At 43.7% G+C, this 115,722-nt stretch overlaps 9 protein-coding genes and 1 long non-coding RNA gene across 12 annotated transcripts in view; 1 reads left to right on the top strand and 9 right to left on the bottom strand.

Annotated features, from left to right (window-relative positions):
* The first annotated feature begins 26,332 nt into the window (after positions 1-26,332).
* On the top strand, positions 26,333-39,493 carry obsl1a (obscurin like cytoskeletal adaptor 1a). The gene is made up of 23 exons (XM_061067387.1): positions 26,333-26,777; positions 26,811-27,509; positions 28,421-28,690; positions 28,773-29,033; positions 29,327-29,632; positions 29,993-30,259; positions 30,344-30,619; positions 30,709-30,823; positions 31,161-31,321; positions 31,406-31,678; positions 31,773-32,048; positions 32,131-32,406; positions 32,484-32,759; positions 32,841-33,116; positions 33,916-34,185; positions 34,295-34,561; positions 34,978-35,244; positions 35,326-35,438; positions 35,537-35,690; positions 35,836-35,997; positions 38,120-38,224; positions 38,329-38,595; positions 39,216-39,493. The coding sequence occupies exons 1-23, from the start codon at positions 26,333-26,335 to the stop codon at positions 39,491-39,493; spliced, it is 6,060 nt and encodes a 2,019-aa protein (XP_060923370.1).
* A 520-nt stretch (positions 39,494-40,013) lies between these two features.
* LOC132996688 (uncharacterized) lies at positions 40,014-42,394 on the bottom strand. Of its 2 annotated transcripts, none has more exons than XR_009677127.1 (4): positions 42,208-42,394; positions 42,071-42,119; positions 41,755-41,873; positions 40,014-41,270 (listed from the first exon to the last, which is right to left on the bottom strand). It is a non-coding gene; the product is annotated as an uncharacterized LOC132996688 (long non-coding RNA). The 2 variants fall into 2 exon arrangements; XR_009677126.1 differs by having other exon boundaries at positions 41,755-41,870.
* A 1,655-nt stretch (positions 42,395-44,049) lies between these two features.
* On the bottom strand, positions 44,050-51,237 carry LOC132996685 (X-linked retinitis pigmentosa GTPase regulator-like). The gene is made up of 14 exons (XM_061067020.1): positions 51,162-51,237; positions 50,221-50,346; positions 49,996-50,088; positions 49,264-49,326; positions 49,004-49,162; positions 48,657-48,806; positions 48,181-48,339; positions 47,866-48,021; positions 47,631-47,755; positions 47,304-47,495; positions 46,938-47,124; positions 46,692-46,777; positions 46,523-46,582; positions 44,050-46,166 (listed from the first exon to the last, which is right to left on the bottom strand). The coding sequence occupies exons 1-14, from the start codon at positions 51,190-51,192 to the stop codon at positions 44,088-44,090; spliced, it is 3,666 nt and encodes a 1,221-aa protein (XP_060923003.1). The 5' UTR covers positions 51,193-51,237; the 3' UTR covers positions 44,050-44,087.
* Positions 51,238-51,990: 753 nt separating this feature from the next.
* Positions 51,991-55,226, bottom strand: LOC132996686 (tubulin alpha chain). Its single transcript, XM_061067021.1, has 4 exons — positions 55,163-55,226; positions 53,455-53,677; positions 53,135-53,283; positions 51,991-53,054 (listed from the first exon to the last, which is right to left on the bottom strand). The coding sequence occupies exons 1-4, from the start codon at positions 55,163-55,165 to the stop codon at positions 52,080-52,082; spliced, it is 1,350 nt and encodes a 449-aa protein (XP_060923004.1). The 5' UTR covers positions 55,166-55,226; the 3' UTR covers positions 51,991-52,079.
* Positions 55,227-57,188: 1,962 nt separating this feature from the next.
* On the bottom strand, positions 57,189-58,630 carry LOC132996687 (tubulin alpha-1A chain-like). Its single transcript, XM_061067022.1, has 3 exons — positions 58,495-58,630; positions 58,254-58,402; positions 57,189-58,169 (listed from the first exon to the last, which is right to left on the bottom strand). The coding sequence occupies exons 1-3, from the start codon at positions 58,613-58,615 to the stop codon at positions 57,189-57,191; spliced, it is 1,251 nt and encodes a 416-aa protein (XP_060923005.1). The 5' UTR covers positions 58,616-58,630.
* A 2,670-nt stretch (positions 58,631-61,300) lies between these two features.
* Positions 61,301-62,794, bottom strand: LOC132996505 (tubulin alpha-1C chain-like). The gene is made up of 3 exons (XM_061066796.1): positions 62,599-62,794; positions 62,360-62,508; positions 61,301-62,275 (listed from the first exon to the last, which is right to left on the bottom strand). The coding sequence occupies exons 1-3, from the start codon at positions 62,777-62,779 to the stop codon at positions 61,301-61,303; spliced, it is 1,305 nt and encodes a 434-aa protein (XP_060922779.1). The 5' UTR covers positions 62,780-62,794.
* A 3,178-nt stretch (positions 62,795-65,972) lies between these two features.
* Positions 65,973-82,651, bottom strand: bin1b (bridging integrator 1b). Of its 2 annotated transcripts, none has more exons than XM_061066795.1 (15): positions 82,571-82,651; positions 74,783-74,863; positions 74,541-74,595; positions 74,329-74,423; positions 73,181-73,276; positions 72,795-72,902; positions 71,645-71,730; positions 71,472-71,547; positions 71,328-71,383; positions 70,443-70,487; positions 69,782-69,824; positions 69,239-69,382; positions 66,535-66,588; positions 66,325-66,426; positions 65,973-66,092 (listed from the first exon to the last, which is right to left on the bottom strand). In XM_061066795.1, exons 1-15 carry the CDS (start codon positions 82,649-82,651, stop codon positions 65,991-65,993), a joined length of 1,224 nt encoding a protein of 407 aa, XP_060922778.1. In that variant the 3' UTR covers positions 65,973-65,990. The 2 variants fall into 2 exon arrangements, with proteins under 2 accessions (XP_060922778.1, XP_060922776.1); XM_061066793.1 differs by having other exon boundaries at positions 69,239-69,392; positions 69,783-69,824.
* Positions 82,652-84,090: 1,439 nt separating this feature from the next.
* LOC132996661 (indian hedgehog B protein-like) lies at positions 84,091-92,550 on the bottom strand. Its single transcript, XM_061066991.1, has 3 exons — positions 92,251-92,550; positions 88,556-88,817; positions 84,091-85,234 (listed from the first exon to the last, which is right to left on the bottom strand). The coding sequence occupies exons 1-3, from the start codon at positions 92,548-92,550 to the stop codon at positions 84,537-84,539; spliced, it is 1,260 nt and encodes a 419-aa protein (XP_060922974.1). The 3' UTR covers positions 84,091-84,536.
* A 2,931-nt stretch (positions 92,551-95,481) lies between these two features.
* Positions 95,482-110,207, bottom strand: nhej1 (nonhomologous end-joining factor 1). The gene is made up of 9 exons (XM_061066992.1): positions 110,157-110,207; positions 109,161-109,328; positions 108,122-108,343; positions 107,659-107,880; positions 107,170-107,308; positions 106,377-106,435; positions 96,650-96,836; positions 96,103-96,206; positions 95,482-96,010 (listed from the first exon to the last, which is right to left on the bottom strand). The coding sequence occupies exons 3-9, from the start codon at positions 108,305-108,307 to the stop codon at positions 95,942-95,944; spliced, it is 966 nt and encodes a 321-aa protein (XP_060922975.1). The 5' UTR covers positions 108,308-108,343; positions 109,161-109,328; positions 110,157-110,207; the 3' UTR covers positions 95,482-95,941.
* A 1,385-nt stretch (positions 110,208-111,592) lies between these two features.
* Positions 111,593-115,722, bottom strand: part of LOC132996727 (oocyte zinc finger protein XlCOF22-like) — an 11,602-nt gene continuing 7,472 nt past the window's right edge. Inside the window, exon 4 of the mRNA XM_061067071.1 lies at positions 111,593-113,639. Within this exon, the coding sequence (XP_060923054.1) occupies positions 112,687-113,639 (953 nt within the window). The 3' untranslated portion in view covers positions 111,593-112,686. The remainder of the gene's footprint in view (positions 113,640-115,722) is intronic.

Genomic DNA, 115,722 nt, shown 5'->3' with positions numbered 1-115,722 from the left:
GACGGAGTCAGAAAATGTCCTTGAAGACTAAACTTGCTCAGGTTGGGGAAGAAAAACGGTAAATGGGCCCAATTTGGACGTCGTGTGTGTTTGTGCAGGAGGTCAAACGGCTCCTGTGAGCCAGTCTAGCGCTCACAATGTCATCCCACATCTATGGCGGCCACCTGTAGCACGGCTCGACACACCGAAGGACATCCATGACCCTGAAGTCCCTCATGCAACCAAGGAGTGCCTTTCCTGTTCATTGAAACCCACAGGGAGCAGGAGGAGGGATTGTCCTTGCAGGCTGGCTGGCTGGCTGGCTGGATGTGTTTGTAGTAAACTCGCAACTGTTTATAGTCACTAGACCATGCAGGGAGGCAGAGGGGGGGGGGGGGGGCACTGATGTGAGGATGAAGAGTGAAGGAAGGTTGGGGGAAGGTAGAAACGTGAGGGTGAAAACACCAGGCCACCGGGACCTGCCGCACCGCCTCAGGGCAGCAGCGTCGTGAATTCTATTTGCTCCGATTCTATTCAGGAACAATGTAACGGCTCCGGGAGAAGGAGGCCCGTGATGTAAGAGACAGAGAGAGCGGCTGGGAAAAGCCTCCGGGGGGACAGTTCAACCCAAAATAAGATAAAACCTAGTTTCTCTTTTCACCCAGACTGCTGTGTTTACACTTTACACGCACGTAATCGTCACAGCTCACGACAGAACCCCTGACGTAAATTGGTTTCGCGGTGAAGTAACTGGTGATAATCGGCTGGAACCCACGTGCTTCTCCACACATCTGGGCAGCAGCTATAGATGTGTATCTGCGCGGCTGCTGTCAACACATACGTCCGGTACCTTTCTCGGAAGCCCCACAACAGCACAGGGCCACACCCTCTATTCAAACGCATTCGCAGACACACAAACACACACACACACCGAGAATATCTGTTTACACTTTCTCCTTCGCAGAGGATTCGGTCTTGAACCGTCTTTGGGAAGTCGACCTCCCACGCAGGAGCGGTGTTCGGTAAAAAAAAAAAACGCAAAACCACTATTGAGCCTAAGTGGCACCTTCAGAGTTCTGCCTGCGACGGATGGGGGTTTCAGTGGCGTAATTAACGTAGTGAAGGCTCTTGTTTAACCCCAAACAATGCTCTGCCACGTATAAACAGTGTGCTGACTGAAGACATATAACATGGCCTTTGGAATGTCGCTGTAGTAGAGAGTGCAGGCGGTAATAGTGATATTATTAGAGAAAACAGCTTAGTAGCGACCGACGCAGGGGAAGGATTGTTCAATGGCCACTTAGGTGTTTATGCAAATCGGAAAAAGACATGTTCTGACTCAGCTCTTGTGGTGAGTGTGGGAATCGAGGTTTCGACATATCTTGTCCTTTCACTTTTATTGGAATCAGGGCGGAGGGAGAGATCTCAAAAGCAGAGATCTCAAAGTCCTCAGAATGAGACAAAAGGATATTAACCCTTTTGTTTATCTTAATGTTTGTATTCATTGTATATTGTTCCGCTGCAGAGAGAATTTCCCTCTGCATAACAATAATCCTTTTAAATTTCTTCCTTACAGGAGACACTGGTGAATGGAAGTCTGATTGTCGTTTGGAGAGTTTAAAAGTCTATAAAAAGGCGCTTGGGTAAATGGTTGACTCCTCTGCAGCTTGCCCTTGTAGTTTTCAACCTGCCATGAACTTTGGACCGGATGGGACATGGAGGCCTTTCAAAATGTTTTTTTGTTCTTTTGTGGTTTAATTGTTTTTTTTTTACGACTTGACGCAAGCGCAGCAATGATTGACGGACGAACAAAGCGGCAGCCGGAATAAAACAAACAGTTTTTGCATTGGTCATGGGAACATTTCAATCACAGAGGTGCTGGATAAGGACTGAAAGGCAAGAACTTTTAATAATTATTCCACGAGCTCCCTTCAGATCAGCACTGATCTCCAAATTTTTCTGTGAACGTTTGCCCCGGACACTTTCCAGAACTTTTCCTGCCAACCTCACTAAAAAAAAAAGGCAGAGTGAGCTTATGTGAGAAAAAAAACAGGAAAATTCCCAGGGATGTGAAACTAGAAGAACATAAATATCTCGTGATCGAAAAAAGGAGTCATACAAAGCACCAAAGAAGGTGTCAACTTGGAAAGACATCAAGACTCGAGGGCAGAAGCCAATGTTCAGGACATTTTCTGCAGCTGGAAAATGTCCGAGCTCAATTTTCTGGACCGGTTCCTGTCTGAGAACGTCTGTGGTGAAACTGCAACAAACGTGACTTCGGACATTAAGTGTGTTGAGCTGCTTTAGCGTTGCAATGAATGCCTGAGTTCATGTGAGGAGAAAATCTGCCTCCTTCAGAGGAGCCTCCGCAGACAAAGAGCTACTGTCTCCACCAGCGGCCATCACAAGATTTCAACTACGAAACCTGTGACTGTCAGTTGCTGGAGTAACAACCCATTCTTATATTTAATCTCTTGACTATGATCTTTTTTTTAAAATATTATTATTTATCGTATTTATGGATTTTCCCCTGGAGGTTCTTACAACACAGGATAACTTGGGAAGAAAGATGACGTGCGAAATGGGCCACATAGTGTTTTGATTTAAATCCACTTTTAGGTAGTGCTAGTGCGACCGTGATGGGGAAGCTTTCGTGCCAGTCGATCTACGTTCCAAAGATAGAATTCAAAGACAGGAGGCTTTTCTCTGCACTTACACGACCGGTCACACTGGAAAATGCCTCTTTATTCACGGGACACTATCCCACACATTCGCCCCTCCACACTGATTTGCTTCTTCTAAAAATCGTATATACATTCCTCCACATATCACTCTTTTCCCGGTGCTGAGAGGCAGGAGGAGGAGAGAATATACAGAGCTAATAGACGTCACAATCCCGTGCTACTGACTTCCATAGTGTAAATCCGAACCTGAATTATCTGGGTGTGTCAAACCCAACAGGATGGAAAAGCAATAGACCTGAGCCAGGATTGTTTCCCTGAGAAAAGAGCTTGGAAGCAAGCAGTGTTCTGGAGCGAGTCCCGGTTAATACTGCTGCCCCAAATTTCAAAGCAATGGCTGGTGACACCTACGATTCCCATGACAGCATCGGTTCTGACGCACACACTGGTGTTGTTGCTAGACACGAGCTTAATTCTAGCCTTGCAACTGCCAGCAGAGTTTTCTACTGAGCCGTAGGGTCCAGAAAATGAAAAAGACGTTTTCTTCTCACCCAAAAAAGAAAAATTTCACACACGGGCTGGAAATTCCCAACTTAGGTGCGCGTCTCAAGTCTGAGAAAAAAGGAGCAGGAGTGGAATTTTACCACTGACTCTTTGCCTTCAGCATCGAGCTCAGTTCTAATTTAGTTTCAAATGCAAACTCGTTCTAGATCTGGGTTTGTTTTGGGTGCAGATGGCGATAAGGGGAGTGTGAAAACATAATAGGAGGCCTCAAACAACCCATTTTGTTCAAAGAAGAAACACAGATGGAGGAGAAAAGAGGCAGCGTTGCTACCTGACTTGTGACTCATTCATTCCCAGTCTTCTCACTCGTCTGCTAACCAGGGTTGTTTGTGTCAGTGTCCGACGTCCTTCTCCTGGAGAGAAAAACACAGATAAAAGTGAAGACACAAGGAGAAAACAGGACACGCTTTCCCAAGCTGGTGCGGGACAGAGCACTACTTCAGCTGTCGAGAAATAAAGCCAAATGTTCTTTCACTTCCAAATGACTAATAACAAGGCTTTGAGACCAGATGATCTTTGTTTGGGAAATACAGAGACAAGCATCCTCTGCAAAGTGTGAGATAAAAATGAGGAACCATCATGAGTCAGAAGCGAAGCGACTTTCCTTCTCACCCTTAATGGTGCCGTTAGTTAATGTCATTAGGTGGCCTAATGGACATTTCCACAGCTAAACCGATGACAATTTTATGCATATTAAGTTGAGCCAAATTACACAAAATTCCTGAGGTTCACTGGACGATCAAAGTTCAACTCTCTCTGACTCGGATTTAAAGTCTCACAGGTTTGCACAATGTTATTTTTGTACTAAAGGACGCTATAAAAAAAGAACTATTTAACTTATTAACCCAAGGCCTCTTTGAGCTCTCCTGTAAGACAAACAAGTGTCGCTTTTTGCTTTTACTCAAAGGAAAGAGAGGGCTGTGAAGACAGATAAGGCCCAAAAAGACACAAAATGACCCCAAAGAGACTCAGACATTACTACAAAGAGGCAAACAGCCACAAAAAGACACAAAATGAACCCAAAGAGACTCAAAATGTCCAAAAGGTAAAGGAATAATCACAAAGTTAATAAATAACACACAGTGCGTTATGTCTCAATGGTACACAATGAAAATGGATTCCCCAATAAGCTAAAATGCTGCCAAGAGAAATAACTCCAATCAATAAAGTTAATAAAGTTTAAGATAGCTTCCTTAATCTCTAACTATTATGAACAAAGTCACGGAGAAACTGCTTTGGTTCAGTTGCTTGTTTCAATAAACATCAGATATGTTTAAATAAACTGGATTAAGACATTGAATCCGTCCGTTTCAACCTGTTGGATGACGACGAGGTTTGAGTAATCGCTAAGAGATCTATGCATCGTTCTTTCAGACCACACACACACAGACACACACACACACAAACACACACACACAGATCCTGCACATCCCTTAATCTGGCCAAGGATTACATCTGCAATTAGAGGAGTGAGAAAGAGCTGAAGGGAGGAGGGAGAAAGGGAGAAAGACAAGATGAAAGATGCACTTTTGTTATTCTAATTGTTGTGATTGACGTGTTTTCCAAATGAAGTTGCAGAATAAAGGAGGTAAAAGGTCTTATATATGGTCGGATGCAAATAAGGATTCCCGCAGCGCTCAGGACATAAGCCGCACAAAAACACCAAAGTGAATCATCTCATCCTGGAAGGCTCTTATCAAGATCCCTAACAATTTCATCTTTAGGAAACTCGCGCGAGAGAAACTGTGCATTGGGCAGGCAACGTCCTGTTTTTACTATTTCCTAGTTTATCTTGATCTTGATCTCGATATTGAGGCTCGTCTTGTGGTGGAAAGAAACAGGTTCGGCTGCCAGCGTTTAATTATAACTCTGGAATGGAACAGTGCGTCTCTTTGCCGAAGGAGAGTGTGAAACCCCTGCTCTGGACGACTGTCCTTTAAGAGACACCGGGGCAGGAAGGGGGACAATCCCGGATAAAGCATTGTTACTGTAAATGATCCATGATACAAATAAATAAACAGCAGGAGCCCGGAAGCACCTTCTCAGACCTGGACAGGTGAGTTCATGGTTTTATGTTCTTCATCACTAAGCAGTAAAGGAGAATGGTGACACAGGAAACTAGTGAGAGAGGGAACGAGAGGATAACTGTAGCCACTTCCAGCCCGACTCACCCAAAACCTTGGCGATGGCAACAAAGAGTCACTGTCTCTGCTCACTCCTTCTCTTATGCACTCATGCATGTATACTGCACTGTGTTAACCTCACTATGGATGCAGATATGCGATGCACAGAAGAAGTGAATAATGTGAGTATGGTTTTCTGAACGTCTGGATGATTCTGGCTAGAGAGAGAGAAATCGGGTTGAACTGAGGATTAACATCGGAATCCAGGCCGAGAGCCAAAGGTCAATAACCCCCCGCACCTCCTGCAACCATAGCTCCAGTTCAGACTCTGCCACTTAGTTTGTAGCCAGCGTTGAAGCTTTGCTCCGGGATGAGGAACTTGCTTCCATCTTGTCTGTGTGGGGGTGTAGAATCAACATTTCTTTAATATTCAAGTTAAATAATAGTAATAAATGAAGGAACTAGTCTATCAAGGAATAGAAGAAAGGTCATCGCAAGTGACAAGGACACAGATTAAAGAATAACAAAAACAAGTTCCATTCAAAGTTGTATTCATACAACTACAGCTGAAGAAATAAGGTCCGACAGTCTGCTCTGATGGTAAAAACATTAGGAATCAAAAAGAGCATGCTGTAAATAGTGCTGCACAATCAGTGATACACTCTGTTATGCACTCCTCCATCTGTTTGCATGGGAGTGTGAGATTGATTCATGCAAGTAAGAAATGAGCATCAAATATTGCAAAGCGCAGCAGTCGTGACCTTGTGACCTCCCGATAAGACGAAGGCGTTGCATGATTGTCTGTGCTCGGAACTCTTTCCTCCTCTATCAAAAAGTCAACATCCATAGCCCTGGGTTTACTTTGCGCTGCAGGTTGTCATTAGGACTCGCCGTAAATTGTAAACACGCTGCCGCTCTTTCATTTTTGGCTGCACCAACCATAACAAACCGACATACAATGACGACTTTAAAAACCCAAGATTAGATTTTGCCTGACGCTCAAAGTGGCCGCAAATGTGTGCATGCAAAAGTAATGTATATTATAATCCAAGCACTCAATTAGGACCCCTAAACAAGAGCAGAAGTCAACACAACACTGACGTACCACCGTGTTTTGACACACAACATATCTCGTCAGTGCGTCACTTCATGCCTGTCAGCGTTCCTCCACCGCGCGGCATTCATTTCGGCCGAGTCTGAGCCGCGGTACATTACACATGCACTGAGGGAGGCTTTGCAGAATAAACGCCCTGCTGGTGACTGCTATCCCAACCAAAGCTGTTTTTCACTTCCCCGGCAGATAGTGTGCGCGCTAACTGGGTCAAAGGTCGCTGGGTTAGCGGTAACTTCTCAGACCGGCTGAACATTTGAAGGGAAAGATGCATCAGAAAAGAGAAGAAGCTGCATCTGTGGTTTCTTCTTTCTTAATCTTGTGACATATGAGTGAGATATTCAAACCCAAGGCCCAAGACATATGCTTAATGTCCTTTGCTTAATTTTCTACACATTACCTGGATATTTATTCCGATATTTGGCATTTTTAAAAGGTTTCTGTGGACAGTTACAGCTTGAAACAACTCAACCACCTGCACTACCCTGACTGCTGCAGGTTAGATAACCTCGAAATCCCAGTGTACAGTATTAAAATAAAGATTATTCAGTATAGGGTGGCAGAAATGGACTTAATTAAACTGAAAGACAAATAATATAAGTGAAAATATTGTTCTAACGTTTTCTTTTGCTGCTTTTCTTGCTATAGGCCTTCCTCACCTTTTTCCATTCACCTCTGGGTACAAAGTTTAGAGCAGAGGAGAAAGTCAGAGGACAGACAAGAGGAAGTCGGAGAGGGAGGAGCTGAAGAGACAGAGGAAGGGGCCGCAGGAGGAGGAGGAGGAGTCTCCTCACATGACGGTAGTGGCATGTCTGCTTGTCCTTGAACAGGACACCGGCATTTCAAAACAAACGACTCCATTGTCTCTGTATCTGTCCGCATCTCCCTCACTCTCTCCTTCCTGCGTCCTTATCTCTCTCGCCCGCCTTCTGCTCCTCTTTTCACTCCTGGAAACTTTTCTGCTCGTTGCTGGAGTGAAAAGTTATGAACAGACGTGCTGGAGGTTTTACAGCGAAGAGAAGAATTCACTTCATTTCCTCATACACACTCAAAGCCCACCCCCCCCCTCCCCTTTTGGAGTTTTCCGCTTTAACGCTGCTATTGCCCAATACGAGTTCACGCAGACGCACACACACACAGCACACACACTTTTACCCTCTTCCCCTTCATTATCATTACCATTCTGACACACACACACACACACACACACACTTACACACCAAGCACACCCACACAGAATTCCTTTGCTGGCTCCTCCCCCTGGGGCCCTTGCAACCGTCCCTCGTGGAAAACTACCAGTGTGCACACACACACACACACACACACAATCACAGACACACACAACGAGATCTGTGTGAACTGTGGACAACACAATCATGGGAAAACAGAGAGAGGGTGTTTGTGTGTTTGCGTGTATGAGAGAGAGAAAGAGGGGAAGGGAGATGTCATGAAGAAGGGATAGAGAGAGAAAGTGTTTGATGATTTCCATAAACTGTGATGAAGACGAAGCACACACACACACTCTTCTGCCCGCACACGTGACAACACTAATATTTACACTCCCAACAGGCTTGACTGATGGTCAAATGGCCACAGACCCTCGTCTGTCTTTGCACGAGCCGCAAAGAGACGGAGGACATAGTCTCACCCGTCTGAGAGCAACACCACCTCCCGCTGGACCAAACGTCCACTGAAAGAAAAGACAAAGCAATCACCCAACATTATTGCCCTATAGAATAAAATAGGTGAGTTAGGTTGGACTTAACAGAACCTTTAAGCTTTGTTCCGCATGCCAGTAATAACAGTTTATGCTTTCAACCCATAATTAGATGATTAACTAGGTGTGGGCTGTAAAACATCAATATTTGCTGTTCTTCTCCTCCTTCCTTCTCGCCCTACATCCCTCTGCATATTCTCACACTAGCTCCCCCTGCTGTAAAGAGAAATCGCCCGTGAGGTTGAGGAGAGCCGAGCCTGAACGTGCAACAGCTCAGCCGACCTGTTGCGCAACGTGCGAGTGTGTGTTATCTGAGCACGTTGCACCCGCGCCGTTAACTGAAACGTTTCCCGAGTGTGTGTGAAGCTGGCTGGCTATCTGTGATTAGGCTGGTATGATGATGGGATATACCACGCATGCACACACACACACGCACACACACACACACACACACACACAGACACACACACACACACACACACACACACACACACAAACACACACACAGGGTTGAGGGAGAAGGGGGTATTCATAATGATCAGGGTAAACAGCAAGTAGATAGCACTAGAGTGGCAATCCATCACACCACTGTGACAGGCTGGCTCTTGACATAATGGACACCCACACCCACACCCACACACACACACACACACACACACACACACACACACACACACACACACACACACACACACACGAATCGAACATGTCTAAACATTATTACCTATGAGATATCATTTCGAAGAAAGATCTGAGGGGGGGTTGAGACGCAGCACTTTTTAAAGCTGCTTTCACAAGTGCACTTCATGGACAATTTCCTGAATTTTTCCAAAGTGCTATATGTTTCAACGCAGATTTCCAACTCAGTTGCTCCAGATTATATCCTGAACTTTTCCTGCCTGCCCCCAAGTACAATGTCTGGATAATCCCAGAGTAATCTGGAACATGTAGAAGGAGACATTTCAATTTAAAAAGACAATCAAATTCAAGAGCTTTTGTTGGTAGAAGGCTGTGAATAAAAACATGTGATACCCAGCTGCCACCCCTGACCTAAATGTGCTGGACATTTTCCAGGGTTTTGTTCCAAAGGAAGTCTCCTGTTCGGCAGAAACTAAAAACCTGAGGAGACTGGATTGGGGACAGTTTTCTGGATGTTTTGGCCTCACATTTGGAGTCTAAATTCTCCTGGTTGTGTTTCACAGACAAGTCAAAAGAAGAAGTATAACAGGACGACCTACTTGGTGGATCTAAAAAGGTTGTGCCCTTAAAGTCAGGCTGCAGGATGATATCATCATGTTGCCTCCAGAAATCAGACCAGATTAAAGAGTGTGAGGAAGATACTTTGAGAATTTAGTAAAAGAACCCTGACGGAGTTGGAGGTTGTGGCATTTTGTCTCAAAGGTGCTCACGAGATAATAATATCACACTCAAAGACTTAAATAATCTCCCTGAGAAAAGGGCAAGTGTCTATGTATAATCCGATCAAACTGTATTTGAAGTTTCTGTGGTTCAAGTGTGTGAACGCTTGAATTAAGTAATTTGTACATCTTTCCCTCAGCCCTAAAGCTACATTTTATTTTTAGGCTTTCAACACTGTGGAATCTTTGAGTTTCACAAATAAAAAAAGTTAAAAAAAAACTTGGCTTGAGTCCTGGTTTCCATTTTTGAGTCAAATTGGGGAAATTGAATGAGCGCATGTTTAAAAATAATCTAGTTTTGTGCAGTGCAAACAGAAAATATGTCATTTACTCAAATTTTTGGTGTTTATATATATATATATATATATAAATCCTAAGACTGCTATTAGAGTTTGAATAATATCCATTAATTTCATAAAATGCAGAAGCTGTGAGAAACAGTCAGATTCATTTTTGTATCTGACTGTAACACATAAATCATTGCAGATGAGCAATGGGATGTTTCATGAGCTGTGCTGTGGGGATGTAACACACACACACACACACACACACACACACACACACACACACACACACACACACACACACACACAAACACACACACACAGTGGATAGTCGACTGCCAAGATTTCAATATTTCTTGTTTTTGTGCGTGTTGGGTCTTTCTGCCTGAGCTGATTCTGAGGAAGTATTTTCTTCATCATAAATGAGGATGAGGAGGGAGTAAGATACTGCTATGTGCTTCCTAACCTAAAAGATTAATAGTAGTATAGAAATACTATATAAAAATCACCATTGAACTAATTCTAATGAGATTTTGCGCTCGCAATCAAAATCAAATCAGGTCTTTCTTGAGTCAAACAGAACCCTCAAGGCATTGAGATTTTGTTTTAGCAGGATTGGGACGAATGGACGGCTGGACAATATGAAAAGATACTGCCTCCTGCCTTTGGCCGTTGCCAGTGTGGAGGCATAATAAAACCGTGGATAACACAGGCGTTGGCCTCACTGGACAGGAAATCAAAGCGGCAATAGGCCCACATCCTGTTTACGAGAGGGAAGCGGAGGGTGGGGTATAATCAGGGCCATACAAAAGAAAACCACGGGGATAAACCCCTTGAGCCTTGTGACCAGAGAGTTAGCCTGATCACAGTGGGCAGGTCAGTGAAAACGACAGATGACTCACTCACTCTGGTCAGACGCGAGTCAAAACTTTTGACCCGTGAGTTGGTGTGATGGGGATGGCCGGTCAGAACAAGTGACCGGTGAGTCACGGTTGGAGGCAGGTCCAATCTTCTGACCCATTCACAGCAGTTAAAGCCTGGACAACAGGGTCAGACAATGCGGGATGGAGGAAGAGAGACTCGAGAGAAAGAGGCAGAGCTGCTATTTATAGATCCAGACATTTGCCAGAAACCCTGTTCATACCAGGCCGACGTCTGTGAGAGCGAGAGCAGGGAGGATTTCAGGCTTTTGTATCAGAGGAGAACTGCAGCGGAATTAGGGAATATGTTTTCAGAGACGAAGGAGCACCAATGTCAGCAAGAGACGTGACCGATAAATCAAACAATCAAGTTGGGCGACACCAGCGATCGGCACGCCCGATTAAATTGGATTTGGATCCTTCGGTATTCAGCCCGTGTGATGATGACAGCGATCGAGTAATCTCTGAGAGATCTATGCATCGTTCGTTCAGACCACACACACACACACACGCACACACACACACACACACACACACACACGCACACGCACACACACACACACAGAGACCCTGCACATTCCTCTAATCTGGCAAAGGATTACCGCTGCAATTAGAGGAATGAGAAAGAGAGATGAAGGGGACGGAAGAAAGAAAAGCTCAATGCAAAGACACGCTGGCAAAAAGCCAAAGTTATGTTTTGACAGTCCTGAGCTGTCTGACCTCCCCGCGTCTCACTTTCTCCGGGCCTTGTTTCCATGGTTCCATCTCATTTGATTTTCAATAAATGCAAATGAGCAACAAGCAGAGAAACTAAACAATGAAACCAAACTTTCTCCGATCGCGGTGGTCGAACGGGCAAACGAAGGTGCAGGGATTTATGAACAAGCAGAGAAAGAGTTCCAATGCCCCGCCCCCCTCCCCCCTATCTGGCTGACCTGGGGTCATATCTGTATCTACCATTTCATCTGCTCTGTTATCCATTATCCTGCCGGACTTCACGTCGGTACCATCTGGCAGGAGTTCAACAAAAGGCTTAAGAATCAGAAACTGAGAGGGTTTCATCTCCCTGGACCTGAAACTCATATCATCTGATCTGTGTGTGCGAGGACAAAGAAAGTGTCCTGCTCTGCTTGGTGTGTGTAGCTGTGGTGTGTTATCCATGAGACATTGTAGGGACAGTAATTTAAACGGAGACCATAAATAAAGATGGATGTTGCGTCTCCACTTCCTCCTGTTGTACAAAAATGGAACTAACATAACCCGAATAAGGATGCCCACACCTTTTATATCTTTTTTATAGTATCAAATAACTGGTAAATAAAATCAGAAATGATTTGACGTTTCCTTTTTTGTTTTATCTCTGTCCCATCTGCTAACATGGAGGAGCTTATAATCTAAACTGCAGCCAGGGGGCGATTTAGATGATATGGCTGCACATGTTGTCCATCTTTAAAAATGAGGAAGACGTACACGACCTATAATATTGTCACTTGAATACTGTGTGAATACAAAGCTTGAAGCAGTGAACGTGGTGTCTGACTGAATCAGGGTTTTTCCCTGGGGGGGGGGGGTTACTGTAGCTCCCTGTGTTCCCTGCTGAGACTGCTCTGCTTTACACACCAGGTCCACACCCAGATGCTTGACTCTGCTCGGCTGCTGCAGACAGCACGTCTTACAGAGAATCGCTGCCCTGCTCACTTCACCGTATATGGGCTGGAGGGACAAATGCACGAAAGGCTGTAAAGACTCAGTGCTTGTTGATCTGTGCACTTCACTCCTGTCGTACATGACCTTTAGTGGACTGTTGGTGTCAAATGCTGTTTTGCAATTTTATATCTATCAACCTATTATTTGAGTAGCTCAAATGTGACATGTTACATTGCAAAACTGGTTCTTTCAAACCAGCTCGAAGGGTGTAATTATTCTATAAAATCTTAATTTGCCAAGATGGAGGCTACCATCTGTATGAACAGGGTGACAGACTCAGCTTACGTTAACTGCATCGGGTCCAATAAACGCCAATTAAGTGTAACTGAAGAATACAATTTACTGCAATATAAATAATTGTATTGTCTAATAATATTTATTTTCAGGGAATACTGTGTGTTTTTATTGTGTTGCGTCTCGTCTTGTACATTAAATCTCCTTATACCTCAGTGAACACAACCAAAGAGCAACCACACACACACACACAGATGTCCTCATGTTCCCTGCATGATACTCTTCACACACACACACACACACACTGCATTCCCAGAGCCTGATGCAGGGACTCTTTGACATAGGCCAGTGTTGCTTAGCAACAGGGTCTCATGCACCATGTACTGTATAAGTTTGGCAGCTTGGTGGTATTTGTGTGTTTGTGTTTGTGATGAAGAGAGAACAAGCATAATCTTGGCTCATGTGTTTTCAGCTGCATCCACGAACTCTAAATAACCCATAAATCCCGAGATGGATTTGAAATGTTTGCGTCTCTGTTGCGTTCGTTAAGTATCCGAGCAGAATGACGGTGTATCTCGGGTTTGAGCTGCCGCTATTTTCTGCTCTGACCTTTGCTTTCAGCCAATCGTCTCGAAAGAAAGTTTCTTGTTCACACAATCAGCTCGAGAGACGGCGAAATGGAAGCTGTGGAATGTCCCGACCGACCCTCACTGTGATTTCAGCGATTCAGACTGCAATTATCTCGGGGTCGGTTTGTTCCCGGAGTCGCGGAACATTCGCTACTTACTGTCAATTTGGGATCGCAGAGACAAAAGGCCAAAAAGAGGACGTGCGGAGCACTTTTAAAAAAGTCTAAATGTCTTTTTATTCAAATATAAGAAAGGGGGATTTTAAAAGCTGAGATGTCAAAGGTTGCAGGCAGATTTTATCAGCTATATCTAACTCGTTTATTATGTGAGAGTTGGTGGAAAACATGATTTCTGGCAAAATTTTGAGAGATATCTTGGGAAATGGTTGACAATATGGACTTGATACTGACATTAATATTTATGTGCAGACTGAGGCGAATGCTGCACAACCCAGGAAGTGAGGTATGGGTTATTTAAAAAACCATGAGATGTCATGATTGACAGCTGAATTCAACTGGTTACTGGTTGGGGGCGGGATCTTGACACCGTGGCTGCACTGCTGCACAGACTATGTCGGCAAATTACATCTTTTGCACAGGGTGAGGAGGTTTATGTGCATTGTGCATCTTTGTATACAGTCATCGGTACAAGGCAAAAAGGACCAACCTCACAAAAATGTAAAATCAGACTGCTAAGAGTGGAGAGAAGGTAAAAAAAAAAGGCTGTAAACGATGGGGCAGAGCAACAGACAGCAGGAGACGTTTCTCCTCTCACTGATATCTAGTAAAAGTGAACCAGGAGAGGATTTGTGCTGAAGAGGCCCTCAGGGGCCGATCTTAACAAGGGAAGAGCAGATGGATTCTAGGAACACACACACAGACAGACACACGCACACAGAAAAGGAAAATCTGAATGTAGACTTCTCTTCTGCCCTACTGCAACAGCCTTGTCTCATCTAACTGGCCACACACAAATGATACGGAGTGTGCGTGGATTTGAATGAGGGAGATAAGGAACGCACAAAATGCACGGACACAGACACACAAACAGACACACAAACACACAAGCGGCACAGCCTTCTCTCCGGTGCCTGAGGGACCAATCTCAGCCTCTTAATGACGGCGGAGCCAGAGAGATGGATGTACTGTGGTGGGGAGGGATGAGAGAGGACAGTCCTGGTGGACGTTTTCACTGCACACACAAAGACACAGACAGACACACACACACACAGACACACACAGAGGGAAAGATGGGCACACGCATGATCAGCAGGATTGTCGGATTGTTTCAAAAAAATCAATAACAGTCTTACTGGGGCACATAATGTCACACTAATCCCCCCCCACACACACACACACACACACACACACACACACACACACACACACACACACACACACACACACACACACACACACACACACACACACACACACACACACACACACACACACACACACACACACTCTTGAGCATCATTGTATGTGTCAAGTGACAGAATAGAGACACGGGTGATACTGTAACACATACAAAAAGAAAGAAAAAAACCACATATACTCACTTGCTATCTTAACCCCATCACTTAGTTGCCATGACAACCATCCACACCCCATCTACCAAGATAGTCATCCCAGCAGTACATCAAGTCGCACATTTACAGACACACACTCACACACAAAGAACAAGACAAGAACAAGATGCCGAGCGTCTGCCTTCATCCTCGACTTATTTTAGTAATTGTTCTGTTGTGCACTGGATTAAAGTGGTGATTATCATTAACTTGCAGCGAGGTAACACTTCTAAAGAGAATAAGATGTTTACCGTTAAATCAGGTCAATTATATTCTATCAAACTCTCCTAAACATCCATCAAACATATTAAACATTTAGGAGAGGCCTATATTATTGGCTGCTGCTCTACAGGCTCTTATTTACTTCATATCAGTGAATGTACAGGTATAAGGTTCTTTGAGAAAGACAAACTCTGGAATCATTTATGTCTGAAAAAGTGTGTCTGTATATGTGCAGAATTAAGGGCTGGATTTAGATGCTCATATATTTTGTTTGCTGCAGATTACATTACATTTTTTAACACAACATATCATTTAGCTGATTTACAATAAGTGCATTGTTTGGATTAAAAAAACAAACGCTTTACACACACTAAAACAAATTCTCCGTCGCTAAGCTATCCACTATATGGCATATGTGCTCATTTTAGTTCATGCATTTACTCTAATCGCCTCCACTGAGCTTGAATATCAACAAACTGGAATATATTCGTGGATTACAGGCTGCGGCAGGTCAGCCGTTTTTTTCGGAAAAGCCTCGTATTTGGAAAACTCATTCAATCTGATCATGGCAGGATTTAGAGGACGCTTGGACATTTTGATATTTGTTTTTTATCGGAATTAATTCTTTGGTATGTTTGAGGAGCAATAAACCTGTATCAAACATTGTTTATACCATCGAAGTAGCAGGTAAATATGATGAAAAATCAACACCTTGTGACATTATGTATTGATTTTTTCCCCTCCATGCTCTCCTCCCATTCGTCCGTCTGCCTGTCAGCCTGCTGCACACACACACACACACGCACACACACACACACACAGCAGCAGCACAGCGTGTCGTATGGTGTGGGCTGCTGACATTTCATCGCGAGCAATCTGCCAGTCAGAGTTGGACGCACTCTCTCAGACACACACACGCACACTAATACACGATTATCATATATGCAAATCTTGTCGCTGGATGAGGGATTCCCCCCACCCCCCCCACCCCTCCTGTAGCCCGGTTTACTCGATCCGGCCCACGTGTGCGCTGGATTCACATTACATAACGCTTCATTCCCTGCCCTGACTTTCTGCCATTAAGTTATCCATTTGTGCGATGAATCTACAAACTGCCTCGCTTTACATGGCAATTACAATCATCTTGTAATTAACGTGGGAGATGTAATAGCTTTTCTATTCCTGCAGAATGCTCCGTGAACCCGGGAGGAGAAGACGCGATAACAGCTCATAAACTGGGAGAGAAAATATGTGCCGACGGCTGAAATATCACCTCACTCCTGCAGAAGTGATAAACCCACTGTTATAAAGTTAAATCCAGCAGCTTTCACACAGTATGTGTTGAACATTTTAAAAAAGGAGGCATGATTACCTCTGACAAGGAGGTTACACTTCCATTGCTGTTTTATCAGTAGGATAACACAAAAACTACAGAACTGATTTTATTGGAACTTGATGGAAGACAATATTTTGTTGATCTTAATAAGTGAAATCTGATATATTTAGGGAACTGAATGAATGTGTGCAACTTGGTGAACCGGATTGAATTTAATAGAACCTGCTGGGCCTTGGGTGGTGGTGTGCACTCTACTGGCTGGCAATCCCAGTGCATGTGTCTGTCTGACCTGCCCTATGAATCTAACCTAAAATGAATGTAATAATCCCTAACTCTACATTTCCCCGAAAGCTTTTCAGCAAAAGAACCGCCTGAACCTGCTGCACTGAGCTGCAGCTTTTTCACGTGATGTCGAAAACATATAATGATAAAAAACTAACATGAAATTAAAACGTTTTCCCTTAATGAAATAAGATATGGCCCCGGTGTTGTAATTAAAGTGATCACATCCCAGCTATTGTAAAACTCTGCTGAACTCTTCACCCTTAAGTGAGTGAGTGATCAGAAACTACAACGTGAAGGTAATCCCATACACTTCATCTTTATGTCCATGCAAAAGAGGGATTTTGTGCTTGTCATTATTAAATCTACGCTTTCTTGTAATGTGGGATTAAGATATTTAGTAGGGCTTAGAGAATGTTCAATCACTAAAAGTACTTAATTCAGTCTCCACGGTGCCTTCATTCACCGCTCCCCCGCAGCCACACCTCTTTACGGCTCTCTATTCGTACTTTCAAATCCAAGAACAATAAAAGGAGAACAAAAGTCGCTGGTTCATTTCATAATATTGGAATAAAGGTAAATCTACCCCACGGCTACTTAAAAAAACGGTTACTGCTACTTTTATTTTGATCATCAAATGCACCATAATGTTCAGGTGCAATTCAGGTTGTTGTTTTAAAAAGCAGGAGAATCAGTTGCTGCTGCAGCAGGGAGCGACTCAAAGTTCCTAAATTTAGAACGATTGTGTGCGAAAGTCTGCACGTGGCAGGTGTTGAGGTAACCATGGCAATCGGATGGCAGGAGTGGCGAAGGATGTTTTTAGACGCACTCAGACGAGGGGGAAGAAAATGATTATCACTTCCTGTCTGTCTCGTTTCTTTTTTAAATTCCACAAACTGGAAACACTATCGGGCGAATGAAACGTCCTCGCTCTCTTTTTCGCTATTGTTTTCTGCTGAATGGAAACGTTCAGCTCGACAGCATCTGTACCACACCTCATCAGTGTGTGTTTTTGTGTGCGTTTTCCCTCGAGTGTCGCTAACACCAGTAATGATGACACTGCTGGGTGTGTGTGTGTGCCGCGTGTACTTCGACGCACAATTTGTGCGAGTGCACCATCGTCTAGGGGAACCCAGAGTTTCACGCCATCATTATCTCTCCTCACCGGAGCTGCAAGTTCCCGAAGAAGTGGGCCGACTTCATCTCTAATGAAACAGCGCGGAGAGAAGAGGAGGTGAATGTGAATAGGGATTGAAAATCAAAAGATTGGAAGGAGAAATCTAATGAATGTGTGAGATAATGTATTAAAAAAAACGTCCTCTAGCTTAATGAGATTCCACAAATGATGAAAGGACTTAATCGGCGTCATCAGCAATGTTCGGCTGCGGCTGAATCCACATCGCTGAGCTTCCGTCCCCAAGACGAGATTGAGCCCGAAACATCCCAGCCGAATGTTTGGCGTGTTAAATCCACTATCAGGGTACATTGTCCACTTTGCTGATATATCCACACACTTTCCTTCTACTTACAGTTAATTTCTCCAGACCGTCTTCCTGCCTCCGCACAGGATATTTATTAGATCTATTAAAGCTCCAACCTGATTCTCGTGGCAGAATACAAAGATGTGGATAAACTACCAGCAGCAGCTAATCAATTGTTCTCTGGCTCGGGTCTCCATCCGTCCAGCAAATTTTCAACAAAAATATTTTAGACAAGCCGGCAGAGACGATAGTGGATGAAGCTCAATAAGTATAAGGAATTAACATCTCCACATAGTGCTGCTTCTGCTTTTATTTATTTATTTGCCACCACAGTCGAAGCTTGACTTTGCTTTGAATACAAACTCGAGCAGGATAATCTCCATTATTCAGGATCTCTGTCACAACAACACACATTTGTATTGATATGATTGTGGCCTGAATAAATCCCATTCATAATTGACGATTCAATAATGCAAAAAACCCGCCGCTGAGCACGAGAGATCACAACCGACAGGGACGGTTCCGACTGTCAGCAAGAACCCCCGATGAATAATGCAGCGGAATTTGATGTCAAACAACATCTTGATGAAGTTGCAGAGATTCTCAGTGATTACTGTTTAGCTGGAAGAGTTAGAACTCTTTATAAATGGCTTGAACGCCTTAAATAACCCTCATCTATATCAGATACGTCTGACTTGCCATCAATCCAGTTCTGAGCTGAGCATTAAAATTGCCTTAACAATAACTAAAACTTGAACCTAACAATTAACCTCAAAGTCCCCATTAGAAAAAATAAGTCCTCATAATGTGACTGTGTATTATTGGTCCCGACAACATGAGTAACACCTTGATTCCCAGAAGCCCCCCCACACACAGACACACACAGCAGCAGCATTGACGTCTCTCTCAACCCTTCCCTCAAGTATCTTCTCTCTCTCTTTCACTCACACTTGTTAGAAAACCTGCCACTAATTAGAGACATCAGTTAATTAAGGTCAACTGAACACATCGGGCTTCACAATGAGCAGCTGTGGCAGAGCGTGTGTATGTGTGTGTTTGTGTGTTTGAGAGAACGTGATTGACAGTTGGCGAGGATAGAGTTGAACACAAGCCGCCCAGGGGGCACGCCGGCACTAATTCTCCTTTCCAAAACTGCCATATTTACACAAGTATCATCAACTTAAAAGCTCTCATTAGACTAAATGTTCATCTGGTGACATCCACAATAAAAATGGCATCGTCCTGAACCGGAGTGAGAACGAGAGAGGAAGCGAGCGCGTGAAACCTTCAGGAGACGGATCGGCCCGAGTAACGGGTCGGCATGTACGGCAGATGGTTGCCAGCGGCGACCCAGTGATGTGACGGCATCTCCTGCTCCCCTCTCATCTGTCATGACATCCATCAGAGTGTGTGTGTGTGTGTATGTGTGAGTGTGTGTGTGTGTGTGTGCAGTTTACATCTGCATATTTGTACATTACGTGACGTCCAGTGACAACACTTCACATTATTCACAGAACTGCCATTAAATGTCAGTGAACTGTCGTGTCTATTTACATCTTATGCTACTTCACACTCCTACTTCATAATTTACACAGAAATATTGTACATCTACAATTACCTGTTATTTGTCTAATTAAGATACAAATAAAATCCTGAAATGATCTATTCCACAGTGAAAATGTTGGACTTAACTTTGAAAAATCTCTCTCTGAACTTATTGAGCAAGTGTTTTTACAGAACTTTGAAGTATCCTGAAATGATCTATTTTCTACAGTGAAAATCCTGAAATGATCTATTCCACAGTGGAAATGTTGGACTTACTTTGAAAAATCTCCAATTCTATCCAGTAAAAATGTTTGCTTTTCAGTATGTAGGTAGCAGGAGAGGTCCTGAACACAGGCATATCAGTCTCTTTCTGAACTGATCAGTCAATGTGAACACGTTCCGGGGGTCTAGGGGGGCACTGTTGAGCCATTTTGCGACACCCATTGAAAATTCCTCCAGAATACGTACATTTTCACCACTTTCAAATTTTCTGCACATTTTGGTAAGAATTTGAGCATGTTAAAACCCTCAAAAAGCCAATTAATTTGCCTGAATAATAATAATGATCCTTACAATTTCAATAGGGCCTCACCTGTCAGTGCCTGTCAGTGCTCGGGCCCTAATAAACTTGCCCCAAGATTTGATTGATAAACTACATTTAACATCTTTTTTGAGAAGCTTCTCTTGCACTATAGGTTGTCAATCTCTGGACCCAACACACAAGATGAAGCTCTGAATATAAATCCACCTGAGGGTATATTGCAAACTGGATCCACACATTTCAACAAAGTGCCAAAGAGAAGATGTGGTGATCCTCGGCCTCAACGGAGCCGTTTCTCCACATCTGCTCCTCATCATGAAAACTAATGAAATATTTATCCAACGCAACATCTGACTCTAATAATTAAGACAGAGACAATATGGAGCGGACTTAAAGGCCAGATTCAGGATCAGAGTGCTGCAGAAACACTAAATACAGGTTGGAGTTTACACACGATACACACAGGGTTCAGAGTGAGCGCTGGTGCGGCTCTGAGATCTTAACCCCCCCCCCCCCCCCCGCCGCCGCTCCGAGCTCTGTCCTCGAGAGCAACATTTGATTAAAGGTAAACAGGAGAATAAAGTCCGCTTATCAATGTGCAATTTTTTTTAAACAAACGTCATGGCATAATGGAACATTTTGGACTGGAGCACAGGATGGCAGTTTGAGACTGGAATATGAGAAGTGCTGGTTGTAGATGGACAAAGATCACGTTTGATCCCCATGACGGCCATATGTCCTGTCTCAGCATCTTAGGGCGAAAAATGTAAATACATGCATTATTCTGTATCTCTGTTGTCAAAATTTCCTTAGTTACCCTCTGTTAAGGCAGGGAAGTCTCCAAAAAGCGACTGTCTGTTCATTCGCACAGGACATCGTATATGTCTTGGATTAACCTCTTGGGGTCTGCAGTGCACCAACGAGGCCAGAAATGTGGGAGTTATCTTTGATTCAGCAATATGAGGAATATTTTGTCAAGCCACCTCAGTTTCCTCATTAAAAAGACTTTTTTATCAGATTTTCTATCCATCGTCTCCTGAATTAACTTAAAAGTTCTATATTGCCTACATTAAAAATATTATTATTATTTTCTGATGAGTCTGGGTACTGAAATGTATTCGTTGGGGACTATTTTCTGCTGCAGAATACACATACACATTATAGTGTTGCATGTTTCTTATAATGAAGACAAATGCTAGTTGCTTTTAAAGACACAGTTTAACTTTCTAAACTTCGAGTGACATGACGTTGGTTGGGACACTCATTTTTCCAATGAATCACTCAAAAAGCTACTTTTGCATCTGAAGTTGAATCAGAGCTCTCTGGGGTAAAACTACAATATTATTGATCATAGTAACAAGCAGTGACTGAATACTTGCCATCCTCTATCTGCCTCACACACACACAGATGTTGTTTGTATTAAACTTTAAAGCCCTCCCCCTGTCCTTCCCAGAATCCCTTGTTGTTGCTCCCAGCATGCTCGCAGGTTGCAGGGAGAGAGAGGAGGAGGGGTCAGAGGTCACCTGACCAAAAGGTTTGGACCTTCTTTTTCCTCTCCCAGTGTATCTCTCTCTGCCATATCACTCCCTTTTTTCATCCTAGGTTTCATTCACTCTTCTCTCTCTTTAAAGAGTTTCCCTCTTAATTAGATCTCAGTGACAAATGCTATTGAAGCTTTCAGTTCAATCAAGTTGGAATTCAGTGATGCATCTTCTTCAAGGACAAAAGGTCACAGAAGTGAAATGCTTGTGAAATAACAAAGTTTTTTACCAGATCATTGGAATCTTTATAGAAATTTGACTCAGCAAATGACTTTTTACACAAAACAGACTCAAATAAATGATTGAAATCTAAATCTGGACGCAAACTCTCAGATGTTTTCAAAATTAAAAAAACACAATATGAAAATACAATGCTTTACTGACGTCCTCAGGGCGGACAGAGCTTAAAGAATTAACCCTGTTGATCTAGTCACTGTTTTTATTCCACAGAGTTTACCTTTTCATTTTGTGTCAAGTCCAATGAGTCCTCAGACTAAAAATAAACCTCTAGTACCATCTATTGGACAATATCATGAAAGACAGTTACACACACACACCTGCACTGGGCACCTGCCTGTGCTTTAAATCCAGTGCATACACTTACATTTTTTGATTCTAATTAAATGTTCTATTCTTTTTAGAAAATATTTATTCTTAAAGACATTTTCATGTAATTTGGGGACTGTTAGGTTTCTCTGTACATGTTAAGGTCTTGACCTTATCATGTTATGATTTGGCACTTTAAATTGAACTGAATACCTTTTATTTTAGTTAATTCATCTTTTTGCCATGTATTTTTGTGATTATTATAATTATAATTATTTTAGCCTTCATTCATAGGAAAGCAGAAGCTGAGAAGAGAGTGAGAAAGACATGCAGCAAAGGGCCTGGTTCGAACCGGACCTGCTGCCACTGCAGGACCACTGGTGCCTCTTTGTTTGAGGCGTCATATTAATTTATCTTTATCATAAATAAACAGAGCATGTAGAGTCAGATCTTGGTTGTTGTACATGACTGCAACAGTTTGGACCCCAAACCTCCAAAATCCAGTTCTTCAATACTTCATATATGTAGTAGATTTAGTTTAGTAGTAGATATAGATATATTTAACTGCAATATTAAAGGGACATTTCCCGAATGTTTTGCCTGAATCTCACCAAGATGGTCACCACATGTATATAAGATACAGCAACTAACTTTTTAGCTCAAAGATATTGGCTGCTCGATGTGGGAAACTCGGCTTGATCACTTGCTCTTCATTTCAGTTTTCACAGACACACTCCACCGTCACCTTTTCTGCTCCTCACACTCTCATTATAACCTGTGGATGAGTGGCAGCGCTCACAGACATCTCCCTTGTTCCCAAGCAGACGTCTCTTCAGCGGTTCCATCAATCCGGCTGGTTTCAAAAGCACAACCTTGACCTGAGAGACTCACCGGACCAGCTGCTCAAAGTAAACCACTCCGCAAACACATGGGCGCCTTTTACCATCAAAAATACAAACCCACAAGTCAGTGAGGGGATAGTGTACAGCAGAATAATCATGTTTAGATCAAGGGATATTTTTTCTATACTGAGATTAACTAACCTGGGATCCGTTTACGGTGTTTAGCCTAGTGCATGTGTAAAGAGAGTAGGATCAAACAAGAAAAATAACCTTCCTTAATATCCAGGTTGTCCTCTGAAGCTTTTGATACTGAAACCCAGTCCCCGGACAAAGAGCGGCACTGTGCTTTTGATTATTCGTGGTGCACTCGATGTACCTAACAGCTGCGGGGATGCCTGCGAGGATGAGGATGCCAGAGGTACCAGCGGCCTTAAATGGCGCCACTACCACGGTGCGAGTCCTCCAAACGCCTTTGTTACGCATTTGGCAAATTGCTAACTGACACTACATCATTTTTCGCAGACATGATTTGTTTGTCTCAAAAGATGACTCAAATGTCCCTTTCTGCTTGAGATGCTGTGCCAAGTGCATTAAGCCGGCACAGTAGGGAATCGAGGATATGTGACCGGCACTGAAGGTCAAATACCTCCAGCATGACGACAGTTTGCGAGAGTGTATCAGCGACGCTTGCTGTCCTGAAACACTCCACTTGAGGTGATAGCTGAGAGGAGCAATTGTCTGAGAATGCAGGAAACGAGTGTCAACGCCGGATTCAAATCGGAGAGGGAACAGTTAAAAGCCTAAACACAGACGCATTCCAAGGAGTCCTGCTTCTTCTAGAGAGTAATATAGGCTTAATCTATTATCAGTGAAATCACGCAGGTCCATGTTTAGACCTGCACTCTCAGAAAATGTCCCATTAATCACTCAGTCTCAGCTTAGACTGAGACAGAAACGTTATAACTGAATAAAAACAGTCGTGATTGTGAAATGATCTCGTAGATCGGTTTGAAAAGTTATTTTGAAAATATCAATATAAATACATGACCTGCAGTTCCTAGTTTACAGTATTTAAAGTCTTATGAATACTTCAAGAAGAAGATTATTTTTGATTCAGATTACTTTTTATAGGACTACTATGGTAGATCTTAAGTGATGGAAGTAGCATTAAATTAACTTAAACATAATCAAGAACTACCTAAATGTATTAAAGACCTGGTTTGAAATATTTTTGCCTATTAATGACTTTTTAAGGCCTTAAATTCAAATTATTAAATCCTTGAGGGCCCGTGGAAGCCCTGTGTATACTCAATTCCCACTGTGCATTTCAAACAGCAGTTGACTTTATTCTTTCTCAGTTCAACCCTGAAGATAAATCATTTTCTACTTCAGATGTGACACCGGTTTGACCCTATTCTTGGGTCAACGTGACTCATGACTGAAGGGGCTCCGGCAGGTGGGGCGTCCTTTCTCTCCTGAGGATTAACTCGGGATATCTTTTGAGCTGTGGGATCCATCGCGGCCTCCCCCCCTCTATCTTTAGTGGACCTCCGCCTGTGAATGGAGAGCCTAACTTTATCTGGCTGACCGTCATCGAAGCTGCCGGGTATTTTTAGGTGATGGCTTGCAGTGGCAGCAGCTGTGAAAGCATTTAACGCCGCCCAGCCCCCCCATTCCAACTCCCTCTCTCTCTTTAGCTGTTGGGACAATGACAGTGTCAGAGCTGACGCATAAGCCGAGCACTTGACTGAAGGACTGTGGTCGTTTCCCTCCCTGCCACCTGCACCCGAACGCCACACGGACCGGACCCCACAAATACGTGATGGCTGTGACTATGGACCTCGGATTGTGAATGGAAGATCGGATTCTTTCTCTCTCGCTTTGACTCGGACTGACCAGGAGTTGTGTCCAAATATAACAAACCAACCCTGAGGACAAGAGCTTCAGCCAATATCCACTATTTCAACGGGTCAAAGACTATTTCCAAGAAGAGCCAAAGGTCACATGACTTAACTGAAGCCTGCCTGAACGTTCTCAGGACTTTATTTGGAAGTGATCATCACATTAGAGACACGATGATTTGAGGTGGCTAACCCACAGCAGCGGTAAGTTTCTTAAATCAGTGACATCAGATCTTAAAAGCTGAATTATGTGTATTTCCTGTCTCGCTGAACATGTCACACTGCCTCAGACATTCAGGCAAACTGCTTAAAGAGTGTGTATCACGTCTATAGTGATGATGAGATGTAAGAAATACCTGACATGCTACACAGAGAGCTATTTTCCGGACGAGACATGAGCACACGACTGTGCAAGAGGCTGGACTTTAGATGCGTGAGCCTGGTGCGTCATAGAGAAGGGACAACAGCAATGCATAATGATACTGAAAGCTGCTAGATTCATGGACTGTAATAAGTGTTTCTTACTCCACCTAACAAAGGACTTGGGTTGTTGCTAAACTTGAAGACATCGTGGCAACAACAACAACACAGTCCAGAAACAAGGAGAATCAGACAGGAAGGATTCACAGTTTGAGAGTTCAGGTGTTTCACTGCCCAGTTTGTGTGCTGTGGGACACATGGACTCCGGTGTCTTTTTTTGGACAGACTACTTTATAAATACACTCTTCAATGACTTACAGCACCAGCTGTGAGACAACCGAGAGTGGTGTGCATTTGCTCAAAACACACCGAACTAAACCGCCACTACATGTTTACATCGGTTCAGCTTTGCTCACCATACACTGAGTATTTTGAAAAACATTTCAGGCAAAGTTCCCAGATATTTTTGTTATTTCTCACTTTCTATTTCTCACAATCTGTCGGGCTTGAGTCAGTTGTAAACAGAAATGTGTGTAAACAGTCAAAGCAGGGCAACTTAATTTCAACCAAAGGGATTTAAGAAAAATGTTGAAATTGTTTTGCCATCCAAAATATCTACAAAAGTTTCATATTTCTCTCTCTCTCTCGCAGCTCCTTCACCACGGACAAGACCATCTTTCCCAGGAAATCCCATCACAAAATACTCTTCTTTTCTCGAACCAGAAACAAACCTTATCATGGATATTTTTGGAGGTGCTCCTCGTGTTGTGGGCTACCCGCGCCCTGTGCTGGCACAGTGCGGCACCGACGCCACGCTGAGGTGCCAAATCGCTGGCGACCCCCGTCCTGACGTGATCTGGGAGCGTAAAAATGTCCAGATCTTGTCTGAGGGACGCTACAAGCTCGCCGAGGAGGGAAAGGCTTACCTGCTGACTATTACTGGAGTCACCCTGCAGGATGCTGGCCAGTACATATGCAAGGCTAGAAATAGCATAGGTGACACGGTCGCGGCAGCTTCCCTCAAAGTGGAAGAAGAAGCACAGCAGCAGGAAGAGGGGCAGAGGCAGCTAGGGGTCAACGGCGTGAAGCAACAAAATGGAGGACACCTGAATGGCTACTGTGAAGTGCAAAATGGTGACCACAGGGGAGAAAACGGAGCGGAGATAAATGGAGAACACAAGTGTAATGGCAAGTTTAGTGAAAAGCGAGAAGAAGCTGATTTAATATCTGATGAGAAGCCTCGATTCCTTATCAAGCCGCTCTCTCTGCGCGTGGACAGAGGAGAAGACGCCGCCTTCTCCTGCAAAATCTGGGGCACTCCTGTACCGGAGGTGACGTGGGAGAAAGACGGGAAGAAGCTGCCCGACATCTTCGAGAGTTCACACTTCAGCGTGTGCAGCCAAGATGGCGGCTGGTTCCAGCTCAAGGTCTACAGGACGCGCATGCCAGACAAAGGCGTCTACACCTGCCGGGCCGTCAACTGCCAGGGCGAGGCCTTGGCCGGCGCCATCCTCCTGGTGGAGCCCGTACCAGAGCGGGAGGAAAGCAAAAGGTCCTCAAGTGGTCAAACTAACAGCCAGTGGTCGCCAAAGCAGAGAGGCGGGCGACTCAGTTTGTCGAGGCTCAAAGAGGAGGCGCCCGTCAACCCGGCTGCAGTCAAGAAGTTCGCGGTGGCCGAGGGGAAACACGCCAAGTTCCGCTGCTTCGTGACGGGGAAGCCGAAACCCGAGATCATCTGGAAGAAAAACGGCGTTCCCCTTGAGCCCGGGAGGCGCCACCTGATATTTGAGGACAGGGAGGGGTACTACACGCTGAAGGTTCTGTACTGCAAAGAGCCGGACACAGGGCTGTATGTTTGCGCAGCATCGAACGCTCTGGGAAACACCCTCAGTGCCGTTCACCTGTCTGTCAAAGGTAAGAGATACTTCGACATCCATTCACCTGCTTTTAAAATGGATAATATCAGTGTCCACAATACAAACAGATTGATGAATGGAGAGAAAACCGATGTAAATTCCATAAATAATTAAAAATGTCATGAATCTGCTGCGGTGAATCATCTAAAACGTATTCAATCATAGTCTTCGTTATTCCAAACAAGCACAAGACCAAAGATCACATCACATTTCAAGAGATTCTGCACCAGCGTCACTTGCAAACCTCTTGAAATAACCAATGAAGTGTCCTGATGTGTCACTGATGCTCGTCTCCAACCACACACATAAAACTTGGTCACATTAGCCTTTGTCGTGGCTAATTGCTTCCCCGGCATCGTTGAAATGTACGCCATCGCCTCTTAAAGCAGTTAATCATTTTGTCCTGATCCCTTGGTAATGGGCAGATAATTCTCAGGGTCACACGAGTCCCGGCCCCGTGCCAGCTGCCTCTGTCACCAGCGTCCGTTTAGACCCGGGGTCAACGTGTCAGTCGTTAATATGCGGGTAATACAGAGTGGCGTCGCCGCAAATGAGAATTGCTTCGTAGTTATTTAGTGGTGACGAGAGAAACGGAAGAAGTTTGGAATATAAATAACCTCACAAGCAGTTAGTATATTTTTGAGTGTGGACATCTTGCATAATTACTTAATTAAAGGTCCAGTGTGTAAGATTTAGGAGAACCTTTAACTTTTTGTCTGTTTATTAATTAAATTAACTTTAAGGATCACTTATATTATCAATGTACTACAACTGTTATATTATATGGAAATATTTAGTAAATTTAAAGCATGGCTGTATTGTAGTTATACTGTTTGTGTTTATAACGATACAGTAAACTGAGACATGTAAATAAATATTCCATTCTTACCCATTTCCCTTGTTCTGCAGGCCACGCTGTCCGCTTCAGGCATCCATTAAAAGACGTGGAGGTGAGGGAGCGGGACGTTGCCGTGCTGGAGTGTGAGATGCCCGACGAGTCGCTGCCCGCCGCCTGGTACCTGGAGGACCAGCGGCTGATGCCCAGCAGTAAATACGGGATGGAGCAGAAGGGAAGCAGAAGGAGACTCACCATCCATGACGTCGGGGCAGACGATGACGGCGTGTATCTGTGTGAGAGGCCTGACGGAGCGAAGAGCATCGCCGAGCTGTCAGTTAAAGGTACTACGTGCCAAATGCAGAATCACAGTATTTCATCTACTGCATCTACAGTCAATAAATCAAATACTTTGTCTACTCACAGGTACTATTGTTCGTAAACTTCCTCGGAAGCTGGAGGTCCTGGAGGGCGAGAATGCAGCGTTCTGCGTGGAGGTGGAGGAGGACGAGTTGGAGGTCCACTGGTTCAAGGACGGCCTGAAGCTGCACGAGACCCACCAGACGATCCTCAAGACTTTTGGCAGAACTCACATCCTGGTCTTTGTCAACGTGGCCCACCACGACTCAGGGGTGGTGACGTTTGTCACCGGGGGATCCAAGACGTCTTCACGCCTCAAGGTCAAAGGTACTTTTAGGAGACAACACGAAAACAACATGACACTATGAGCTTTAGTTCTTAAAATCTGAAGCTAGACTTGAACAGATTCCCTAAATAATATGACAGGTTAAATGGATTTGGTAAATGGATTTGTATTTATATAGCGCTTTTCTAGTCTGATGAAGACCACTCAAAGCGCTTTACAGTACAGTTTCACATTCACCCATTCACACACACATTCATACAGTGCATCTACTTGCAGCACTTTGTTATTCTATGGGGGGCTATTGCCTCTCATCCTCCTCCTCTCTGTCCTTTAGCCTCCAGACACTGTCCCCCTATCGGCCCCGGGGGCGTTCAGATGGACGTGGATCGACCCAACAGCGCCCTCCTCACCTGGGTTCCTGCCCCCAACAGCCAGACGTCCACCCGCTCCATCTTCGTGCTGGAGAGACAAGAGGTGGGCTCCCAGGAGTGGCAGAAGTGCTTCAGCTCGGAGAGCGCCACCTCGGCCGATGTCGGTGGCGACAGCGTGCCGTGTGAGGGCGACTACCGCTTCCGCGTCTGCTGCATCAACAAGTACGGGCGGAGTGGTCACGTGGAGTTTCCCAAAGCCGTCCACCTGGGTGAGGAAAAGTACATATGCGTTATTGTGTGTGTGTCAATGTTAACCTGAAGATAAAGACATTACATACTGTATATATATATATTTTAAAACATTTACATTTTTAAATTGGTTTCCTGCAAATAGTTCATGTTAGTTTTGGTTAAGAATAACATTGCAAACACATACAATTTAATTTAGTTGTTAGGACACAATTTAGATGTAATTCTGCAGTTTCAAGCAAAGGCTGTCTTGAAAACAATTATCTTCGTTCTAGATGAGATCACTGTGAACCCACATGTAGGAAACAAAGTACAGGAAAGGAAAAAAACATGCAATTCTTATCAACTTCTCCTGTATTCTCTTTTTCCATTTTTCTTAGCTCCTGGGCCCAAAATTCTCAGTCGCCTCCAGGGCTGTGAGGTTGTGGAGGGCGAAGACGCTCGCTTCTCCATCGAGCTGTCCGCCTCCATGGTTGGAACCTGGTTCCTGAACAGCGCCCAACTGCAGCACGGCGGGCGGTACTCCATACAACAGTCCCAAACACAGCACTCGTTGGTAATCCATGATCCCCACACGACGGAGGACACAGCCGAGGTCACGTTTATAGCCAACGGAGTCCGCGATTCGGCCGTGCTCAAGGTCAAACGTACGTATTCAAATCGGTTCATCTTGCCAATAGTGGAATAATGTTTTTGGAGTCTGTTTAATGTTTATTTTCACTTGTTTGCAGCTGCTGTGATCAAATTCAGCCCTCTGTCAGAATCCGACAGCAGTAAGACGGTGGAGAGTGGCGATGCTATTGTTCTCTACTGTGAGGTCTCCCACCCCTCGGCGAAGGTTTCCTGGTTCAAAGATGGCGAGGAGCTCCAGCCGGCCGACGGCCTCACCGTCCAATCGGATGGGAACATGAGGAGGATTGTGATCCAATCGGCTGACGCGGGTCACTCTGGAGTTTACACATGTGAGACTTCAGGGGACGTCATCAAATTCAACGTGGACGTTGCAGGTAACAGACATTCGAGAAACAAGTTCACCCTCCTAGTACCTTGGGTTTCGGCTGTTGACCTCCTTCCCTTGCTGCTCCCGTCTGTTCAGGTCCTCCTGTACAGTTTGGGCCGGTCCCACAGGAGGAGCTCCATAAGAGCAGCATGGAACTGGACCCTGTGGTGCTGCTCTGCCACGTCTCCAGGGAGGATGCAGACGTCAAGTGGTAAAGACCTGCCGGAGACATGCCAGAGAAATATTTCAGATTCTGTTTTGTTTCATTAGCTTTGCACAAATTACTAGCAGGGATGAAAAAGATTTGTTCATTTTAATTCCTTATTGATTAAACACTGATTTGGTAAGATTCTTATTAAAAGGGATATCTTATAAAGTGAGATAAATCTGAGTTTTTTTACTTTTGTTCATTTTGGTTTGTTTCTAGCTTAATTTGTAAAGCAATTACTACAATATTTGACAAAATTACAGTATTAACTCACTTTACTTTTGTTTCCCCTAAGCCTGTTATTTGACACAATAGTGTTTATGTCAAATCTGTGTCGCAGGTATAAGGACGGCCATGAGATCGTGCCCGGCGACAACATCACTCTGCAAATAGAAGGAACGGTGAGGAGGTTAATAATCCGCTCTGCAGACACCTCAGACGCTGGCAGATACACCTGCCAGGCAGGAGACAACAGCATGGAGTTCACCGTCAATGTCAGAGGTACTGGGACAAGTCTGTCTCCTGTAGAAGAGACTTAAAGTCAACTGTAATACAAACAGGAACTGATCTGACGATGCTTCACAGAGCCTCCGGTGATGATCGTGGAACCTAAGGACGATGTGGTGATGGAGAGCTACATCTCAGAGGAGATCCACCTGCAGTGTGAACTGTCCCGTTCTGGCGGTAAGGTGCAGTGGTTCAAGGACGGCCAGGAGGTGGAGGAGAGCGGCGGCATCCAGCTGCTCTCCGAGGGTCCGTACAGGAGGCTGACCGTCCTCTGTGGATCGGTAGAAGATGGAGGAGAGTACGTGTGCAAAACAGACGGAGACTCTGTTTTCTTTCAGCTTACTGTCACAGGTTCGTTTGCACTTGCTTCTGCGATATTCCTATTAATCACCTTTAAAAGATTAACTGGCCAAATTAAGTTACTTTTATTTTTCTTCCTGTTCAGAGCCGCTCATCAGAATCGTGTTTCCAACTCAACCAGAGGTGGAACTGAGCCACTTGGCCTCCGAGAGGCTGGAGCTCAGCTGTGAGATCTCACAGTCCGATGCCCCTGTCCGGTGGTACAGAGACGGCCTAGAGGTCGACGAGGGCCCTGACTTGATCCTTGAGGCGGACGGGGCTAAACGCCGGCTTGTCATACCCATGACCACAGTGGAGGACACAGGGGAGTACATATGTGACACTGAAGATGACTCTGTGGCCTTCCTGGTTACTATTACAGGTAAGAATGAGGACATTAATGTGATTATTTAGCACCTTAAACAGCATTTCTGTCATTTATGTCTCTTTCCTCTTTTATTTAGAGCAACTCGTGACACTCACTCGTCCCGAGAACACACCTGACAAATTGGAGAGTTTCGCCGGTAAACCGATTGTGATGGAGATCAACGTATCCCGGCCAAACGCAGAAGTCAGGTGGTGGCTGGATGGCGAAGAAGTAGAGGAGAGCTGTAACGTCACCATGACCGAGGACGGGCTCATCCGTCGACTGACCATCCACGCCCCCTCCTCGAAGGATTCTGGAAAATACACCTGCGACGCTGTTGATGATCAGATTGATTTCCACGTCAAAGTTTCAGGTAAGAGGCAAACAATCACTTCTGCCATTTTTTTATACATCATTTTCAGTGTCATTATTCTATTTCTGCATCCTCAGAGCCTCCGGTGACGATCTTAAGAAAATCAGAGATAAAGACAGACCTAAAATCCCTGATTTCGGACGACATCGTGCTGGAGTGTGAACTCTCCAGAGCCAACGCCGTCGCCAAATGGTTCAAGGACGGCTGTCGGATTGAGGACGATGAAAGGTTCTGTGAAGAAGAGGAAGGTGCTTTCCGCTCGCTGGTCATCCTCAACGCTGAGCTCAGGGACTGCGGAGAGTACTTCCTGGATGTTGGAGATGACAACATCAGCTTCCACGTCATAGTAGAAGGTAAAATCCCTTTAGAAGATTTAATGTTGACAGGAAACAAAGATTCTAACTTGTGAAAATCACCTGTTTTCCTTTTTGTAGAGCCTCCAGTGACCATTGTAGGTAATTCAATTGACCCGGACTACCAGGAGATGGTGGCAGGCGACGACCTGATCCTGGCCTGTGAGGTGTCCCGGGCTAATGCCCCCGTCCAGTGGTACTGCAACGACCGGCTGCTCGCCTGTGACCCGCGTACCAACATCGAGAGCTACGGGACCCTGAGGAAAATCATCATCTCAAATGTGCAGCCCTCAGATTCTGGAAAGTACATGTGCGACGCTGTGGGGGACAAGATGACCAGTGTCGTCAGGATTCAAGGTACAGAGGCAGGGTGTAGGGTCTCAAGCGTCTCCGAGTAATCAGGCTTTAAAAAGTCAACTCATATTGGCTTCTTTTCTCTTTTGCGTCAAAGAACCTCCGGTGACGTTCATGAACAAGGAGGAGGACATTGTCGTGACGTCGTACGAGGCCGAGAGCGTGACCTTGACGAGTTACGTGTCCAAGGAGAACGCTCAGGTGCGTTGGCTGAGACACTGGGAGCCTGTCGCAGGTGAACGCGTCCGAGCACTCGTGGAGGGCCACAAACGCACCCTCACCATTGAGCCTTTGAGGCGCTCTGACGCGGGCGAGTACACATGTGACGTCAACACGGATCAGATCCACTTCAGCCTGTTGGTCAAAGGTTAGAATTTCAGTTTCTTTTTGTCGCTGGACACCGAACACCTCAGAGTTAACTGCAAAGTAATATATATATATTTTGTTGCGTTGCAGAAATGAGAATCAGGTTTGTGAGGCCACTCCAGGACACCGTGGCTCACGCTGATGGTATGGTGACCCTTCGCTGTGAGGTGTGCAAGCCAAAAGCCGACGTGCAGTGGCTGAAGAATGGCGTGGAGGTGGTTCCGAGCAGGAGGTTCTCCATCAGGGCGGAAGGCGTGGAGCGAAGCTTGACCATCCACCGATTAACCAGAGAGGATACTGGGGAGTACATCTGTGAGTCCAGAGATGACCGGACCAGGGCGTCGCTCAGAGTAGAGAGTGAGTATGAGCGGACTCAGATTTTCCATCTTTTCTTATGTACGTTATCAGGCTGATGAACTTTGTTGCATTTCTTCAGTGCCTCGAGTGGTGGAGTTCCTCACAGAGCTCCACAACACCACCGTGCTGGAGGGAGAAGATGCCACTTTCAAGTGTGTGGTTTCCCCCGAGGATGTCCAGTTGGTGTGGCTGATGGACAACGAGGCGATCGAGCTGGGCGATCGTTTCCAGGCGACCCGGAACGGCCTTTGCCACACCTTGGTGATTAAGAAGTGCCTGATGTTGGACTGTTCAAGGATTTCAGCAGAGGCTGAGGGACAAATGAGCAAAGCCAGCCTCAAAGTTCAGGGTAAGAGGATTAAATGAGCGAAAGAGAGAGACAAAATGGTGAAAATGGTTTGGAGAATGATCAACAGTTCATCATAACTTTGATATCTGTCTCTCGTCTTGGTCTCCAGAGGCTCAGGTCATGTTTACGAAGAGAATGGAGGCTGTCATGGCAGAGGAGTTAGGCGACGCCACCTTGGAAACGGAGATCAGCCTGGAGACGGGCGAGGTTCAATGGATGAGGCAGGGGGTGGTCATACAGCCCGGACCCCGGCACACGCTCGCCCAGAACGGCTGCAAACGCAGTCTGACCATCTGCAACCTGAACCTCTCGGACCGGGGAACCTACCGCTGCGAGACCCTGCACGACCGCACGCAGGTCAAGCTCAATGTGGAACGTAAGTGGGGCGAGAAGGAGCTCAGGAGCACAGTTTGCCACTGGGATCTCATCCGACGCAGATTGAGTTCTGGGCAGCAGCAGAACATTACATAATGTAGTGTGCTATTCACACTATGTCCCAGATACTAGGAAGAGCAGGACCTCTGCGTGTGAAAAGGTTAAACAATAGTGCAATGAATGACAGCATGGAGCTACTGTAGGTGGTGTTGATGTAATGTGATAGACTTAGCCGGGTCTATATTTGAATCACCCTTCGTTGTCCTTGAATCGTTGCAGCAGGAGCAGCATGACTACGTTTTTAATTCATCATAAAGATTTGCCCAACAGATGCATCCCCTAGATTCTCCAGGATTATTTTTCTCCCGGCAATCCAGATGCTATAATTAAATCCTCATTTAATTTTTTCCAATCCAGCCCGTAAAATCGTCATCCGTAAAGTCCTGGCCGACCAAGAGACCTTTGAGCGAGAGACCGCCTCCTTCGAGGTGGAGCTCTCCCACGCGGACGTGGAGGGAATCTGGCAGAAGGACGGCATCCGCGTGAAGCCGAACAACCAGTGGCGCGTGAGCACCAACGGGCTCGTCCACAGCCTCACCCTGTCCAACCTCACCCTGGAGGACACGGGCGCCATCGCTTTCTGCGCTGAGGGGGCGCGCACCACTGCCAGGCTCACGATCAAAGGTGTGGAGAAAATAAAAATAACCACGACCGACTGATTACAGTTTAGATCTGTTGATTCACACTGTTACTCCGCACTGACAGAGACGCCGGTGTCTATCTTGAGAGCGCTGGCTGATGTCCGTGTGGAGGAGGAATTGCCCGCCACACTCGAGTGTGAATTCTCCCGGCAAAACGTTGAAGTCAGATGGCTCAAGGTAACAAAAACTTGATTGTATTAAAAAAAGTAAAGTATTGGATATAACAGGTTTTAAACTCACAAGGAATTCTTGTACCTTTGTCTTCTGTGCATCAGAACGGGGCAGAGCTGAAGCCAGGGAAGAACTGTCGGATCTACCCCATGGGCCGGAAGCGGTTCTGTCAGATCCTGCAGTGCTCCTGCGCCGACTCTGGCACCTACACGTGTGATACAGGGGAAATGACTACTTCCTGTTCGCTGGAGGTTTATGGTAACTGTCTGATATTACCAAACCCTTTGAAACATTGATTTTCATGATGAGTTGTGCAGCCTGTAATTTACCTGGAGCGAGTGTCTGCCTCCATCTAGTGGTTAAAAAGGAGATGATTCTTGACATCTGTATCTTCATCTGACAGCGCACGAGTTGGCGATAGCGCAGGAGCTGGAGGATATTTACATCAAGGAGGACCAGAATGCCGTGTTCATGTGCGAGGTTTCTCTGGTCGACGTGACGGGAGAGTGGTTCAAGGACGGCCACAAGATCCGGCCCACTAGCACTATCAAGATCCGCACAGAAGGTCAGAAACGGAATGGGGCTGATTGTTATTCTGATGAAACACACAAAATAATATCCACAATAAATTAGAAAAGACTGCAAAAGACATATGTATCTTATAAAAAAATTCTGTCCCTAAGCAAACCTTGTGAATTATCAGTTGACTTTGAATGCCTTTGGAGTAATCATCCATTATATACATTTTTAAAATGTAAATTAGTCACACTTGATATTGATAAATGATTGATTTCAAAACAGCACAATTAAAGTTGTACATACATTTTTTATAATTTAACATACAATCATTAATCACTAAATATGGCAATACAGGTTTAACATTAGAGTACAATGAGGTGTTGCTTTACAAACCTTATTAAACTCTTATTTCTGTACAATTCAAGTCCTATTTATTTGCTACACGAATTAAGCCATCATTTGTTTTCACAGCTGTCAAATTTAAAATACACGTAGACTTTTAAATTTGGAAAACCTGATTAATGATAGTTACCTTTGACATTTGTAGTGCAAAGAGCAGGCACTCAGGTTACCAGAGGTATCACGAGAGGGGACTGTATTAATTCCCACTCGAAGAAGTGCTATTAGACAGTAAGCCTTCTTTTAGAAATCAGCTGAAGAATGGAATCTGTTGCCAAAGCAGATACGAGAAGATACTTTAATAGTCAGATATGTGCACATTAGACGCCTGACTGCCTATTTGCTAAAGTTTGTCTCTGTTTTTACTTGCTCTGCTTTGTCTCATATGTTGTGATGTTTCTTATTGCTATGCATTGTAACTTTCTGAAAATTAGTCTGCATATATTGCTTGTATGTGCAGGGTTTCCCCCAGTGCTGTATAGGCCTGGCGGGCCGCCAGGCTATACTCCCTCCCCCGCCAGGCTAAGCGTCTCTTGTTTTTTTTATTTAAAAAAATAAATAAATCCGTCACTCGCGCACATCAACAACACCTCACTTCCTCATTGAGCCCCGATCCCCAAGCAACCATCCTATTGGTCCAAACAGTCACATGTCCCACCCAGACCACTTCACTGACCGTCGGACATCAGAACGCTCCTTCAACACAGTGTTTTACTGAACATAAGTCAAAACCAAACATAAACATAAACCTAGTCCGTTACACGATTAGGCTGCAGCTATTTGGTTTTATTTATTTAAAAATAGGGTACTTCTTATTTCATACATTTTCCACAAATATGAGGAGGACTCAAATAGCCCTACAAAGTTCTGTGTTTAATTTATTTCAAAGTAGGCCGACACTTGCCTGTGTATTTTGTTTGTTTGTTATTTTGTTGCTTGTCTGTTTGAGTAGCTAGCTGAAAGCAAATAAGTAGTAGGCTAACCTTTTATTGGTAACCTAACTGTTACGGTACATTGTTTCTGAAATAAGAGGCCTGACTGCTATGTTCACAGCAAACTTGATTTTTTTTAAATATTAAGTAGGGCTGCCACTAACGACTATTTTTCTATCGATTAATCTGACGACTATTTTATCGATTAGTCGATTAATGTAAATGATTAATTTTCCTCCAAAAAAATCAAATTGACCATTTCAATTCAGTTAATCTTATTTTGATGACAACAAACTGTATGTCACCATATAATGCAGCACAAAACTAAATGTAAACAAAGGCTCAAATATTAAAGTGCAAAACTGTAGGTTTAAACTAGCAACTCCAACGTGATAAAAATAAATAAAAAAGAGGGCTTATGAGTTAAGTCAGCAGTGCAACTCAAAAAGATATCAAAGTATCTATTTAACCCCTTATCACCACTGTTTCTTATACTGTTTAGAGTATAAGAAACAGTGGTGTCCAGGTCAAAATCCGACTCACACCAAAAGGCTACCACTGCAATCCAATAGATCACTTACAAACAAAATACCATTTTCCTCCCTATCAATTAAATATAGATTTCCTATTGATCACTGTTGTTCCTCATTGTTCAAACCAATAAAGTTTGTTGAAAAAAAACGAATCCCTAGCAGGACTCCTAGTGGTCAGACACGGAACTACAAAACAAGGATAAACAGAGCGTATTAATAGCTGACAGATTAAATACAAATAAAAAAAGTGGAAAACTTGAATTTACCTTCAACAAAGCTGCTGTTGTTGTTTTTGTTCCATCAGGGACCAAACACTTCCTGTTGATGTGCAACGTCACAGCCGAAGATGCCGGTGAAATCCGGTTTGTAGCCAGAGCCCTTGAATCCACAGCTTACCTTGAAGTGGAGGGTGAGATGCTTTTTAAAGTTTGTGGTTATCTCATTGAAGTTAGAAGAAGTTTAATAAGTATTCATAAATAAATAAAAATGTCCGCCCCGTTTGCGTGGATGCAGAACTTCCGGTTTCCATCGTCAAGCCCCTGCGGGATCGCACGGCGCTGGAGAAGCATCGCGTGATCCTGGAGGTCACCGTGTCGTCGCCCCGCTGCGGAGCCTCCTGGTTCCGGGGCCGGGAGGAGCTGGTGGCCGGGGGCCGGCTGGAGATCCTGGCGGACGGCTGCTGCCACAAGCTGGTGATCCAGCAGGTGGTCGTGGAGGACGAGGGCACCTACAGCGTCCGGGTGGGGGAGCACACGTCCGAGGCCCAACTGCTGGTGGAAGGTGAGACTGAGGAGGGGTCGTGTGTGAATGGGAAATAAGTGAAACAACTATATTTATCTGCTCAGTCTGTGAAGTATCAAAGGTTTGAAAGGAGATATATATATTTATCTCTAATATCCAGAAGATAAATCACCTTCCTCATATTGTCCACTGCTGCAGCTCCTCTTCTCAGCCTCTGTCAGAAACCCCTGTATCTCTAAAGGGGTAGTTCACCCAAAAATGAAAAGTCACTCATTATCAACTCACCACTTTGCTGATGATGATGGAATATAATTCGATATTTTTTTTGTTTAATTATCAAAGACAGAATATGACAAGATTTTTGACAGATAAAATACATAAAGGATAGAAGACATATTGTCCAGGGGTACGTGTCATGTCTAAAATAATTCATAGGACAACAAGGCCCCCATTGAAACATAATTATTAACCAAGGTATAATTAAAAAGTCCAGTTCTTGGAGCCTGTTATATCAATATAGTCTTTCATCTCAATTTTAAAAACATTAAAAGATGGTTTTCCTTCACGGGAGGAAAGAAACTAACCAAGCATCATGTGTCCTCTTTAGTTTTATGGTTTGTATAAAACTAAACCCTTTGTTTCCCTCCATGCCGCTGCAGCCCAGGCTCTCGTGATGGTCAGAGAGCTCGAGGACGTGGAGGTGATCGAGCCGGAGCCGGCGACCTTCCAGTGCGAGGTGTCTCTGGCCATGAGCAAGCCCCCCATCTGGACTCTGAACGGGGAGCCCCTCCACTCGGGCCCCGGCGTCCGGCTGGAAAACCACGGGACGGTTCACAAGCTCACCCTGAGGAGCACCAGCGCGGACATGAGCGGGACGGTGAAGTTCACCACGGGCAAGGCCAAGAGCTGCGCCACGCTCAGGGTCGTGGAGGAGTAGAGGAGCGAGAAGGAGAAAAGAAAGTGACTCGGAAAGAAAGGGAAGGAACTAAACGCAAAAAATGGAAAATGCCTTTGTCCCATTGGACTTTCTTCAAATGCATTTGTTGTGATTGGATCTCCTTTCCAATTTCAAATTAGTGGAGCTGGGCTGGGACTGAATTAAGCATTTTAATTTCTTCAGTCCAGTTATTCCTTTTTTTATATAGTGTGGATGATATTTATTTTCCTAGTTGACTTAACTTTGTCCTATTCTGATGAGAACCCCTCAAAATAAAATATAAAGCAAAAGGAAACATATCCCACAAACTCTTACTTCCCGATGGTGCAAACAGAATGTTGTAATAGTATTTTTATAAAGTGCTGCTGGATATATAAGTCATGCATATCTTTTTTTGTGTCCTTTTTTACACTTTAATATTTCTTGCCACTTAGAGTCAATGTAAAAATCATCTTTTTTTAACAACAGAAATAACAACTCATGTTCAGCTTTGTATGAAAACGCTTTACTGGTATCACAAAAATCCAAAAATCGTAAATGAGACCAACACATCAGAATATAAAACTCTTGAAAATGCATCACGGCAAAAAGTGCAAATGTGCTCGAGGACCATTTCGCAATAAATAACAATATTTACATCCTCACAGTTTAAAACTCTCACACACACACACACACGCAGGCACACACTTTGAGGTTCAGCTGCTGGGAAGGAAAGGTACCGCACAGGAACAAATGAAAAGCTAAGATCCTCCCAGCAGCAGCGTGGCGGTACTGGTCGTACTGGTGGAGGAGGCTCAGCTGTAGGTCACTTGTGAACAGACAGTGGTTTGAAGTTTAGTGGTTTTAGAGCTGCTCTCGGAGAGATGGCGTGCTGGTGGCTCCAGATACAGGCAAAAAGAAAAGGAAATCGGAAACTTAAGAAGGAATGCTTCACATGTATCAGTGTGAAACCAGTCACTTGGATTCACAGCAGTTACACTGGCTTTTATAAAGCTTAAACTATTGGTTATTTAATTGATTAACCAATCGACAGAATATTAAAAAGCAAATTGTTTTAGTAACTAACCCGAAATTAAAATAAAAACTCACAGGTTACAGAGTATTTCCTTGATTTGTGATTCATAGATCAGGAAATAATCTGCTGATGTACATCATCAATAGTCGCAGCCCTGAGGTTTGCATTATTTGTTTTTTTGCGGTGTCAGTGGTAGTCCAATGTTACTTCTGTGAATCCAGAGCCTCACAGTGGTGACACGGTGTAATGACACCCTGGAGAACACAAGTAAGAGATTAAAAATACGGCAGGAAATTAGATTTTCAGGGGGGAGTCAAATTTTGCTCATCAGTCTCAAACTTCCTGATAAGCAGAGAAACTGACTGCAGCTTGTTTTACTCATGTGGATCTGAGGTGTGGCTTCACTTCACTGCATGATACTGTGCACCGCTCACTGTGTCTCAGGACTACATCGTCTCTGAGGGCTTGAAAAACACAGTTTGCTGCTACTAATGAAGCTTTCGCTCTTTGGTCTGACAAGATAATCAAGGTCCCCGGAGAGTTAGGCTCCGGGGATCACAGTACTGTGCAGGCACCGGAGCGAGGCCCTCTGGCTCCGGAGGGCGTAGATTTCGGCTGTGCTCCACTTCGGTTTATTCCTGGGTTGCCGCTCCCGCCGGTGCCAGGGGACGGAGGCTCTGCAGTGTCCCCGCTGACTGGGCCCTCTGCTGGGGTTGGGTCCTGCTTGGATCTGGAGAAGGACAGCCGCCTGAAGATGGAGAGCTGAGAGGAAGAGGAGGAGGAGTGGAGAGGAAGTTAATCTGCCAAAACGCCTCGTATGTATTTAGACTTACCTCGGCTTTAACACATTCCTTTCGTTCTCTTGTTCAGTTTGAAATTGATCCCTTTTCGTGCATTACATGTTGAAATAATAACCTCACTGCAAAAGTGAGCATTGTGGTGTAATTTCCTCGCCTTGAATTTACATTTGCATGAAAAGGTTACGTACAGAAGCTGAATAGAGGTTTTTAAACACGAAAAATCATCCTACACATGCTTTCTATTTATTCAAACGTATGGATTATGCTGCTGTTTTGAATATTTTAGTAATTAAAATAATCTCCGGCCATGTAAACTACCCTTCAAAGTAATAAGTATCACTCCTATAAGGCAATCGTAATTTTAAGTGTAAATGTAAAGCAACATTTCCAGTGATGTAAGTGTTATGTGAGCTCCTACGTAACACAGACCGACTTCTTGTTTCTACCTTTTTGTTGGAGCCTGATTGGCTCTTTGAGTTGCGGTCTGCCGTCCCATTGGCTGGTTTGGTGCTGTCGCCTGACTTCTCTTCACCGGTGGTTTCAGGCTCCTCAGTGATTTGAGCTGCTGATGAGAGGAGAGTTGCATTTATACATTTTTACATCCATCGGCATTTCCAGTTTTTTCAAGAGGTCAAATTTAACTTTAACTATTAACACTTATTTTCTAACCCAAACCAGTAATCTCAGAGATTTACGTACACTTATCCTAAAACCACGTAACAGAAGATGCTATTCAAAGGAGGAAAACTATGATAAAGTCACCTTTCTGCTCTCCATCAGGCACAGCTTCTTCTATGAGCTTGTCAGATTTCTGTAAAGAACAGACATGTTACATGTTAGCACCGACAATAATCACGAATTAGTATCATGCATTTCATTTAATAATTCTGTGAACCTACGGGACTCTGAGTCTCCTCTGCGGCTTTCTCCGTCAGATCCTCCAAACTCTGCGAGGACTGCTCTTCTGTCTCGGCCGACGTATCGTCCTCCTCTTCCTCTTCCACCTCCTCTACCTCCTCATCTTGACGTTTTCCATCGTCCCCCTGTTTTTCCTCGTCTTCCTCCTCCTCGCCTTCGCTCCGCGTTTTGAATGGATTTGTTAAATCCTACCAAGAGTAACAGAATTGAGGACATGAGGACGGGAATCATAGCTCACTGCAATAAAATCTCTTATATATCTAGTGTTGTGGCATTTCTATCTATAATATCTACCTGATGCTATAATTTCCCAGATCTACAAGTGGAGACAAATGCTGGGCAGCTCTATATACATTGTATATTCAAGGGTGGAGGAGCGGGGTCGAAAAACATGATCTACATGTTGTTTATGCAGTAAATTAAAATTCCTGCAGTGCTGAATATAGAAAATATGATGACAAGTAGCTCTGAGCTAATCCGGACTACAGCTGGGGAGGATGGGAAGGGATTACAGTTGGGATTATAAACACAGGGACAATGACGTGAGAGGTAGAAGAAAACAAGCCCCACCTCCTCCGGAAACCAGCCAATCAATCAAACACAAACACACACACACACACAACAAACCAGGTTAATAGAGAGAATAAGCATCAAACGACAAATGAGTGCGTTGATTTTTCAGATCAATTATTTCTTGGTTAGATAATCTGATTTAAATTTCTCTGTAATGAGGATTTGCTGCTTTATGTCGTACGGAACGGAACCTTTCTGGGATCTGAACTCGTATTTCTACTACTGTATTATTATTAATATAATTTTGAACACCATTCCATAAAAACTAGAATAGAAAATGTACCTTTTATTTTAGTGAATTGTTGAGACCAGAGGAACTTGAGATAAGAGCAGAAAGAACCAAATACAATATCATGATATCAGAAAAAGATTGAAGCCTGATTATTTTAATTAAAACAGGCTATATTTTTGGAATATCAATTTCTTTCCTCAACGATGTGAAGATGTTTCTGACTTTGGGGTGAATCTACAATCAGTGGAATCTGAGTTTGGGTTTCTAGTCATGTGCTCTTACAACCTCTCACCTAATTGCAAGCACTCCCATCTCCTTTTGATTTTGGAAATTAATAAAATACAAAACACAAAAAACACAAACCAAATGAGACAGACATTTATTATTAAAGACAGAAATGAATGAAAAAGAGACAAATTAAGAAGAGGGATTTTTTCGCGTAAATGTGTAAAATCTTTTTCTTTGCCAAAGATTAAGGCACAGTGTGTGAAGAATCACTGTTTCAGAGACTGAACAAAATATAACAGACAAAAACAAAATGCTTCCAAAGACAAGTAAACAAAGCATTCACAAGCAAATAAGCAAGACACATGTTATCACTTTCAAAGACAGAGATAGAAAAGCTTTTTTTTAAAGAAATTAATAAGATGATGAAATAGAAAAATGTTATCAGAAAGGCACAGTGTGTGAGAAGTGACAGCAGCAGTAGAAAGCACAGGGATGTGACTCAAACTCTAAATGCAGAAATAATCAGTGGCTGCAGCCTTGCAGTTCTTTTATGGATTAATACTGACTTCATCAAGGTTTTCTGTGTTTTCTGAAATACTTGAATTACTACTAATGCATTTTGATAAAACACAGCTTTACAACACTTATATTATGCTAAGTGCTATATAATAATAACTCAGGGATCAAAACTACAGATTGTCTCTGCTGGACCAGGTCTTCAGATGGAGGAGGGATCATATTTCCTATTGTACATTTCTAATGAACATTAATTTAAAAACATAATCGACAGGTTGATTAATAATAAAATAATGAGTTTAAAGCTCGCTGTTATTTCAGGTTGAGGTACTGAGGTAAGACATCGCCCCAAAACTCCTCCTCCTCACCCGCTGCATTACCTTTGCCCCCTGACCTGGGTTTACTTGTAGATTTTGCACTTTTGACTTTTTTGTCCTCTTCCTCCTCTTCTTCTTCCTCCTCCTCCTCCTCCTCCTCATCTTCACTATCACCCTCTTCCTCATCCTCTTTTTCTTCCCCCTCCTCTTCTTCCTCCTCCTCTTCACTCTCTTTTTCTTCTTCCTCTTCTTCTTCCTCCTCTTCACTCTCTTTTTCTTCTTCCTCTTCTTCTTCCTCCTCTTCAGTCTCTTTTTCCTCTTCCTCATCCTCTTTTTCTTCCCCCTCCTCTTGTTCCTCCTCCTCTTCACTCTCTTCTTCTTCCTCCTCTTCTTCTTCCTCCCCCTCCTCCTCCTCACTTTCTTTAGCCTCCGTCTCTTCCTCATCACTCTCTTCCTCTTCCTCCTCCTCCTCCTCTTCCTCTTCCTCCTCCTCACTATCACCATCTTCCTCTTCCTCATTGTCTTTGTCACTTTCTGCCTCATTTTCGCTCTCTTCTTCCTCACTACTCTCCTCCTCTTCCTCCTCGGCACTACTCTCCTTTTCCCCCTCGTCATCCCCCTCTTCTCCCTCATCCTCAGTCTCTCCCGCACTCTCTACCTCACTCTCTTCTCTGTCTTCCAATGGCTTTAAAGGTTCAGTTTTATCCTCCTCTTCTTCTTCACCCTCGCTTTCTAAATCCCCCTCTTCTTCTGCTTCACCTTCCTCCTCCTCGTTTTCACTCTCTCCTCCCTTGCTTTCCGTCTCCTGACTTGATGCTTCCTCGTGTTCCTCCTCATCCTCTACATCACCTCCTTTGCTGTCCTTCTCTTCAGTCTCATCTTCACTTTCACTCCCTCCTGCCTCTTCCTCCTCCTCCTCTTCCTCAGCAGCACTCTCCTCTTCCACCTCATCCCTGCTTGTTTCCGATTCATCTTCGGGTTGAAGAGTGTCACTGTCTTCTTCATCTTCTTCAACTGCTGTGACTTTCTCGACACTCTGGCTCTCCTCCTCCTCTTCTTCTTCACTTATGTCTGCACTCGTTCTCTGCCCCTTCTCATCTTCATCCTCCTCCTCCTCCTCCTCCTCCTCCTCCTGTTTGACTGTTGCAGAGTTTGACTGCTCGTCGCTCTCCTCCTTACTTTCATCCAGGCTCGTCACCCTCTCGTCAGGACTCTCAGACACGGGTGTTATGTTGATGCTGACTGCGGATTTGTGGCTTAAATCGGCAGATTGATCACTTCTTGATTTCCTAGCATTGTCTTTCAGGACACCTTGGCTGCTCTCAGATGACGACAGCGAGCTAAAGTGGCTTCTGGACACCACCTCATGTGCTATCACTGCTCCGGCAGCTAGTGAGGTGGTCGCAGCGAGCAGACCGAGATCTAGCGACTCTGATTGAGCCTCTTTTTTGTTTTTCTCATTCTTAGATTGTTTGGACAAATCGGGGACCTCTTTAGCTTTGGGGCGTCTTTTCGTCCCGGAAACCAGTTGAAGGCTTTTCTCTTCCATGGCGTCACTCAGGTGAAATCCAGACGAGTCCTTACGTTTACTCTGCAAACTAACTCCCGCTTGATGACTCTGCACGATTATCGGTTTGCTTTTTAAAGGTTTCGGCTGAGCTTGCTTACCTTTGGCCACAGAGCCAACACCTGAAGCTATCTCTTTTGTTTCAGGACTCTGTTTCGACCCTGGAAACTGCTTCCTGCCAACCTCTATCACTTTGCTTTTACCCTGCGCTGACCTGGGTCGCTGCTTAGATGCTGCCTCCCTGCTGTCCCCTGCATTCAGGAGTTTGTTTTTACTGGGTCTCCTCTCCAGCTCCCCCATCACATTCTCTTTATTCAGGTTTGCTGTCTTCTGTCTCTGTGAAGCACTGCGGCTCCTCATGAGCTCAGAGGGCAACGCCTGGCAAGGAGAGACAGTCTCGCTCCTACGAGATGGGGGAGTCGAAGAGAAACTGCTCTGCCTCGAGAGGTTTCTCTTCCTCGCTAGGTTCTCTTTCTGTCCTGTGGTCTTACCATGCTTACCCTTCCTCTATCCCCCAGCACGAGAAAGCAAAAACAGGATGGAAAAAGAGGCATGCATTAGAGAGAGAGAGTAAGAGACATGCAGATAAATCAGGAGACAGGAAATCAGATATTTATGAGCATGAAAAAAACTGAAGAAGAGAGAAGTCGAAGCAGTGTATTTGATATACTGATATAGGTGGAGGATTTTACATGATGATAAAGGAACACAAGCTGCATGTGGAAGAGACATTTTGATATTTCTAAACGTCAAAACTCTCTCATTACTAAGTGTAAAGGATTGTTTGCCTCTTTCCTGTTTATATTAGGAAACAAATATGAGTATGAGAAATATGTGTATGACAGAAAAAGCGTGTGAGTTACCTTCTGGACTGGAGACAGAGTGAGGGTTTGATCACTGGGGTCCATCTTCATCACATGCGTCTATCAGGAGGAAGGAATAGAGAAGAAATTATTGAAAATAATCAACTGAACTATCATTGAGGTCAGAGGTCACATAAAGAACAGCTCCGGGGATCGACTCATTTCTCACCATGTTGAGGAAGTCTGTGGTTTCTCCCAGACCTTTAACGCTGTCGGTGTCGGTCAGGCTCTCCACGAGGCTGTCTGCATCGCCCCCTGTCTCAATGACATGACAGGAAAGAAAAGCATGCCATGTTAGTCTAAAAATCCAATTTTCACGCCGGATGTTTCCTGATTCTCCCCGAGTGTCAAGAGTTGAATCAAAATTGTTATAGTTATGAAATGGAGGGTTAGGAGGTGGCGGTGAGGTAGGTACCCTGGTGGTTTGACCCTGCGCTCCTGTGTCGGTGAGCGCCGTTGAGCACCTTTCTGTGGGTGAGCTCGGGCGGAGTCTCTCTGGGCGGGATGGTGTGGCTGGAGACGGGAAGCGGCGGCTGGAGGTAGCCAGGTGTCATGGCCTGCAGAGTGCTGAACATGGTACCAAACTGTTCTGGAGATCTCTCCTACGGGCAAACGTCAGAAGAGCATTTGAGTAAGCAGGAGTCACATGGTAATATATGTAGAAAAATTCTGCCTTGTATCAAAATTAGGGAAACTAGAATCCTGTTTGTCCAGCATCAGCACTGTTTTGGAAATTGTAACTTGTTTTATCTATGGATGAATCCTGCCTCCGTGCCCTCACCCTCTCCCTCCGGCGAACCCGAGCAGAGAGGCTCCTCTGCAGGGCGGAGGAGTCGCCCGTCTCCCCCAGCAGCTCCACGTACGGCCTCTCCAGGTAAACCTCCGTCACGTCGTCCTCCTCCAGCGTCACATCGCTGCAGGTCTGATCCCTCGGCTGAGCCAACACCACCATGTGACAGCCGCCGCACACAGCCTGGACACGTGTACAAAAAATATAGGTCACCATTTGTAGGAGTTTTCTTTATCCGTCACAAAATGTTATACAAACCATGTGTTTTCTTTTTAACATATAAGCGAATTTTATTCAATATAAAGTAAAGACACCTACTGCCTGGACGTTGTACTTGAGGAAGCGTGGACACAGGGTTGGTTTGAACTGGTTGGTAAAGTTCTCTTCTCCGAGGCCCAGTTTACCGTGTCGGCCATCTCCAAATGTGTAGAGCAAACCCCCATCTGCAAATAAACATAACATCAGCATCTTAGTCTGTGTAGAATTTTGATCAGAACAGTGGTATTTAATGAGAAATTCAGAAGCTACATAATAAAAAACAGGCAGCATTTACCAGTGACCAGTGCAGTGTGATTCTCTCCGCAGGCCACCTGACGGACCCGCCCCTTCCTGAAGTGTTCGACCAGACGCGGCGTCCGGCACTCGAATGTAAACGTCCCGTGACCGAGCTGTCCAAACTGGCCGAGGCCGAACGTGTACACGTCTTCCTCTAGAGGAGATCGAAGAAACAAAGAGCATGAACTATGCTATATGTACTATGTGTACACATATGTGTGATTCCAGTTAATTTGAACCTTAAAGAATGAATGCACCAAAACAATCTAAATGATCAACTGTCTTGAGCTCCATCTCCCGTGTTGGTTGTTACCTGTTAGCGCCACAGTGTGTCCACCCCCACAGGCCACCTGTGTCACCGGCTCCTTGATGCTCTTCACCACCTGGGGGACTCGGTGTCTGGGCAGCTGGCCGGTGCCCAGACCCAGTTTGCCGCTGTCACGCTCTCCAAACGTGTAGAGGTCTCCGTCAACTGAGATGTAGAGGGAAATACTTTTTACACAACTAGAAACTTTAGGTTTGCACTTTCCTTCAAATTATCACAGTGAGGCGGCTTTATTTTACATATAGACCTAGAAAGTGAACCTTTGAGTTAAGAATGAATAATGAATACGTTTTTTTTCTTTCTAAATTAAATGTGATTCAGATCATTTAATTTGTAAGATTTCCTGGAGATGTTTTGTGTTTCCTTCTGACATATAATCTGTTAACCTTACACCCACTCGTTCCTTTTCCTATACATTTCCTTTGCTGAATCGTGATGACCCTTGACCCTCTGTCTCTGCTCACCCGTCACTAAGGCAGAGTGGTAGTATCCGCAGGACACCCAGCTGATCGGTTGTCCCACGCTGACTTCCTGCGGCGAGGTGGCGTGACTCTCCTTCCCCAAACCGACCTGACCCTCAGCGTTGTCCCCCCACATGAAGAGTTTTCCACTTTCTGTGAGGAGCAGGAGGGTCATTTAGTTTATTAAAGATCATTTAACAATACAAAATACCATATGTACAAGTCAGTCTTTACTAATATGTGATATGTATTGAGCAGTAAGGACTTAAGTGCTAACATTTCTAATAAAATTCCACAAAAAAAGCAAATTACATTTTACATGAGCTGAGGTGTCAGTGGTCGGGTCTCACCTGTGAGAGCAGCGGAGGTGTTTGAACCCGCAGCGAGCATTTTCATTGGTCCGTGGGAATCGAGGAAATGGACCCGCTGAAACGCCGTCCTCTCCTCGCAGTCGCCGAGCCCCAGCTGACCCTCGCTGTTCCCCCCCGAGGTGTACACTTTTCCCTGAGCTGCAGGGGAAACACAACATAATCTTTAAAAAACTAAACGAGACAGAATAGTTTTTAAATAGCTTTTAAGTGAATCTTTAACTGAATGAAAAGACACTGACCGGTGCAGATGAGGGTGTGGTTTCTTCCACAGGCCACATGCTGGACTTTCTCAGACTTCAGAGCTGAAAGTATTTGAAAGATATTTTGATAAACATTTCTACATTTATCTTTTTTACATGCATGATCACTATTAACTCAAGGCCCTCTTACGAGACGTGTTCCTGTGATTTCAATCATGCCATGGAGCGTGAAACTAGTTATTCAAGCCTCCTTTACCCTGTATTATTTATTTTTACTGGTAGAGCACAGAAATCTCTCAAACTCCCTCTGCCTCTAGATTAGAGCAGATTACAGACCCCCCCTGGATTGGTATTATACTTTAGTTCCCCTTCAGCAGGACTCTCACAGTTAAAAAGACTGGATGTAAAATGAGTCTCTCTTCCTCACTAAGTTTACTTTACCCATTTACATTTCATGTTCCTAATTCTAGTTATATCTGAGCAAATAAGAATAGAGGATCGTCACATGTCGTACCAGCAGGCTAATATGTAGGAATTTCAACCAACCACCTACTAAATATATTATTATAAAGACATACATCATTATGCAGACATTATTTTCTGTCAGATGGCTTTTTATTTACAATCAAGAGGTCCAGAGGCGCCTCCTCCTCTGAGTGACTCCCTCCTCACTGCTCTTGGATGAGGTTGAAAGCAGCTGTCAGTGGCAACACACCATACACACTGCGTTGAAGTAATAAATAAGGAACAGAGAGCGTTTTAAAGACCGACCTTTCACACACGTCGGCTTGTTCACAGTCAGTTTGGATCCCAGACCGAGTTGGCCCCAGTTGTTGCTGCCGAACATGAAGAGTTTCCCATTTTCTGCAGAGACGAAAACACGGAAAAAATCGAATATAGCAATAAAATCTTTGAATTTTTTTAAGTAAGAACTAGTGTTAGTTTAAATTCAAATATTGCTAATGTTTGAAACACTTTTCAGAAAGCATCTCTTACCCGTTATTAAGGCGGTGTGTTCGTCCCCACAGGCGATTTTGAGTGGGACGTCGTTTTTAAGCCAGAATTTACTGGGGACATTATCGGCGAATTTACTCTTCCCAAAAGTAAAAACTGCTCCCGACTCTGTGAGAAGGCAAAACAGGTGAAGAGGAAAAAGGCTCCAAATATGAATCAATCCATCGCATATCCATAAAAACATCAGAAAACAGTGAGAACTGCCCAAGTTGGCAGAATAAAGTATCATATTTGATCTGATCAACAGTGGAATACCTCAAAAGTAAATAATAAACAATTCAAGTTTGTTTCCTTTTTTCTTGAAAATGACTTTAGACAATTAGAATAGTTAGTGATGGATTAAGCTCCTGACTGTACCAACCAATTAATTACGGATGAATAGATGATTGTGAATGACGTCAGTGGATAAAGAATTATATATACAGAAAGCTCTGTAGGAAGCGTTGTGTACAACTTGTGTGTACTTCAGCAAGTACACGTGTGATTATGTCGTGTTATATGACAGATTACACGCAAACCCAACATTACCTTTTGATATATATAAGAAGAAGTGTGATGATACTGAAACATGGGGTTTTAAAAGGCATCGGGAAAACGTATTACTGTTGAGCACGTTGCGAAATGACCGTTTTCACCATGTCGTTTTCTTTAACTGTAGAGGAGCAGGTAACGGGAAATAGAAATAGCAACCACAGCAAAATAGTCAACACGATAATGAAACTGGGTGATAAACAACCGAGGGACTGAAACGGGGGGGGGGTGAGTAGCTTAGGGTCGGTTAGCCAGTTAGCTACAGCAGAAGCTAACCACTGCATGTCGTCGATTAGCCAAGTGCTGACGCTAAGTGAGGGCTTTTTTGTATTATAACATTTCGCTACGAGCCGGAGAGAGAGTCCGGTAGAGAGAAGAGGATCGTTCCTGACCTGGTATCTCGTCCTCGGCCTCCCCCGCCATCTCTGCGGGACTTTAATCCGCTTTGCTCGGTGTCCCGGGCGCGTTGGTGCCCCTCTTGTTTTCGACTCCCGACAACCCGGAAATGCACAAAACGTCTCCTAGGTTACGACGCAGGCCACGTGACCCTTGAAAGGATGAGGCGTATTACTTTAATCTTACCGTTACTTTCATCATAGATGGATACTGTGATGTTCGTTTGTTCATTGGGCTAATTTAATTACATCGTTTTCTTTAATGATTTTATATCTCTGATTACATCTAGAAGAAAAGCCTCTGGCTTTCTACTTATTCATTCTACTCAGCAAGATACTTTAGTTTATAATTTATGTTTTAATAATATAGTTTCATATTCAATTGCTACACTTGTGGTTCTCAAATATTTGATCATGCTAGAAGAGAGTCTGTGACAAAAACTTCATAGCCAGCGACTGCTGTATGGAACTGTGCACATGATCGTCTTGAATCCTATTCATTAATCTCATTAAAGCTTTTATGCTTTCTCAAAATTAGTAGACATAACCTTCTAGTTTGGACCAATACTAAAATAAGAGTTATTATCACCAAGTTTTATTGACACCAATAGTAACTACAACACTGGTGACAGTGGAATGATTCAAATGTTAATATTTCCCTTTAAACAGTTCAGGATTTTTAAATTAAAGCTGCATTTACAAATTGTGCGTTTAGAAATACCAACCTTCCCCAGTATGAGAACAAGAATTATTGATCTAAATCCAACATCACTGATGCTTATTATAAACCTAGAGTGCACAAATCAAGTGAACACAGGACATAGAATGACTGTAACATTTAAAGTTTTATTTATGATCAGAACGATCAGAACAAATGACAGAAATGGTCAAACACAACACCGATGTCATGGTCATTTAATACTCCTCTCCTTCATCCTCCTCGCCAACACTGTCGGCTCCGACCTCTTCGTAATCCTTCTCCAGGGCGGCCATGTCCTCTCTGGCCTCAGAGAACTCTCCCTCCTCCATGCCCTCTCCGACGTACCAGTGGACGAAGGCCCTCTTGGCGTACATGAGGTCGAACTTGTGGTCCAGGCGAGCCCAGGCCTCTGCGATGGCGGTGGTGTTGCTCAGCATGCACACGGCCCTCTGCACCTTGGCCAGGTCTCCACCAGGAACCACCGTGGGGGGCTGGTAGTTGATGCCCACCTTGAACCCTGTGGGGCACCAGTCCACAAACTGGATGGTACGCTTGGTCTTGATGGTGGCGATGGCAGAGTTGACGTCTTTGGGCACCACGTCTCCACGGTACAGGAGGCAGCAGGCCATGTACTTGCCGTGACGAGGGTCGCATTTCACCATCTGATTGGCTGGCTCGAAGCAGGCGTTTGTGATGTCAGCCACGGAGAGCTGCTCGTGATAGGCCTTCTCTGCGGAGATAACTGGGGCGTAGGTGGCCAGAGGGAAGTGGATACGAGGGTAGGGCACCAAGTTGGTCTGGAACTCTGTCAGGTCCACGTTCAGGGCGCCATCGAAGCGCAGAGAGGCTGTGATGGAGGAGACGATCTGTCCAATCAGCCTGTTGAGGTTGGTGTAGGAAGGGCGCTCAATGTCAAGGTTCCTGCGGCAGATGTCATAGATGGCCTCATTGTCTACCATGAAGGCGCAGTCAGAGTGCTCCAGGGTGGTGTGGGTGGTCAGGATGGAGTTGTAGGGTTCCACCACGGCAGTGGACACCTGAGGAGCTGGGTAAACCGCAAACTCCAGCTTGGACTTTTTGCCGTAGTCGACAGAGAGACGCTCCATCAGCAGAGAGGTGAAGCCTGAGCCGGTTCCTCCTCCAAAGGAGTGGAAGATGAGGAAACCCTGGAGCCCTGTGCACTGGTCAGCCTGCAAGGAAACATGGTTGTTAAAAACAAGCTTTTTCTCAATTGAAAATGCTGTACATTTAACACTGGGGATTAGCTCACCAGTTTACGGGTCCTGTCCAGAACCAGGTCGATGATCTCCTTTCCAACAGTGTAGTGACCACGAGCGTAGTTATTGGCTGCATCCTCCTTTCCAGTGATCAGCTGCTCGGGGTGGAAGAGCTGGCGGTAGGTACCGGTTCTGACTTCATCTAAGAAGCAACAAGAAAAAAATATATACTTTAGTCTTGCTCAATTGTTTGTAGGTGCAATTGAGCTGCATGTGTTTAAACAAATTACTTAACAGGAAAATAATTCAATGAGATCCTGAATAACTTTCATTAAAGCTCTAGTAAAAGTTCCTCCTCTGTTTAGTTGCTCACCGATGACAGTTGGCTCCAGGTCCACAAAGACAGCTCTGGGAACATGCTTGCCAGCTCCAGTCTCGCTAAAGAAAGTGTTGAAGGAGTCGTCGCCTCCGCCCATGTTCTTGCCGCTGGGCATCTGACCATCAGGCTGGATGCCATGCTCCAGACAGTAGAGCTCCCAGCAGGCATTTCCCATCTGGGTTCCGGCTTGGCCGACATGGATAGAGATACATTCACGCTGTAGAGACAAAGGGGGAAACAAAGGTCATTCCCCAGCTCAAATCCTGTGAAGTAACTGCTGATATGCACATGAACCTGCAGCATGACCCACTTCACATTCAGGCTGCACTAAAAATGATTGACATCTTCTCCTATGGTGCACTGACTCGCCCAGATCAATCAGCAGCTGCACCGTTTTGACCCCTTTGTTGCAGAGGAAGCGACGCCCTTTTTTATCCAGGAACATTAATACGATTTCAACAGGTTTTTATAAAGGTCAGAGAAGAAAGAAATATAAAATGGCAATAGAAACATTTTATGAGATTAAAAATATTTATTAAAACGTTTATATACAGTAAGCTGCACAGGATGATTGTATGAACAAGTAAAAATCTGTTTTGTGCATAAGAAAAACGTTTGTACATATATAGAAACGTGCAAGAAAATGTTTCTATTGATATTCGATATGAAATAAAACTCTGAAGAAGATATTTTTCCCCGTACGGCCCAACCCTAGCACATGGTCCCCTTCACGATGGGAAGGGGAGGGCGAGGTAAGGGGGTATAAAGCTGCGCCGCGCATCTTCACCAGTAGGTGTCCCCAAAACAGACACGCCCAATATTTAATTAATCCGATAAAGCAAAATCTGAGAACGTTTTTTAAAATTCATTGGCTCTCGTTTTGTACCATCAGGTCATTTTAAACTTCAACCAGCACTGAGGGGTAAATACGAGTCTTATTGATTTGATGTAACTACGATGTAAAACGTTTTAATATCAAGATGTCCTTCGTTATTAAAGGTCATTATTTTTTGGAGAACCCGAGCCTGAGGTAACGGTTTCCTGCAGACCTGATGGATAAAGCATGCTGAGTCACATGGCAGGTTGTTGCAGACCTGTGGCGTGATCCGCTTTCCCATCCCCCCCACCCTGCACAGCAGATTATCCCCAAAAAAAGAAAAGAAGGAAAGAAGTGGTTAAAAAGGAAAAGGAGGAAGTGTAAAAAAAAAAAAAAAGCTGGGGGGGGGGGGTCGTCCCGCCCTGAAATGGAGACAAAGCCCGGCGTAAAGTGCGACATTCGCGGACAGGGCGTTATCCCGATGGCGGCCCTCGCTGGACAAATGCGCATCGACTCCCACTCCCCAACATCATCTTCTCCGTTTTCAGGTCGTCATCCTCCGGGAGAAAAAAAAAACACGTCGGGCACATCGAGAATTGTCCCATTATTCCACCAGCCTCGGTGTGGTGGCGTTAATCCCACCCTGCGCCAGTTGTCCGGCCTCGTTCGACGTGACACCATTTTGTCCGCGGCACAATAGGACCGTTACCAATTCAACGATTTTTCCAGAACCTTTTCTACACTGTGTAAAAACGTAAATAGACATTTACGCATTTCGTCGTGCGAGAACCTATCGTGGAGGTTCCATCTTGTCCTGCAACCCAGTGCCTGTCAGGACGACGTTAAGCCTTTTCCGCCCAAAGTGTTTCAACAATGAGAACTCACCATCTTGACTCAGTGTGTGGCTCCTTCTCTCCGACGTGAGGATCAGGTTGTGAAGGATGGCTGCACTGAAGGGAGGGGCGCGGGCTCCCGGACTTTATAGGCTCCCAGAGGGCGGAGCCAGAGTGGCGGTTAGAGCTTTTTCCTTGGGCGGGAGCGAGGCGGAAGTGACGTCGAGCCAGCGGTGTTGCGTTCAGGTGCTGCACCGCGCAGAATGTGATGCGATGACATGCAACAAATTTAGAGCAATTATTTATGAGGGGAAATGTGTTTGTTCACAGTGATATCATTTATTCCCAGCTCTGTGCACAGCCCCTCTTTTGCACTGCGTTGCCACATGGCATCATCAATAAAGAAGGAAAAACAGGCTCCACAGTCTCAAGGTTTTTCTAACAGAAAATACACGAGTTATCTTTCCTAATTTAATCTTTTATGCAAGAAATTCTGGGTTGGATACATGTCATTCAAAATGTTGAGTGTTACTCCTGAAAGAACAAAGACATGTTGCAGCACGTGACCAGAATTATTTTTTTATTTCATTGCAAATTTGTTTTAGACAGTTAACCTACAAAGGCCACATACAGTGTTGAAACAGAAGAACAGGATTGTCACATGTAGGATCCACCTTAAGAAAAAAAGTGTTAAATTAATTAACTGAAGCAACAACAAAGGAAGAAAGAGGACTCAAGAGCTGGATATCAAATTCATATAAATACTTTAAAGGGTGTTGCAAACAGTCATTGTTTTGATGGCTGTTTTGTTTTTCAGAGAGGGAACCTGTCCACACGTACGGCTCCATTGCTTTTAATAATTCACAGACGTGGGGGATTTTGTTGGTGAACTTACATTTGTGGATGTGGAACTTGGCAAGAAATAATGTCAAGTTAATAATTAAATAAAGGCAATCCTTTTGTTGTAACTGTAATCATTGGTAACAAAATACAAGATCAGTTAGCTTTGAAATTATGAATATCCTTCCATCGTCTATGCATAAACCTGCAAGACTTAAACAGATGGGAGCAGGTTTCAGGTTACAGTTCACAGAAAGATCAGTTTACATCTGTGTCACTCCGAATCTTATATAAGAAATACTTTCATGATGAATCAGCATAAATAACACTGTATTAACCTTGTGTGTGAGGAGGTACCCGTGTGGCTATGACTGAATCATCTTCCAGTCAATATCATAATCAAAGTTGCACCAATTATGAACATTTTGGGACTCATAATCTAGATTGTAGGTAACTCAATTAGTAATCAGAGTTTTTTTTAAAGAAATTCCGATATCACACCCAAATGACATGTTTGGCCACATTTGTATTCATTTCTTATAAATATGACCATTCAGTTTTAACAATATTCTATTTATATGCTCCATTTATATACATAGGATACATACTTTCAGAAGGGGAGATGCATTGTGAGGAGCAGTGGGGCATCTTCCTCTCCTTCACTGAGACAGGAACCTTTTTTTCTACCTGACAACAGGGGAATTTGCTTGGAATTTGAAATGTAACGTGAATTTCTTTGGAAAATATGTTGATGACTAAATGATTAAGCACATATTTAATATGTTTAAATAATAATTCATGCCATAGATGGATAACAAGTCTTTCGAATATTATTTATAATACGACCTGGACTCTTATAAGTTACAAATAAAGAATGGTAATGGCTGAAATGTTAATAAATATGATTGAGTAGCATCCTGCAGCACAACCCAAGAATAATTCTACTTTCAAAAGAAGAAAGTTGGCCTGACAAGTTGGTCAAATTAGTTTATTATCCTTTCTGAAAAACACTTTTGTAAAAAAAAAAAAGAATACATAAGAGATAGATAATCAATAAAGAATAAAGAATAAAAGCAGAGATAAAAATCGTGCACCGTCACCCACATTTTACGATTTATCATATGTTCTCACTCTACATCATGTCTAAATGTTGACAGTTGGACAATTCATTGTGCAACAGTTTGTTCGAAACTTACTGACACAGAAAGGACAGAGTCAATGATGGTTTTATTTCAAATCTAATATTCCTCCCCCTCTTCCTCTCCTTCATCGCCGACGGTGTCGGTTCCGACCTCTTCGTAATCCTTCTCCAGGGCGGCCATGTCCTCTCTGGCCTCAGAGAACTCTCCCTCCTCCATGCCCTCTCCGACGTACCAGTGGACGAAGGCCCTCTTGGCGTACATGAGGTCGAACTTGTGGTCCAGGCGAGCCCAGGCCTCTGCGATGGCGGTGGTGTTGCTCAGCATGCACACGGCCCTCTGCACTTTGGCCAGGTCTCCACCAGGAACCACCGTGGGGGGCTGGTAGTTGATGCCCACCTTGAAGCCTGTGGGGCACCAGTCCACAAACTGGATGGTGCGCTTGGTCTTGATGGTGGCGATGGCAGAGTTGACATCTTTGGGCACCACGTCTCCACGGTACAGGAGGCAGCAGGCCATGTACTTGCCGTGACGAGGGTCACATTTCACCATCTGATTGGCTGGCTCGAAGCAGGCATTGGTTATCTCCGATACAGAGAGCTGCTCGTGATAGGCCTTCTCTGCAGAGATAACTGGGGCGTAGGTGGCCAGAGGGAAGTGGATACGAGGGTAGGGCACCAAGTTGGTCTGGAACTCTGTCAGGTCGACGTTCAGGGCGCCATCGAAGCGCAGGGAGGCGGTGATGGAGGAGACGATCTGTCCAATCAGCCTGTTGAGGTTGGTGTAGGTGGGACGCTCGATATCCAGGTTCCTGCGGCAGATGTCATAGATGGCCTCATTGTCTACCATGAAGGCGCAGTCAGAGTGCTCCAGGGTGGTGTGGGTGGTCAGGATGGAGTTGTAGGGCTCCACCACGGCAGTGGACACCTGAGGAGCTGGATAGATGGCAAACTCAAGCTTCGATTTCTTGCCATAGTCGACAGAGAGACGCTCCATCAACAGAGAGGTGAAGCCTGAGCCGGTTCCTCCTCCAAAGGAGTGGAAGATGAGGAAACCCTGGAGCCCTGTGCACTGGTCAGCCTGCAGGGAAATAAAATCACAGAATTCTTTCCATACTCCTCTTCACTCTGAACTCAAACACAAAACCTCTGCAGGCAAACTCACCAGTTTACGAATCCTGTCCAGCACCAGGTCAATAATCTCTTTCCCGATGGTGTAGTGACCCCGAGCATAGTTATTGGCTGCGTCCTCTTTTCCAGTGATCAGCTGCTCTGGATGGAAGAGCTGGCGGTAGGTGCCTGTACGGACCTCATCTGTCATTGGAAAAACAGAGACGATTTAATAAGTATTTTTCTGAATCCAGTTTCCTCTACAGTAACAGTTAGAATAGAAAAAATTATCTTACCGATGACAGTTGGCTCCAGGTCCACAAAGACAGCTCTGGGAACATGTTTGCCAGCTCCAGTCTCACTGAAGAAGGTGTTGAAGGAGTCGTCTCCTCCTCCGATGGTCTTGTCGCTTGGCATCTGACCGTCCGGCTGGATGCCGTGCTCAAGACAGTACAGCTCCCAGCATGCATTGCCTATCTGGACGCCGGCCTGACCAACATGGACTGAGATACATTCACGCTGCGAGAAGAAGAGAGCAGAGCAGATGTGAAGAACCAAAATTAGATGGATGGATATAAGTAATGTAGTATAATAATTATAAAATCCCAACAAATAAATATAAAGTGCATTATGGTAACAGGATAATAAAATGTAACCATAAAATACCAATTTGGGGAAAAGACATGGGCCATAATTAAGTGGGCAAAATCATTTCCGACAAAAAGCAACCAGTAGTGGTGAGATGTATTTCCCCGTAAGAGAGCTGTTACTTGATCCCTCTGATACCTTGCAGCTGAGTCAAACTCAAGTGATCCCGTGCACCAATCATCCTGTCCAGTGTGTTCCATATTAAGATACAGGGACATTTTATAGTGGAAAAGTATATTTCACCCCAGGTAAATAGGTGAATTTATAAACCTCACTCACAAGGGAAATAAATGTACAACAGGATGGCATGAGATCATGTTTGCAGCTTTAAAATCTAGTAAGGCTTCAACTTGCTTTTTTGCAGCAAACAGAAAAAGCATAAAAATATAACATGCATTGCACAAATTATATTACAAATAGCTCCTTTTGCATTAATGAGCAAACCTAAATTAAAAGGCATTGCACAACATATTGATATATACATCTATATTAATCCACATCTATCTATATGCGCTGTTTTTATCCATAATTCATAAAAAAGATAAATATGAAAGTGGTCCTTACCATGTTTTCAGCTCTGCAAAAAGTCCCTTGTTCACCTGAGAAGAGTGGCTGGGGAAGTTGTGTCAGGTGCGAGTGCAAGGGGCTGCTTTAATGTGCAGCATCGCTAGGCAACAGCCCGGCGTGTTGTGGTAACCGGAGGAGCTGGAGACGCAAACACCATCTCCTACAGTGACAGGCGAGGAGGACGAGCACACACACACACAAAAAAGAAAAGAACGTCTACTAGTACCCCCCACCTGCACGGATCTCAGGAAGAACGGCTGTTGTTAAGCAGATGTGTAACTAACAACAATGAGCTGAATGGCTGTGAAATATGACACCGAGACAAGTTAGTTTGACAGGGGTCAAACTTGCTCACAGCGTTTGGTAGAAAAGTTTAGAAATATAACACTTCTGGAGTTTGAATTCGATTAAAACCTGATCCTGTTAATATGACACATTTTAAGCTTCTGTTTCCTGAACTCGCCAAGGAGAGAGAACACACACATCCCCTGAGTGACCTGGATGGACTTTTGTTACAGATCAGCGTGGCGTCACCTCTCTGGTTCCGATCCATGTGCACTGCAAAGGTGAACCCTCTATCTGGGTAAACATTAGAGCACACTCCATCAGGCAGGTCCCATTCAAGATCACTGTTTCTTTTCCAGCAACAGGGAATGTGAGACACGTTTCCACAGAAATAGAATGAAGGAGTTCTGCAGTCATATTAGATCGACTGGATTAAAGATAGAGATTAACAAAGGATTATTGTTTTCCCCTGAGAGTTTGGAAGTGTATTGTTTTTGGGAGACTGAAAACCTTTAAAGAAATCCTGGTAGAAACATCTCCATCAGTTTACCGCTTGAAAACAACTCTTCATTGTCTTCTTTGTATCTCAGTGTAACCATGGAGACGTTGCAACAAACTTGCCACAGGAGGATTGTTGGAACAGGCTCCGATTAAGTTTCCCCAACAACGCTTTTCTCCGGCCTTCCCTGCTCTTGGGTGTCAGTTAATCTGCTCCGGCGACGCAGGGGTTCACAGAGTGTGTGTCGTGCACAGACGCTTCCATTGCTCATGTAAACACAGAGCTGGAGGGAGCAGCTAATCATCATCACACAATAGGGAGGTGGTGGCTGTTGTGATCCTGCAAGGCCTCTTCAGCCATTTTCAGACATGACCTTATATGTGTACGTCACCGCTTTTTCACCAGGAGATATTTGTTCTCTTTTTGTTGTAGTTTTTGAAATGTTTGCGTCTGTCACACATTTGCTTCTCTTAATTATAATTATCATTATTTATTTTGCCATCGTTATACTTTTTTCATTTTCATATTAGTATATAAAAACAAATCTTAACTCCTTTTATTGTTGTCTTTTCTATTATTAATTATTTTGGCATGCATTGGTCTCTAAACCTTAATGTACACAGTTGTAATTAATTTCTAACATCCTATGTTTAGTTAATCACCAGTAAAGCACTTTGAACAGCGTTAATGTTCCCACTGTCCCCTTAAGTAAAAAACCTTGGTCAACACAGCATGAATGTTTGTTTTGGTAGAAGTGAACAAAAGACACACACCAAGAAAACACAGCGACACCACAGCTCTTTTATATTGTTTTTACTGTCATGATATAACAAGAAACAAGGACTACATCAGTTTACATCCTCTTCTCAGACCACTGTCTCTCTCAGCTCCAAACAGCATTGCCAGATGGGAAATGTTGTAGTATCGTACAGGAAGCTTATGATTATCTTATTTTGAGGGAAATTATCGTACCTGACCAGAGAATGGTTTGATTTGTTTATTTCAAATTAAATATTCCTCCCCCTCTTGCCCGATGGTTTTGATGGTCTGGTTACAGGTTCAGGCAAGGGTCTGTTTTCTGGACTCGGGCATCGATGAGTGATCTAATACTCCTCTCCTTCATCCTCATCGACAACACTGTCGGTTCCGACCTCTTCGTAATCCTTCTCCAGGGCGGCCATGTCCTCTCTGGCCTCAGAGAACTCTCCCTCCTCCATGCCCTCTCCGACGTACCAGTGGACGAAGGCCCTCTTGGCGTACATGAGGTCGAACTTGTGGTCCAGGCGAGCCCAGGCCTCTGCGATGGCGGTGGTGTTGCTCAGCATGCACACGGCCCTCTGCACCTTGGCCAGGTCTCCACCAGGAACCACCGTGGGGGGCTGGTAGTTGATGCCCACCTTGAACCCTGTGGGGCACCAGTCCACAAACTGGATGGTGCGCTTGGTCTTGATGGTGGCGATGGCCGTGTTCACGTCTTTGGGCACCACGTCTCCACGGTACAGGAGGCAGCAGGCCATGTACTTGCCGTGACGAGGGTCGCATTTCACCATCTGATTGGCTGGCTCGAAGCAGGCGTTGGTGATCTGTGATACAGACAGCTGCTCGTGATAGGCCTTCTCTGCAGAGATAACTGGGGCGTAGGTGGCCAGAGGGAAGTGGATACGAGGGTAGGGCACCAAGTTGGTCTGGAACTCTGTCAGGTCGACGTTCAGGGCGCCATCGAAGCGCAGGGAGGCGGTGATGGAGGAGACGATCTGTCCAATCAGCCTGTTGAGGTTGGTGTAGGACGGGCGGTCGATGTCCAGGTTCCTGCGGCAGATGTCATAGATGGCCTCATTGTCTACCATGAAGGCGCAGTCAGAGTGCTCCAGGGTGGTGTGGGTGGTCAGGATGGAGTTGTAGGGTTCCACCACGGCAGTGGACACCTGAGGAGCTGGGTAAACCGCAAACTCCAGCTTGGACTTTTTGCCGTAGTCGACAGAGAGACGCTCCATCAGCAGAGAGGTGAAGCCTGAGCCGGTTCCTCCTCCAAAGGAGTGGAAGATGAGGAAACCCTGGAGCCCTGTGCACTGGTCAGCCTGCAGGGAAATAAAATCACAGAATTCTTTCCATACTCCTCTTCACTCTGAACTCAAACACACAACCTCTGCAGGCAAACTCACCAGTTTACGAATCCTGTCCAGCACCAGGTCAATAATCTCTTTCCCGATGGTGTAGTGACCCCGAGCATAGTTATTGGCTGCGTCCTCTTTTCCAGTGATCAGCTGCTCAGGATGGAAGAGCTGGCGGTAGGTGCCTGTGCGGACCTCATCTGTCATTGGAAAACGGAGACGATATAATAAGTAGTTCCTGAATCCAGTTTCCTCTACAGTAACAGTTAGAATAGAACAAAATATCTTACCGATGACAGTTGGCTCCAGGTCCACAAAGACAGCTCTGGGAACATGCTTGCCAGCTCCAGTCTCACTGAAGAAGGTGTTGAAGGAGTCGTCTCCTCCTCCGATGGACTTGTCGCTGGGCATCTGACCGTCCGGCTGGATGCCGTGCTCAAGGCAGTACAGCTCCCAGCAGGCATTGCCCATCTGGACGCCGGCCTGACCAACATGGACAGAGAGGCATTCCCGCTGGCATAGAAAAAAGGTGTTGTTAGAAGAATAGCACGTCACTGTTTGTATTCATACTTGAGGCAAGAAAGTAATAAACAGGTGCTGAAACTGCAGAAGCTTACCATGATTATAAATTCCTGCTGCTCACGTGAGGACCAGCGGAGGAGATCTGCTGTGGGTGCGTCTGTTAGGATTTGTCAAGTACTTATAGTTTCTTGGAACTCTATGGTAACAAGCTTTGTTGTGAATAAATAAGTGTTTAGTTGGGTAGGCGAAGCCAATCATTCAGCCGAGGAATGCGATGTGCAAACATGCTCCGCCACACATCACCAGCCCCCCGTCCTGCACCGAGATAATGTATAACCCGGACCCCCGCGTGTGTCAGGCACACAGAGCTCAGCCACGGGCGATAAAGCAAACAATGGATTGTCTTCGTGTTTGTGCACTACACTGAGATATGCAAAGTCACAGGCTCTGTGGGGGGGCTGAGATCCCCAAGGAGATCTTCTGGAGTCAGTCAAGGATATTCAGTCAGATTCACAAAAACATGAGAACCAGAGACTTTGTTTATAAATCTGTCTCATAGCTGATCAGAACTGCACAATTTCAATCTTCAATTCTGGAGTCAGGGTTAAACTGAGCTTTATGGGGCATACACAAATACAGAATGGTTCACAGAGAAAGATATTTGATGTAAATGATTGTCTGAGATAAATAATCTAAATAAAATGAGCTTTTCTTGTCCTTGAAAAAGTAAAGTTATAAATTAAATATGAAAAAAACACAGAACTGTTTCACCAATCCACTTACTTTAATTGTTTTAATTAATTTTCTTCCTATAAAATGCTGAGTCTTTTATTGCACTTTCAGTTTGATTGTTGAAACTCTACCTCTCCTGTAATTGGAGATTTCAACAATTCAAGAGTCGTGTTTCCTGCTGTTTGATCCATTGTTGCTGTGGTAGGAAATGGAGCCAGCCTCCACCCTCCACCCTCCTCCCTCCTCCCTCCTCCCTCCTCCCTCCTCCCTCCTCCCTCCTCCCTCTCTGTCCCCTGTGCATGAGGCCTGGCCCGGGCTGCTCTGTTGTGTTTTCCACATGACTGAGTGTCCTGTTGTTACAGAAACACCGAAGGTCACTGCTGGTGTGAAGCTCAGTGAGGATTTAAAGAAGAATGAGGCTTTTAGCCGGATGGCTGGTTAACTGATACCAAATTCAGAAACACAAAAACAAAGTTCAAAACTGGGTTAAACACTTCCTTATTCAAAAGCAGGTTGTCTCCTTAACGACGAAGACATGGAGAGTGTCATGTTCTGACATCACTTGTCCTGTCATAGAGCAACCTTACATGAAGTGGCTCTGTTTTTAATGAATTGAATGTAGTTGCTTCAAACCCAAATATGCACAGTTTGCAATAGATATCCTATTTGCCATGTTCACAACACCACCTGCTGGTATATAATAGGAATACAGAGGTGTGTTTCTTAGATAAATGTGTGTTAAACTCTGCTGACATCAGAATCGACTTCAATGTTATTTTTGTGATTGCAATTCTTAAAATCCAATATCTATTAATTCATTACTAATACATTAGTAAATATACTGAAACCAGAGTATTACCTGGGTTCAGTGCCATAACGGATCTTTTACTTTGAAAAGGTGTGATTGACTTCCATTATTGTCATGAGATGACAACAAAAAGTATATCCAATGCAATGAATATAAAAGGGGTATATTTTTACATTATTTATCTAAGAGCAAATACTGCATGTAAATCAATGGTTGAGTACCAGTAAAAAAAAGAATACTTGATTCCACTAACAAGGGTCAAGTAGTCGTTCTTTCATGGGAATAAGAATAAAGTAAAAATGAGACATCACAAATTCACATGGCACGTGTTACTTCATTAGTCTTTAATAACTGACTTGATCCAGCAGATGGTGCCATAGTTACCACATGTTCATTAAAACCACATCATGTAAAAATAATTGTTTTCATGGGTTTAACTTTGGTTTCCGCACAGTATTTGGTTGAAATTACTCTGGATGACAGCCGCGTCATTTTGGAACTAAATAAAGGTTTATATTTTAATGGTCGAGCCTTGTTATGACTGTGGACATTGCAGCCATGGACTCACAGTATGGTAAAGACTACTGGAACAGACATACTGTATAGAAACAGTAAAAACATTTAAAATAAAGAGTTGGGTGATTTATCTCAGAGTCCTCTGTCTAAATCAGTGGTAAACGGTCATAAATAACTGAAGAAGATGAAGGAGAAAAAAAAATCCAGGGCTGAGTTTGAGGAGGTTTTGCATTTTACACCTCAATGAAAATATGATTCCAAAAAATCGAAATAAAACCACATGTGCATTAGAAAATGTAAGCCACACGCCAAGTCATGTCCTCAAAATGGCCAATCACATAAATGAAAAACCGCTGTTCCCTTTGATAAGACCAAAAAACTAATAGATTTTCAAAATACAAGGCAGATACCCCTGCAAACATACTGTGTTCAATCTGTGGTTTTCTCCATATTTCACAGTGCGACCTCAACTGGTGTCACAGGGTTTGTTGTCTTATGAAGTAAATGACAACAGGATCAAATGCTTCATGCAAGGAACTTTGAAAAGTTCTTGAAATATTATTATTTGAAAAGCTTTTGACAATACACAACATAAATACTTTGACATTCATACAGAAAAGCCACGACATTCTCCCTATTTAATATTTTTGGGGATATTGCTAACACTGTTTTTGTGTTTCATTTGAGTTCAGCAACATATAAATAATTTAGGAATACGAATAAAAGACTAACACGTTTGTTTTGGTGTGCATAATTTGACATCTCAAACATTTCAGATAGCTCTGCATCATTAAGGCTATACCAAAAAAAACATTTTGTCTCTATTATACTTTTACTTTGACATATGTTTTATTTGCTTTGCATAAAATGCGCTCCAGAAATCTGTGATGATTCCACAGACGAGCACACACACATTGTTTTCAGCATCACAAACAAATAATTTGGTGTCAAAGCATCGAGACGCCATTTCTCATCACGCCGTGCCAATATTATTTGCTGCATAGATAAACATTTCATTGCGATTTGATTAGATTTTTTCAGATCACCCATCTGAAGAGTTTGGGGCAGAGATTGGGCAACAGAATCTTTTAGGTTTCACGAGCCTCAAAACTTCTGGGTAAAGTTTTCAGGGAAAACACCTTTGGCGGAAGCATCTTTCTCCTGCAACCACTTCGACTCCTTCACACCCATGAGCCAGCCATCGTCCTGCAGAGAGACAAATGAGTCACGGTTCTGCATTTAGAACTTGTTTACCCTCATTATACTAACGTATGGATGTCAAAAGTCACAATAAAAGAAAAGAGGCTGTGTTTTTCATTTGGGACAAATTGAAACATTGATGGCTTTAAAACAGTTAATTTTAAATAAATGTAACTAAAAGTAATTACTGAGGAGGAGGTTAATTCATATGGAAAAGTTTAACTTGGACGTGACTGACCTGTTCGTCTTGGTTGTCAAAACCCATAACAAGCACAATATCTCCCATCTTCAGCTCCAGCTCATCGCCGTCGGTGGCGTCGTAGTCGTGTATCGCTTTTACCTGGAGAGAAAGAAAGCCAAAGTAAATGTTAAGATCACATATGGACCCTGTTGTATAAACCCAATAGTAAGTAGTTTCATAATTATGAGTACGTTGGTGGATTTTCACCTTGTAGATAAATCCTGGAGGGAGCTCGCCGTCAGAGCCATTGGTTACAGCACTCTGCGTCAAAAAATAAGCAGAATCCAGGTATATTGTTAAGGAAGTCCGAGAAATTGGGATTGTAGCTGACAGTAAATCTGGGGTATTCCACTCAAAGAGGGGGGAAAAACAGAGAAAGAGGTTTTTCTGACTTTCACCAGATTAAGAGGGATTCTCGACTTCTAGGCTTCTACCTATGTTTATTTCAAACCCCTCTGAGGTCCCACCTGCCTCCCTATCCACCCAACTCTACCTGCTCCCCTGCATCGCCCCAGCCTCCCTGTCCCACATTGGCGCCATCGTCATCCCAATTGGGCTCCGTGTACGGCTGAGCTGCAGTGTAGCTCTGAGCAGCGGGTTCGTTGTGATCCCAGCCACCTTGGGCCTCCGCTGGGAACTGGTCGTCATCGGGCTGTGGTTCCTGCTTTACAGTGGGCTGTTCCTGCTCTGCCGTGGGCTGTTCCTGCTATGGAGGTCATTGGTTGTTGGGGCATTGTGGCGGGTTTGGAAGCGAGTGGAAGGGTAGGAAGGTGGATGGGAGGAGGACGCATTGTACAGTAGAGAGAAGGTGGAAGAGGAGCATTGAATTGGCAAGGGTTGACAACCAGGGATGTGTTTGGAAAAGCAGAGGAAGAAAGTATTGATGGAAAAATATTTCTTAGTCCTTAAGTAAAGAAAAATATAGCGAGAAGAGTAGTTGTGGTTTTGTGCTCTGAACCCGTCCTTACCCATGAGTCCCATGATGGCGTCTTCCGTGCGGCAGTAAGAGACAAGACAACTTGTAAGACGAACGTGTGCAAAAGGTTTTCATCATAATCGTTCCCGACTTAATTTGGCAAACAAGCATCATCGGAGCAACACACTCGTTTTTCTGTAATATCAATCTTTTACAGAAAATAATAGATAAGAGATGCAGATCTTTTATCTTCAGATAACGCTGCTCGCACTTTAAGATCATAAACTGATTCTAAACACAGAGCTTTAGAAATAAGAGCTTAGAGGCTCTGGAACACCCTGCCTGAGGAAATTCTGCAGCCAAGTCAGTAGCTTCCTTTAAATCAAAGAATAAAACGTACTTATATCAGATCATATTACCTGGTTTTACCCAATTCTAGTATTAAGTATTGTATTGGGAGGTCATGCTTAAGTTTCTGCAACACTTTTTTTTTAAATAACTGACCCTGAATATATTTTTCATGTATTATAACTTGTGTGCCTTTTATTTTTGAAGCACAGTGTGAACATTTTTATTTTTATAATAAGTATTATTGTTATTCCCAGCTGTGGGCAAGCACCAAATGTTTTATGAACAATAAATGCATTTACTCTCAACTCAATTTGTATTCATATGTAATTTAAGTTTATTATTGAGAGCTTTTATAACATAAATAAATCAGTATCAAGCAAAGCAAACATGCAGATTGAGGCTGGACATGCACAAAGAAAACCATGCAGCGGATTTGTTTAAGTTAGAATAACAGGATTTAATTCACACACACACACACACACACACACACACACACACACACTCACCCCAATATTTTCTGAGCCCCAGATGACATGGACTACATTTACAAGCAGTCTAAAATTGTATTCTCTGCACTATGAGAGACGTGATAACATCTTCATGAACAATCTGCAGCATTTTGTATGTATTTGGAGTTTTACTAATGTTTTTTCACCTGAAATAGTCAAATTAAAAACACGTTGGCTTTGTTTAACGCCACAGTTACGTGTGAACACGACACAGTATCCTTAGCCGAAGCTGCTGCACTGGAGCTCGTATTAAACTGGATGTAAACACAGTCTCCGGCGCCTCAGCTCCGAGGGAAATGTCATCCTCATCAAAGCACACCCACCTTGGAAGCTGGAGATGGGACGGGCTGTAAAACCTCCACATCCCAGTCCAGCAGGCTGAACCCTGACCAGGGCTCGCTCTGCCTCCCACACACACACACACGAGGTGAGGAGGGTTAACTGCGATGATTAAATGACTTCTCAATTGGAAGAGACACGTTCAGCAGAAGCCAAGTGCCCTAAGAAAAATTTTAATTCTTCATCCTCATATTCCCAGGTGTGATTCCCAGACAGCTGCTATATTTTCAAGTAACAGCATATTATCTCATGCTTTGAATTTCAAACACATATAAATACAGGACTTATGATGTATATGACACAGAGCTTGGATTGACCTGACTCCTGCAAACACACACTTGGACTTCAAATAATATTAAGGCTGCACATTGCTTTCATATTGTTGAAGACATTGAAGTGATGGACATTCAAATGAATTGTGGATGGAATAAGATAGTAGATGGAATATCAAGAAAACAGTTTTATAAAAGTAATCTGTGATTGTCTTTAAAATTAAAAAAAATCTAATAATTTTTCAATGAAATATATAATTTATATTAAAGTGTAGAGTAGTAAAATGAACCTAAATGTAAAAGTTCATAATGGCTTTTTAAAATTAATAAATTTAAATTAGATACTGTGTTGCAATAATGCACCAACTCATTTGACCTCGAGACTAACCATCTTTTCTACACATGCTTATAAAATCATTGCCCAACAAAGATAAGTCCTGTCCCTCTGTGGACGCAGTCACGTACAAATTATATATTTTTTTTTAAGAAAGACTAATACGTAGGCGGTGGTCGGTCAGTCTGACCTGCTGTGTCGTTGTCGTCGTGGCGGACTCGGCTTTAGAGTCAGGCGCCGAGGCCTCGTCGTCAAACAGGCTGACCTGCTGCTGGCCCGGGTCCGGAGTCAGCGACGGCCTGGGGGGGGGCCGACTGGGAGGAGGGCCGAGCCTCTGCCTCACCAGGAGGGGTTAAATCAAAACCACACACATGCCGAGCCGTGACAGACAGTTAGGTTAGTACACACAACATGATCCATGAGGACTTTTTTATTTTTGATAATCTACTCTTGAAGCTTAATACATCTACAGGAAGTTTATAGTTTTTATTTACAACTACAGCATATCCTTTCTTTAAAGTCTTTTCTTAAAAATGAATCATTACGTTTTTCTCCATGGTATTTTACTTAGATTTATTATTATTATTATTAGAAGTAGAAGCTTGCATTTCTGTAATTGAAATCTGAAGCTTTGGGTTTTTTACCTGCATTTACAGTAGATTGATTGATTCACTTTGCATTTAAAGTCTAAGCCTAAATCAAGTGGACATAGTCAGTGTGTTTCCTTTTTTACCTTTGGTGCTGAACTGGCCGTTTCGCTGATGTCGGCTTCCTCACTGAGAGAGGAGAAAAAGACGAGAGGGAAGGAGCCAGAGGAAGATATTGAAAATAAGAGAGGGGGGATTTGAGGAGGGAGAAAGAGAATATGAAGGTTATAACAGAGTAAAGAGAGGAGTAAGACAGACAACAAAAAAACAAGCATCTGCTGTATCTCAACAGATGGCACGTGATCGGCCTCACACTCAGATCACCGGAGCGATTCGTGCACCTGACACCATCCATATGCAGAACGTGATCATCGGATGTAAAAGTGTCAAACAACACAACCAAACAGGATGAGTCACTTCAACACAGAAGTTAGACAAAGCAAAACAAGTTAAAGGTTTGAATCCCGGATCAGATCCAGAAATCTGGACCCTCAGAGAATATCACAACAAAACAAGCTTTATTACAAGGGAAAAAAAGTCACAATACACAAAGTTGCTGTTTTCTAAATATCACAGCATGTCTTTTAAAGGTCGGATTTTTCTCTTGGACTTCTGGTTATTTTATTTATTAGCCTGTAGTTTAAGCCACAAACCAAACATTAAGCTAGAAATGAATCAGTGCTGCATGAGGAGCTGCATGCACAGCCAACGTGCACGAAATGAGGATCAGCGTGCAGCGGGTTTTACCTCTTTGCACCATCTTCTGTCTTTGCTGCTGCAGTACCATCTTTTCTGCAGTAGGACGCAGTGTTATGGACATCACTCATGTGTTTTTTTGTCGGTGTGTATTTAAACCAAAGTGTTGTAGCCATGGAAGGGTTATTGCAAAGGCCTACTGGGGTTAAGGCCCAGGAGCCCGAGCCGAGCTTGAAACTTAATGTTTTTCTGTGATATTTATAGGAGGGGTCATCAGTGCTACAGAGAGCAACCACCAAGAAGCACACAAAAAGAAACGGCTGCAGAGAAACACAAAATCACCACGGAGAGACGCAACGACAGGTACAAGCAAAAAGAACACAAAAAAACCCAAGAGACACAAAATGACAAAAAGGATGAAAAACATCCACAGAAGATGCAAAATCCTTACAAAATAAAACCAAAAAGTGTCAATGACTACAAACGTGCATAACAACCACAAAATGGCCCCAAAGACACACAAATGGCCTCAAAGACACTTATAATATCAAAAAAGATGCTAAATAACCACAAGAATATGTAAATCCTAACAAAATGACGCCAACAGGACACAAAATGACTACAAACGTGCATAACAACCGCAAAATGACCTCGCAGAGACTCAAAATATATTAAAAGATGCAAAACAACTAGTTAAGATGTCTAAAATCAGAAAGACTCAACAGAGACTCAAACTGCTTCCAATCCAGGCCATAGTGAAACCACAACAATGAAAAAGACCCACAAAAAGATGCTTAACGACCAAAAACGGATGCAACACAAAGCATAAAGGCATGTTGACCACTTTTGTCAGTGAGAGGATGGTACAATGACATATCTTCACCCAGTGGCCTCCTTATAACACGTCCATGGTTTTCAAAAAAAACGTTCACTCACTTGAGCTGCCGCTGCTCCTCCAGTTTGGTCATGATGTCGTTCAGGTTTTGGCTGAGCTGAGGAGGTGAAGAGGCAAATGTTTACTGATCGATCGATTGATCAATACATCAGTTGGATAAGTCACATGTGGGCGGGGTTACTCACCTTGCTCATATCTTTGTGGAACTTCTCCTGATGACCTGCCAGGCCCTGGAATGTGTTAACATAGACGCCAACACGACTGCACACACACACACACACACACACACACACGTTTAAATATTTTGGACAAAGTGTAAACGACAGATTTTGCAGGATAATGATAAAAAGCGTCCCACCTGTCCCATAGTGCAGGAAGCTCGTCTTGTAACTCCACGTTCAGCTCCTCAAAAATCTTCTGGGCTCGACCCAGGTCTTCTTCCGCCTGCACACGCACACACACACATTTTATTCATATTTCAATCCGTCAACCCAAAATGTTTGAGAAAGACAGTTTTCCATGAGCAGACGTGCACGCACACAAACACACACAGGGTTTAATAACTACAGACACGGGAATGCTGCGAGGCATTCAAATGACAGGGGTGAAAAGCAAATAATGAGGGTGTTTCTGTCAAATACAAATGGGGAGCTACGAAAGAAAGGATGGAAACAGTAGTTTTGATCGGGAATCAAATTATAGCGAAGCCCTGTACACGTGATCAGCACTTTGACCTAAAAGTATTAATAGTAAGTGTAAAAATAAGCGTTTAAAATGTATCATGGGTGTCCGAAAGCGTTATTTTCTTTACGGGTTAGTAAATGAGATCTCGGAGAGTCTAAATAGTTTTGAAGAATGTGACCTGAGGAACCTGTGATGGACGAAAAGCTCCAACTACTCTCGTTTGTTGCTCGTATTCTCCCCGACCCCAAAAGAAAAATAATGGTTCCCCTATGACTCTACCGCCGCTCACAGCGCTGATCACGTGCAAAGAGCCTGAGGAGGAACCGGCCTGACAGTTTTGGGGAGAGGGGAGAAGGTGGGAGGTCAGTGATGAACCAGAGTTTCACCTGGTTGAAGGAGAGGTTAGTCTGAGCCACCTGGTGGGCTGATATCAAACCCTGAGCCCAGCTGGGAGCCGCCATCTCCAACAGGGCTGCTTGCTAACCACACACACCATGCACGAGGGAGGGAGGAGGAAAGAAGAGGCAGATGTGGCAGAACAGAGGGGAGAGAGAAAAAAAGCAAACGAGAACAATTCAAGACAAACGCAACAAAAAGGTTAATCAGCATTTAGCATGGGCCAGTTTTAATTGATAGAGACATGTGTTAAACAGCAGCAGCGGTTTACGGTGGTATGAACTGTTTATGATTCAGAAATAGTCAATACCACCTTAAAACCAAAAAGTTATTCCTTCAAACGTCAGTACAAGCACCACACACACAAAAACGGCTTATTGGATTACACAAATATGGACACACACACACTAGCACTAACTCGTGGTTACCTTGGCGATCTTGGCCTCGTCCTTCTTCTTCCCTTTCTGTAAGGAGGCGAAGTGATGCCTGGCGCTGTCAAAGTCCACCATCTTCCTGTCGCGCTTTGCTATACGAGCCTGCGGGTTAGAAAGTTCACGGTGAAATGTTTAAAACCCTTCAAACTACAGCTCTAAATGAGATGTTAGAGTTTCTACCACATTCACACATATGAAGAGGTGGATTATGGCTTTAAAAAATGCAGAACAACCACAATAAAATGCAAAAAGGCAAGAAAAAGACTAAAATCGATTCCAAAGAGACTCAAAAAAACTAAAAAGATGCAAGACAACCACAAAATGATGACAACAGAATTCTGAAACTTTGATGGTTAAACTAAAACTTGAGACACAGGCACCTTAATATCAGGAAACTGAGTCAGGTACGTGTCCATGGAGGTCACAGATTTGTCCGTGATGCTCTGGTGGTAGTCCAACCACAGCGTGTCTGTGTCCTGAAACACACGATGCAACAACACAATTTAGGATATAACAACAAAATCAAATCACACTTTTCTGCATTATGCGTGGTTTTCACACTGCCGGACCTGTTTTTTGTGCGCATCAGCTTTTTTATTTGCATTCTAAATATTTTTGAGCCATTTCGAGAGAAAAATACCATCATAAATGTCAAACTTAAAATCAAAACCCAAGTTACAGTATATTGTGCAAGATATTTAATGCTTTATTTTGAAGTCAAATAAATAGCAATTACATTAAATGTAACTCTTATATATATGTATGATGCACAGTCGTGTTTGAAACCCTGCCGTGCGAAAAGCGACCACAGCTTCATGTTCTATCTATAACACAGTTTCTATAAAGAAGATGAAAGTCTGCTCTAAAACCAAACCGAACTTCCTCTACTACAGATCTGCTGCACCAGTGTCTCCCACGCGAGGGCACAATGGAAACAATACCCACCAGAATAACTTCTCTTCATGCTCTCTCTCTCTCTCTCTGACAGTTGCAGAGTCTCATTCACTTTCATTTGCACCTACAGTCTGAATAACCGAACCCTCTATAAATAATGATCCCTCATCCGTGGGACACACTGGAAGCTTCCTGCGTTTTACCTCCAAGTTATTGTCCATCTCCTTCTCTATCATCTCCTTCAGGACGGAAGGAGAGACGCATGCAGTTAGGAGAAAGAAAGAGAAGGAAAAAAAAGGAAGGGAAAGACACCGGAGAGTGAGACATCTCTCTCCGTACAAAGCAGAAGGAGAACGTGGACATTTTTAATTCCTTGAGGCTGTTTTCGCTGATGAATAAGGGGAAGAAAAGGGGATTTAAATGATCGTTATTTAATAAGAAAGATACTTTGTGTATCATTACAACAATTTCCAGAAGTATAACAACAAGACAAGCTGAGGAAACCTTGCCGTTAGAGTTTTTGAGCTGAGGTGGGAGCAGAGGTGGTCGAGATTACGAGGAAAGAAGGAAAGGGAATAGCGAATTTCTCCATTGGTAATTGTTAGCAACATGAAAACAGTTTTCCTGGTCTCACCTCTGCCAACGCGTCCATCTCCTCTTTGCCAAACCAGTCGGGCTCGTACATGTCGGCCAGACAGTCCTGCAGCCGCCGTGACGCATCGTGCAGAGCTGAAACACACAAACAGACACACAATAACACACAAGGGGACGTTTACCATATCTGCTGTGGGTGCCTTGAATGATCTATACCGAAAGGTTAAAATATAAGATCCCAGACGCGCTTACTTTTCACTGCTGTCACATAGGTTTTCAGGTCTTTCTGCAGTTTGGAGCCTTCTACCTAAAAGAACAAAGAGTGAGTAAAGAAAAGGAGTTTGAGAGTTATGGAATACATTTTAAGAGATGGATCAAGTTTATCTTAAAAATTATCTAAAAATGCTGTTTCCTCCATTAAATCACAAAATATTCCAGACTCAAATGAAGATTCAAAAAACTGGAACTGGTGAAGGTGGACGACGGCTCCTCACCATCTGCTTGTTGAAGTTGGCCACCATCTCCTCGAAGGCAGCATCTCGGGTCTCGTCCGCTTTGCCGAGCTTCTGCAGGACCTGCAGAGGGAGACGAGAGCAAAGCACAAAGATTTGAATCCATTTTTTCTGCCGCGTATCGGTGCTTCTTTGTTCAGATCTATAAGTGGACACATGTACGTGGGGTCTATTTTCAGGACGCATGTCGAGGCCATGTGTTCCCCCCCCCCCCCCCCCCCGTGTGTGCGCTTCACACCAGCTGTGTGAACGTCAGGATGTGGAGGTGAAAAGTCAAAGGCCCTGCTGACACATGTATAGCTGATATGAATGACAGGGAAAAAACCCGTCAAAGTTTTACAACAAAATACTTTGAAGAAACTTTTTAAATGCACTGCCACATGTTGAACATGAAATATGTTCCTGTTTGCACAGGACACAGACGGAAGGGAAATGTAAGGGGAGACAGAAGGAAGGAAGGAGAGAAGGAAGGAAGGAAGGAGGGAAGGAAGGAAAATGTAGGAGGGAAGGACGGAAGGAAGAATGTAATTGTAGGGGGGGCAGACGGAAGAAAGGGAGGAGAATGTAAGGTGAAAGGAAGGAAGGCAAGAAGGAAGGAAATGTGGGAGAGAAGGAAGGGAGAAGGGAAAATGTAGGAGAGAAAGAATAGTATGAAGTTTTCATTAAAAGAAGTCAAAACTGAAAATAAAATAACACGCTATGTCCATCATACTCCGTTTGAAAGTCCAGTGTGACCAGTGTTAAAATGAAAAAAACAGGATATTCTTCCACTTCAGCAAATTAATATGTCATCAGACTAAACTGCAGGTATTGATATATTTGAGATTATCACTTTCCCTGAGTCTTGGGGCAGACAGTCAATTTGTGTGAAGTCCTGAACCAGCTTTCTTACTCATGTCTGTCTTGGCCCTGACTCTCTGTTCTGCTTTCACCTGATTCCAGAGAACGAAACCCAAGTCAAGGGGGGAGCCTGAAGACGTTAGAGAGGAAGAAGAGGTAGCCCACCAGTCAAGGGGAAAGAGGAAGGAAGAGGGTGAAAGAAAGAGGAAGAGGTAGAGAGCGAAACTGAGGTTCAGCTTGTCAACTAACGAGCTTCTCCGATTGGCCCTCGGCGCCAAGACAGGTTCACCAGCTTGCTCTGATTAGACGAGTGGTGATAGGTAACACATGAGGCCCTCTGTGTCCTGAGAGGTCGAATCAGGACCAGTGCTTAAAACCACCTCTGTGATTAGGCCATCTTTAATCAAATCTAAGTTTACTTTATCTGGTCCTCTGCTTCACGTCAGTCGACCGCCGGTGACGCCACTGTGAAACGAACGAGGGATTACGGAAAGCAAGAAAATCAAGACGTTGCTTTTGTTTATTCTCAGTCAGACAAGGTCACCGGTGGCTAATCTGGCGACTGACTGCGAGCACATGGACGAGCCTCCACCAGCACCAGCACCACCTGCCAGGCTAATCCTGTGACAGATACACAAATCACCATCAGTACGACGGAGGGGACTTCCCCAGTGCTCCAACACACATATACACCCACACCCGCACACACACTCACACACTCACACACACCTCGCTGCCAGAGTCTGTTTATAGCCCTCACAAGAAAATACATCAACTTACCCCCAAGTGAAATTCCCTCATCGCTCACTTTCAATAATGGAAATACTTTAGAGCAGTGTACTGAATGCACTCGCTACGTTCCACCACTAGGGATTACACATTTGTGCAAAAAGCATTAATGCTAATGCAAAAGGAGGTATCGCTTAGACAATCAATCAAACTTTATTCGTATGGAACCTTTTGTACGGGTCATGAGCCACGAATAAGACTAAGTGAATAAAAGCGCTGTGATAAAATAGATTTTAAAATCTACATTAAGAATAAAAACTATGAAAAAGTACACGAGATATAAGTAAATAAAACACATACTAATGTTATTAACGCACAGGTAAAACGGAAGAAAATTTTAAACAAAGACGCAAAATAATGTCTATATTAAAGCCAGGTTTAAGGTATTCAAGGTTTTAAGCTTAAGAAATTCAACCACGCAGGTGTTCAGGTTCAAGCAGCTCGGAAAACAAATGTATTTCTGATTCCGATTCTTTTCTCACAGAGGCAGCATCCTTGTTTACATAAAAGATGCAACTGATTATATCTATTAATTATTGTACTGGTTTCACAAGGGGGAAATACAAATCTAATGAAAAAGAAAAAGGTTCTGCATGATTAAAACAAAGTTTGGACGCCTTGCTTGACGCTTTGCCAAGTGTCTCCGAGTGCATCGGTTTGTTTTCCATGTTTGAAACCTTGTCAGTGGTGATCTGAGAGCTAATGCACGTATGTTGGAAGAAAAATTTCAGAAATGTTGAAACCTGAGATATGAAAGCCCGGGTCTTTATTTTGAAACTCTGCAGACGTATTAATTACATACTGGAGATAAATAAAAGTCAGTAAAAGTGTCCAAATTCAAACAATTTACTGCAAAACTGACCACCTTTAGAGATGATCTAATACGCTGCATCTATTAAAATCCAGACCTATTTCTGGAAGACACAGCTGACACATCCTCCGCAGCCCTCAGTGTCTTTCACTTCATTGTATTCAAATATTTCACGGTGCACTCAGGTGATCCCCCTAAAGTCCGGAGAGATCACGTGTACGGGGAAGCTATGTGTGGGAGGCAAATGTTATTTATACTTTAAATTCAGGTACAATGGAACATGCAGGAGTGTATAGTGTGTATCCCTGTGTGTGTGTCCCTGTGTGTGTGTGTGTGTTCACAGAAGGTCGGAGCCGTCGGTGTTCAATTTCAAGCCCCAAAAATACAGCAGCACACACACCCGGCCAGTTTGTGGGGTATTAACAGTGATGAGGAGAGGGCCTGGGGGGGGCTAAAGATAGATGGTTACACCCTCTCCCCACTCACACACACATACACACACATATCTGAGCCCCGCCCAACAGCAAGGCATGCTGGGAGTCCTGGGAGGGAAGGACAGGTGCTCAGGCCAATAGGGCAACTTCGAGGTTTGATAACTTTGGATTCCAGTTACTAATCTTGGAGAGTTGTAAAAATATCTGCTCTTATTTAGTGTGAGTGTTGATTCTAAAATCTTTGAAGAAGAGTTCAAATATCACACAGTGCGGCTTATGCCTAAAAAAATCAAATTTATTGAACTGTATTTTTGTTAAACCAAACATGACAATAGATGTTTCATCACACTAAGCTTCTCTATTAACTTTCTATCATGTGTCCTTTGAGAAAAAAGGAGCTGCTCACTGAACTCAGCCCCTAAGTGTTTTTGACAATACGGAAATATGTCCATACCCAATTTTCTGGACCTTTTCGTGTTTGGAAACTTAAGTTAAGTTTAATAGACTTGCAATGGGATGTTTCAGGGGATTTAAAGTTAAAATCATAAGGAGGTTGCACTCAAATTATGCTGAGATATCTTAATTCCGCTAAATTCCAGTGTGAGGGAGGGGAGGTCAGGTTGGACATTTTCGGGGGGGTTGAGGTTGGGTGAGCAGAGAAAGAGCTTGGGGGGGGGGGGATAGTGTCACAGGGTCCGGCCTCCCACACCAGGTATATCTGGCTGCTTTCTAAAGGGCACCACTGCCCTCCTCCTCCTCCTCCTCCTAGTCCGTCACCATCATCTGGATTCCTCCATGGGACCTTCTCCCAGCATGCCCTGCAGCACAGCTGACACGAGGCGCTGACACGATATCACTATGACAACCGCGGCGGCACCCATGAGGAGGGTTGGGGATTATTGTGTCAGCTGGTCTGAATCAAATTATAACTTACAGGGAAATATGAAACCGTGACCAGTAACTGATTCCTCGTTCAAAATGATATCACATCATATTTATGCCTTTTCAAGATTGATTAAACAACTGTTGTTTAGGGTGGAGCTGGTTTTAACGACTTTTTTACAATTTTGTTTATGTAGTGTAAAGTGGTTTTAGAAAAGTACTCCAGTAAAGTTCAGATTTCCCGGCAAGTCTGAGAGAATTTGATGGAGGTGCTTTTTCTCACTTTAGTAACAAACTTCTCTGCTTGGATTTCTTCAGTTTAACAAACCGAGATCTGGACACACACACACACACACACACACACACACACACACACACACACACACACACACACACACACACACACACACACACACACACACACACACACACACACACACACACACACACACACACACACACACACACACACACAAACTGTTGCATGTTGGGAACCTTTAGAGCTGCACTATTTATTTGTAAGCAATAGATCCGATGACAGTGTGCTGTGTCAGGTGTTGTTGGGGCGGTAATGAAACAATAACCACCTGAACGTGCAGCTCTGCAGCTAAAGAGCCAGGAAGGTGGTGGTGGAGACCAAAAAGGGAGGTAAAAGCAACTAAATATGTGTGCGGATGTGATAAGATCCTATACTGTAACATATTAAGATAATAATGAATCATTTTCACTTCTCGTCATATGTCCCTGTTGATTGTACGCTGCTTGTTTTGCAGCCGTTCGTGACTGAAATCATCCATTAAAGTTAAAAGGTAAGCAAATAAAAAAAAGTTATTATTAAAATGAGTTGGATTTAGGAGTAAAAAGTTACATTTTTCCCAGATATTTTCAGTGCACATGATGTTTCAGCTGTTTTCAACCGACAGCTTAGAGGTTCGTATATGATCACACAGGTTTTACTGTGTAAAGGTATTTATTTCCCGTTTACTCTCCGAACACGACAGACACAGGAGCGTAAAAAAAGACGTTAAGTGAGTGAGTTGGGCGAGCGGACGCCTGGAGGGCGGCGTGCCAGCAGACAGACAGCTGAGGCCGGCGCTCCCCTCCTCCACCTCCGCCGGCCTTCAGAGGGGAAAACGATACCCTGACCTTCCTCTCGGCTACCAGCACTGCAGCTGAAAGCCTCAGTGTCGCCTGCGAGCTTGTCTGTCCGTCTTGATTGGTTATTTGTTTTTAAATTCATAGTCCTCCAGAGCAAAATCCATGGAGGACAGGAGAACTTGAACTCTGGGAAATATTGAGGTCATGAATCCAAATTCCACACATAGAACTTGACCAACGTAATTAGCCACATCTATATTATTTTGGTGGTATTTTTTCCAAAAGTTGCAAAATTGCACTTAGTGTGAATTTGATCTGCTTCCTCTTTACAGACACGTAACTTCTGTGTAAATTTCTGATTAAATTTAACTGATTCTTGCATCCGATATGGTCTAAAATATCAGAATAAGCCACTGTGAGTGTAATCATAAAATCCAAACTCTCTTAATATCATTATATAACCTATCTAGTTTCAACATAAATGGCTACAGTGCAGCTTTTACTCATTAGGGGTGCCAACAGGGACTATATTCGGGGTCTAAACTCTGAAACTAGGATTTCTTTGGCACTTAGAATGAAACAAGCCCGGGTACAACCATCCAGTGCTAATCCACATCCTGGCAAGCTCTGGTGTATAAACCCCCCCTTATATTCCCTGCAGGATGCAAAACAAGGCCGATAGCACCATCCAAACTTTCCTACAGGACGCGAATTCTGTTCCTGGTCTCGTTTTTCTACATCTTGCAAATGAGAATCCATACATTTGCTTCCCTTCCTTTCTCAAAACCTTTCTTTCTAAAACAGAAACGTTCAGATGGATGTCGAGAACTCTGTAACTTTAGAGGGTTGGTTGAAGACTGACCAAAATGTGTGTTTATGGTGCATTTGGGGTCTTGATGGGAGTTTGCACTTAAACTTATTATTTTGATAGTAAAGGATTTTGTGAAGATTGGAATGACGTGGTTTGGTTTCATATACCTCTTGGGGCAAAGTGGGGGCCAGTTAGGCTGGATGCATGGCCCCACAGGTTCCTATTGCCTGGGGCCCCCTGTGCTCCAGGCTATCATCTATTTTCTATTCCACATATTCCTCTTACGGGACAAAACCTGACTGCATGGATTCTTTATGGTCGTAGAGGCTAATGCAGCGCAGAGCACCTCCCAACATCCCGAGGATTTGGATAACGGCAGCCAGATAAAACACTGAGGAGAAAGATTGTGGTCGATAAAGCAGAAACCTCCCAGTCCTCTTAAACAAAACCCAAATCGGGATTCACCCATCCATTACCAGCCATGGGCGCATTCTGAATTTTAAACTGGAAACAGGGTGAAACGAGCCAAGCGAGATCAATACCTGGTTGAAAGTGGGACTCTCTCTCTGACTGACTCACTGTCGTACTGAGGTGATTAGAGGGTAAAACCTCAGCAGGCTTAAGCAACAAGAGTGATTAGGACAATAATAACTCGGAGGGAGACAGAGAGCTGCACACAGATTGTTGATCAGGTTTCACGCCGTCACTTTTAGAGCTCTTCCCCCTGCGGGAGCCGTCATTCAGTTTTTACCCCAGGGTTTGCTGGTTGGTTTGCAATTGAACGTTGATTATTTTCAACACTATATCGAGAGAGATTCTGACCCCAGACTGGAGTTTTCACCTGGTTATGATAACATTTTTTAAACGTTAAATGCACACTAAGAGATCTCACATTTTCTTTGTGTATTTGAAGTTGTAAGAATAAAAAAAGTTTCTGTTTCTTCCTTTAAAAACTCTCTCGTCTAAACGTCAGAGCTTTTACTTTGAAAACCTCTTTTTACCACCTGTATTTATCGACTATTGCTTTTGGAACCTAGAAAGCACAACTTTATATGTTGATATATGATAATACAGCAATCTTCCACTTGCCCCCCCCCCCCTCTAGTGGAAAACTTCAGCCCTGCAGCTGGTTGCAGCTTCAGTGCCTTGCTCAAGGGCACTTCCGCCATGTGCTGAGGCAATGATCAATTCATTGAATGAAACCTAAAATCCAACAACTCAATTCTTGATCTACTCCTGAAAACGTACATTCTGGAGCCATGTGTTTTCTACGGAAGCAAAGGTTCCCTCAATATGAAAACTGAACTTTGGTGGAAATTAGGGGGCTTTTAAGATGTTAAAACCCCTAAAACTATGCAAACTTCTCCACTTTCCACAACGATTGAAAAAAACAGTCAGACTAAAAACTTAGTAAGTAAAATTCAAAGGGATTTTCCGAGTTTTATCATGACGAGTAGCTCACGCATCTGGTACTTTGACCTTATTTTACTTAATCGAATGCCTTTAAAAATAAGTTTATTTTGTTTTATGGATTTTAAGTGTTGAAAATAGCAAGACAAACTGGGGGATCTTTGAAAACCCTTAATCCTTACAGACTACCCATTAAGAATATTTTAAAGGGCAATGGTCCCATTGAATTTCCAACATGACTGAAAAGTTGATGAATGTTCATTTAAGCTTCTAGTTTTTATTTTTAAACAATTAAATGCTCAATAATACAAACATGTATTAAAATAATGGCATTTTAAGGTACATTTAGGGATTAACTTTAGGCCACTTGATTGGAACACTACTTTAAGTAAGGGTTTTTAAATGCTTTAACAGCCAAATTCCATGGATTCAGGTGTGAATTCAGATGCTGTTGCTTGTTGCCGACCCCTCAGTGGAGTCTTATTCTCTAAACTTGCCACAAAAGCAATTAAAAATAATTAGTTACAGCTAATTATCCAATCAGCTGCCTGATTGGCTCCATATCCACAGGCTGACTGAGGTGGTGTTGGAAGGTAACCTGTTGCAGGATCCAGTTTCACGGTGGCGGTAGGACACTGTGTCCTGCTGCTACGTGAGCCTGCGCCTCGGCTGAATGAGAAGTTGGGCTCTCTCACCTTCTCCTGCGCTCTGGTGAGCCTCTTCTGCACGTTGATGGCCAGTTTCCCGGCGGTGACCCCTTTCCCCATCTCGGCCATGCTTGCTCAGGGCTCCCCCGGGGGCGAGTTGTCAGGACCAGCGAGGAGGACGGAGAGGAGGTGAAGTGTCGCAGAAGGAGAGAGAGCCTTCCCCCTGGATAGCGGACGGTGCGTAAAACCCCTCCGCGGGGCGATTTGGCTCACTGCGCGTAACTCTAATCCGGGCGACAGTTTCTTAAAGGTGCAACGCGTAATTTAATCCGGGTTATGTGTCGCAAAACGGAAAAGAGGAAGAAGAGAGGGAGAGAAAAAAAACAAAAAGCAGGTGGTGAAGTGCGCAAAGGGGGCAGATTGGGATATCGTCCGGTTCTGGGCTCTTGCAGGTAATTGATGGGAGACTTGAGCTCAGATATGGAGAGATAGGATATTAGGTTTCCTCCTCGGTCATCCTCTTAAAGGCGCAGCAGGTTGTTGGTATTATTAGACACACAACTGTTGCATACATGCAACTGGTGTGTTGCTGCTGTCTTTACGCGTGGATCTATTTGTTGCGCACGGAGCAGGTTTCCAGTCAGACGCGAGGGCTAAATCAGTCCTCTGCACCCAAAGGAGACGCACATTCATCAGCTGCACATGTAGAAGAGGAGACATAAAGAACTGGAGTCCTGCTTTTTGAACAGAAGCCGGTAGATGTCAGCAAAGGCCACACCTCCATCAGAAAGAAAGGAGACACACACAGACACATCTCATTTCCATATAATTTAATTTAAAAAATAAATCTTTTTTCATATCTCTTCACCCACAATAACTTCATAAACGTTACAGGATTTCTGGTAAACAAATAGAACACTTAAATACACTATCATTTATTCTATAACCTCTGTGTTAAAGCAGTAATGTGACAGCACGACATCCCCGTGGACACCATCAAACTAAATCCCTCAAATTCCTATTGAAACTCCATTGATTTACACTTCAATGTTATCACACTCAAGGTATTATAACGGGTTTTAATCAATCATTTTATACATCATCTTCTTAATGGATTACCTGCGTGGTTTAAGGGTTTTAAATTCGTCAACTTCTCAATTCACACATGAATTTGGAATATTTCATTAGTTTGAGTTGTTATTAAGGTGGACATGTTCATCTTCAGGTACAAACGAACGACATTTGAAGGAGTTCTTACTTAATATTCATGTATTTAAAAGAATTACCCCAGATTAAGGGTAAAATAATTGATACATTAATGGGCCATATTATATTAAGGGTTTTTAATGGGTTTAAATTGGGGTTTTCTGAGGGTTGAAAACACCTTAAATGTTTTAATCATCATTTAATCATTCACAAAATCCAATGAAACCCCAGCATATGTTACGATTAATTGATTTTACCATTTTGCAGTGTATTGGAATTTAAAAGTGCTTACATTTTTAACTCAATGGATTTTTTGTTGAATACTTCAAACCTCTAAAATCCACAAAATAAAGCTCATAAAATGTACAGACCATTAATTTACCTAAGAATCCCTTATGCTGAATCCCTCAAAATGTAATTTATTTGAACCTGAAAATACCTTAGACACAATCCAAACCTTTAATGTGTTTAGTTTTTCAAATTCAAGCAATCTCTACTTAAGATAAGGTGCTTAGTGTGTTTTCTGGGGTAAATTAAGGATTAATGACAGGATTATTGTTCCATAGTGTTTCAAGGATACAAAGTCAATACCCCCGTGTTTTGAGGTCATTCAGACTCTGAGTGATCTCATATTCTTATACCTCTGTTTCCCCATCATGCCTCAGCAGGAACCCAAACTTCTCCCATCCTGTAGGTAGTTGGTCGTGGTTCCTGTTCAGCTTTACAGGTTTGTATTTGGGGTCCATGTCCTCCACAAGGTGAAGGAGTTCAGGTTCCTTTCTGTTGGTTTGAACCTTTGCTTCCTCCTTCACCTGCCGTCCTGGGCCACGCCCAGCGGGTGGAAGCGACCAGAGTCTAGCAGCAGCCTCCCAAGCCAGTGTAAAAGCTGAGAGAACCAGTGGATCCCATCACCGTGAGGTCCAGTGGTGCCGGCCCAGCTGTGCATGAGCCTGAGCGGGGAGAAGGCCCAGTGAGCCAGGCAGTGTTGGTCCACCATGGCGTAGCAGGATGCGACCACCCCGTCCACCACCACTGTCCCATGCTGGGTCAGCGGAGCAAACACGCCCCTCTTCTCTCTCAGGGTGACCTGCGTGATCCCAGACAGACGTCCCTCTCTGTGATTCTGCCCCGGTTTGCCCTCTGACACCAGCACACACTGCCCCGGCCTGGCATCGCTGGCGTACACAGTCCTGAGGGTGCCAGGGGCCGGCACAGCCCCCTCTGAGCAGTTCCCCTCAGATACAAATATTAGGTGGGCGGCGGTGAGAGAGAGCTGCGTCCTGGATTCAGTCTGCAGAGTGTAGAAAAGTTTCCGGGTCACAGGGTCACGGTCCAGGAAGGTCAGGACTTCGCTGTAAACCAGCTCGCCGCTGCCGTCGCTGCCCGACGAGGCCAGGACCCGTTCACCAGGCTGCAGATCACTGATGGGCTTCTGACCGCCGCTCTCCAACGTGACCAAAGCCTCGCCGGGGAAACAACCTCCAGACTTGGCGGCCACTGAGTGATCTGAAAGACAAAGAGAGAGAAGGGAAGGTTAGAGAAGATGTCTTCACTCCTCAAGTGCTCATTCCTGGCAGGAAAATAAAAAACAACGACACATAAATGTATGTCCAGTGTATGAGACAGTTAAACTATAAATTCTGATCTAACATCATATGTCTGACTACTTGAAAAGATTATTTTACAATTATCATCTTTAAATGATTTCCTTTTTTTATTATCCCTCATTATCTCATAACTTGACAACAAAGTTCCCATAAAGTGAAATAAAAAACAGTTTGACCTTAAAAGGTATAAGTGTGGCTTCATATCTGGAAATGTTGGCATTAAAATGGAAGAAAATGTTGCCTATTATGACTACTATCATTGTGATTGAAGGATAAAAAAGGAATAATTACATTTTCATTAATGTTTTTGGCAGGAATGAGCTTCTGGAAAAGGGCACGAGACACAATAAATCTTTCTAACTCCCTTTAGCTAAATATTGACTTTTTCTTTCCTGCACGGGACATAAAAAGAACAATAACAGAGCTGTCGGGTAAAAGCTCCTGAATAACAACTCTGTGTGTGTGTGTGAGACAATGCGTCCAGGCCCTGGACAGTGACACTCTGGGACTGTCTCAAGTCTATCTGGACATAAATATTTGGGGAAGGCAGGAAAGTCAAGGCCAGGTGATAAGATAAGTCAGGTGAAGGAGGAAGGAGCAGAGCAGGAAACTCAGCAGCAGGTTAATCATCTGACGGGTCCACACCGAGGTCCACACGCAGGTCACATGGTTAAACACATCTCCTCCATGTGCAATTCATTTTTTTATTCTATGATTGTCTATTTGTTTTATTACAATAATCAATTATTGTTATTTTATCACTATCAAAGTTTAATTTGCTAAATATTTGATAATACTTTAATGTATTTGCTTTTAAAAAATATATTTTACAGATCCCAGTATGTGTAATGCATAACTTCTATTTATTTATTTAATCATTCATAAATAGGAGGAAATCGTATCTTGTAAATCGACAAAGTTAAATTGTAATTTAGAAGATTTAACTTAGCAAATCTTTACTTCTGTCACAATTTTGACAAAACATTGACAAATAATGTGAACAAATAATTTCTTTTTTCATTTAGAAGCTTGAAAATAAAAGCCAGACAAAATGTGAGGATGTGGAATAAAGTGAGAATCCTCTGAAAAGGCAGAAATCATGAAATACAGTCACAGGTTTTCCTCATCAAACAAGAAAAACTAAAATATACTGGTTTATAATATTTCTCATCTTGCTGATATGGAGGTCTAACAGGAAATTATATAAATATTACTCCCTTAGTTTTCTCCTTTTTCCCATGTTTGTGCCTCAGTCTCACTCGTTTCTTAGTCCCGTCCATCTACAGGGTCCTGGAACTGTGCTGCCCCCTAGTGGCTGCTTCCTCTTGCTGCCCCCTCCCCACCCTGAAGTTAAGGATGTTGTTTGGGACCTCATCAGTTGTTCCAACCTTTCTTTATCTGGGTGGATTTCTTTGTCTGTGCCTTGTTTTGAGGAATTCTCGAAGGAAACACAGGCAAATTGAAAAAATAAAAAAGGGAAAACAATAAAATACCAACTTGATTGGTTGCCCCTCTGATCAAGACAAGGACTGGGCCCTCGCAACCCGATCTGGGAGGGAAGGAGAGAGGAGGAGACACGGGAAGGGAAAAGGGAGATAAAGTTGGAAAAAGGAGGGAGGAAGAAAGAGGGGGGAAAAGAAAAAGGAAAAATCTCATTACCACTCTGTATCAAATGTGTCAGGCCGTGTTTAAGTGGGTGTTTAAATCCTGATTCATTTTTACAGCAGTGTGCGATTTTCTGCACGTTCACACGCTTGCGTTACTTTTCATGCTGGCTGCACATTTTCCCAATACACACTGTACTGTACGTCCTCATGAGCGGCAGAAATGTCAAATATGTAGAATGTGTGATGTCCTGACCAACTTTCCCAGCATCAACAACAAAAATAAACTGCAGAACTCAGCAGCGGCTAATAGTACTCGTAACAACGCATGGGCTAAATTTCTATCTTGTATGACACGATTGCAAATATTTAACACTATAAATGATCATACTAAGTCACAAAAGGTGTGAATAATCAGCTTAAACTAAGGGTAGCAGCCAAGTTTGTGTCTAAAAGTGTGGTTAGACATTTGGTCTTCAAGCTAATCAATCTGTGTTTTTTGAACCACAAGTTTTTTCGGAATGGGGAAACTTTTCATAAACAGGCATTTATTAACCTAACCTTCTGAAATCAGCAGATGTGTGTTTGCATGAAGGAGATGAGCCCGCGCTTGTTTGAGGGAAGCCAGGAAGCCACGAGAAACAAGCCAATCTGAGAAAACATGGGGTGAGTGGCTGATGAGAGAGAAGAAGAAGAAGAGGAAGAGGAGGAAGGATGGAAAATATAAGAGCGAGCAAGCGTTCATTTACTTTTTATGCACACAAGAAAGGAGTTAGTGATCAGGGGCTGAAACAAAAACTGTTAGAAGGAAAATAAAAAGGCAGCAGAGGCCGGTCTCAGAAAATCACTCCACTGAGACGTCTTAGCGCTAAAGTAGATCCAGTGTTTCTCCGGCTGTGTGGGACATTTAAAGCTTTGGGCATAAAGTGGAAATTCACTGCCGAGAAAACACGTGTAATGTGATTAGTAATATATCAGAGCTGAGTAGGGAGGGAGAGAGGGAGAGCTTTTGTCGGCGTCCCGCTCAGATTATGAGGCTGTGGTTTCCCCTTGGAAGCCGTCGGCACCAACCCAGACCTGCGTCCGCGACTAACTCAGAAATGTATAAAGAGAAAAGGCGTTTGTTTCTTGGACAGCGCCACCATGTGTCTAGGATGGGGTCGGGTTTGGGGACGATACTTAACCAAAGCCGCCGTCTTTTCTTAACATTATCCAAGAGTGTTGAGTTTCCATCCTTACGATGAAAATGTTAAGAGTTAGTTGCCATGACTACACACTGTAAAGAATAATGAAACCTGTTGTGTGTTGTTTCTGTTAATTAAATGTTTTTCGGATAAAAAATGGCTCCATCCCATCAAGGGTCTATGTATTTTAAGAGGAAATGGTGGGAAATGAGGTGCATGAAAGTTAAAGGACTAGTTTTCTTTCGTAAGAGGTACGTCATCCTGTTTGTTATCCTCAACTCTGCGCTGCCCTCTAGTGGATGTCACACCCCCTCAGTGTATATTTTGCCATCAGACGTGCTGAGGCCTCTTGACACTTAAACCTGCATGATCCTTTTCTCCTTCATTTGAAAGAAGCTACATCACGCGATCGAAACCCCGGCGGCCTCTCACCTGACTTGACGCTGCAGTGGATGTGGGCCTTGGACTCGTAGTAGACCCAGTCGAACCCGGCCTCCACTGCCAGCCGCGCCAGCATGGCGTACTTGTTCCTGTCCCGGTCCGAGGTGGTGATGTCAACCGCTCGGCCCTCGTAGTGCAGCGACTCCTCCGAGTGGTGGCCGTCCTCGTCCCAGCCCTCGGTGACCCGCAGGCGGACCCCGGGCCAGAGGTTCATCACCGAGATGGCCAGAGAGTTGAGCTTGTCTTTGCAGCGCTGCAGGAGAGGAGACAGAATACAGTTTGTGTTAGAATCAGGGACTTTAGGACTTGTGATTGTTTTACTTGGGTAGTACGGTTGTCTGAGTTTAGCGTCGCCCAAAGGATCCAATGTGAGGTTTTGTGATAAGTGTTCCAAAGAATGTAAATCTCCTTCACCCTGACAAATAAAAAAATAGATTACGATCTGCGACGTCTTCTTCCTGTCTTCCTGTCACATTATTTTCCTGACCGGTGTTGTCACAGACTCGACCCTTGTACTGTTTTTCCTGCTGTTTGCTTGAAATTTATGATTTAGAAGTTAAAGCTCCGCCCCCCTCTGCTACTGCTGCACTCACAGCCTGACTCTTCACAAAGACCCATTCTCCCTGCATCCATCCACTTCACCAAACCCCCCCCCGTCACCCCAGTCACCCCTCTCCCCCTTGTCTGTGGCTTCAGCCTTTCCCACAATGCACCCCTGCTGTCCCACCTCGGGCCTGATGTTTGCTCACTGTGGCGAGCGAAGGGAGCCGAGAGGCTATGTCGGGGATGGAAGGGGAGGGGGGGGGTTGAGGGTTTGAAGGGGGGACTGTGAGGTTATGGGGTGGCGGTCGGGGGGGAGTGGGTGACAGCTACGTGAACAAGAGGTCCTCAGCGTCCCTCTAAACCTGGAGTCTGGTCAGGGTGAGCAAACAGAAGGTGAGAGGGCCCATTGAGGGACTCGCTCGGCTCCCCCCCCCCCCCCAGCCCCACGTTGACGCAAATAAATCCTCCAGTCCGCCCGGTTTATCTGATCCACACCCAGGCGGCATTGTCAGGGCGTCACTCTCAATACAGGCTTTAACAGAAAATCGCAAAATGGGTGGAGAACTACATTGATTGGCGTGAAGCAGATATTTCACCTGAAGGCAGAAAGGTCAAATATCACGATTTGATCGATCCGATTGGGCAGAAATTATAAGAAAAGGAAAAGTTGGGGTTTCAATCGAGGGTTTGCAGGAATATAACGAGATACTGAGTCCGGGTGTTGTCCAAAATCCAATCTAGCAGTTTCTTAAGGTGAATTCTAACTTGAGTTTGCAGGGGTGATGCTTTTAGGCTCTGCTCGGGTATTTCTTTTACGCCATTTATCATTTTGCAAAATGTGAATTGAAACTCTTTGTCTGCTCACTTCCTCTTTATGACCCCTTTTCATAATGTCAAAACAGATTTAGCAGGGAACGTATCTGATTACATGTGAAGGGACGACAGTTTTATCCGAATTCGCAGTGAGCCCTTTAAAGTTTCAACAACCCCAGCTCGCATGACTGGAGGTCATTCTGCAGCTAGACGCACAGCCCCTGAATGCAAGTCTCAGTGATGCAACGTTTCCTGAATCTGCCCCAATTAAGGGCTGAAAACGGGGATTAGAGCCTATAAATGTCTATTTCCATGTTGGCTGTGATAAGAATAGCTCGCGGCCCCCGTGGGCCACAGATGCCTTTTCACGGTGTTCAGTGTGGATTTTGAACGTCTCGTGTTTTTCTCTCTGCGGTCAGAGCAACGAGGTGGACTTCATAAATCAGACGATAGATTTAGCTGGCTTCCCTTTCAAGGTATATGGATCGACGGGGGTTTTCTGTCGGAGCGGTTTGGGCACTAAACCGCTGGCTGCACAAACATTGCGCCTATGCACACCTCCGCGCTGCAAGAAGTGTCCCTGTGAGCGGCTCGTTGAGTTTCATGTGGCGTCTAAAAGGCTTGTTTTCTTTAAATTAGGGGACAAAACCACCGGTGTTTTCATTCAAAATCAACCAGGCTGCTTTTAGTGTTCTCTTAATCCAAACGCCCTGTGCGTAAAAGTGGGGATCTTCGAGGTTTTACGCATCATCCCTGCAAGAATTCCCCCTAAATTTAATGAGGGTTAGCTTTTCTGTGCATGGATTTTAAAATGGTAAATGCAAAATCCATCACAAGTGCAAGTTACACGTGAGGAGTGGACACTTTTTGCAGTGCGTCTTCGCCCCTGAACAGTCGCGTCAGTATATGCAGCACGGAGCGCCCAGGAAAAGGCGAATAAAAACTAAAGGGGTGAAGAAAAAGAAAAAAATCTGTATAATTAAGGCTTCGACACAAGTGAAGTGCGCTATTTTTGCACACTGCGAACTGCGAAAACAAACAAAAAGTAACACGGAATAGCAAAAGACAAACAGGAGGCTGTCTCCTGCGGCTTGGAGCCCATAAATTGTGTGCAGGTCGGCGGCGGCGGCGGCTTCTGGGTGCGCGCTGCAAAAAATGTCCTGTTTGGAGGAGAAGCTTCTCATTAAGGACTGCTTGGATTCTGTATTTTCACGAACAAGGTTCAAATGGAATGGTTCCTACTTTTCCTGCAGCTGCATTTCTGCGGCTTCTCCAGGTTAGAACTCCCTCAATTTTGTTATTTCTTTGCATTTGACACTTTGGAGAAGCTCAACCCCTGTTTGCACATCTTTGCTTATTGCATTTAAAGGCGTTATCTTTTATATTTCTTGCAGTGCGAGCAGAGAGGTGACAGCTCCAGACATGGGGACTGCGCGCTCTCACTCCCCACGTGGGTCTGTGGACATAATCGCCGCCGCTCGGGGAGGAAGCCCGCGGTCACAAGAGCCAGATATAAATACTTTATTCCTGGGGAAATTGGGAGTCAAATAAATTCCACCCAGCGCCACATCAGTAGCGGTGTCGTAAAAAAAAATTCTGACAGTCCAAAAGGCGACTGTTAACCCTGGCCAGTCGGACTTAAACGAAAACGGTAAACATCAGTACACGCTTGACCCGGGCTCTAACCAAATACTACTTTTGGCTCCCCCTCCCCCCCCCCCCCCACACAGAAAACATGTTGTTAAACAGAGGACACAGTGTTTTAATTAAGAGCGACCACCTTTCCATATAGACGCGGGGTTGCCCTCGGTTTTACGCACGGCCTGGCCACAGTGGACCCCTGGAAATTCATGTGGCACAGAAGAGGAGAGCTCGTATTCGAACTCGTCCACAATCCACGAACCGAGTCAATACGCTGCCTGGCTGTTTGGGAATCGACTGGTCAATGACTTGTGCAAACAGAGAGGTTTTGTAATCGCTGTTTCCAAAGAGCAGCACTGCAAGAAAATCCATCTGAGAACCAAAGACTTGTAAAGCAGCGTCTGAAAATCAGAATCAGTGGATATCCAGGAGAAATTACCCCTTCTCTTATTAACCCGACGTGTATTTGGTTCAGATCCATTTGGAGCAGTGTGCTAAACCTGATTTGGTTTGTCAAGAATGATTGTTTTTGCAGTGACGAGCCTTGGGTCAACAAGAAATACGGGAAAAATAGATAACAGCGTCCACGCGTTTAAAGACTGGGCAAAGTGCACCAAACCGCGCAGGAGAGTCTCTTCTAGGGCTGAGAGAGCAAGGCTAAAAGGCACTACGGCAGCCGGCGGGGTTACCTGTGTCATCATGCGGTCTGCACCTGTGTTCTCCTCATCCTTGAAGATGATGTCGGGGTTGTAGTTCGGGGTGAGCTCCTTGAAGCGCTCGGAGTTCCGCGTGATTTTCCCCTCGTATCTCCCGCTGGCCCCTAACGTCTTCTCGGCCACGTTGGGGCTGAACTGCTTGTAAGCCAGCGGCACCAGCTTCCTCTGCGGCCGCCTCTTGCCATAACCTCGACCCGGTCCACAGCCCTCAATGACCGGCGAGAGGAGAAAGGCGCACCCGGCGAGGCACGTCACCAGCGTCGGGAGTAGCATTCCAAGAGACATACAGTCACCCCCTGTATGTCTCTTGTCGTGTCCCCTCGCGTGGGTCCCCCTGGGCTATTCTAGAGTGGAGGTAACGTAGCAGGACTCATCCCCGAGTCCCCAAAAGTCGCCATTCCCTGCGCGTAAAAGTGGGCCAGTGCGCCGCGAGAGCCGAGCTGCAGTGACCCGGACCTGTGCCGTGCGCTGCTGACACGCTCCTGTCCCGAGTGCACGCAGAGGCAGGGGCATAAATAGGCGAGGTGGGTTTATCTTGGCAGGCAGGTTCAAAGCCCTCTCTCTGTGTCGGAGCTGTGAGAAACGGGCTCCAGACAGACAGGGAGGCGCGCGGTGCGTGGGCCGGCTGTGCCTGTTGGGCACGGCGGTCACAGGGTGTCCCCGCAGCGGTTTCTGCCTCTCGGGTTTGTGCTCAATGCGTCCCTGTGGCGCAGGGCTGTTGGCAGAAGTGGAAATGGAAGAGATCCTAGTACAGTGCAGATGAGGTGCCGCGGGAGAAGAAGAAGAAGAAGAAGGCCGCGCCCTGCCGGACCTGCCCTCTGCTCCGTCCTCTCCTCCCATCGGGGTGGCACAGGTCCCGCGGCCGCCTTCATCTGTTTATTGTCAGCCGGGGCCCAGAGGACCCAGAGGACAGACACACACCGAGCCACGGGACTGGCCATGGCCGGAGCACGCACTCGCTGCGTCCTTTGGACCCTCGTCTCCAAGACGCACAAGCAGGTGCACCTTTCTCAGACCTGCGAGACTCTCACCCTCCCCCCCACCCTCCTCTGAAAGATTTTAGACCTGGTCCAGAGTGACATAAGAGTCTGTGCTGTAGGTGAGGAAGTAACAAACCTCTGAGTATAAAACCAACTCTTCTATCAGTCTTCTCTTTCTGCAGAAGCCTCACAGTGACCTTGAACCACCTGAAACCACCTGAAGTTCCAGTTTGGAAAATCCACAACCTCAAGAGAAAAGATCAGTCTGTCATTATTATTTTGTGGGTAGGTACTGATCTCAGCTGGTGACACGTTGACAAGTGGATTTCCATGAAGTTTACAGTATCACAATAAACCAAAATGTGAGAATGAACCAGAAGAGATAGAGTTTTTCTGAGGGATCATTGTGGGACATCACCATGAATTTCTAATGAAGCTTCTGTTGGAGCTTCACATTTTCTGCTTCTTGTGCAATGCAGTTTCCAAATTGCCAAACTTGGTTTAATGATAAAGCAAGGCATTGTTTGGGAATATGAAGTTAATGAAAAATTATGAATTAAAGGATCTCTTGATTAGAAAGGGCAGATAATTTACCTGTTCTCACATAATATTCAATCCATATTAACTGCCACTGACAAAACATAACTGAATATGACGTCTCACAAGGTTATTAAAACACAACCAGACAACATTGTTAGCCCTGAAATGATGTGCTTGGGTTTTGGTACTACTTTATTGATCCCAATGTGGGAAGATAGTGATTGTTGAAGATCTCGGGTTCCAGGAGATAGTGTTTACCGTGCCTGGCAGTGAATTCTGCCAATCAGCCCTCTGCTCCATCACCAAAGGCTAAACTAGAGTCTGAGCACTAAAGGGGCCTTAAGACGGGTTTTAGGGGCCAAAAGCTAAATGATAACTTTCTATTTGTCCTTTCTCAAGATGTCAGGACAAACGTAAAGTCTCAAAGTTAGTGAACCAAATGGGTGAAAAGGTTTTAAATGCAATCAAACAGATAATAATTTATGTTGGCTTAATTCCTTTGACGTTTGCTCGTAATTCTTTGGACATTTCCTGGAGAAGGCTGTTAATGTGGTACTGATTATAACTTGTAATGCTCTACTAGTTAAATGGAAACATATGAGTTCATAATCCATTCATGCTGAAGGAGGAAATTACTTACAAGACTTGGTACTTGTTCGTCAGAGTTGATGAACATTTTATTTTCATTACTGTGCAGCCTGCCGACTAATTTCTTGATTGAGTCCGAGAGAAATAAGTCAGAAATCTGAGAAATAACCACGGTGATGTCACCAAATATCTTGTTTTGTCCGAGCGATAGAACCAAAATTAATCAGTTTACTTTTATAAAAGACAAAGAAAAGCAGAACATCAGATATGATGCAATTTCACTTGGAAAATCCCAAACCATCAATCGATTAGAAAAATGTAAGATGACGAACTTAGGAATTAGAGAAAGTGCTAAGTTATAAAAATGCATGATTTTTATTGATCTACGCTTCAGATAGGAAATAAAAGAGTTGATAAGACAATTTATATCCAAGGAGGAAATTACAGATGTTATGATAAATATTATGATTGTAAAATAAGAGTTTTGACCATATCTTGTTGTCAGTAACGCAAGTAAGTAAGTAAGCAATAAACCATCGCCACACAGGAAACTTTTATGATAGTGGCGTCAGATGGATGAAAATTTCCTTAGAATTAACAGTTTAATATCAACCTCTTCCTGGGATATTAGACGGACCAGGATCATCAGGATTTTCCTTGGAAACGTTACTAAAAACTACGTATTGACGATGGATTTCCAGCTAAAGTGAAATCACTTCTCCGTCACGTTACTCACACAGAAACACTTGAAATCCCTCGGAGCCGTGCAGACAAACAGTGACTTTTTACAAATAAGGCTTCAATAGCATTCCCGAGATGCTGCAACACCTTGAGTCAACATCTCACTGTTCTCTGAAAAAAGGGAGAGAGGCTGCTCTATCGACCGCTGTCGACCCATTATACTCAGTCCGTCTGAGGTCAGGAAGAAAGACACGGCTCCGAAATGCGTCTTTAGACATTAACACAGACGATTTAGTGGTTTTAAAGCAAAATAGATATAAATAAAAAGATCTGGAGGCATAAGAGTTAACATCTTCACTACATTACAATTATTTTCTGTTATTGGTTTGTTAATAATGGAGAACAGTCATCAAAATGATACTCACATCTTTAATCAACACCTTGTTTGACTTGTCCAAATGTCCCAGAAATACAATGAATCAGTTTCAATCCACACGGAAGTTGATTGTTCAATAAAACACTTAATAACTCAACTGGTTAGCTGCTTAATCCAAATGAGTCACAAAACATCAAGTGTGATGACAATGATCAGATAAGACTTGAACTTTAATATAGAACTAAAATCAAGCTTCATGTTGCAGACCATAAAATCATTAAAAATTTTAAAATGCGATTATTTAATTTAAACTTTAAAAGTCTAAAATCTGTTTCTATGATCAGTACTGCTTGATATTAAAACCAGATAAAATATCCCATACTGCAAAAGTAAAGGTTTAAAAATGCTTTTCAAGGCAGACCCGTTTTCCATTTTTCTCCAAAAGCACTTTTCCTAATGAAGTTCTTAATGGAGTGTGTGTGTGTCCTACTGCTCGGGCTCATCGGAACAGTCCGACTTTCTTCTTCTTTGGTTTGGAGGACGGTCGCCCCGCTGGATGGTCAATAGACTGAGGACAAAGAGGAGAAAAAAGATATTTAATTTTTTTAGGAACGATTATCCTGAAGACGAAATGAAGCTGAATTCTTATTCCAGTCGTACCTTTTGGACCGTCGCTCCGTCGGCCTTTGTGGCTGCAGTCGCATCCATCCGCTTGTGGCTCTGTTCTCCAACCTTCTCAGGTGTTTCGCTGACAGACCCGAGATCTAAAAGTCGAGGATAAAGACGATCAAATACACTTGTGAGGTGTGAAGTAAACTTATTATTGTACTTTTAGTGTTTGAAACTTAATTGGTAACAGCAGATCTGAAGCGTCAGCCTGTCCTTAAGTACAGCTTTGAGGTACTTCATACTTCTATTCCATTACATTTCAAACTTAAACATACTAAACTAGCAAGCCTGGCTGCTTACAGATCATCTGGTTTAACTGAAGACATTGTTCAGGACTTAAAAGCGTTAATTCCTTATCTGTGTATTGATTATTAAGCAGGAAAATGACCATTAGCTGAATTCCTGCAGGATCGTTTGTTGAACTGAAAGTCACTGAGCCTTTGCTTGGAGCTTTTATTATATCAGCCGTTGATAAGAAACACATTCAACACAAGTGTGAACATCAGCAGTGAGCTTTTAGAGTTCAAACCAAACAAACCTAAGGATGGAGTGAGGTCATGTTCCTCAGTGGCCACCGGCCGGTCCTCCTGAACCGAGCGCTCCTCCGACAGCTTGCGTTTTAGTGCACGTGTGTTTCCGTGGGCGACGATGGAGGCGTACAGCTGCTGCAGGTCATCGTCGAAGCCCAGAGTTTCCTGCTGCTCAGAACAAACCAGAGGGAGAGCCTGAAGGGAGGAGAGACGGAGGGAAGAGATGAGCGACGAGTTTCCTTCAACAGCAAACAGCTGATTACATTGATTGACATGATTATTGTAATGTTGCTTAGGTGATAAAGATATACATTTTTGAAATACAGGTCAGATCAGACAGGTTGGAAACAAACCAGCAGCTTAGAAAAATGTATTCTAAGAAGAAAATAAAGATGAACAACAGAATTATTCTTCTGTGTCATAAACATTCGTCACAGTTTACAAGCTTTTTTTTATTACTGCTTCAACTTTAACCTGCTCTACTTTTATAAGAGGCATTTCAAGTGTATTCACCTCCAGCTTTACTCCTGAATCAAGTGTTTAAAAGTATCCTCATGTTCAAAATACACTCATTTAAACTTATTTCATGTGTATATTTAAAGCACATCAACACCGGCGTCAGTCTTTATCCCCAAAACCGCACAAATCTCGTCTTTTCATCTCGTTTACATCTTCCCGTCTTCTATGTCTATGACATCTCTTTTTCATCCAGATGTTTTTGTATTGTTCCACTTTCACACCCGTCACATTTTAGAAACGTCATCGATTCACCCACGTGCTCAGTGGGAAGTTTCCCAGACGTTCTGCTGACATTTAACTGGGGGTTGGCCAGAATACGATTTCAGGAAGATGTTCAGAGCTCAGTGCGTGCTTTCATTGTAGTATGTTCCAGTAGCCATGACACCCTGGTTGGGAATCAATGGTTTACACAATCTACCAAAATTGCAGTTTGAATCATGCAGGATTGTGTGGCTGCTTATGGGTTTTGTCTTGGATTTTCAGCATTTTACCTCCAGGTCTTAACTCTTATAGAATATTATCTTTCCAGTTGGAAAAAACTGAAATTGTCCTTTAAATATATTTTAAGTCCAATTTTTTAAGTTTTAGCGCTTATGGGATGATATTCTGCACCATTGATCTACAATGTCAGATCCCTCTTCTTGCTTTAAAGCATATGAACCCACATGTCTATAAGAAGTCACATGGACCTTTTCTTTTAAGCCCTCATTCCGCGGCCCTAAAGCCAATAAATCCACAAATCCATGAAAAGAAATAATCATATGCTTGGAATAAAAACTTGATTTGAAGTTCCCTTTTATCGGCGCAGCGTGGTGCCTCGGGGGTATGTTTGTTTTACGGCCCGACTATGGGAGTCACATGTCTGAGGTGTGATGCAGGGCGTGCTGCTGCTGCGATAAGCCTCTAATCAAAGCTGCATTATTGGCACAGCTGACCACAGGTAGACTTGTGAACAGGAACAACTGAAACACACACACGCACATACACACACACACTCCAGCTCTGTCAACCGCAAAACTGACAGATAAGGGCGCGTGTAAACTTTTGCCACATTATGCGAACACACGTCTGAAGCGTAGAAAAACACGCGCTATTCACTAAATCCCTTCTTCTTTTTTTTCCGCCGATGGAGAGGACAAACTCTCCAAATTAGCTCCTCAAATATTGACCGGGAGAAATTGGTGGTCTCCCCGCTCGCTGTCAGTGCTGAGGGGCTCCTAAACACACTTTGGTCAGGTTTGGAGGTTTCGCATTGATTTATTTTTGTTATTTGTTTGTTTAAATATCGTAAAAATAAATGTATGCTCTGGTGAGGCTTGGTTCTGCTTCGGGAACACAGAGCGACCAATGTGCAGAGGGGAGAGGAAGCAGCAGAAAGCCGATCCTTATTCTCTCTTTTTAAGCAACCCCCCCCCCCCCCCCCCCCCCCAAATGAGCTCACTTCTTGTTTGATCTGAAATATTGTGTTCACTTTCTCAAAAGTAATTTCTTGTTTTTAATGGAAATCCACTCTTCCCATTAAAACAACTGATTCATAGTTTTGCCGGATGAAATTACTTTATTACCTGTGGGAAGGTATAATGTCAAATCATGAGCTATCAGGTCAAAATAATAAAATACAAAGACAAAATTTTAACTATAAGATTAATCAAAACCCATAAAATCTTGTGTAAATCAATCTATTTATGGTCAAAATGTTATTTTCCAGACGAAGCCGTTCTGTTGTGTGGAAAACTACTGGCTCTGTCTGTGATCGAGCTCCACAGATTTACAGTTTTTTAATTATTCTTATTACTGTGGACAATAAAGTTTAACCTTAACTATCTTAACCTAACCCAACCTATCGCTATTTTGACTTAATAGGTCAATTTAAATCTAATTTATTTAAATTACAAGTTGATATTTCATTATAACATTTTATTTGAGGGGGTTTAACGCTAATATTAGACAGAAATAACCAAGAGATGGTAAGAAACCTGCATACTTACATAATTTTATTTGTTAATTATTATTTTGTATTTTTATTCTTTTCTTGGCACAAGCACGCCTCTACGCCTCTCTTTATTTGAGGGAAAGGTATGACAGTGAGCACAGCAGTGAGAGGATTGTTCTGACCTGCTGTTGCCGACTAGGAAAGAAATGCCAGACGGGGAATAAAGAGGCGATTACGGCAGGTCAATAACCTCTCGCTCGCTTTTCTCGAGCTGAGTAGCGTCCTGGAAAGTTCCTCTCTGCTGGTGTTGCAGAACAAAGTCCTCCAACCACAGAGGAAATGAGCGGGAGGAGGAGGAGGAGGAGTGCTCACCTGGTAGCCAAACCTCCTACCCCATAGTAAAGCATCATGTGTGGTGAAGGTGATGAGAGAAAAGGGGGAAGAGTTGGCAGCATGTTGGTGTTTCTCTATTATTAGCGGGTAAACAGCTCTGATTTTAGACGCGCTGCTGCTGCCGCTGCTGTTGTTGTTGTTGTTGTTTTTAAAGCGGAGGAGGAGGTCTGGTGCCAGAGAGTCTCACACAAACTCCCCGTCATCCTCGTCTCTGTTGCTGAACCCGTGTTTACTTTCCCGTCTTTCCTCGCAAACCTCAATTTCTCAGCTTCCTGCCCCGAATCAGAGAGCGAGGTGTTGCTTTTCCAATTGAACCCTGAGCTCTCGAGGTGGTGTCCTTGGAAGAGGAGCGGAGGGTTTAACCAGGATGGAGGGAAGAGTTTGAGCAGAATGACGAGGTTGATAGGATCGGAAGTGATGAGGTTTGGAGCTTTAGATCTCAAACTTGAGTTTGTTTGAGATGGTCTCAATTTGAGTCGATACATCAGTCCCCTTTAATTCAATCAAGCAAGCACTCATAGATATCAGTTCCCTAAATGTCCTGAGAATTATTCCCTAGGTAAATGCTGAAGATGTCAAACAAACGCCCAATCTCTCAAAGTTAGAAAAAGGGTTAAAACAATTCTTAGATCCAACCCCGAATTTATTGGGTTCTTTCTTGTCTCATGTACCATCCTTCCACCAACTTTCGCGAAAATCCTTTCAGTAGTTTTTACGTGATCCTACTGATAAACAAACAAACTGGGATGGCACACAGTAGAACACCCAGCGGTTCAATCAAGCCGCACCCAATTGCACAACTTCATAGACATCAGGTCCCAATGATATCTGTCCCACAATGTAGAAGGGAGGGAAAAACACGCCAAAATGTAATGGCCGATGCTCCGTTCCCACACCAAGTTACAAGGAAATCAGTTAGTTGTTGTATAAACAAAAACATAACTTTCTTGGTGGAAGTAAACAGAAGGCTAAAAATCAACACACGCACATAATAGACCTTGGAAACAAAGCCCTGCTGAAGAGTCAAAAACAGAAATCTGTGCCAAACCCAATGCACTGCTCAGGTGTGAACTGGACATTCATCTTCTTTCAGCTGAGGAAAGCCTCATGTTTGTTTGTGGCTCTCGATCACTTTGAAGCAGTTTCAGCTCGACTGGCTGCCACCGCACTCGTCCACTATGTTGCTGTGACAGCGAGTGTTTGGTGTCACAAAGTCTCCCTGGAGGAGGTTCTTGCAAATTGCGTGTTCACGTGCTGACAAGCACTGCTGCTGCTGCTGCTGCTGCTGCTGCTGCCGTGTTCCGTGTTGCTGCTCTCATGTTGCCCGTGATGTCTTTGCGGGACGCCGCACTCGGGCCGGTCCAGGCCGAGGGCTCGGCCCAGCGACCAGCAGCTGAAGAGGGGAAGCAGCCAGGCCACAGAGCGGCTAATTACAGACCCGGAGCGGGGGACAACCCTGTGGAAACTGTGCGCAACTGACAGAAGGCACAGGAGGAGGCGGAGAAGATCTACTGTGCGGAGATGTTTTTGTTTTGCCGTCTTTTACTCCTCGCAGAGTAAAAACTACAGTTACACAACTCGTGATTATTTTCAGGATTTGATTCAGAATGTAATGAATAAAACAACCTGAAGAGATTTTCAGATTGCAAGAAGCAGCCACGGGAAGTTTGACTTTTTGTTCAACTAAATGTTTTAGTTCAAGAAGAAACTTGCTAATCTACGTTATCTGAGAGCCGAGTCTCAAAACTGTAAATTACACTATTTTTCAAATTTTATTAACTAGAATGTCACTAAGTAGAGTTCATACTACTGCCAAGGCCAACATTCTCCTTATTAAACCACATTTAAATCCACTAAATGCAGTTTTTCATTTGGATCACACTCAACCAGACAGGGTTGAGGTAATACATTTTCAGGTTACTAATTTGATTTGCTTATCAAGTTGTGAAAGTCCAGATTCTTTATTTCCAGACCTCAAGAAAAGCTGAAACCAACTAGGGCTGTTAACTGCTCAGAATGTGGTCTGGCGTGATCGGATCTGTATCAGCTGCAAATATCGAGCTCCTTTAAGATATCTTCATGAGAACATTTGACAGTTACTGGATCTTAAGACGTATGACTCACAAACTACGCGATTCAACACCTGCAGACCCAGACTGGAGCAGATCTGTTACAAATACAGCCGCAAATATCGCGGAATGCAGCCGGGAAGCAGAATATTGGGAGTTCACCATCACTTGCATGTGCCGTTGTGTTGCCCTCACTTATATCGGCCTCGCCTACTTACCACCCCGGCTCGGAATTCCTCAGGTTAGTGAGATAAAAAGCTGCTCGCTGCGTTTATGAGAGTCAATGATTGACTGAGGAGCAAGGGAGAGAAGAGGAGGGAGGTTTCAGCCATCAATATCCCCAACAACACTACACACGTGTATTCTGTGAGATCAGGCCACGTTATACTCTGATCATATTACACACAATAACAACTTTTTTATAGATTACATTATACTATTGTTGTTTTGGGTCAAAGATGGACGAGCAGAGGGGACAAGGTACAAACTAAAAAGATTAAATAAACAACCAATCGTTTTAATTTAGTTTTAGGTAGTTCTTATCACACTGATGTTTGTTGAAGGTGCAAATTGGTGCAATAAAACGCAAATTAAAACGTCATGATTGACTAAGCTGCCCCTCCTGAGAAATAAAAAAAAATCTTTATTATAGTTTCTGCATAACTATGAGTGTTATCAGTCGAACAAGATGACAGTGGGCTCAGGACACAGCATCATATCGCTGCTTCAGCAAGTGGAGAAGGAAACTATATCCTGTCTGGACTAATGTGTTAATTTACCATATCATGGGGGACGGGTCGTCCATATTTAAATACAATCTGTGGTTCGATTTCGCCAAAAGTATGGAACCCCTTTGCACTAGACTTGATGGAGGGATGGGGCATCAATTTAGTGGCTTTTATTTTACTATATATACAGAATAAATAAATAAATATATACAGTTTATATAATAGAAATAGTAAGGAGTTAACATGCTTCACAGAAGGATTACAGATAACTGAGTCTTCAGTCACAGCTCTCGCCAATAACCGCGCGGTAACATCTGTGGTGTCACATGTCAACCACAGACGTTACGTGCACCGTGGTGTCACCATAACTACAACCTAGCCCTTTGACAAACTATTGTAAACCACACACCCTACATCAATCTCACTAATGCTCTTGAGGGTGAATGAGAGCAAACCCGTGCAACCAGGTTCAACATCTGGCGGGAGGACTGAATATGACGACATGTGTCGGGTGTCCACATGAAAACAAAAAGAAAAAGAGCTTCCAGGTTGTGTTTTATGGATTTAAACCAATCAATATCCAGGCTTCCCTCCATTCTTCATGTCAAGTTTGGTCGCTTAGAGTCAAAATGTATTTTGGGCTCCATCAGCTGCTGTGGTCACCGGATGAAAGTTTCCTGCTCTGCTCTTAACTTAGAGCCTCTGGTCGGGGCACACAGATATTAGGATTGGACTCCTCCTGTTGTGACAGTGCAGCGCTTCATGTGGGGAGCTACGCTGCATTTAAGGAAAATGTCTTCACCCGTTTGAGCACCTAATCATTACAGACGCTTATACTGGAGACGGAAAACTGCACATCTCTACACAGCAGCTTCTTAATGACTCTCATCTAAGTAGCTTCGAGCGCAAAAACCCGACCAGGAAAACCTTCAATTTGAGGAGATTCAGAGCAAGGAACGCCAAATTTGGAAGCCGCAAACGTTTGGACCCAATTATGTGATTCTGTGCAGCTCAAGTGAGGTGTTTTGGTCAGAGGCGGCCACTAATTGTCACATGTCGCTTCATTCATTGCAGCGTGGTCACCGTGGAGCTGTGAAGCCGCCGTCTCATGAAACAGGAAGCGGGCGACGTTCCCAAGTGGTGACAATTCAATTCGGAGCTGTCAAGTGTGACAACGCGCTGAGAGCTGCAGAGCATGTGTCACCGGGGTGCACGTGCACACGCACGCACAAACGTGACGATAAAAACACGGCTTCAATGAAACACACACACACACACACACGCACTCGACTCTGCAAAACCAAAAGCATGCGTCAGAGCCTGCTCTGTGTGGAGAGTAGACACTCCCACTCACACACACACGCACTAAATTTAGGTCCTAAGGGAAGTTGATGTGATCCTTTTTTTTTCATCCTACAGCTCCATGACCAGCTTTTGCTTGTACCAAAGTTAAATCCAAGTGTGTGTTTGTGTGTGCGTGTGTGTGTATGTATCAGTGGGAAGCATATAGGCTAATTCCACCCATGTAAATGTTGACCTGAGCTGGGTGGGGTGTTTGTGTGGTGGCCGCGTGGGGAAGGGCTTTCATGGAAAGCTGCAGTAGAAAATAAAAGCTCCTCCTGCTCCTGTCATCATCGTCTCTCTTCCACTGTCCCTCTGAGCTCCCGGTCCCCTTGGTGTGGGACACAAAGGCCACAAATGGCGCAAGCACAAACACACGCTTGTGGAAATGGTAAAAGAGGAGGGCGGACTGCGGGGGGGGGAGGCGGTGATGAGGCTCTGCTGTCTTTTGGCACTCGCCACGTAAATATCTGCGCAAATGTCACAGAAGTTCAAGTTCAAGGAAGGAAAAACTGAAGGCGAAACTGACGCAGGAGACACACACAGACTCTGCGTTGTACCTGTGACTCTGATCCGTCTTGTTGGTTACTTATAAACTCTCTGACGTAGGGAAGATTGATATCACTCTAAGGGAAGCTGATCCTACTTAGCATCGAGAGTGGAGACAAAGGGAAAACAGTTTGCCAAGTCCTGTGTAAAAACACAGCTCGGGTTGTGACATCGAAAAGGTTAACGCACGCTGAAGAAATCATTCGGCTTTGTTTAATTTTTTTACTTCATTCACATTCGGCCTATAACTAAAAATAGAGCGAAGACTTAAATCTCATCACACTGAGAAAATCACCTTTAAGTCATTGTCAGATGTGAGCTCATCAACACTAGCTTCTGCCCTTATCGCCAAAAGCTCTTTAATCTCGTCGTCTCCTCAAGTTGACGTCTAGGAGCTTCTCGGTGTCTGGCTCCTCTTTTCATCCTGAGATATTTATATTCTTTTGTGGATTATTTCAGTTTTGGGCCTGACGCATTTTACAAAAGTCATCAACATGCCCACTCGCTGGAGAAAGTCCAGGGCAACTGACTCTGACCTTCATGTTCTCACATGCAGCCTCTCCGGAGAAACATCAGGAGAATATCCAGAGTTCAGTGCGAGTCTGAAAGCAGCTCTTCTAGTTTCTGTCTTGGTTATTCTTGCTCGTAAGTGGACCTTGAATGTTTTTGACAGCTCTCTCACGATCGACCTATTGATTAGCACAGTACACTCCGAAGCTCTGGCTCAGTTTGAAGCACTGATGGGTTGGGCAGATGTTGCCATGGAGACAGACACAGACAAGCACCAGTCACCGGGTGGACAGACAGCACGCAAAGGCCCGACCCCGACAGATAAATACAACACGCTGACGCCAAACGCCTCCACTCTTTCTCCGACACACACACAGCGGGTCGTCCAGTGTGTGCGATCCTTCCTTTGACGCATCCCGGTGACATTTTTCCCCCCACACACGTTTTATTCCAGCTTGGACTTTGGTCTGCAGGCAGTCTCCTCGCAGCCCGGTGGAATTTGCCACGAAAGAGAGGACTTTGATCCGCAGTAGCGTTCCTCTTCTACCTCTTCTTCGTCTTCTTCTTCTGTGGTCTCTCGCTGTGCGCCCACCCTCACCCTCAACCATCATATGGTCACCAAAAAGCTGAAAACAGAGCCGCCACTGTGACCCTGATGTAACTTTCCAGCTGGAGCCTTTCCACCACCTTTGAATGTGATTCTTTCCTGGTTTGTCCTTATACACAAACAGCATCAACAAACAGGCCCGTTTCCCTCATGAAAACCGCCAAATGATGCAACTGGTGATGAGTCAAACAAACTCTGAATTACGCTACAGTGTGTCGCTCCCAGTCACCCAGGAAGGGAAATTTCCCCACATCCAAGTTCTCTGATAGTAATCTTTAGAAATTTCACAGCCTCCCTGTGGAATTGGACAATGTTTCCATACACAGGCAAGAAAAAAAACAGCCTCAATAATTTTCAGAAATCTGTCTATCTACTAATCTGCTGAATGGATGAATATATATCAGGGGCTGGGGGACAAAACAATATCAACAATTATTGCAATATAATATTCATCAATAGCAATATTACAAGTCCAATATATGTTTGTATATTGCTTATTGATCTTCCTCAGTTTGCCCATGAACAGTTTCACCCCAAAGCTAAAATAGGTCTTTAAACTTAAAAGATAGAATCATTTGTTAATTTCTCGTGATTATATAGATGAGTTTTCATCCTGATATCACTTTTGGCCAAATCACCAAGCCCTCATATTAAAAGTGAACCAAAAATAAACCCGGAGAGACTGACACACCTTGGAAATTCCACAGGTAGATCTGAAATGCCTTGAGTCACACACACAATCAGTCAGAGGTCATCATGGTCCAGGATGAGACATTTCACACCTTCATACAGTAAGTACAAACACCCACATTGACAAATCAGCCGATGGCTCTGACAGGACAGTGACGTGCCGCGACTTTAGAGTTGGTCACGGCGGCTCGTGTTTCAGTCAGACAGAGAGCCGTGCGTTCCAGCGGCCGCAGTGTTTTATCATGTGGTTCTCGCCGCGTTCGCCACAGCCGGTTTACGATGAGGCATGGACGAGAAAGGACGGCAAAAACAGACCCAAAACAACAGGCCAGCCGAGGGCTGTGGTGTGTGTGTGTCTGTGTGTGTGTATGTATGTGTGTGTCGCTGACCTCTCACCTTTGAAACGAAGTTCTCTCTGTTGGTTTGCTCCTCAAAAACATCCGTCTGCAGCCGCTCTGGGTTCAAACACACACACACACACACACACTTGGACTATGAGCATTGAAAAACATACCTTCTCATTGTGTGCTTCTCAACAAGTGAGAAGAAGATTGTTTTTATATTTTTGTTGCATTAAACTACTTTCCTATTCTTGTGTTTTTAAAAATCCATATACATATAAATGTATATATATATATATATATATATATATATATATATATATATATACACTGTATATTAATACTCATTGTGTACATCCTGAACATGTGGCATGTGACTTAAATTCAATTTTACTAACCCTATTCCTCAATGGCGATGTAAAAAGTCATGAGGTCAAGGAAAGACATTAAATTAAATGAATTTATCTGAAGTGTTTACTATAAATATATTTTTAAAAAATTAGCAATATAAGAAAAGCGGATGAAAATCCAATGGGAAGCACAAAGTTAAAGATTATTTGAGTATTCTCGATACCCACATATTTCATGATGCTGGTTTTGGATTTTTTGGATTTAGAGTTAATGTATAAAATATATTAATATAAGTAGGACTATTTTTAGACCATTAAGTCTGAATTCTGAGACATTTGTTGTTCCCAAAAAGTCAAGGTTAAGATGATTTAACTGTTTAGACATGCACTTGAATAACAGCACTATCTTTTGAACTTTTGGCTCAGAGTACTATTATTCCATGTCAGTCATGTTGTATGTGTGTTATGTTATATACAGGTGCGTGTTTGTGTGTGCACCTCTGCTGAGCGTGGCTCCGTTCTCTCTGTAGTCCTGGATCTCCAAGTCCTTCTTCACCAGCAGACCTCCCAGCTGCCCCACCTGCCGCTGCAGCAGGCGGCTCATCGCCAGCAGGGGGCGCAGCAGCTGAGTACACACCTGGGAAAACACACAGGATGCAGTGAAAGAGGCAATTGTGATAGTCAGGGTTATTTTATTTTTTTAAACATGTAGTTTCCAATTCTCTTTAAGATGTTTCAACTTTCTTATTTGTTTGGTTTTAAAGAAATACAGGGATACTCGTAAACAGATAATCTGGTGATTATCAGAATGCGAGATTCATTGATTTAATTCACACTATGTCAAACTGAGCTGTATCAACATTTGGATACAGACCAAGAACATGAATACTCAGCGGCAGGGCGACAAACATCCGACCAAAGCTAAAAACAAAGCTTGCAACACCCTCGCATACCCTGAGGAGGTCAGATCTGAAACATGGACCGTACCAGTGTGACAGGGGCAGGGGTGCAGCGAAACTCCCAGTAGAAGGGCAGCTCCGCCAGCTCGCTCTTCAGACTGATGCTGATGTTGTCGTCCTCGCGTCGCGTCAGGGAGATCTGAGCCTCGCCATCGGTTCGCTCGCCGCTTCCCGACAGGCAGGGCCGAGCCACCTCACACAGGTGGGAGAAGAAAGCTTTGACCGGGGCTCGCAAACGCCGGTTCAGCTCCTGGTGGAAGGAAACTTGATTCATTTACCGGAGAAAAACATTCAGTCTTGACTTTTGGAAACAAGGCCAGTTTGAGTCCCGGCTTTTTGTTTTAGATTTTCTTTCCAGAGAAAGCCTGGACCCAATTCTGCGGACATCCTCCAGAGTTCATGGCTGAAAACGGCTTAATAGATGAAAGAAAATAAGCACTAGTTGCAGCCCTGGTTAAAAGCCAAACCTCTGCTTTGCTTCTACTGGGTACCTGTGATCGCCTCTGGATGGCGGCTGAGTCCATCCTCTCCTCCCATACGCAGCTCATGTCAGTCAGCAGGAGGTGGTACGCCGCGTCTCCAAACCAGATCTTAGCGAGGAGCTGGCAGCCGCTGATGCCCACAGGAAGCCAGGGATGCTGGAGGAGGACGTCGGGGGGGGCTCCGTTCACCTCCATCTTTGCATTAATATGAACACACTAAATGGGAAATCCCTGTTAGGAGACGGATAGATGGAGAATGTCAAGTCTCAGATGGACATGAAAGTCCAGATGATAAATAAATACATATGGATATAAAAACTGAAGGGGAGCAGTGGACTACAAATCCATCTGTGTTCAAATTAATTGTTTTTATTTATTTTCTCAATGAACTAGTAACTTTTTTGGGTATGAAACATCGGAAAATGGTCAGAATGTTCATCATATTTTTCTAGTACAAAAAGTAATGTGATTAAATGTCTAAAATCCAACTAAAGCACAAAGCTATAAGCTGCACTATCATGTTAAACAATGAAAAATGTTTAGATTGAGAATTAGAATTGATTCGAAAAAAAGGGTTTTCAATTAGTCTAGACTTCTTGCAGGTATACACTTAGAAGACTGTTGTTTTTGTTTAGAAAATGAAGCCACCACATATATACATTTAAAGATGAACTTAACATCTTATGAAATGAATACTTTAAATGTTTCTCCTTGCACATCATTATAAACTGAACGTCTTTGGGTTTTGGACTGTCACTGCATCAAAACAAGAAATCTGAAACGGACACTTCGAGATCTGGCAAAACCATGACATACATCATTTAAAAAACAAAACAACTAATGGATAATTGAGAAAAGAATCTGCAGATTGTTAGTTGCAGAACTCTATATATATATATATATATATGCAGCTTACACACTCATAGGACAGTTCAGAATGTGGGTTAAAGCTTAAGGCTCCAAACAAACTGGAATTAGATGCCTATGAACGCCCACACCCAAAACACGGTGCAGTTTTCCCCTTTATCAAACGTGTTTAATAGCTCACCTCCAAGGAATGCGCCCTCTCTGAGCCTGGCCTGAGATCTGTTAAAAGCCACGTTACAGACGCCGTCCCGGCCACATAATCACCCCCTTGCCCCGGAGCGGGCGACCACAGCCTGCAGCTCCTGCGGGTTACCGGCTCCTTGCTGTTGATCTGTTATGGGGCGGTTTTCTGGGAAAGAGAAGAGGTATTTCTCGTCAGCGGCATTTGAAGCACGGCGAGCGCTTCCGAGGTTGACTCACACCAATTTGGAAATCGCAAAAATCCCAAATCAGTAACTTTATGACAGCAAAATACAGTCATACAAAGCTGGGCAGGGATGCCAGTGGTTAGAGGTTATCAGGGGAGGATGGAGTCCTGACACGCTCCCTTCTGGCTTGTGTCCCACCAAACTCTGCCCAAAAAAGACTGGATTTTATATCCCCTTGTTTCTCAGCACAGATTCCTTCTAGATATTATTGTTTGTTCATCATCCACATTGAAATTCAGCAGCTCCTCTTAAATTCTGCAACGATTCAGTGCAATAAGCAACGTGCATTGTTTGTTTTAATTGTTCTTCAATTATTTTAGGAGAAAGGAACAGAAGTTTTTTTACAGAAGTACAAGTTAATAGGTTCTTACGGTTATTTTTTAAACCAAACTCAATTGAAAAATCTGCGACTTTTAAGAGTTCCGCGCTTGTAAAAAAACACAGATATGAGATAGATTCTGGTTTGGAACATTAACTGCATTTTTAGATTCTATTCTTCGATTCGGCGCCTGAGACAAACCACATTTATATCCAAAATGTCCACTTCTACTCACTAACTGTTAGCTTTGCTGGCTAATTCGAAGCATGATCTGACAATGGAAGTTAGCTACGAGCTCGATATTCTTGCCGTTGTTACCTTTGACTGACGCAGTTGAATGTCGTTCAGTTGCTATTCTGCCACAGCATCTTAAAACACACAGAAACCCGGAAAATACTATAAATACGTGTATAAATACTTAAAACTGTACCTGCGGGTGCCGCTGAAGAAGTAACTTCCGTGGCAGGTCTTGTTGACAGTCTGGAGTGCAACGCCGACGTGAAACAACAGCACCTTTCAAAGGTTCCGCCTAATAATTCTCATACTATTCCTGCTACTACTCATAATAATAATAATAATAATAATAATAATAATAATAATAATAATAATAATAATAATACGAGCACATGCATTTTGAAGCGTGGCATACGTTTTGCACACTGCAGCAAGGATAGACGCTTTACTTCCTGCGTCCGTCACGTGATTTCGATCCTTGCCTGCTAATTGCTCATTAGATTAAATGTTTGTTTTGAATCACTGCCCTATGCTCCATGAAGTTTTATATAGATATGTGATCTAATGAGTCCAGTTTCACACAGATTGACCGACGGAACCGAACTCTTCCCAGTACAAACACAAGCATATAAAGATAATTATCTTAAATTTGATAGATTGGGGAAATCACAGTTATTGACTTTTCAATAACTTATACCAGATTTCAATGAAAAACTATTTTGTGAAATCTCGGTGTATACATGAAAAGTGACGAAATGTTGTATTTAAGCTAACAATGACAATTCCAAAGCAAACAGTATACCTTAAATGACACAAACGAATGAGACAATAGTTTGATCGAAGTCTTTGTCTGTTGTAACCCATGGCATGTTCTTGTTTATTGTAGCCAGGCATGGTTAAATCTACACTTCCCTGGCATAGTGCATTATCCCGCCTGCTTCCCCACCAAACTTTTCAATTAGTATGAGAGCGTATGCCTTCTTATATTTTGAGTGTATTTCTTTTAAAAGCATGTTAATTGTTTAAAACTCAGCGTAAATGAACGACATGAAAATATGAATATAACAAATTTCCATGACTTCTCCAAAACTATTAGGATTTTATTTTTTCAAGGACTTTTCCAGGCCTGGAAATATACATTTTACAATTCCATGACTTTTCAGGTTTTTCATGACAGTAGGAACCGTGTTTGACATTAACGGTCATTAATGTCAACGAGGGCTCCTCCGTCGTGGCTGCTTCACTGTCCGCGTGTGAGTGTAATGCTGCGTTCCAGACGAGTCATTTGTCAGATATTCTGACTTGAAATTGCCCAGTTACGACTTCACGTCAAAACATGTCTACTGTGAGAAGCTGATTATTTTGTCTCGTGATGGAACAATTCAACTGTAGCCAGTTCAGCCTCCGTTTGTACAGAAACAAAGAATTTTATTACACTTTTATTCTTGGACACATATTCAATACATAAAGGAGAAAAAACACTGTCATTGAATCTCACGAACCAAGAAACCATTGATAATGATAATATTTTAAAACAAACATATTTAATCATATGAACTAGTTAGGAGCACACATTCATACTGTGCAAGGAACACACTTTAACCTTAAAATGACATGAAGGACATTATGAAAAATAGAAAAAGTTATGTAGAAATCAGTAGAAACAAGATATATAAACAAGAACCTTTCGATATTATTCAATTAGTTATATTTTCTAAGGACCTAAAAACTGTAGTCTATTTAAAACAGTGAACTATGAATATGTATCGCATGAATATCTGCTGATAAATCCAAAAAAATAATTTGCCACAAAGGTTGCTAATGAATAATTTCTCTCCTTTATGAATCATCGCGTCTCGTACAATAGGACTGGATCTTAAATCTTTTACCAGTCAGAGCAACTTAAGGGTTTCTCTCCTGAATGACTCCTAGGGTTGCAAAGGGGTGGAACATTTTTCGGTAAATTTCCGGAAACTTTCCACGGGAAGTTAAGCACGGGAATTTGGGGAATTTTGGAATTTTTTTTTTTGCCGCAAATTAAATGCTGACTCAATTTTAAAGATGTATGGAATGAAGCACACGCTGCATGTTGAATTTCAACCGTGCACCGTGCATTTCTCCATCACATACACAGATAATTCCCAGCATCCTGCACACTACAGCAGGGCTATTGAGGCCACACTACTGCATTAGCCCAAGGGCTAGTCAGGTAAGTTTTGATGATATTACTGGGGAAATATATTAGCGTGCTGATTGAGGATAGTTCATCTGTTCATCTACCCTAATTCTATTAATTTATCCATCAATTGTAAAATATTTTTAAAGACGATTCCAATTTTTTACCTAACTATTTATATCTCTGGCATTGCATTAGTGTTTTGTACAAGCTTTTTTGTCATCTTATTCTACAGAACAATGCCACGTGCACTATCTCATATTTGAAGACATTTCACCCCCAGCCAATGTAGAAGGAAAGGTTGTGTACATTTGCAAATACTGTGCAAAGACCTATGTTAAGAATGCCACAAAGATGCAGAAGCATATAGTCAAGTGTCCAAAGTATCCTCAGGGCTCAAATCAGCTTATGACAAAAAAAAATGTTTATATTTATGTCTGTTTATGACAAGGTAAATACAGTTAGTATAAATTACCAACAAAATTTCCAGTTTATTCCCATTAACTCCCATGGAAAGTTTCCAATTTTGAATATATAGAATTTTGCAACCCTAATGACTCCTCATGTGTTTTTTTAGACCGCCGCTTGCGGTAAATCTTTTACCACACTCAGAGCAACTAAATGGCTTCTCTCCTGTATGACTCCTCATATGTTTAATTAGAGTGCCGCTTTGGGTAAATCCTTTACCACACTCAGAGCAACTAAATGGCTTCTCTCCGGTATGAATCCTCATATGTTTAATTAGACCGCCCTTTGCGGTAAATCTGTTACCACACTCAGAGCAACTAAATGGCTTCTCTCCTGTATGAAGCTTCATGTGTATATTTAGACCGGCCCTTTCGGAAAATCTGTGACCACACTCAGAGCAACTAAATGGCTTCTCTCCTGTATGACGCCTCATATGTTGATTTAGATTGCCTCTTTCGATAAATCTGTTACCGCAGTGAGAGCAACTAAATGGCCTCTCTCCTGTATGAAGCATCATATGTCTATTTAGAGGGCCCTTTTGGCTAAATCTTTTACCACACTCAGAGCAACTAAATGGCTTCTCTCCTGTATGAAGCCTCATATGTGTTTTCAGTTGGCCACGTGCTGTAAATCTTTTACCACACTCAGAGCAACTAAATGGCTTCTCTCCTGTATGAGTCCTCATGTGCATAGTAAGATGGCTCTTTTGGTTAAATCTTTTCCCACACTCAGAGCAACTAAAAGGTTTCTCTTTCTCTAGATTGCCCCTTAGGTTCCCTCTTCTCTCACTCGGATGAAGCTTTGACGATTTCTGTTCCTCTTCATCTTCTTCACTCTTCACAGCGACAGGAGTGAATGTGAACTTGATATCAGCCTCCTCCAGTCCTTGAAGCTGCTGTCCATCCTGATTGGTCCACGGTTCCTCCTGTTCCTCTTTAATGTGAGGGGGCTCTGGGTCCTCCTGGTCCACAAGGGAGCTCCACTGCTGCTGCTCAGGGGAAACCTCTTCTTTAATCACCATCAGTTGCTGGACGTCTGCAGGACACATTGAAACACAAATACACCGATTATCATTTCAAAGTTTTGAAAAACTTGTGTTGTGTCGTTTAATATCGACTGTCATGAAGAAGCAGCATAAAACAAAGGGTTTCTGGTAAAAAAGTTTTTCATTTTGAGGGCAAATAAACCAATAAGGTCACTAACAGAGGAGAACAGGGCGAGGGGACGTCAGTTAGTTTGTTAAGCTGCTTTCAGACAAGACCTGTGGGTAAAACTCAGAGGAATGTACGGTGGCCCTGAGAGCTCAACGAACAGCAACTTAAGAAAACAAATGCAAGTGGACAAAACAAAATCATAGTAAGAAAATATATCCATCAATTTCACAACACATTACAAAAATGCGCAGCAAATACAAAAACGCGCAGCAAAGAGAGAAACGACATCGGAAGTGTTTCCATAGGGGGGAGAGGGCAGATGGAGTAGACGTGTATACGAGAGCTCCTGTGAATACTGAACTTTTCAAACTACCCAGCCCTCAAACTTAATTGTTAGGAAGAATGTCTTCTTTAATCTCCCGTCCTGTCTTGACCGGAAAAAACAAGTCTTCTCTCTGAAATGCCTCTGAAAAGCGGAAAATCGAGCAAAACAGAAGAAGCTAACTCTAGCTTAACGCTGGAAGCCATCACTGCGCTGCTCGAGCAGCGCCGTGACTCTCTAGTCACCGAGTTCAAGACAACATTCAGCCAGCTTGACTCGAAGCTCGACCAAACGCGGCTCGCAGTAGAGGAACTCGGCCAGCGTGTCTCGTCCTATGAACTCGCACCAGAGGACACCAGTCAAAGAGTCTTGAAAACATCTGCTCGACTCTGACAGACGACAATGCTAAGCTTAAGGCTAAAGTCTCCGACCTGGAGAGCTGAAGCAGACATCAAAACGTGCGCATCTTGGGCCTGCCTGAGTCTACCGAAAGCGGACGGCCCTCCGACTTTTTTTGGAAGCTGCTGTGTGAGGTATTTGGTAGCGAGTTACTGCCAACTCCACCAGAAATCGACAGGGCCTATCGCTCTATGGCACCGTAACCGGTCCCCGGACAGCGACCGTGGCCTGTCCTCCTCCGCCTACACCGCTACCAGACGAAGGATCTCCTCATCAGAGAGGCTCGGCGACGGAAGCTCGATTATTGCGGCCAGCCAATTCGGATCGTAGAGGACTACAGCCCTGAAGTTGTCACCCAGCGAGCGGAGTACAGACACGCGATAACTGAACTTCATAAACTGGGTCTGAAGCCTGCCCTGCTCTTCCCCGCCCGGCTCCGGCTGATGCTGCCTAGCGAAGCCAGAAAGTGGATCAGCTCTGCGGACACGGGGCGCGAGTACGTCAGGTCTCTCCCCAGATCCTCAAACTCCGTGATGAGACTGTTTGACGACTAACCCAGCAGAGGAAAGGTGGCTCCAATTTGGGTCCTGCCTTTCTGCATGGTTAATTACAAGCTGGACGGCGCGGCTTGCTTATACTGGTGAATATGTTCAGTCTACTGGTTCATACGTGAGTACTTTAACGCTGTTCCTTTTGACAGCTTCCACAGACTATTACTAATATACAAGCAAACCTCACGGTGATTTGTCATTTTGCATAAATAATGTATCTAAAACTAAATTTACTTACTCTCTCTGTTTTCATATGAGGGCCGGTCCTGCTATGAATGTTATTAATATAGAGTCTAGCTCTGCATTACGACCCTTGGCAATGCACTTTTCCACCTGTGAGCGTTTGTTTACGTTGGGAGACAATTTTAACTCTGTTACCTGGAACTAGATGCTTTATTTTATCTGTAATCATATCTTAGAGCTCAAATTCCTTTATTCTTTCTATTTTGTTTGTAAAGACCCCCTAGATTAGGTCTACACATATTTCACAAGAGGTGTTGTTGAATGATGTTTGTTCTGAAGAGCTTGCTGCTTTTTTCTTATTTTATCTTTTTGGCAGCTGTCTTGGTTGGGAGGGTGGGTTAGGGTTAGATGTCACTGCCTGTAATTTTGTAATCTTTTCGAATCCAGCACAATGCACTAGTCACACCTTATCTCTTAATATGTTGCTTAGACCACTGCGCTCATGGTTT

Source organism: Limanda limanda, chromosome 23 (genome assembly GCF_963576545.1).
Source record: "Limanda limanda chromosome 23, fLimLim1.1, whole genome shotgun sequence".
Taxonomy (NCBI): domain Eukaryota; kingdom Metazoa; phylum Chordata; class Actinopteri; order Pleuronectiformes; family Pleuronectidae; genus Limanda; species Limanda limanda.
The sequence above is the reverse complement of the archived record's forward strand: the minus strand, read 5'-3'. Positions and strand labels throughout refer to the sequence as shown.

Coding starts and splice junctions, on each gene's coding strand:
- LOC132996505 (XM_061066796.1), bottom strand. CDS start 62,779: ATGGGCAATGCCTGCTGGGAGCTGTACTGCCTTGAGCACGGCATCCAG. Junction 62,509..62,598: donor CCTGGAGCCAACTGTCATCG/GTAAGATATTTT, acceptor TTCCAATGACAG/ATGAGGTCCGCACAGGCACC. Junction 62,276..62,359: donor TGGACAGGATTCGTAAACTG/GTGAGTTTGCCT, acceptor ATTTCCCTGCAG/GCTGACCAGTGCACAGGGCT.
- LOC132996686 (XM_061067021.1), bottom strand. Junction 53,284..53,454: donor CCTGGAGCCAACTGTCATCG/GTGAGCAACTAA, acceptor GTTGCTTCTTAG/ATGAAGTCAGAACCGGTACC. Junction 53,055..53,134: donor TGGACAGGACCCGTAAACTG/GTGAGCTAATCC, acceptor GTTTCCTTGCAG/GCTGACCAGTGCACAGGGCT.
- LOC132996687 (XM_061067022.1), bottom strand. CDS start 58,615: ATGCCAAGCGACAAGACCATCGGAGGAGGAGACGACTCCTTCAACACC. Junction 58,403..58,494: donor CCTGGAGCCAACTGTCATCG/GTAAGATAATTT, acceptor TTCCAATGACAG/ATGAGGTCCGTACAGGCACC. Junction 58,170..58,253: donor TGGACAGGATTCGTAAACTG/GTGAGTTTGCCT, acceptor ATTTCCCTGCAG/GCTGACCAGTGCACAGGGCT.
- nhej1 (XM_061066992.1), bottom strand. CDS start 108,307: ATGGAGGTGAACGGAGCCCCCCCCGACGTCCTCCTCCAGCATCCCTGG. Junction 106,436..107,169: donor CGGAGCCACGCTCAGCAGAG/GTGCACACACAA, acceptor GTTTGAACCCAG/AGCGGCTGCAGACGGATGTT. Junction 96,837..106,376: donor GAGAGAACTTCGTTTCAAAG/GTGAGAGGTCAG, acceptor TCCTCCCTTCAG/GCTCTCCCTCTGGTTTGTTC.
- LOC132996685 (XM_061067020.1), bottom strand. CDS start 51,192: ATGGCGGGGGAGGCCGAGGACGAGATACCAG. Junction 48,807..49,003: donor CACCTCCGCTGCTCTCACAG/GTGAGACCCGAC, acceptor TGCTCCTCACAG/AAAGTGGAAAACTCTTCATG. Junction 46,583..46,691: donor CCACAGACTTCCTCAACATG/GTGAGAAATGAG, acceptor TCCTCCTGATAG/ACGCATGTGATGAAGATGGA.
- obsl1a (XM_061067387.1), top strand. CDS start 26,333: ATGGATATTTTTGGAGGTGCTCCTCGTGTTGTGGGCTACCCGCGCCCT. Junction 29,034..29,326: donor TTCACGCCTCAAGGTCAAAG/GTACTTTTAGGA, acceptor TCTGTCCTTTAG/CCTCCAGACACTGTCCCCCT. Junction 35,439..35,536: donor TTGAAGTCAGATGGCTCAAG/GTAACAAAAACT, acceptor TCTGTGCATCAG/AACGGGGCAGAGCTGAAGCC.
- bin1b (XM_061066793.1), bottom strand. CDS start 82,651: ATGGCCGAGATGGGGAAAGGGGTCACCGCCGGGAAACTGGCCATCAAC. Junction 71,384..71,471: donor TCCACAAAGATATGAGCAAG/GTGAGTAACCCC, acceptor TCACCTCCTCAG/CTCAGCCAAAACCTGAACGA. Junction 70,488..71,327: donor GAGGAGCAGCGGCAGCTCAA/GTGAGTGAACGT, acceptor GTCCTACTGCAG/AAAAGATGGTACTGCAGCAG.
- LOC132996661 (XM_061066991.1), bottom strand. CDS start 92,550: ATGCTACTCCCGACGCTGGTGACGTGCCTCGCCGGGTGCGCCTTTCTC. Junction 88,818..92,250: donor CAGACCGCATGATGACACAG/GTAACCCCGCCG, acceptor CCTCTCCTGCAG/CGCTGCAAAGACAAGCTCAA. Junction 85,235..88,555: donor CCACTGCAGCGTCAAGTCAG/GTGAGAGGCCGC, acceptor TTTGTCTTTCAG/ATCACTCAGTGGCCGCCAAG.